This window comes from Pogoniulus pusillus, chromosome 28 (genome assembly GCF_015220805.1).
Source record: "Pogoniulus pusillus isolate bPogPus1 chromosome 28, bPogPus1.pri, whole genome shotgun sequence".
NCBI classification, from domain to species: domain Eukaryota; kingdom Metazoa; phylum Chordata; class Aves; order Piciformes; family Lybiidae; genus Pogoniulus; species Pogoniulus pusillus.
The window spans coordinates 1,510,454-1,632,349 of NC_087291.1; the positions used below are offsets into that span (position 1 = coordinate 1,510,454).

Sequence of the window (121,896 nt, forward strand, 5' to 3'; positions counted from 1 at the left end):
CCTGAGAGTGGCCAGTAAAGGGAAGGATTGCTCCTCTACTTCCTTTGTGGGCAAGGATGAATGCTGCTGCTCCTGCCTGGCGGGGCAAATGGGAAAGGCAATGTCTGCAGCCTTATCATAGGGAGAGGCCATCACACTACTGCTCTCAGTCTCTCCTGTTTACCATCAGGACAGCACTTTGTCCCATTCCAGCCTGTAATGGCTTCTACCATCTGCTTTTGAGGCTCTCTGGGAGCATTACAGCAGTTTCAGCCTGCTCTTGCCTCTGACCCTGGAGCCATCCCCTACCTGCCTTCAGGAGTGCCTGTATGTTGCTTGTCTCTCAAATCTCAGATCAAGTCCTTCCTTAATGACCTTGGGCTGTTCCCTATGCTGTCATACTACATCCTTTCTGGATCCTTCCCTGAGATGGCTCCACACACATAGGTTGCAAGAACCAAACACTTCTCCTAGGGACAGAGCATGGCAAAAGCAAGTAAGGAGCCCACCACCCAGCCTTCTGCCAGGATCCTCAGGCACATCATCAGAGGAAATCAAAAGGTGTGTTTCCTTAGAGAATCCAGCAGGTAGAGCTGGCTGTGGGTAGCCATGGGATGGTGCAACCAGCCTACCTCCCATTCTGGAGTTTCTATTGGAGAAGGTTTCAGAAATGCCCATGTCCGCTCCTGTGCTATAGGTCTGACTCTATGGACTGCCACGGTAGTCTGTAAGAGATGCTTCAGTGTTTGGAGGAGAAAACTGTCTTAGAGAGCATCAAGGTTTTTATTCTCCTCCATAATCTGGGGGAAGACAGCACTCTGCCAATAAATTGCAATATGGAAGTCAATTTTGTCTTGGATCCTCTCTCTACCTACCTCTTCCAAATCCACGCTAACAAAATCTGGCATAATAAACTGTGGCTCTGGCTACTGACCAGTTATGGTCCCTGGGCTTCATCTTGAGGGGCTTCTCTTTGACCCTAGCTTGGCTGTTAAAGCGTCTAGTGTTACTTGCTGACCTGAAAGCAACACTGCCTTCAAGATGTGATCTTGATCTCCATGAGATGTGATTCCCTCTGTGTTGTTAACCTCTCCATGAAAGGTAAAACAAACCCAGGCATTAGAAGAAACAGTGTACTGCTGCCATTCACAGTGGCATGGCACCTCCCCAACCCACCTGAAAAGCAACTGGGTATCCACGTGTGTGCTCAGCCCTCTGCATCCTTCAGCCTCTCTTTACTGAAGGTGCTGCTCTCTGCAGAAGATTTGTGGTTCTGGGAAGAGACTGAAGTGAGACATTGACATGCTGAAGGAGCAGAAGAAGAGGGAAAAGCACAGAAGGTGGGACAGAAAGCTTCTACAGCTCCCTTCCCACCCCTGGGAAAGAGCATAAGCATTTCTCTGTCTTCCCTCCCACCTCACACATGCGGAGCAACTAAACCTGCACATTTAAATTCTGGATGTCATAGAGTGACTCCCACCTCATACTTCTGGATGGGAGATGGCACAACTGTGTTGCATCAACTAATGCTGACTTAACTGCAGTTGATAGCTGGATGGTGGGACAGGATGCACTTTAGCCACCTCACCAGAGGTATGTGGAGGCTGGTGACTCTTTTCCATCAGGCCTGAAATGCTGGTGATTGCTCAGGAGAGTCGAGAGTACCTGTAGTTTGTTGTCCCTTTGGAGAGGCCCTCCTAATCCCAGTAAACATGTACACATCAGCCAGGAATGTAGGAATTTTAATCAGCAGGCATTTATCTGCTTTTGGGCGAGTTGGATTTCTTCAATGCCTGGCCCATATGCAATAATATTAATCTGATCCCCAAATGTATACTTTGCAAAGATTAAAAAACACTTGTTTACATGAAGAGTGCCAAGGAGCAGCATCTCTTCATGCTCCAAAAGCTCATGACATTTTATGGTTTTTTGTTTCTTCTCACCTCAGGAAAATAAAGAGAGTCCTAAGCTTTTATTTGCCTTTCTGCCTCATGCTCAGAACAGTGCTGAGCATTTACACAGATCTACAGCCAGTCTAATTGTGCTTCCCTGGGCATTTACAGCTTACAGTTGTTTACATATAATGAAAGTTATCTTCCCCCATCTGAAACACCTTGCCACAGGTTTGTCACTGTCCAGTCAGTCTGTTTGGTGAGATCCTTACGAAACTCTCAGTAATGTCAGTCCTGAATACTTTGGGCTCTACAGCTGCAGGTGGAACTAATTCACACAAGTACATTTCTCCTAGGTGAGGCACCTAATAACAAACCTATCCTCACATGTCCAGCTTCTTTAAAGTGAAAATTGACTTGCTGTCTTCAGTTACTAGCTTAAACACTGCCCTTTAGAAGTCATTATGGCAGCTATAATCATGAGTTCCTACATTCAACGATATAAATAGCAATAACTCAGGTAATTAATCTCAGCCCCTGGAAGCGGGTGGAAGTTTTTCTATCCGTTGCAGTCAGCCTGGGTCAAGCCCTGCACAGTGTTTTCTGACCCCTTGCCCTACTTATTCTCAATTTCTATTTCTCATATACATAGCTCTTCCAATTGTGGGGGGGGGTTTCTCCTCTCTGTTGGACAGAAATCCTGATAGGGAGGTCCCAGAGATCTTTAGATTGCCCCTGCATCCCTCCACAGGCTGAAAGTGTGCAGCGTGCTTTAGGAAGAAGCAAAAGCTAAATATAGTGTCACTTAGGGCTGACCCATTAAGGGCATGCCTGCATGACACAAATGTAACTAGCATAGGTACTGGGAGTGGTGTAGTCACTGAGCTAAGTATAGCCAAAACAGAGGAACTGGCTCACAAACCATCCCTCTGCTCTCACATCCTGTCTCTCAGTGCCAAGTATCAGAGCCTTGGAGGAAGATAGAAAAGCTCACATTAGTTCTATACTAACTTGCCCATAGGGTAACTTTCTTCCTGATTCAGCTCTTCAGCAGTCAGTTTATGGCCTCAAGCACATGCTTCTGCTTTTCTCTCTTACCTGGTGTTATTGTGCTTTTCAACCACATAAATAGACAATATGAGTCACCCTCTAGGCTGGTCAGAATGGTGACACATTACAACCGCCCTTAGCTGCCCCTGCAGGTTTAATGGAAGGTGAGGAGGACTTGGACATTTAGTCTAGAAACTAGTGTGCACTTGCAACCCAGAGGGCCAACCAGAGCCTGGGCTGCACCAGGAGAAGTGTGGCTAACAGGGCGAGGAAGGTGATTCTCCCCCTCTACTCTGCTCTGCTGAGACCCCACCTGGAGTCCTGCATCCAGTTCTGGAGCCCCTGGGACAAGAGGGATGTGGAGATGCTGGAGAGTGTCCAGGGCAGGGCCAGGAGGATGCTCAGAGGGCTGCAGCAGCTCTGCTGTGAGCACAGACTGAAAGAGTTGGGGCTGTGCAGACTGGAACAGAGGAGGCTCCCAGGTGACCTTCTTGTGGCCTGCCAGGATCTGAAGGAGCTAGGGAGGCCCTCAGGGAGTGACAGGACTGGGGGGAATGGAGCAAAGCTGGAGGTGGGGAGATTCAGCCCGGAGGTGAGGAGGAAGTTGTTCATCCTGAGAGTGGTGAGAGGCTGGAATGGGTTGCCCAGGGAGGTGGTTGAGGCCCTATGGCTGGAGGTGTTTAAGGCCAGGCTGGCTGAGGCTGTGAGCAGCCTGCTCTAGGGTAGGGTGTCCCTGCCTGGGCATGGCAGGGGGGTTGGAACTGGCTGATCCTTGTGGTCCCTTCCAACCCGGACTGATGCTCTGATTCTATGAAACACAAAGCATTCATTAAACATGGCAGTAGTAATAGTGCTCACCTTTTCCTTTGGGTGCTAGAAGTCACTCAGTTTGCTGCTATGTCATCTGCCTATCCAGAGATAAAGTCATCAGCTAATGCACCATAGAATATTTGTTGCCTTATTGATCCAGTCGTGGTTTTTGAAAGAGAAGTAGCAAGGATTGTGTGAAGGAAGCACAAAGAGCTACTCTTTACCTTCCCTGAAACACCAAGACTCACATAACTAGAGGTGATTTTAACCAACACATTGTACTGCCTCAGAGAAGACACCACCAGATGCAGCAGACAAACTGCTGCCTTTCACTCTGACAGCTGCACCTTCTCTTCACCACCCAATCTTCTCCAGGGTTGACAACATTTTCCCCTCTGGTGTCTTTTGTAATGAGCATTGTTCTAAGATTTTTTTTTTCCCCCTGCCTTTTTCAAAGCCTGTTATATCACAGTGTCCTGCAGAGCATCTTATTTTAAAGCACTGCTGCTCACTAGGAAGTTAGATAAGCTGTGGGCTGCCACCAGTCCTGTTGGTATTGTGTGACACCTCCTTGGTGCTGGTCAGAATACCCCCAGTGCAGCAACAACCATTGCTTCATGTGGCTCAGGTCCACCATTTTCATTCTGAGCCCTCTGGGCCATGAAAACATAAACCCAGTTTGCTCTTTTGCTCTTTGTGAACTGTGTTAATCCTTGGAGGGATACAGGGTAACACAAACATGAAGCTCAGTTCTGGGCAAGCAGAGATGCAAATGATGCCTCCTCCTCCTCTTGGGAAAACTCTGCCAGTCATATGGAGGGCAGGAGATGTCTGCAACGACACCTGCAAGGTTCTGTGTATCTTGCTTCTCTCCTCTGGGGCAGCAGAACTTTATTGTGGTTACTGGCACATTTTACAAGGACACCTCAAAGAAATATTTCAGAAGGAGCATCCCAGCTCAGTTATGAACAGAGGCAAATACCACCTGTGTCTGGGCCATAAATAGGCCAAGAGTGTAGAAAATGAACAGTCTTTCATTAGAGGTGTCTTTGGTCTCTGTGTGTTGGCCCCAAGAGGACTGTCTCAGGACATCCAGGCAAAACAAAAATATTCAAATCAGTAAAATGGCTTTGGGAAGTCAGCAAAATCCCAAGCACAAGTCCAGGCTGGGTGGGGAATGGCTGAGAGCAGCCCTGAGGAACAGGACCTGGGGGTCTGGGCTGATGCAAAGCTCAACAGGAGCCATGTGCTGGGTCGCAGCAAGAGCAGTGTGGGCAACAGGGCAGGGAGGGGATTCTGCCCCTTGGCTCTGCTCTCCTCACACCCCACCTGCAGTCCTGGGTGCAGTTCTGGAGCCCCCAGCACAAGCAGGACATGGAAGTGTTGGAGCCAGTCCAGAGGAGGCCACCAAGATGCTCAGAGGGCTGCAGCAGCTCTGCTATGAGGACAGGCTGAGAGAGTTGGGGCTCTGCAGCCTGGAGAGGAGAAGACTTTGAGGGGACCTTGGAGTGGCCTTGCAGTATGTGAAGGAGGCTACAGGAAGGCTGGGGAGGGACTATTGACAAGGTCTTGTAATGCCAGGACAAGGGGGAATGGGTTTAAAGTGGCAGAGGGGAGATTGAAACTGGCTGTTAGGAAAGGGTTGTTTGCAGTGAGGGTGGTGAGACACTGGCACAGGTTGCCCAGGAAGGTTGTGGCTGCTCCCTGCCTGGAGGTGTTCAAGGCCAGGTTGGATGAGGCCTTGAGTGACCTGTTCTAGTGGGAGGTGTCCCTGCCTATGGCAGGGGGTTGGAACTGGATGAGCTTTGAGGTCCCTTCCAACCTAAACCATTCTATGATTCTATAAATACATGGGAACATATTTTGGCCTCAAGAACTACTCCCTGTGGCTACCCAAAGGATTACTGGCAATTTAGGGGCCATGACAGCTTCAGAGTTTGAGCAGATCTACATATCACAGTGCTTTCCCCCTGCCCCCAGTTGTTGTTTCACTCTGAGTAACTTGGAGATCAAAATATTATTCAAGGCTTAATGCATTAAGGTGCTAAGTTCTGTCAGGAGAGGATACATGGAACACCACCATGTCAGTCCTGGAGCAGGTTTGACTGTCCAAAGCATTGCTCTGAAATGCTGCCTTCTCTGTTCTGCCAAGAGCCTGAGGAGTTAAGGCTATTAACTGGCTTCAGAATAAAATGCATTAGGAATAAATATGCTTTAGGATAAAGCTATTAAATGGATAAAAATGCCACTACCAGTGGTAAAATATGATTGTGTGACCTTTTAAATAAATAAGCCTGCTATGCTCCAAATTATGGCAGATAATAAAGCTTTATCCATGACAAAGTCATGCCGCAGGTCTCGCTCTTCAGGAGTTCCATGAAATATCACTGGCCATAAAGGGCTTCTGAAACGTTGCACTACACAAAATTGCTTCCAGCAGTAACAACTTCACTCCTAAAACAAATGTGGTTTCTCTCATAAGGTCTATGCAAGGCACAGCAGCAAGGGCAAAAGCTTGCTAGAAACAAACCTGAGATATTCCAACTATTTTGCAAACCACAAGGCTTCTTAAAATAACTCAAATTCCAGATGAATCTGGAACAACTTTGTTGGAAGAAAGAGGCTTATAATCCTGTAACACAAGTGTAAGAGTCAGCAGAGGTTTGTAGGGTCTGAGACAAAGAGAGGTAGGACATCTCTGGATACCACCATTGCTGTGGGTCTAAACTAATCCACACTTGCACAAGGCTCTTCTCCCAGGCAACTGGCAACAGAACAAGGGGACACAGTCTCGAGTTGTGCCAGGGGAGGTCTGGGCTGGATGTTAGGAGGAAGTTGTTGTCAGAGAGAGTGATTGGCATTGGAATGGGCTGCCCAGGGAGGTGGTGGAGTTGCTGTGCCTGGAGGTGTTGCAGCCAAGCCTGGCTGAGGCACTTAGTGCCATGGTCTGGTTGGTTGGTCAGGGCTGGGTGCTAGATTGGGCTGGATGAGCTTGGAGCTGGATGATTCTATGATTCTATAAGTGGTGGAAAATATGACCTCTCTGGCTGTCCTGAATCTTGGGCCTGTATGAATTATGCCCCAGGTCATTCCTGACACAGAGAGATCATTACTGAGGAATCTTTTGTATTCAATGTGATGGAAACAGAGCTGGATATTATCTGCCTCCTGAAAAAGAGCCAGGAGTGCCTCCAGTCAGATTCGGCTACCAGCTTCACCTGCAGCAAAACTAGCTCTGCATGGGAAAATGGAGTAAGAACTTCCTTCACTGAACAGCTACCAGTAAGAAGGAACGAAGCAATTTGTGTCATTCCTTCCAGCGATCACAGGCAAACCAAGAAAACTACACCTCTGGGTGAGGCACTTCGCGTTTTAACGATGCCATCAGGATCACTTCGCCTATTGTTATGTTAATATCGGCCAGGCATGCGATCCCCAGCAAGGCTCTCAAACTCAGCTCCGAGGACTGAAAATATTCTTGCACTCCCTGCCACAATCAATTAGCATCTTCTTCAGAAAGTGCTACCAGACAGTAATGAAAAGCAGCATTCCTTTCCCGTTCATTTTTGCCCCTCCCCTCAGCTGGGAGAATGCAAACACCTTTTAACTACGAAGAAAGAGAGACATTCTCCACAACCGTTTTCACTGCTTTTGCTAAACACAGCGAGATACACCACGCAAAACACAGCCTAAGTGGGACCACTTCAAAGCGGGCAGTGCTATGAGGCTAGCAGGGAAACTTTACCTCCTCTTCCCAAACAACCATAGCACTATGCCTAAAAACAAATAATAGGTCTGTTTCAGCAGCAGCTCAGCTGCATCCTGAAAGTGCCTTCAGGTACTTGGCATTTTGCTCTATCACAGTTCCTCAGAACTGGACAATTGCAAGCATCACTCTCGCAGAGCAGGCACATTATCAGTGTGGTCAGTGGGACAGAGTCTAGCTGGAGGCCTGTAACTAGTGCAGTCCCTCTGGGCTCAGTACTGGGACCAGTACTATTCAACAGAGTCATTGAATCAGCCAGGTTGGAAGAGACCTCCAAGCTCATCCAGTCCAACCTAGCACCCAGCCCTGCCCAAGCAACCAGACCATGGCACTAAGTGCCCCAGCCAGGCTTTGCTTCAGCACCTCCAGGCACAGCGACTCCAGCACCTTGGGCACAGAGTGCACTGTCAGCAAGTTTGCTGAGGACACCAAGCTGGGTGGAGTGGCTGCCACAGCAGAGTTGTGCTGCCGTTCAGAGACTTGGACAGACTGAGAGCTGGGCAGGGAGAAATGTAATGAAGGTCAACAAGGGCAAGTGTAGAGTTGTGCACCTGGGAAAGAACAACCCCAGGGATCAGTATAGGTTGGGGACTGACCTGCTAGAGAGCAGCAAAGGGAAAAAGGACTTGGGAGTCCTGATGGATGGAAGGATGGACATGAGCCAGCAGTGTGCTCTTGTGGCCAGAAGGCCAATGCCATCCTGGGGTGCATTAGAAGGGCTGTGATTAGCAGGTCAGTAGAGGTTCTCCTGCCCCTCTCCTCTGCCCTGGTGAAGCCTCATCTGGAGTATTGCGTCCAGTTCTGGGGCCCCCAGTTCAAGGACAGGGGAGAGTCCAGTGCAGAGCCACAAAAATGATTAAGGAAGTTGAACATCTTCCTTATGAGGAGAGCCTGAGGGAGCTGGGGCTTGGAGAGGAGACAACTAAGGGGTGACCTCAGTCATGCTGATAAAGATGTGCAGGGTGAGTGCCAGGAGGCTGGAGCCAGGCTCTGCTGGGTGATGCCCAGGGACAGGACAATGGGCAATGGGTGGAAGTTGAGGCATAGGAGGCTCCATGTGAACCTGAGGAGGAATTTTTACCCTGTGAGGGTGACAGAGCACTGGAACAGGCTGCCCAGGGGGGTTGTGGAGTCTCCCTCTCCGGAGATATTCAAGAACCATCTGGATGCATTCAGTGTATTCTGCTCTGGGTGATGCTGCTGTGGCAGGGGGGCTAGACCAGATGATCTTTCAAGGTCCCTTCAAGCCCCTGACATCCTATGATGGATGACTGCTTGTTACATAATCCTGCCCAATCCTTGATACAGCAGTTCTCAGCAAACACCCATCTTGCTCTGAGTCATCTGCAAAGTCTCTGGTTCAGTGAGCCTCCAGGAGCAGACCAACAAAACAGGTTAGATTTCCACTTCCCATTTCAAATTACAAGAGGCACCTATGAGTCAAGGCACTAATTTTCTCTTTATCTACCTTCAGATGCCAGCCCACGTGTGGATCCAGCCTGTGTTCCTGCTGAGCCAGGAGGCCCGTGTGAGTTCCTTGCTTATCCTGCATGCCACAGCTTGGTGGCACAGCTTTGGCATCACAGAGTGGTTCCAAAGAATGTTTATCAATATAGTGATAGGCACTTATATGTGTACATATAATATATGTTTATGTCTTGGGTGGCTGTGGGACCGCAAGTTGGGCTGCAGTTACTGAGCAGGACGGACTTGAGGTCAATCACCATGCAAGGAAACCCTTACCCTACTCTTCAGAGAGCTGGAGACAGTGCCTGTGGGGCTGCCTTGCTCCATGCTCACTAGCCTTTCTGCAAACATACACTGCTGGTCTGTCAAAAGCATACTTCTGCAGTAGCCCTGCACAGCCACTCACAGGGTGGGAGGCCAGGTGCTGCCAAACACCATATCCCTGCTCCCATCACCAGGGCCAGGGGCTTGCTTAGCTCATGCATTTCTTTTGCTTTCCCTCTCAATGTCAAGTCTTAATCTGGTCCTGGGTGATAGATCTCAGCAGGACACATTATCACAACAGGATCACAGGATGTTAGGGGTTGGAAGGGACCCAAGGAGATCATTGAGTCCAACCCCCCTGCCAGAGCAGGACCACACAATCTAGCACAGATCACAGAGGAACACATCCAGATAGGCCTGGAAAGGCTCCAGAGAAAGAGACTTCACAACCTCCCTGGGGAGCCTGTGCCAGTGCTCTGTGACCCTTATAGTAAAGAAGTTCCCCCTTGTGTTGAGGCAGAATCTCTTGTGCTGCAACTTACACCCCTTGCTCCTTGTCCTATCCCAGGGAGCAGTGAGCAGAGCCTGTCCCCCCACTCCTGGCAGCCCTCAGATACTTATAAACATTTATCAAATCCCCTCTCAGTCTTCTCTTCTCCAGACTAAACAGCCCCAGGTCCCTCAGCCTCTCCTCATCAGCCATGCCCTCCAGTCCCCTCATCATCCTCATAGCTCTCCACTGGACTCTCTCCAGCAGATCCCTGTCCCTCTTTGACTGGGGAGCCCAAAACTGAACACAGTATTCAAGATGAGGTCTCAGCAGGGCAGAGTAGAGGGGCAGGAGAACCTCCCTTGATCTGCTGGACACACTCCTCCTAATACACCCCAGGATCCCATTGGCCTTCTTGGCCACAAGGGCACATTGCTGTGCCATGGGGAACTTGTTAGCCACCAGCACCCCCAGGTCCCTCTCCACAGCACTGCTCTCCAGCAGTCACCTCCCAGCCTGTACTGGTGGAGTTTATTATCCCTCCCCAGATGCAGGACTCTGCACTTGTCCTTGTTGAACCTCATCTGGTTCCTCTGTGCCCAGCTCTGTCTGTCCAGGGCTCTCTGGATGGCCACACAGCCTGCAGCTGTCTCAGCCAAGCCTCCCAGCTCGGTGTCATCAGCAAACTTGCTGAGCAGACTCTGTGCCCTCATCAATGTCACTGATGCATTATACTGGGTTTGTCTTTAAATTAGGAATTCTCCCATCCCAGATCTGCCCAGCTTAGACCTACTGCTCTCTCTTCTTGCCACCATGCCTGATGCAGCAGCTGGAGCCAGCTTTTCTGACAAGAGCTGACACATAAAGAGTTGAAGCTCAATTTTTTTGTGAATCCAAATTACTTTGGCAATCTCACTCTTACTGAGTAACAACAAAAAGAACCAGGTCAGCAGCAAGCAGCAGCCTATTGCACAGAGCTATAATAAAACTCAGGAGAAACAAGATGGGTCAGGTTGGGTTGGCTGGTAGGTGCCCAAAAAGCTGGTCCAGGGTTACCACTCCACAGGCCAAATATGTGGAAGGTAATCACCTTCCTAGTTCTCCATCATGATCCTCAGCATAGGCTGAAAGGACAAAGTTCTTATGAAAACACCATACAATTCAATAGCTGAACTGCAATGATGACATTATAGTCACTGTATACATGATAGTCACTATTTTGTGTTTCCCATGGGTGTGGAATAACTGTTACTTGAAATTGTTTGGGGAAAAGAGGATGCAAAACCCATACAGAAAGAATAATCTGAAATGTGTATCGCACAAAGGGCAGCAGCAGTCATCTTCCTAGGACAAACATTGGTGTTGATGTGAAAAATGTAGCATCTTACTATCGTTTCACATGGCTTTTAGTCTCTGCCTATGAATGGACAACCAGGCATCTACCAGAAACAGAGCTACCTGAAAACCAGAGGCTCCACACTCAGCAGAACCAAGGGAATAATGTCTTCTGTGTAAATCATGCATGTGTAAATCTATTCCAAAAGCACATTTCCTTCCACTTGCACCTCTTTTCATACAGTTATAAATATTAACTGGTTTATATGTGTCTGTGGCTTTTCTGATCTTTGTGTCCTTTTCCATTTAAAAGACTGTGAGCAGATATCCTCCATCAACACCTGTGACAAACACTTCACTTGTAAGTAAAATGAACATAATATCATTTTTTCTATTTTACTTAAAAGCTCCACACTGACTTCAACTATGCACTGAGAAGAGGAGGCTCAGGGCAGACCTCATTGCTCTCTACAACTACCTGCAGGGAGGCTGCAGCCATGTGGGGTTGGTCTCTCCTCCCAGGCAACCAGCAACAGAATAAGGGGACAGAGTCTCAAGCTGTGGCAGGGCAGGTCTAGGCTGGATGTCAGGAGGAAGACGTTGGCAGAGAGAGTGATTGGCATTGGAATGGGCTGCCCAGGGAGGTGGTGGAGTCCCTGTCCCTGGGGGTGTTGAAGCCAAGCCTGGCTGGGGCACTTAGTGCCATGATCTGGTTGGTTGGCCAGCGCTGGGTGCTAGGTTGGGCTGGATGAGCTTGGAGGTCTCTTCCAACCTGCTTGATTCTATGTTTCTGTAAAAACTGCTTTCCAAATAGTTTCCAACAACACAGCAACTCTGAAATAATCAGTTTTATATACAGCTCAGAAGGAACTGAAACCACAAAGCTCAAGCCACGTTCTTTACAAAGGTTGCACAATTTGCTCTCTAAACTTACCTTGACTAATGACAAGACCTGCGGACGAGGCAGGTGGATTGTAACAGTGGATGAGTTTGAAGGACCACAATTCTCACACAAGGAAAAGGTTCAAGTAAGTGCTTGTTAGTCACAGAAGAACAACGCTGGAAGCAAGATGCATGAATACATGAGTGAACACCGGACTAATGAGGTACTTCCTGCACTCGGTGTATGAGGGCCCCGGGGATGGCAACTCATTGTCATGACACACGTGAGCACAACGCAGTGTCACAGGGTCTTGGTTTCTGCCTCCCAGGCTGGCTATTGACACAGCCAGGTGATGAGGTCTGGAAGACAGAGAGATTGAGCACTGGACATGGTGCCTTTTGCAGCACCAACCAAGAGCTGCCCTGCTGTGGGTTTATCAGGACGCAGCTGTTGCTTGCTCTGCCAGAGACTGAGGTACGTGCAGCTAGCTCTGTGCTAAAAAGGCTTTGGTCCAGCCAGCTGTACACCCTGGAGACTGCACCACACAAACTTGGCTGATTAAGCCTGCTGGACCCTAGCTAGCTGTAGCCTCCTCTGCAATGTGTTCCTGTCACTGGGCAGCACCAGAGGCTCAGAACAAGACCACCTTCCATCTGAGAGGGATCTCAGTCAGCACTCCTCTAAAGCAAAAATGAACTGAATCACGCCTCTGCTCCCACTGAGCTCCCTGAACTCCAAGACACCCCAGCTCTCCAGCTCCCTGAATGGTGGACACCTGAGAGTATTTACTGAGATTAAATGCCATCTCCATGATGTAACAGCCTTTAATTATATGGTATCACTGAACATCATATGATACTGAAGAAAAGCATTCTCTAAATTTCAGGCAGCAAGATGGGGTCCAGCTGTGGGGTCCAGTCCTGGCTTTGCCAGAGGCATCTTCTGGCACATTAGGTAAGAACAGGATAGCCACTGAATTAAAGGTTGTGCAAGCAGCGTAGCTCAAGCCCTTCCTAACTTTAGGCAGCTAGACTTTAATAATTACATGCAGTGATTATCATAGAATCACAGAATCAAACAGCTTGGAAGAGACCTCCAAGCTCAGACAGCCCAACCTAGCACCCAGCCCCAGCCAATCAACCAGACCATGGCACTAAGTGCCCCAGACAGGCTTGGCTTCAACACCTCCAGGCATGGCCACTCCACCCCCTCCCTGGGCAGCCCATTCCAATGCCAATCACTCTCTCTGCCAACAACTTCCTCCTAACAGCCAGCCTAGACCTTTCCCAGCACAGCTTGAGGCTGTGTCCCCTTCTTCTGTTTCTGCTTGCCTGGAAAGAGAGCCCAACCCCACCTGGCTACAGCCTCCCTTCAGGTCAGGTAGACAGCAATGAGGTTTACCCTGAGCCTCCTCTTCTGCAGGCTGCACACCCCCAGCTCCCTCAGCCTCTCCTCACAGGGCTCTGCTCCAGGCCCCTCACCAGCTTTGTCACCCTTCCCTGGACACCTTCCAGTATCTCAGCACCTATCTTGAATGAAATTAGACATGGCAATTCTGTGCTGTAGAACAGTTCTGTGCTGGCCAGACTCTTCCTGATGCAGGCCAGGATGCCATTGGCTCTGCTGCCCACCTGGGCACACTGCTGGTTCACCTTCAGCTACTCTTTACCAGCACCTCCAGGTCCCTCTCTGCCTGGCAGCTCTCAGCCACTCTGTCCCCAGCCTGTAGTGCTGCTTGGGGTTGTTGTGGCCAAAGTGCAGAACCCTGCACTTGGCCTTGTTCAGTCTCATCCCATTGGCCTCTGCCCACCCATCCAGCCTGGCCAGGTCCCTCTGCAGGGCTCTCCTACCCTCCAACAGCTCCACACCTGCTCCTAGCTTGGTGTCCTCTGCAAACTTACTGATGCTTGACTCAATCCCCTGCTCCAGATCATCAATAAAGGTATTGCACAGGACTGGGCCCAGCACTGATCCTTGTACATTGAGGCTGATTCAGAACCTTGAACACAAGAACCCAGAGACTCTCCATTCTTTTACACAGCTTTAAATTTCATTTGAAAAGTACTGTATCAAAAACTTGTTGCTTGTTTAAAGCCCGAGAAAAAAGCATGCAACTGAAATACAGATTGCCTTTTTTTTGGTAGTGGTGGCTTAAGAGGTATTTCCATCACTCCAAATATTTTGGCTTAATAGTCTCAGAACTAGATCTGTGAGTGTTGCAAAAGGAAAGAGCTGCAAAGGGGCAAAAAAAGATGTGGCTTTTTTTCTCCGCTGTCTTGGAGAATGAATAGGTAAGAATAGGAATCAGTCTATTTTTAGAACCAAGCTCCTTAATTCATTAGCTCAATGGGACTGTTCACATGTAGTCACTTTTCTCATTAGGGCAAGATCAGTGAACAGCTGCTGCCATCACAAGGACAGAGGTAAGTCAGCAAGTCAGGTTATTACTCTCTCCATCACTAATTACTTCATTCTAATACCCCTACAAAACCACCAGTGGCATTCAATGACCTGCTGCAGGAAAGCCAGCTGCACCCTCCATCGGCATCTGTACCTACAGCAGGCAGCATGCCAGAATCCCTTACATCACTGCCTTGCAGAGACTCAGTGCTTTTGGAGACAATGGGAGGAAACAATTAGAATGCTGCTGATGAATTTGTGTTTTTCAACACAGCTGGTACTGCCAAATCACGAGCACCTCCGTTAGTTACATGGAAGGGAATTTCCTACGTGCTTATTTCAAGAACATGCTAAGTCACACAACCTAGTAAAAGCTTACAGTCAACTATTTTCAACAGCACCCAATACCAGGCTTAAACTGGCTGATACTGTCCAGCCCTGTTACTCTGCAGTTAACTGTTGTGCTCATTCTTTGTCTTGCCTAGAAACCAGACAGCTCCTTTAATTACATCTAAAATACGCCTACTTAGGCTGAAAAAAAAACCCCAATCAGACCTAAAGCAGAGCCAAGTAGATGGCTTGGAAGCAGATTATTGGACTCCTCTGTGCCTTAATATGTTTCAAAAATCAAGTAGGAAAGGTAGAGACCACATAACCTCTTCCTAAACCTGGTATCCCAAGCTAACGACCGCAAACAAAATAGTTCTTCCTCTGTTCTGCCTTGTAGTTTTTTAACGAGAAAAAGATAATTTGTCCTTCTTCTTTACACCAATACTGGAGAAGAATTTCCCCTCCTTACAAACCAGGCCCACTTAATAGAGTGTAGGACACTAGCACTATGAGAAGACAAAGGCACTCCTGGGGTGTATTGGGAAGAGTGTGTCCAGCAGATCAAGGGAGGTTCTCCTGCCCCTCTACTCTGCCCTCATCTTGAATACTGTGTTCAGTTTTGGGCTCCCCAGTTGAAGAGGGACAGGCAACCACTGGAGGGTCCATCAGAGGGCTAGAAGGATGATTAGGGGACTGCAGGGCATGCTGATGAGGAGAGGCTGAGGGACCTGGGGCTGTTTAGACTGGAGAAGACTGAGAGAGGATTTTAAAAATGTTTATAAGCACCTCAGGACTGGCCAGGAGGGGGGGGGTCAGGCTCTGCTCACTGCTCCCTGGGATAGGACAAGGAGCAATGGGTGTAAGCTGCAACACAGGAGGCTCCAACTCAACCCAGAGGGGAACTTCTTTACTATGAGGGTCCCAGAGCACTGGCACAGGCTGCCCAGAGAGGTTGTGGAGTCTCCTTCTCTGGAGCCTTTCCAGGCCTGTCTGGATGTGTTCCTCTGTGATCTGTGCTAGATTGTGTGGTCCTGCCCTGGCAGGGGGGTTGGACTCAATGATCTCCTTGGGCCCTTTCCAACCCCTAATATCCTGTGAGTGAGCCTGTGATCTCCATAAGACTTGAGATAAGCCATATGTACCCATAGCTCCCCTTGAAATTTCGAGTCCCACCTGTTCTAAACTCTGTTGCTAGTCTGGTAAGTACCATGCCCTCTTACACAGACTTTCAACGGTAGTTTTCAATGAACTTTGGAAGGGATAGTGTCCCCATCCTACTTAAAAGTTCTATAAAGTACAGGACCATGAGGGGAAACCTCAGGCAAGTCTCTGTGGCCACTCCACATGCTAGTTTTGCCCTACGACCTGTCACCTTTCTTCATGAATGGCAAGCTCCACAAAACTCAGTCCAGCATCATTTTAAGTTAGACACATTGGCCATGTTTGCACCACCTTCAGCCCTTACATCTACAAAAAAGAAAGATCAGCAATCCCCTTCATGCTCAGGCAAGATCTCCTTCACCTAATTTGTAGCCAAGTATTTCCACTTCCTGTCTTGTACTATCAGAGGAACAACCTCCAAGAGTACCAGTGTTACTTCACAGGAAAGGTTAAAAAAGACACCTCCCTTCTTTAGAGGAACAGATAGCATAGTTTAACAGAAGATTCCTTTTTAACTTTCTGTTGAGTGAAACAGTATGTCACAAAAGCAGCTGATCTTCCTGGCTTGAGAAGCTCACTGCCAGTCTCGTCTTCAGACTACTGTCCTGCAAGGAGTTAAATCGAAGCCAGTCAGTTTCTCATCTGAAGAGCAAATCTTAAGACATCTGGATTCTGTCACTTCTCCCCCTGCCATCATTCCACATCCCAAGCTGTATCTCCACAAAACCAGATATTTCTTGGGTCCTCCCATTCCTTTTCCTGTCACTACCCAATGAATGTGGTTGACATGCAATCTGTGGAAGCTAGGACAGCTGCACAACTGACCAGAAACTGCAGTCATTCTCAGTGTTCACATGCAAGCTGACTTCATGCTGAAGTCCAGTTTAACAAAATGTAGCCTCAAACACATTAAGATTATAACCATCTGTCATTCAAATACAGTCTCCCACCTAACCATGCAGAGGCAATCAGAATGCAGCTCTTAGAACAACATTCTGTCTTGGTATAGAAAGGCAGATCCAAGACACCATTGTGCATTGGGAACAAACAGTGTAGCTTCTTGCACAAATGAAGCAATAACCACTCTAGATTCAGTATTTATTATTCAACCTAAAACATCGTTCTAGTTAGCTATTTGTGAAGCATCCATATCCGAAGTACTGCACAGGTTCATGAACAGAGCAGTCTCCACCTTTCTATTCTGTGCTTTAGCCAATGTTTGCAGACAAGATGGGCTCAAGAGCTTGCACCACACTGGAGACAAGAAACAGAACTGGAAAACTGCCCTAAGTATTCAATCACCTACAAAAAATAACCTAGCACTTTCACTTTACACCCTATTGCACAAAAGCAAAGCTGGCCTTCACTCTAAGCACAGGGAACAGAAACCAACCTAGACAGTAAGGAATTATACTGAGACCAATGGGATAAAGAATACGTAGCAGCCATTAGGATTTCAATCCACTCTGCTCATGTCTTTTCAAACTTACCAAAAGTGAAACCCATGACAGAGCTCTATGCTTAGTGCCTACACCATTCACGAATGTCAAACTCCATTGTAGACAACCTTTCACAGTATGGACACAGCTGAACCCAGAACTCTACACCTCTCCACATAACGCAAGAAGCAGCAGAGGCACTTGTTAAATTCGACAACCCACGTCAGCTTTATTAGATCGTGACATGAATTAACGGTAGCGGTGCAGCTGCAGGGTATTGCGTCTCCTCCATGCAGCGCGGCGTGAGCCACCAATGGTGTGGTGGAACTTGTGGCCCTTGCCAAGGCCACGACTCTTCCGCCCAGCTGACGTCAGCCCACGCATCTCTCTGTGCTTGTGAACAGGCTTGGTGATCCATTGGGTATCGGGGTTGCGCCTAATGGTCTTATGGAATGGATCAATCAGGATCACTTCAAAAAACTTGTAAGTGGAATCTTCACCCACCCAGTATGAGTTCAAGACTCTCAGAGCCCCACAGTGACGACCAGCACGTTCCTAGTGGAAAAAACAAATTAGAAGGCTGTAAAATCATGGATGCAGGGAACTCTTCATGCAGAAAGAGAGAACACACTCAAATAAATCTTTGCAAGTGCGAGACATTTCCATTTGCCCCAAGAAGAACTAGTCCCCTTCCACTTACAAAGATGCAAGAAAAAGTAGTAGCTGAAAGACATGCTGCTATTAAAAAACTTGCTTGGAATCCTGAATGAAACTGGTATGAAAAAGATGTGAGGAGGGAAGTGCTCAGTTGACAAAAGAACTACCTTGTACGCAGAAGCACCTGATCAGTAAATACACAGCACTAAAAACAGCTTTCACCTGAAGGTGATGAGCATGAGCAGCACCCAGGGCTACAGAACAACCTTTTGCAGGAAGTTATGAAAGACCAAGCAATTTGTACATCCACAGCTACAGGAGAGAAAGACATTTCTACACAGGATGAGCCTGTACTCATAGAAGAAAAAGAAGAGCTGTTTTAACAAGCCTTTGTTCTGCTGCTGGCATATTAGTACTTGCTATTCCTATTCTCACTTGTGGTTGGAGAGCAGCAGTCTTCATTTAGAACACAAATCGAAGCAGAAAATACCCATTACACAACACCATCTGCCTCTCTTGTCTATAAAATGCTGGAAGTACTCAATCATAGGTGAGTACTGGAGGAAAATAAGAACCAGTCCAGTCCACCCATTTTCTATCTCAAAATGATCCCAACCTATGGCTACAGTCTTCCAACTGTTTTCTGCACATGGAATTTAATGCCTTCAAGTCCTTGTTTTACTTTAGCATGTGAGATTAGTACATATAGGCTAAACATTAGGACACCAACCACACTGAACCGGCTTCTGTGTGGGGACAGTAGCTACAAGCAAGATTTTGCATTTCTCTCTCTCTGAAGAATGCAAGATTTCCAGGAAAGAGCATGCCAGATTCAGAAAAACTTCAAACTAAAATTGAGGGCAAATAATCTCTTTCATGAGTTGTCACCACAAGTGAATGTGTTATTAGCCACCAGGCATCTGGGACTGGCAGTCAAAGAACACATCATGAACTGTGAAAACACAGAATTGCCTTTTTAATGTAAACAAAATGCAGCTGATGGTTTTAAATTAAGCATATTTGGATTTTTTTCCTTTTTGAAAAAAAAAGCAAGCAAAACAACTCACACCATATTTGACTTGAAGGAATTTAAGAGTATTTGTAAGAGTATTTGTAAGTCCTGGGAGCAGAAGAGTCTTGATGGAATTTGTAGTCTCCATTCTCTCACAGTGCCTCATTTATTTTTCAGAGTGCAGATCAGTATTAATTCTAGCTGAGTTGTGGAGGTTTTTTTCTTCTTAAGGTTAAGAGCTACATCTCTTCAGCATTACTACTCTGACACTATGAAACCTAAAGATACTAATAGGTACCAAAGGTTTTTCGTTAAGGACAGAAGGTCTCTGGCATGCTGCTTTCAGATCCTGTAACACAGCAGAGTATGCTGTGCAGCACTCCTGCTACACAAACAGGTGCTACAGACTTTAAGACAGGACTCACCAGCACTTTGTTAAAGAACCATTACCTAAAGGTAGCAAGCCATACAACACGGCAGCGATTTAGTGATCAATTTGGACTGCCACCATATCACATGTGAGTTGTTCTTCCTCTTGTCTAATGCTTTATTTTACTGGGGTTTATACTAGATGCATACTTGTGGCATACTTTGCAATCATCTAAGCAGCACATCCCCCAGACCCTACCTGTAAAGTCTGAATACTTTTTTTCATGTGTCTCCATGCAGCTTCTCAAGCATCCTCTGGTGCTTTCCCAAAGCCAGTATTCAATTATTTTACCCAACACATCAGCAAAACAGCTGTCTGGGGTTTTTACTCAGTCGTATTTTCAGCTGTTACAGTGCGAGACCTTCCTATCGTCAAGTTTCTGAGCAATAGCAAAATAGTCACCTCTGCTACAGACTGAAGGCTCCGGGCAAACTTCAGCTGGTTAACACCATGATGCACAGGTTTACCATAGGTTGCACCTTTCGGGACTGGGCGCTTACGACCACCACGGCGAACACGGACACGGTAGATAACATAACCTAAAAGAAACGGTGACTTAAAACTGGCAAGAATTCTGTAGTGTGCCCCGTGCAGATAACAGCAAGACAATTTTGAGGCCCATACTGCATTTCCAATGCCAGAAATGTAACATGAAGTGCTGCTAAATTAGGTCACTGTACCAATTTCACCAAAGCATACAACTGGAGATGGCTAGCACAATATGCTTTTGTTACTTCCATTACAACTGAGTGAGGGAAATGATGCCCTGTAACAACTGGTTTTTTTTAGTTTCAAACCAGAGCTCATGGCACCGCTCCACTACCGAGTTTCAAATACCCCAAGAAGGGATACAGCTACACAGCAACACACAGAAAAAAAATTCCAATCATCCTAAGCCTAAAACCCCAAATTCCAACAGCAGCAAAGTGCTGAAGCACATGCCATCCCCCAAAACTGCTGCTACCTCACATGTGAGGAAACCAGGCGAACTTCACACACACAAGGGTAGGCTCAGCTTTTCACAATGAACAAGTGCACAGTTTTTCAAGGATTTGCTCAAGTTACTAAGAGATGGCTACCCTTCCCACGTTCCCTGCACTGACCACTAACTGTTCTCTAATGACAGCCTCAAGCTACATCACCTTGTTTACTAAAGGACATACAGCTGTAATGCAGTGAAGGTCATGCATGACAATCAGAGCAGAGAACAGCCACCTTCCAAACCAAGGACGCTGGTCAACTCTGCAGTAGTAACATAGCACAGGAATTCAAGCCAAAGCTCATTTCATCTCCATGTGCCAAAACGGGTACAAAAGGCATACATTCAAAATGACATTAAGGTTTTTGGGCTGTGGGCATTGCTATCAATTTAGCACATTTGTAACATTAAGTTTGTACCGTGCAGGACACTTTACGTGCTCGGGGAATACCTGAGTTTCAGATTTTGTTATCTAACTGTCATCTAAGGAAGGAAACTGACATGAAACTCAGCCACTCCAGCAAGGGAGCACATGGACTTCACCTCTTCATCTCATTACCTTGCTTGGCCTTATATCCCAGCCTGCGAGCTTTGTCTGGTCTGGTCGGCCGGGGAGCCCGGTGCAAGGCGGACAGCTGGCGGTACTGCCAACAGCGGACACGAAGAAGGAACCGCATCACATCTGACTGTTTTTTCCTCCATAGCTCCTGGATGTACTTGTAGGCACCCATGTTTGTTTACCTGCTGAACCAAGAGGTCAGTGAAAGGAGTACACCAAATCCAACTCAAATTTGCACAGCTTCCCATAGAGACATCACATAAACCCATACATGTAACACCACTGACACGGAGGATGCTCCCAAGATCTGATATCATGGCTCATCCTTGGCAACCTCCAGCAGGACACACGACAATTGCTATTTCCAGCAATTTTCCTCCTTTTCATATGTTCTTAAGTGTTGGAATTCCTCAGCTGAGAAAGTTTCAGATGTGTATGTCAGACATTACGAAAATCGACCGTTAACATCTGAAGCAAGTGGTACGTATTTATCTCTAAATCAGCACGAGTGGCGTGGTCAACTCAACACAGTTTAATTCTTCTCTGAAGCTTTTACACACTTAAAATCAAACTCCCACACGGATCACCATCTGAAAGGCGCAGCTCATCTCATTTACTCAGAAACAAACCAGTTCCCGTGATTTTCCATACCCTTCATTTCCGAAGCCTCCTAGCTACGGCCCAGCTCTTGCCGCCTCAAGCCGCCCCTTCTGTAAGACTGCGTTACGGCACAGACCGCGGCAAAACTGCAAACCCAGGCTGGAATCAAGGCATGCGAGCTGCGAACCCGCTACGCTGCGCTGCATGGCCCTCCGCTCACACCAAGCAACCCTGGGTCTAACCGAGCGCCCTCCCCGCCGCCCCGCACGCCGGGCAGCCAGCCCGCCCCGACGAGGCCTTCCACTGGCCTCCAGGGCCCGCGGCCTGCCAGGCCCCGATTCCCGCGGGCCGCAAGGAACCCGCGCCGCGGCAGCAACTGGAGCCTCTCCCCGGCTAGGAGGCTGGCGGGCGCAGCGGCGGAGAGAGCAGATGGCCGTCTGGGGCTCAGGATGAAGCCGGATTGAGAGAAAGGCCGAGCACAAGCAAGCCCTTACCTGATGGCGCCCAGCACCGGAAAGGAGGAGCCTTTCTCCCGACAAGCCCTGGTGACGGCACCCCAGTTCCGCCGGCGGCAGCGGAGCCTCACGGGCAGCGTAGTCCCAGGGCTGCCCGCTCGGCCCCGCGCCCCGCCCCGGCCCTGCCCCCGCCAGGGGGAGGCGGGTCCGTGGGCGGCCTCGCCGGCGGCGCGGCGCGATGGGGCCCTGCGGGGAGCTGTGCCCAGGTGCGCGGTCGCGCCGCGGGGGGGCTGGGGCCGCGGGGGTCGCCGGTCCGGGACGCGCGGGAAGCAGGCAGGGGCGCGCCCCGAGCACGGCCCGCGTAGGGGCGGCCTTAGGCGGGGGGGGATTTGTCGGCTGCGGCAGCCTCTGGAAGCCCATCCCCAATCCCTCCACCCCCGGGTCAGAGCCCCAAGGAGCTGGGGATTGGGGGTGGTGTGCATTTGACATTGAGAAGTCTGCAGAACTCTGAAAAAGAACCCTTTAAAGCCTCCTAAAAAACGATAAAAAGCCGCAGAGGTAAATGTGTTAGTCCTAGCGGTGAAAAATGCCCCAAAGCCAATCCTAAAGCCTCAGCGGTGGGGGAGCAGTGCTGGAGCGGCAGGCGTAGCGGGCACCCCGAGGGCCCGAGGCGCTGGGTTTCCCGTTACCGACCGGCGGAAGGCTCGGCAGGGCTGCCTGCCCTGCGCGCCGCCTCCCTGCCTGCGGGTGGGCATGTGCAGGAGCCGGGACTGGGGCTGGTGCTTCTCTTGCTTCCAGCAGTGTCACCAGGGGGGTGGGCCCTGACGGGGAGTCGAAGCAGGAATGAGGCTTTCTGTGCCTTGAAATGCCCCCTGCTTCCCTCTCCATTTTTCAGGGTATGCTTTGCAGAGGACTCTGGCTTGTGAAGTATTACCTGGTTAAACTGGAATTGAAGCAGGACAGTACCAGCCCCTTTTGGTCCTCAAATGATATTCTTCAGCTCTCTGTGGTATACTGCTCTGAACACTGAACTGAGAGTTAGGTCCTGCTGCCCTTTCATGGCTCACTAGCAGAGGGAGCTGCCCCTGGCTTCTGGAGGCCTCCTGCTAAAACCAATGCCTCTCCATCCAAACTGATTTAAAGCAGACAAAAACCATGCTTTTGCATTTGGTGCTTCTTCCTTTAATGCTCCTATTTTTCACCTCCTAATCTATATAAGCTAGAAACTTTCTTTGCATGAAGTAAAGGGAAAGGGACTGCCACTCTGTTGTTTCCAGAAGCCATCCTGATACTGTCAGACACCACCAGGCCTGCAGCCAAATCATGTAGCCTGATAACACCCCAGCAAGCAGCCCCTGCCACAGGGGTTATGTGCTTCAGCACTTGCAGTCTCCTCGATCCTGGTGGGGCAAGTGTCAAGGCCACAGGCAAACATCAGCACCAACGGCAGCAGCCTTAAAAAAACAGCCTGGGAAGAAACTCGAGTCCTAAAAATACCATTCTGTGAGGAGAGGCTGGGGGGGCTGTGCCCCCGAGTCACCACAGCTGCTCACCCTGTGGGGCTTTGCTTGCCTGATGCCAAGCTCTGCCACCTTGCCTGGCTAACAGACTCCTGTGTCTGCACAGGGTTCGCCTGCTGACTCTGCCCTCTTGGGAAAGATGGGAAAGGGATACAAGGTGGTGGTTTGTGGAATGACCTCAGTGGGAAAGACTGCGATTCTGGAGCAGCTTCTCTATGGAAAGCATACCGTTGGTGAGCTGGTTTTGCTTTGAGAGTGGGATTGTTTCCTTTTCCAGCATCTTGTTCTATGTGGGCTCCGATTAAACAGTAATGGAGGGCTGGAAACTGTGCCGAGGTGAAGAAAGAAATTGATGTGGTTTTGTCACATCTCTGGACAGTTCTTGACAGTTGTAGTCCCTCACTGATTTTTAAGAGGCTTGGAGAAGAGCCCTTTCCATTATGCTCCCAGTTATAGTGTATATGAATGTTTAAGAAACCCCCACAACACAGAAAGTAGGTTGATGTGCTTGCTCCCTATTTACATAGAAGTCTCTTGTTCTCTGAAAGGTGCTGGAGGTGCCTGAAAAATAAACAGATGTCACACAAGAAGCAGAGAGACTGTTAAGACTTTTGTTCCATCTTCTTAAAGCTTTGTGTTGCTTGGTTTTGGCTACCATTTAATGAGAGTGTTGGAAAGAAAGCCAGCTTAGCTTTCTGTCCTCTGTTCTGTGCTGAATTTTGAGGACCAGACTGCTTGGCTTTCAACAGTGGAAAACTGACTGAAGAGAGGAGAATGGGATGTCTGAAATTTTCTGTGCGCAAAAGAAAGAGAGGGAGGGGAAAGTCAGCTTGTTTGCCTTTGTTTCCACATGACATGGCTTTGAGAGGAAGGGCAATGGCCAGCAGGCAGACAAATTACTCCTGCCTCACCCAGAAGTGAGGGGTGGCACCAAGGAGCTGTGACAGATGTCCACTAAGTTTGCCTCTTTTCCTCAGGCAGTTAGGGTGAGTTACTGAATAAACCCCAGGATACCTAGAACAGTGCTTTGCAGGCTCTGTGCCTTTAACGTGTGTGGATGAGAGGAATTTTCTGGCAGCACTGATGCCGAACTGCACGCTAATGTCCTTGTTTAAAAGGACGAGTCTCGCTAATGCCGCAGCAGCATCTGTTTCCAGCATCCTCCTGTAAGCCCTGTGCATGGAGCCTTGTGCATGGAGCCCTGCACAGCTTTCAGCACGAAGGCTGTAAACCCTGCAGGCTGAAGGTTTTTCCTTTTGCTCTGACCTGCCTCTCCTCTGCTGCTGGGCTGGGTGATTGTCAGCATGCACACAGCACTGGTCCTTAAGTCGTGTTGCGGTGCGTTACTTCCTGCCTGGAGCCTGTGTTGGTGTCCCAGGCAGGAAGGACCCTGCAGTGTTGCTGATCGGAGGAGCTATTTACGGAGCAAGCCCTGTACGCGATTACACAACACCATGGGCACTGGCTGTCGTTACCCAAGGGACGCCTCATGCCCCGGGGTTAGCTGTGAGCTCTGTCACTTCTGAACGCTCTGCTCTAGCTCAGCCATTGCGCCACACGAACTTTGCCCATCCTCTTTTAAAAAGATCCTTTCCTGCAGCTTTGTTCTCTCTTCTTTGCCCTTGGAATTAACACTCATGGAGGGCACAGGTCATTTGAGAGGGATGGTGCAAGAAAAGAGGGGAGAAGGTCATGATTATGGTCAAATCTTATTCCCAAGACATTCAGAGAAAGAGGGCAAATAGCAGTCAATATCGGAGTGTGGAGAAAGCTCATATGGAGCCACTGCAGCCCCAAGGAGGGAGTGACCATGGCCCAGTGCTTTTACTATCGCCTGTCTGTGCCATCAGACACATTTTGGTGGATGAACTGGTGTTGGTGTTTCTGGCAGTCCTGCTGAGTCACCATCCTCCCTGCCTCTTCCTCAGCCCATAGACTGAGGTGTTTGAAGCATGGGCTAGTGGAAGTGGCTTCCAGATCTTTAACTACTGCTCCAGTCTGTATTGATTTAACCCTTGAATGCAGAGGCAGGACACCACTGTGAGAGTCTTACTGGGCAAGTAAGTTTGCAGATGACACCAAGCTAGGAGCAGGTGTGGAGCTGTTGGAGGGTAGGAGAGCCCTGCAGAGGGAGCTGGCCAGGTTGGATGGGTGGACAGAGGCCAATGGGATGAGATTGAACAAGGCCAAGGGCAGGGTTCTACACTTTGGCCACAACAACCCCAAGCAGCACTACAGGCTGGGGACAGAATGGCTGAGAGCAGCCAGGCAGAGAGGGAGCTGGGGGTGCTGATGGAGAGTAGCTGAAGATGAGGCAGCAGTGCCCAGGTGGGCAGCAGAGCCAATGGCATCCTGGGCTGGCTCAGGAGCAGTGTGGGCAACAGGACAAGGGAGCTTATTCTGTCCCTGTGCTCATTGCTGTCTACAACTACCTGAAGGGAGGCTGTAGCCAGGTGGGGTTGGGCTCTTCTGCCAGGCACCCAGCAACAGAACAAGGGGACACAGTCTCAAGTTGTGCCAGGGCAGGTCTAGGCTGGATGTTAGGAGGAAGTTCTTTGCAGAGAGAGTGATTGGCACTGGAATGGGCTGCCCAGGGAGGTGGTGGAGTCACCATCCCTGGAGGTGTTCAGGCAGAGCCTAGATAAGGCACTTAGTGCCATGGTCTGGTTGATTGGCCAGGGCTGGGTGCTAGGTTGGACTGGATGAGCTTGGAGCTCTCTTCCAACCTGCTTGATTTTGTGATTCTCTTTTTCCAGCAGGAATTTAGCAAAGACCTTTGTGTTTGTAAACTGTGAGACAACAAGCTTGGCTTACTTAGATCTCAAATCACAGTGTATCAGAGGGCCCCTAGCTCAGAGAAGAGCTGGACAGGTCTCAAAAGGAGCTAGTCTGTTTAGATTTAGTACTGGTCCCAGCCACCAGTAGGCACAGTTGTGTCCCTGAGTTGCATACATTCAGCTCCATTTTCATGTTTTTAAAATGCAAACTTGACTGCAGCTCCATCAGGAGGTAGAGTTGATTTAAGAAACAAAGATGTAAGAACACATGGTTTGGTTAATTAGCCTCCACATCTTTGGGCCTGTGAGAGCCAAAACACCAAATCTCTTCAGCTGAGACTAAGCAAGGCAAATTCTTTGTCAGTTTCACCACAGTAATACATGGTGTTTTGATTCCTGGATAGTAAGATGTGATTTGAAGTAGCTGCTTACGAATAGCTTCACCAGACCAACTATTTACACAGCCAGAAGACAGGAGAGGAGGAAAGTCCTTTTTTCTAATGGAGGAGTTCTCAGCTCCTTCAGATGAGCTGAGAAGCATTACCATAGGGTAAGGCAGGTGGAAGCCTCCTTTCTGCACCATCACTGTACAGAGACACTGTTTAAGGGAAACTACCTATATTCTTTACACTGTGTCCCGTGCCAAACTTAAGCTAGCGTTTAGCACTCAGGGCAAGCAGTGCCAGGTACCACAGGTGTTCAGCAGAGCAATATTCTACTGCTAGTGAAGGATGGCAAGAACGAGGAGAAGAGACTGGCTGTTCTTTCTTCTTGAGTCCAAGAGAAGGTGGAGAGTTTGGACAAACACAGCACTGAAACCACAAAAAGAGACCATCCCAGGCAACTGTGCAAGCCTTGACAGCCACTCAGCCTGAACTATGGCAGGATAGCCCTTCCATGACTCAGAGCTAAATCTGCACCCATTTCAGGCATCTCCTTTCAGGTTTTGTCTGATTCCTTTTAGGCAGAGAAGCTGCCATGCAATACATACATTACTCTATATGTCTCTGACATTGTCTCCTTCCTCATCCTTGGCCCCAGGGCAAATAGCCTGTTTGGCAGTTTTAAAGCCTAGCAGAAAGCCTGGCACCACACATTGTTGTTCACATGCTCCAGGGACACAGATCTTCCCTTCTGGAGTGTGTTTCCCCCTCATGAGTACTTTTTCCTCTCTGACCTCAAGCACTCTTTTTTCCTCTTTGACCTCAAACACTCTTAGTGTCTTTTAAAAGTGCTGGCTGCTGACTGTGTAAGCAACAGCAGCCCTTAGGGACTTCATCCCTGACAAGCCAGGGAGAGCTGATGGTGCACATTTTTCTAGGAGGACACCAAGTGCCACTAGGTTTCCAGTGGCATCACAAAGCACAGTCAGGACCATGGCTCGAAGCCAAGGGCTCTACGTAGCGTGTGAACTCTCCAAGGACACCAATCACTTCCCTGACAGCAGCTGTGCCATCACTCCTTTTTACAAGAAAGTCAACAGGGTGCACATGAGCACTGACATAAACTTATGGCTGATTTACAGCCAGGAGGAGACCCCCTGTGTCAGTGTCTGGGATGTCTCAGGGACCTTGTGCTCTGAGCCTACAGATGACTTTGAGCACACTGCTTGTCACTGGAAGGAGGATGTGGATGCCATCAGGAAAGGAGTAACACCACGTGTTGGCTTGGCAGTCCTCCTCATGGCTCTCCGGACATGGGACCAGCCACATTGGTGCTTCTGGTGTCAGTCAGGAGCCATAGGTGTCCTTGTCGCCAGACCCAGTGAGCTGCCTTGCTGCTTGGCTCTCAGCAGACAGGCTTTCAGCAAGCACACTAACCCTTTTTGTCCTCTGCCCAAAAGGCCAGCAGCCAGGATGTACAGAGAATCATAGAATCAACCAGGCTGGAAGAGACCTCCAAGCTCATCCAGGCCAACCTAGCACCTAGTCCTGTTCAATCAACCAGACCATGGCACTAAGTGCCTCATCCAGGCTTGGCTTCCACACTTCCAGGATCTGCGACTCCACCACCTCCCTTTGGCAGCCCATTCCAATGCCAATCACTCTCTCTGCAAAGAACTTCCTCCTCATATCCAGCCTAGACCTCCCCTGGCACAGCTTGAGACTGTGTCCCCTTCTTCTGTTGCTGGTTGCCTGGCAGAAGAGCCCAACCCCACCTGGCTACAGCCTCCCTTCAGGTAGCTGCAGACAGCAATGAGCTCTGCCCTGAGCCTCCTCTTCTGCAGGCTGCACACCCCCAGCTCCCACAGCCTCTCTTCACAGGGAGGGGGCTCCAGGCCTCTCACCAGCTTTGTCACCCTTCTCTGGACACCTTCCAGCACCTCAACATCTCTCTTGACTTGAGGAGCCCAGAACTGGACACAGCACTCAAGGTGTGGCCTGAGCAGTGCTGTGTACAGGGGCAGAAAAGCCTCCCTTGTCAGCTACTATCTACCAGCCCTCCCAGCCTGGCTGCTCTCAGCCATTCTGTCCCCAGCCTGTAGTGCTGCTTGGGGTTGTTGTGGCCAAAGTGTAGAACCCTGCACTTAGCCTTGCTAAATCTCATCCCCTTGGCCTCTTCCCACCCATCCAGGGCATCCAGCTCCCTCTGCAGGGCTCTCCTACCCTCCAACAGCTCCACACTGCTCCTAGCTTGGCATCATCTGCAAATGTACTGATGCTGGACTCAATCCCCTGGTCTGGACCCAGCATTGATCCTTGGGGAATGCCACTAGTGACAGCTGCCAGCTGGATGATACCTGACATTGGCAAATACAACTCAGGCAAGAAGGAATGAAGCATATGTGCCCAAGTATTCCTTTTAGAAAGCAATGAATAATGTTGTACAGAATTCTACCCTCTAATTGCTGCACCGTAATTCAACAGTCTTTAATACATCTGCACTCTCCTGTGATGGTATCTTCCAAAGACCACTAAAAGTAGCAGTCAAAATTATGTCTTTTAACATCCTACTTGAAAACAGAGAGGAAAAATTAAGACCAGAGATTTCAGTCAGCAGAACAGAACATCAAATTTTGATGTGAGATGGGGGGGAGGACACTTTGGAGAGAGCTGTATCAGATTCCAGAGGTGACATTTTACCTGCATGCATTGCAGCAGGGAGCATATGCAAGTAGATTCCAACACAGATGATTTTGAGACATACTTGTGTCACCTTGCTCTAGGCCCTGCTTCTGTAGCCCAAACCACATGCAGGCTACACCTTGCTGACAACAGTATTTACAGTTCTTGGTTTGAGCCTCATATTCCAACACTTTCCCAGTTTCCATGCAAACACATGCCAGAAAAGTTGTGCAAGCTGCAACAATCCCCCCTCCATTTACTCTGCTCTCCTCAGACCCCACCTGCAGTCCTGGGGGCAGTTCTGGAGCCCACAACACAAGAAGGACATGGAACTGTTGGAGCCAGTCCAGAGGAGGCCACCAAGATGCTCAGAGGGCTGCAGCAGTCCTGCTATGAGGACAGGCTGAGAGAGTTGAGGCTCTGCAGCCTGGAGAAGAGAAGACTTTGAGGAGACTTTGGAGTGGCCTTCCCGTGTCTGAAGGGGACCTGCAGGAAGGCTGGGGAGGGACTACTGACAAGGTCTTGTAATGCCAGGACAAGGGGGAATGGGTTTAAAGTGGCAGAGGGGAGATTGAAACTGGCTGTTAGGAAAGGGTTCCTTGCAGTGAGAGTGGTGAGACACTGGCACAGGTTGCCAAGGGAGGTGTTGGATGAGGCCTTGAGTGACCTGTTCTAGTGGGAGGTGTCCCTGCCTGTGGTAGGGGATTGGAACTCCATGATGCTTGAGGTCCCTTCCAACCTAAACCATTCAATGATTCTGTAACAGCAAAGCCCACTGTCCTAGGAGGGTGGTAGGTACATTCCCATCCCCCCTGTCACAAGGACCCCAGTTCTCCTTTGCTGACTTTCCTAGGCATCCTCCCATCTTTGCTACCTGGATGGCCAAGGGCAGCTTGTTCTGGGGAGCTGCAGCCTTGCAGATTGCTGCTGGTTTTCCTTGGAGCAAAGCATTCTTGTGGCCTTTTCTCTCCTTGCTGCTATGAGTTTTTCCAAATTCAAAGATACTTGTTTTATCTACTGTGTGCTGTGACACTGAGTAATGGGCAGAGGGTTCAGAAGCTGTGGGGCAAAAGGGGAACTAACAACACAGTGAACAATCTCATGGTTTATTTGAAAAATAATTCAGGAGGGAAAGGAGAAATAGGCTGGAGATTGATGCCATTCTTTAGCCCCTACTTACTTGGTGCAAGTCTTGGGAGAGGCAAGAAGGTATTTGCATCTGTTACCAGCAGCTGCCACAAAGGAACGGCAAGGGGAAGCCTCTGTCATGAATTGGGTGATGTTTCAACCCTGGTGGTTTCCCCGTGAGGAAAAGAAAAGGCTTGATATACTGATGAGGGCTGCTAGGCAAGGCAGAGATACTGCCAGCACCAAAAGAAAGCAAAATTTCAACAGAGGTGGAATTTCCCAAGTTCCCAAGTGACTCTTGAACACAACTGCAGTGCGAATTTCATGTCTTCATGGCTACTTTTGAAGCTCTCCTATGTAAGTTCTCCTCATTGATGTCTACAACTACCTGAAGGGAGGCTGTAGCCAGGTGAGGGTGGTCTCTCCTGCCAGGCAACCAGCAACAGATGAAGGGGACACAGTCTCAAGCTGTTCCAGGGGAGGTCTAGGCTGGATGTGAGGGGGAAGTTGTTGTCAAAGAGAGTGATTGGCATTGGAATGGGCTGCCCAGGGAGGTGGTGGAGTCACTGTCCCTGGAGGTGTTGAAGCCAAGCCTGGCTGGGGCACTTAGTGCCATGGTCTGGTTGGTTGGCTAGGGCTGGGTACTAGGTTGGACTGGATGAGCTTGGAGGTCTCTTCCAAGCTGGTTGATTCTGTGATTCTATGATAATCACTGCATGTAATTATTAAAGTCTAGCTGCCTAAAGTTAGGAAGGGCTTGAGCTACGCTGCTTGCACAACCCTGCTTCTATTATCCTATGATCTCCTTCATCTATCTGTAGAACGCAGCGAGGCAGAGCATGAACACAGTGCCCCAGAAAGGGCTTGGTTACCTACTGTAGTCTTTAAAAATGCCCCTGTGGCACATCCTCCAGCCACAGAGAATGCAGTCTTGCTTTCTTTTTTTGTTAACCTTTGTTTTGCTCTTCTGCTCTTAGTTTTGCTCCTGAAGTTTAGTGATTTAGTTTGGGCAATTAAGGAGGCAGGGATTATAAAATTTGTAGTTAATTTCATTTCTGGAATGCCTCACTCACAACTCCATAGAAATGAGTTACATTTGGGCTCCAATTTGGTCAGGAGACTCTTCCCAAGGATGCTTTTGGACAATTCATTCCTTTTGGAGAATCAGAAGAACTGGAAAAGGTTTGACCACAAAATGGCTTTGCCTCACTTACAAATAGGCAGCCTGGAGCCCTAGGGCAAGTCTGTGCTACTCACTGCGGGGGAGTAGGAAGTTCAAGATAGTCCCTGGCTCCTCTGTGGCAGTGTTGGAACTGCTCTGCCATTGAGAGGCTTCCAGACCTTCCCAGAGTGCTGGGAAAGAGGCAGATGATCTCTGACCTGATCCTGGTTCCTCTTGGCACAGAGGTTTGCAGAGGTGCAGGCAGCATCTCTTGCAGATGTGCAGAGAGCACCATGTTGGTGGCACTTCTGGCCACATCATGAGGCACTTAAATGTCTTCTCCTGGGAAACTTGAGCCACTTCAGTTTCCAAGTAGTTCAAGCCTAAAACATCAGGGCTAATCTGGTCCAAAGCACGAGACAGAGCAGAACACATTGTCCAAGAGCAGTGAAGCAGAGGCAGCTCTGTGAGGCAGAAGCAGCACACACTGAGGCAGAGCAGTGAGGCAGAAGCAGCACAACTGCTTGCCACTTAGCTCCATTTCTATTACTTGCCTGAGTGCAAAGGCTCCTTTGGCCACAGAGATTCACCAATCAGATGGCATTTGCCAAACTGACCATATTAAGTGAAACCAGAACTTGCTCACCCTCATTTGGGCAAGACACCAACAAGTACCTAAACACCTGTGGGTACACTTTGGGAGGGGACATAATGGCCCAAGCCTTTGTTCCCTCCTGCCCTTGCTTCCCCCATCAGCAGAAGGGTGGGGCAAGCCTGGACATCCAAGAGGTCTATCAGCCTGCCAGGACAGTTAGCATGGATGGAGGCATCATAAATTAATTTGCTGCAAAGCTAGTAAGAGTTTGATCTACAAAGACTGCACAGAGAGGGGTAGAAAGAACAGCTTGTGCCACTTTACTGCACAGGAATGGTGCTCACATCATGGAAAACCATCAGTGTGGTCGGAATGCTTTAGCTTCTTTGTCAATGTGAAGTATTTTGAATAGTGTCATTGAATCTAGCAAACTCTTTGTTTTCAGAGGCCAGTTAATCCCTTGTTTCTTCTTAAACAATGCTTTAGTATAGTCGTGTTTTCTGGCCGAGAGAATAGCGCAGGACTTGTTCCTGCAGCCCTGCAGTGGCAAACAATTCATTTACACAGAAGTGCAGTGGAAGCAAAAAAGTGGATTGGCTTGCAGAGGGTTTATAGTAATGTTTAAAACCAGCTCTGAAAGTGGCCCAGCTACACTGTACCTAGCTTGCTGGGACCTGTAAGCTTATGCTCCTCCATCCAGGAGAAACAAAGCTCACTGTGTGTGTTTGAGTAAATACAGCATGCAACCTTGCTTGCATGCAAGCCCCCCCTTCCTTTTCTGGCTTGATTTCACTTGTTGGTTAATTGTACCACGGTGTTAATTCCCAGACTTGTTCCTTTAGCTCCTGCTTCTGCCATTGCCATTGGTAGGTCTGATAGGCAGAAAATGGGCTTATATATGCACTGGCTTGCCCAGCCATGTTTTTGTGCTCTGCCCCCTTTGGCTGTGGGGAGAAGCAACCATGGAAAAGAGGACCAAGAACCTGGAGCCACTGAGTCTAAGGACTCTGGCTTGTGCAGACATGTTCTCCTGTTCCACTTCCTTCTGTGCTGGGGGAAGCAACCACAGGAAAGGAAAACAAAAGCCCTGGCTTCACCTAATATGGTCAAGCTTGGCAAAGTGCCATTCTGATTGGCTAATCTATGTCCAAAGGCCAGTTAGCCTTGGGCTGTACTGATAAAAAGGGATGGGCAGGTAGCACAGTGCTGCTGCTGCCTTATTGCATTCTGAACTGCCTGGAAACTCCACTGCCTCGAGGTTACCAGGACCAGGCTCTAAATGCCTGCATGCAATCAGCCTGCACAGCCACTGTGACATTGTGCCAAGGCTGCACAGTGCATTGCATCCTGCCTGCCTCTCTGCAAGGCTTCTGCTGAATGGGGAATCAAGAGGAAGCAGCTCAGAGACTGTGCTACAGACTCCCAGCTTCTGAGAAAAGAGCCTGGGAAACTCTAAAGCCTCTAATGGCTTTGAGACCACAGACAGCAGCCCCTCCACATGCTTTAGGTACTGTCTGATACTATTTTGTGAGTAAATACTTAAAGCCTCTTGTAACTCACTAACTGCCTTCTGCCACAAGCAGAAAGGAGCTTCCTATGTCCTCTAGTGGATAAGCAGTGTAATAAACCACAAGAATCTTCTCTTCCAGTATAATGTTTGTATTTGCCACTTTAAGGAATAAGTGCTCTGGTTCTGCCCGTTCCCTGCATATATAAATTTCCAAACCCTGCGTTTTGAACCTTGTGAATAAGTTTTCTGGTGAGATTTAATGTTAATAAACAGTTTCATAGTTATTAACAATCTTGGCCTGGATATCAGAATTAACACAGATTGTTAATTTGTGTAATCCATCACAGCCATGTGATCCATCTTGGTATGAAGTGAAGAAGTAGGCTCAAAATGTTAGTAAGCCAGGTGGAGTTGGGCTCTTTTGCTAGGCAAGCAGCAACAGAGCAAGGGGACACAGTCTAAAGTTGTGCTGGAGAAGGTCTAGGCTGGATGTTAGGAGGAAGCTGTTGGCAGAGAAAGTGATTGGCATTGGAATGGGCTGCCCAGGGAGGTGGTGGAGTTGCTGTCTGTGGAGGTGTTGAAGCAAAGCCTGGATGAGGCACCTTAGTGCCATGAGCTGGTTGATTGTCTAGGGCTGGGTGCTAGGTTGGACTGGATTTGCTTGAAGGTCTCTTCCAACCCACTTGATTCTATCTGCTCTTCCTTGACTGTTCCAAAAGAGTGTGTTTGGGCAGGCCCCTTCGCAGCGCATATGGCACAGAACTGGTAAGCTGGGTGGTTGAAGCTGGGGAAACCTGGGGGAAGAGCCATGTATCTTATCCTATCCTGCATGTGCATGTTGTGTAGATTAATTTTACAGGTGTAATCTTGTGCTCATTTATTAGATGATCTATTTACAGTGTCACTCCTGTAAATAGCTGCTGTGGTGACCTTGAATGGAGATGTCAGGAAAGGTTGAGTAGAGGTCAAGTCACTTTGGAAAGCGTGGCCTGAAAGCTACCATGTTGCAAAACTCTGCTCTTCTGCAACTAATTCTTATATTGGCACTGTACTTACACTAGCTGAACCTTCCTCCTTGTTTTAAAACAGGCTTAGAAGAGAGTGCCACGATGGAAGATGTGTATTTGGCATCGGTAGAGACAGACCGAAACGTGAAGGAACAGCTAAGGCTTTATGACACCAGAGGTCTGCAGGAGGGTGTAGAATTGCCAAAACACTATTTCTCTGTTGCTGATGGCTTCATTCTTGTGTATGCTGTGACCAGCCTCCAAGCTTTCCAAACAGTTGAGCTGCTCAAAAAGGAGATTGATGTCTTTCGGGACAAAAAGGAGGTAAGTGCATGGTGCTTTAATTGATTGCCTCATTGCTTTGTCAATGAGAGGAAGTTAAGGTTGCAATTGCAAAGCATAGATTTTGCTCCTGTATAGAAGGGAAAACAAATCGAGCCACAGCCTTGGGCAGTCCAGCAAAATTTATCATAGAATCAGCCAGGTTGGGAGAGACCTCCAAGCTCATCCAGTCCAACCTAGCACCCAAGCCCTAGACAATCAACCAGACCATGGCACTAAGTGCCCCTTCCAAGCTCTTCTTGAACACCTCCAGGGACAGTGAGTCCACCACTTCCCTGGGCAGCCCAGTCCAATGCCAGTCACTCTCTCTGGGAAGAACTTCCTTCTAATATCAAGCCTGTGCCTCCCAGAGCTGAGCACAGGGCCAGAATAACCTCACTTGGCCTACTGGCCACACTCTTCCTGCTCCAGGCCAGGATGCCATTGGCTCTTCTGCCCACCTGGGCATGCTGCTGGCTTGTGTTCAGCCACAGTCACAGTATCACAATATCACAGAATCACCAAGGTTGGAAGAGACCTCACAGATCATCAAGTCCAACCCTTTACCACAGAGCTCAAGGCCAGACCATGGCACCAAGTGCCACGTCCAATCCTGCCTTGAACAGCTCCAGGGACGGCGACTCCACCACCTCCCCGGGCAGCCCATTCCAGTGTCCAATGACTCTCTCAGTGAAGAACTTTCTCCTCACCTCCAGCCTAAATCTCCCCTGGCACAGCCTGAGGCTGTGTCCTCTTGTTCTGGTGCTGGCCACCTGAGAGAAGAGAGCAACCTCCCCCTGGCCACAACCACCCCTCAGGTAGTTGTAGACAGCAATAAGGTCACCCCTGAGCCTCCTCTTCTCCAGGCTAACCAATCCCAGCTCCCTCAGCCTCTCCTCGTAGGGCTGTGCTCAAGGCCTCTCCCCAGCCTCGTCGCCCTTCTCTGGACACGCTCAAGCATCTCAATGTCCCTCCTAAACTGGGGGGCCCAGAACTGAACACAGTACTCAAGGTGTGGTCTAACCAGTGCAGAGTACAGGGGCAGAATGACCTCCCTGCTCCTGCTGACCACACCATTGCTGATGCAGGCCAGGATGCCACTGGCTCTCTTGGCCACCTGGGCACACTGCTGGCTCATGTTCAGGCAGGTATCAATCAGTACCCCCAGATCCCTCTCTGTCTGGCTGCTCTCAGCCACTCCGACCCCAGCCTGTATCTCTGCATGGGGTTGCTGTGGCCAAAGTGCAGCACCCTGCACTTGGAGCTATTGAAGCCATCCCATTGGACTCTGCCCATCTGTCCAGGCGGTCAAGGTCCCACTGCAGAGCCCTTCTGCCCTCCAACCCAGCCACATCTGCCCCCAGCTTAGTGTCATCTGCAAACTTGCTGATGACTGACTCGATGCCCTCATCCAGATCATCTATGAAGATGTTAAAGAGGATGGGGCCCAGCACAGATCCCTGAGGGACACCACTAGTGACAGCTGCCAGCTGGATGTGGCACCATTCACCACCACTCTCTGGGTCTGGCCCTCCAGCCAGTTCCTAACCCAGCACAGAGTGTTACCATCCAAGCCGCGGGCTGACAGCTTAGCCAGCAGTGTGCTGTGGGGGACAGTGTCAAAGGCCTTGCTGAAGTCCAGACAGACCACATCCACAGGCCTCCCCACATCCGCCAAGCAGTCACCTGATCATAGAAGGAGATCAGGTTAGAAAGGCAGGATCTGCCCTTTCTAAACCCATGCTGGCTGGACCTGAGCCCTTTGCCATCCCTCAGGTGCGCTCTTATCACCCCCAAGCTAACCTGCTCCATCAGTTTCCCTGGCACTGAGGTCAGGCTGACAGGTCTGTAGTTCCCAGGTTCCTCCATCCCACCCTTCTTGTGGATGGGGACCACGTTGGCAGTTTCCAGTCTCCTGGGACCTCTCCAGTGAGCCAGGACTGCTGGAAAATGATGGAGAGTGGCTTGGCCAGCTCAGCTGCCAGCTCTCTCAGCACCCTGGGATGGATCCCATCTGGTCCCATGGACTTGTGGGTGTCCAGGTGGCTCAGCAGGTCCTGAACTAATTCCTCATGAATTTCCAGGGGAACACACTGCTCCCTGACCCCATCCCCCAGTTCAAGAGGACACTTGCCCTGAACTCCTCCCTCCTTACTGTTGAAAACTGAGGCGAAGAAGGCATTCAGGACCTCTGCCTTTGCTTCATCATCAGTTATAGTGTTCCCCTCCTGGTCCAGTAAGCAGTGGAGGCTCTTCTGGCCCTTCCTTTTAGCACTGATACATTTATAAAAGTGCTTTCTATTATCCTTCACAGAGGTGGCAGCCTAAGTTCTGGCTGGGCCTTAGCCTCTCTCATTTTTCTCCTACATAGTCTGGCTACCTCCTTAAACACATCAGGAGAAGCCTTCCCCTCCTTCCAGAGGTGATACACCCTCTTTTTCTCCCCCAGTTCCTTCAGGAGCTCTTTGCTCATCCAGGCTGGTCGCCTCCCCCTGCGGCTCATCTTTCGGCACATGGGAACTGCCAGCTCCTGTGCCTTCAAGAGCTCCTGTTTAAAGTAGGTCCAACCATCCTGGACCCCTTTGTTCTCAAGGACTGCTGCCCAGGGGACATTGGAAATAAGTTCCTTGAGCAAATTGAAGTTTGCCAGCACCCCCAGGCCCCTTTCTGCCTGGCTGCTCTCCAGCCACTCTGCCCCCAGCCTGTAGCGCTGCTGTGTGACAGTCTGTAGTTCTCAGCAGCCCTACAATCTAATATAACTCTCCTCTGACTGCATATTTGGCTGCTGTTGTTCTTGGAGCCTGGCAGCCTCCACAACCCTCTGCACTGCTGGAAAGTCTCTCCCTACCATTATCCAATTAATTCTTCCTGCAAATTTCCCCCCTTCTTTTTAATACCATAAACCAGATATTTGGAAAGCTGTAGGCTAAAATCATTTAACAAGGGAAACTACTTGAAACGATAAAGAAGTCATCAGAAAGGCCATAACACTAATGCCACATGCAAGTTCTGTTGTCTAGCTAAGCTGCAGCGCTGTCAGCTGAGAACACTAGATGCTTTCTGAGGGAAAATGCAGCAGTCATTTCACACAATTGAATTGATTCAATATGGCTGTTAAAATACATTAGAGCTGCTTTGCCAGTTGAGTAATGTCTGGGAGACCCATTGCCAATTACACTTGTTTGTAAGCCATTAGGTACCTGAATACAAAACACAGAGGATAAAGCCTTTGTTATATCACTCTGTGCACTTGGCTCCCGGTGTGCAGTACCTAAGGAAGCCAGATGAGCGGCACTGCAGTAGGCTATAGGGGTTGTTACTCATAAGTGTCCTGGCTGATGCCTTCAGCTAACTGAATTTTAGCTGTAGTAGAGAAAGTAAGGAGCAAAAAAACCTGCATGGCATGGGAATTAGGCTGCCCCAGCAGAAGAAATCCAAGCTAGGAGCAGGTGTGGATATGTTGGAGGGTAGGAGAGCCCTGCAGAAGGACCTGGCCAGGCTGGATGGGTGGGCAGAGGCCAATGGGATGAGACTGAACAAGGCCAAGTGCAGGGTTCTACACTTTGGCCACAACAACCCCAAGCAGCACTACAGGCTGGGTACAGAGTGGCTGAGAGCTGCCAGGCAGAGAGGGACCTGGGGGTGCTGGTAGAGAGGAGCTGAAGATGAGGCAGCAGTGCCCAGGTGGGCAGCAGAGCCAATGGCATCCTGGGCTGGCTCAGGAGCAGTGTGGCCAGCAGGACAAGGGAGGTTACTCTGCCCCTGTGCTCAGCACTGCTCAGGCCACACCTTGAGTGCTGTGCCCAGTTCTGGGCTCCTCCATTCAAGAGAGATGTTGAGGTGCTGGAAGGTGTCCAGAGAAGGGCAGCAAGGCTGGGGAGGGGTCTGGAGCAGAGCCCTGTGAGGAGAGGCTGAGGGAGTTGGGGGTGTGCAGCCTGCAGAAGAGGAGGCTCAGGGCAGAGCTCATTGCTGTCTGCAGCTACCTGAAGGGAGGCTGTAGCCAGGTGGGGTTGGTCTCTGCTGCCAGGCAACCAGCAACAGAACAAGGGGACACAGCCTCAAGCTGTGCCAGGGGAGGTCTAGGCTGGATGTTGTTAGGAAGTTGTTGTCAGAGAGAGTGATTGGCATTGGAATGGGCTGCCCAGGGTGGAGTTGCAATCCCTGGAGTGATTGAAGCCAAGCCTGGCTGAGGCACTTAGTGCCATGGTCTGGTTGATTGGCTAGGGCTGGGTGCTAGGTTGGCCTGGATGAGCTTGGAGCTGTTGTCCAGCCTGCTTGATTCTATGGTTCTATGATACCAGAGTCTGTCACAATGTGAACTGCCTCCCACTATCCTGTGTTACTTGCCACAGGTCTTCTGTCTTGTTGCATGCAGGAATTTTTTATGGACAGCCAATTTACTTATCATTTAGGAGAGCTTAAAGTTGTGATCTTGACTGAGAATAACATAGTCAAAAGAGTGGTGCCCAAGATAAGCTGCTTGAGTTAGATTTATCCCTGTGATTTCAGGTCTGTGTTAAATAGGCTTTGAAGTGTAGAAAGTGAAATCAGGGTGCTTCTGAGCTGGCAGAGCTTCACCTTGTTGAGTGGCAGAGTCCTGTTGTGTGGCAGATGTCAGCACTGCTGGCTGGTTCCTTGGCTCTGCTGGCTGTGGGAGCTCTCCAGCACACACCTTAAAGCCTGGCCAATTTCTACACTAAATAGAGCTTGTGTTCTCTCATACTAGCAGAGCTTAACCACAGGTAGAATTCAGCTGGAGCATGTTTATAACCCTTTCAAAGCCTTTGCAGGGTCAAAAGCCCATTTTCCATGGGCTGCTATAGAAAAGAAAGGAAGCCTCAGACCTCACAGCAGCACAACAAACATCTCTAGCTGGAGAGAAACAGAAGACATTGTGCAGTTAGCCTGACGAAGAGGAAAACATAAGCAGGTGTGGCCACAGCCAGAGGGCCAAGGAGAGGGCTTTGTGAAGCCACTGGTGTAGAAATGAGACCCCAGTTTGCCTGAGGACAGAGCAGTAACTACAGGCATGGCTGCCCCTAAGAGCTGATGCCAGTGAAACGTTTGTAGAAGATGGTTGGTGTAAAACATGCAGGAGCACTTGAAGTGGCCAGCACTGCCTGCAGCACTTACTAGAGCTGAAGTACTGGGCAGGCCCCTGGGCTCAGCCACACTCCACTGAGTAGTCACTAGATGGATCCTTACAGCTAAGGCTCTGACTCCATCCTGCTGTGCTGCTCTAGTTAGCTAACCAGCTGCTCTTGAACCTCTGCCCGAGAGGGTGGGCTTGGTGCTTCCTCCATGCTTTCAGCAACAGAATGAGTGTCCTCTTAGTTCCCTCCTGTGGCTTCCTGGGCTATGGGAGCAGAGTCCAGCAGCTCAGCCTTCTCAGGCTGCTCACACAGGCTGCTTGATGGCAAGGGTGGCTTCGTTTATACTGTAGGCTGTGGGGCTTAGGCTTTTCTTGCTGCCAGGCATTTTTCATCTCTTCAGCACCCGCTGTTCAGTTGTCACACCGTTTGTCGAGAGCAGCTCTGTTGCAAAGCGAATGGAGAGCAGTGCTGTTTAGCTCTGGCTGTCAGGGGTACTGTTTCCCTTTTAGCAGTCAGGAGAAGGGGAAGTCATACTGGTAGATAAGGCTAATTCAAATCCCAGACCCTGAGCTTCCAAAACCACACATAGATTGCCTTGTGCCAGTGTCAACTTAAAAACCAGGTCTGAAGAGCTTTGCTACATGCCTGCTACTTAATATTATTGCAAGTGGGAGATGCTTTTTGTGTAAACCTCACCCGTTTATTTTGTTTGCAGGTAACAGTTATTGTCCTGGGAAACAAAACTGACCTCCTGGACCAAAGAGAAGTGGAAACAGAAGCAGCACAGCAATGGGCAAAGGCTGAGAAAGTGAGACTGTGGGAAGTGACTGTGACAGATCGAAAAACACTGCTTGAGCCCTTCACCTTCCTAGCTAGCAAACTCTCCCAGTCACAGAACAAGTCAACATTTCCCTTGCCTGGAAGGAAGAGCAAAGGGAATAACTGTGATAACTAAGCTACTTTGGCATTGTCTGCTGCTGCCAGGTCACAGCCTAAGTCCTGTCTGTGCCATTTGCTTCTTAGGGTTTCATTTAAAAGCAATAATCTCATTCGGCAATAAAATCAACAAGCTTAGGGTTAAGAGGTGTCCTTCCTGCTCACAGACTTGGCTTGGAAAAGGCACTGGCAGGAAAAGCCTTTAAAAGCACTTCATGAAAGAGTTATTTTACAGGGGTTATGGATGAAGGACAGGTGGACACCTCTCTGGCAAGGATTTTGACTGCACAGTGATGCTGAAGGACAAATCAACAAGCTTATTAAGCAATCCCCTTGTAGATCTATAGCCTCTAGTCACAACAACTACTAGCTGCAATAAAGCATTCCATTTGGAGAGAGAACATGACTGAAATAGCAACACTCCTTTTACCTTAACCTTATAGTGCTCCACAGGGGTTTACCATGATGCAGGAGACTAAGGTCTGTGTTTTTGCAGGAGCAGGGTTTGGGGCAGGAACAACCACTACTGGCTGATTTAGCTGCTTAAGTTCTGCTGGTGTCTGGAAATAAGGGGGAAAAAAACAAACCAACCAACCAAAAAAACAAAGCACAGCAAATTTTGTGAACAGATCTAGTGGGACATGAAGCTTGTCAGCAAAGCCTGGCAAGCAGTACTTTCAGCTCAGGAGTTTCATAGAATCACAGAATGGGTTAGGTTGGGAGGGACCTCAAAGCTCATCCAGTTCCAACTCCCCGCCATAGGCAGGGACATCTCCCAGTAGAACAGGTTGCTCAAGGCCTCATCCAACCTGGCCTTGAACACCTCCAGGGAGGTTGTGGAGCACAGAATCACCCAATGTGATCTTTGGTCACACTGGGTGATTCTGTGCTCCACAACTTCCCTGGGCAACCTGTGCCAGTGTCTCACCACCCTCACTGCAAGGAACCCTTTCCTAACAGCCAGTTTCAATCTCCCCTCTGCCAGATAAAACCCATCCCCCCTTGTCCTATCATTACAAGACCTTGTCAACAGTCCCTCCCCAGCCTTCCTGTAATCCCCTTCTGATACTGGAAGGCCTCTCTAAGGTCTCCTGGAAGCCTTCTCCTCTCCAGGCTGCAGAGCCCCAGCTCTTGTATCCTGTCCTCAGAGCAGGGCTGCTGCAGCCCTCTGAGCATCCTCGTGGCCTCCTCTGGACTGGCTCAAATTTATCTGTACAAATCAGAGCAGCCCTCAGAGCACTCATTAATTTAACTGCTGCTTATCCTGAAGAACAGGATAGCTCCCAGTGTGTCCAGTACAAACCAGTCACATTCACACAGGTGGTAATTTTGCTGAGTAATTGTACAGAGCCATTTTGCATGCAGGAAGGACTGCCTGAGCTCTGCTTAGTGCATGGCGCAATGCTCCTACTCAGCCATCCAGCCCAGCTGCAGTCATCCACCCTCAGGATGAAGCTAGAGGCTGGGCAACAACTGGTACTAAATGCTGTACTACTTTGTGAGAGGGAGCTAGTGGGTGTAGAGGCTGCCTTTTGGGAGCAGCCCCGTGGCAAACGTCCAGAAATGCCTCTACAAATGGTCTCGATATGCTGAGCGTTGTCCAGCAGCAGGAGCACAACTCTACAAGCTGTACTTGAGCCTCCATGCTGGTACACCTGCGGTGCAGGCAGCTGCTGTCCTAGCTCAGCCTGTTGGTAAACTAAACATTACTGGGCAGAGGGACAGAGCAAGCAACTACTCCCAGAGAGAGTGGCCAGCTTCTGGCCTCTAGCAACCTCTCACACCAATTGATTCTTGCTTTCCATCGTATTTAAAGGCAAGAGTAGGGAGGGGGACTGAAGTGTACCCAGTGCCCTCATTTTCCATTGATGTTTTGAACAAGTAGGGAGAATTTCACAGTCTTGCTGTGAATCAGCAAAACTGAGCAGCATTTGCACTGTCACCTCATAAGTGATGAGCAGTAAGTGTGCTTCATGCTCACAATTAAGCTGTGTGCTTATGGCATTGCCCTTCCTGCACACTGACAAATAAAGGCCATCAGCATTACTAATGTCAGAGCAGCAGCACCACTCACTGAACACGAAACAGGTGTCCCTACCTTTAGCATGAGGGCAGACAAAACTGTTTATGTGCTTTACTCAATGCAGTTTGAATTGCTGTGGCCAAGGAGGAAGATGAGAGAGCAGTTATGGATGAGGAAGCTCTTGTAATGGCCCGCTGGGAACAAACAATTGCTTCATTGCAACACTGCAGCTGAGTAAGCACTGCAGCACGGCTTACCTGGCCCGGCTAGCAAGCCACTGTCCCAAGCCGTGCTGCAGAACACTCCCTCCCCACTCACTTCCTACCGAACACGTGTTCTAGAGGCTTCTCCCTGCCCTGGAGACTCCACAGCTGCCTGTGCGCTTGGCGAGGGGAGGTGACTTTGGAGCAGCAGTGATTAACTTCCTTGCTGCAACCTCTCACTGAACAGGTCATGTTCCTCCTCTTCATCTCTGCAGAGCCCTTCTCCTAGGATGGCCTTGATTCAGTTTTGGGTCAATCATAGCACCTCTGCTAACCTCACACGGTCACTGAAGCTGACCCCTGAGCCAAGGGGGTGAAGGCTGCAAAGTCAGAACCTAAAGGTGCCCGTGGATGGGTGGCAGTGAACAACTGGTTGCTGTCCAGTTCTGCACCCGACGAACTCAGGGCCAACTCCACTGCAAAGGCTGATGCCACCTGTAGGCTGCCAGAGCCAGCTTGAGTGTGCAAGGTCAGCTTGCTCACTCACTCCCCTGGACACCCAGTACTTGGTAATGGTTTAAGAAAGGCAAAAGGAAAAGCAGTCTTCAGGAAGACTAAGGTCATTTACCCAAAGAGATTACATAAAAACATTATCTTGAAAGTAGTAAAATTCATGAGAAACATATTTAGGTCATTTTAGGCATTCCCCAAAGCAAGCACCACCCACTGGTTCCTTTCATAAGCTTACTCTGATGCTTTTAAAGTACCCAAATCATTTTTTTCCTAAATATCACAGTATTTTACTGGCAAGTGATGGAAAATACACATTGTCTCCTCTACAAACAGGCCACACAGGGGCTTCTAGCAAGAGATACTGTGAGGGTACCGTGTGTGCCCTCACAGTGGTACCATTTTACATAGGGTTGATAAGTAAAGCACAATGTAGCTAAAGAGCAGAACATGTGTTCTGTTCTTACTGTTCTGCTGACCCAAAACCTGTCCCAGGTCACAGGGACCACTTACCTGCTATGAAGCTGGAGAACCTCTTCACAGTGGAGAGTTAGTATTAGAAGAAAAAAAAAAGGAAAAGAAAGGAGTAAGTAGGAGTGCCCCAGGGACCAGTGCTGGGCACAGTCCTGTGAAGTACCTTTATTGATGGTCTGGACCAGGGGACTGAGTCTAGCATCAGTAAGTTTGCAGATGACACCAAGCTAGGAGCAGGTGTGGAGCTGTGGAAGATAGAAGAGCCCTGCAGAGGGACCTGGCCAGGCTGGATGGGTGGGCAGAGGCCAATGGGATGAGACTGAACAAGGCCAAGTGCAGGGTTCTGCACTTTGGCCACAGCAACCCCAAGCAGCACTACAGGCTGGGTAGAGAGTGGCTGAGAGCAGCCAGGCAGAGAGGGACCTGGGGGTGATGGGAGAGAGTAGCTGAAGATGAGTAGCAGTGCCCAGGTGGGCAGCAGAGCCAATGGCATCCTGGGCTGGCTCAGGAGCAGTGTGGCCAGCAGGACAAGGGAGGTTCTTCTGCCCCTGTGCTCAGCACTGCTCAGGCCACACCTTGAGTGCTGTGTCCAGTTCTGGGCTCCTCAATTCAAGAGAGATGTTGAGGTGCTGGAAGGTGTCCAGAGAAGGGCAGCAAGGCTGGGGAGGGGCCTGGAGCAGAGCCCTGTGAGGAGAGGCTGAGGGAGCTGGGGGTGTGCAGCCTGCAGCAGAGGAGGCTCAGGGCAGAGCTCATTGCTGTCTGCAGCTACCTGAAGGGAGGCTGTAGCCAGGTGGGGTTGGGCTCTTCTGCTAGGCAAGCAGCAACAGAACAAGAGGACACAGTCTAAGGCTGTGCCAGGGCAGGTCTAGGCTGGATGTTAGGAGGAAGTTGTTGTCAGAGAGAGTGATTGGCATTGGAATGGGCTGCCCAGGGAGGTGGTGGAGTTGCTGTCATTGGAGGCGTTGAAGCAAAGCCTGGCTGGGGCACTCGGTGGTCTAGTTCAAGGGTCCTCAAACTTTTTAAGCATGGGGCTGGTTCACTGTCCCTCAGACGCTGTCGGGGTCCTGACTATAGTTTGTTGGGGGCCAGACTATAGTTTGGTTCCAGCCCAGCAGTGTCAGGGCCTGACTATAGTTTGGTTCCAGCCCAGTCCCAGAGGTGCTTGGGGGCTGCAGAGGCAGGTGAGAGGATTAAGTGGCAGGAGGTGGCTGCTTGTTGTCCCCCCCATGCCACAGCAGGGGGGTTCTGTAAATACCAGCGGGCTGGATTGAGGACCCTGGGGGGGCTGTATCCAGTCTGCAGGCTGTAGTTTGAGGACCCCTGCTCTAGTTCACTGGCTAGGGCTGGGTGTTAGGTTGGGCTGCATGAGCTTGGAGGTCTCTTCCCAGCTGGCTGATTCTATGATTAAGTTGAAGTATCCTTCTCTGTTCCTCCTGCATTCTGCTGAACAAACGCTGTGCACATCAGTCACCCCCACTCAGCCCCCTCCCCTCAGCCAGCTGCAGCAGTTAATTTGCCATGTTCTGGTAGCACAAAGCAGACCAAAAAACTGCTGAGATGAATCCATTTACCTTCTTGTTTCCTCCCGTCCTTTACTGAAGGATTCCTGGTGTGATGTTGCTCTGTAGCAGTAGTTTTGCTAGGCTGAGCCAAAGAGCTGAGCGAGCTCAGACATCAAATCAGGACACTGCCAAAAGGCGGCAGTGCGGCAGGCGAGGCTCACATACTCCTACCCACAGCCGCCCGGCAGAGAAAGGGCTCCTGCAATGAACAGATTCAACTCAGTCACTCAGATTTCCTCTACAAAGAGGTAGCAAAAGAAGACTGCAAACTAAACGCAGGGAATTTATTCTGAAGTACCGAAAGCAATCTGAGAGCCCAGAGGAGCACACAGCACTCAGAAGAACGTTGCAAGGTGTTAACCTGCTGCATGAAAACGAATGTGCACTTCCAGCCTTTGCCTTAAGGGAGTGGTCCAAGTGCCACAGCTACAACTAACTGCCCTGTCGCTACACTCCCCAGCGTAAACACTGTGTCTAAAGGAGAGAATCTCTGTAGGTAGTTAAAAAGGAACTACAGATTACATCTCCTTTAAGGTGTCTTTTGGTAGTTTACAGGGCATGTTTCTTTCACCTCTTCCCACTGGGAGAAGACCACTCCCTCAGAAAACCATGATGATATTCTCTTCTTCCTTCTACCTCCTGTCTGGCTCCCTTCCAGACCTCTAACACTTTTCCAGCTGTACTTTCAAATCATGTGTCAAGTCCTGAAAAGCCAAAGCTGTAACAACTGAAGCTAAAACGTAACTAGCATCGACTGTAGGGCAGGTTACCTCCCCACAGGCTGTGCCAGCCTGCACAACACTACACAGTGAAGATGTCTTATGCTGTCATTCCTTGTGTGCTTGTCTAGAAGTGTCTTCCCAAAGTGTCAGCACTCAGCACACTCACCTGCAGATGTCCTGTTGGAATGAGTCCACAGCAGGGCCATGAGGATGCTCAGAGGGCTGCAGCAGCTCTGCTGTGAGGACAGGAATCAAGAGTTAGAGTTCCTCAGCCTGGAGAAGAGAAGGCTTTGAGGAGACCTTGGAGTGGCCTCCCAATATCTGAAGGGGGCAACAGGAAGGCTGGGGAGGGACTATTGACAAGGTCTTGTAATGACAGGATGAGGAGGAATGGGTTTGAACTGGCAGAGGGGAGATTGAAACTGGATGTTAGGAACGGGTTCCTTGCAGTGAGGGTGGTGAGACACTGGCACAGGTTGCCCAGGGAGGTTGTGATCAAAGATCACATTGGGTGAGTCTGTGCTCCACGAAGGTTGGACCTACTTCAAGAGAGAACTCCTGCAGGCACAGGAGCAGCTGTGCCATTGAGCCAGCAGATGATCCGAGGAGGGAGGCAGCCAGGCTGGATGGGCAGGGAGCTGCTGAAGGAATTAAAGATAAAAAGAGAGTGTATCACCTTTGGAAGAGAGGGGAGGTGTCCCAGGAGAAGTTCAAGGAAGTTGCTAGGTCTTGTAGAGGAAAAATGAGAGAGGCAAAAGCCCACTTGGAGCTCAGGCTGGCCACGGCTGCCAAGGAAAATAAAAAGTGTTTCTTTAAATATATGAATGGCAGAGAAGGGCCAAGGACAACCTCCAGTCCTTGTTAGATAGAGAGGGGAACATAGTGACAAAGGATGAGGAAAAGGCAGAGGTGCTTAACACCTTCTTTGCCTCAATCTTCACTAGTGGGACAGGTTGTCTCCAGCACAGCTGGACTCCTGAAGTGGCAGATGGAGACAGGGACCAGTACAGTCCCCCTCTAATCCATGAGGAAGCAGTAAGGGACCTGCTGAGACATTTGGATCCTCACAAGTCCATGGGACCGGATGGGATCCACCCTAGGGTGCTGAGAGAGCTGGCAGCTGAGCTGGCCAAGCCACTCTCCATCATTTATCAGCAGTCCTGGCTCACTGCAGAGGTCCCTGAAGACTGGAAGCTGCCAATGTGATACCATCCACAAGAAGGGTCGTAAGGAGGAGCCAGAAAACTACAGAGCTGTGAGCCTGACCTCAGTGCCAGGCAAGGTGATGGAACAGGTCATCTTGGGTGCCATCACACAGCACCTACAGGATGGCCAAGGGATCAGGCCCAGCCAGCATGGGTTTAGGAAGGGCAGGTCCTGCCTCACCAACCTGATCTCCTTTTATGATCAGGTTCCTGCCTGGTGAATGTGGGGCAGGCTGTGGATGGAGTCTACTTGGACTTCAGCAAAGCCTTTGACACAGTCTGCCACAAGAAGCTCCTAGCCAAGCTGGCAGCTCATGGCTTGGACAGATTCACTCTGTGCTGGATCAAGAACTGGCTGGAAGGCAGAGCCCAGAGAGTGGTGGTGAATGGTGCCACATCCAGTTGGCAGTTGTCACTGGTGGTGTTCCCCAAGGATCAGTGCTGGGCCCAGTCCTGTTCAATATCTTTATTGATGATCTGGATGAGGGGATTGAGTCCAGCATCAGTAAGTTTGCAGATGACACCAAGCTAGGAGCAGGTGTGGAGCTGTTGGAAGGTAGGAGAGCCCTGCAGAGGGACCTGGCCAGGCTGGATGGGTGGGCAGAGGCCAATGGGATGAGATTGAACAAGGCCAAGTGCAGGGTTCTGCACTTTGGCCACAACAACCCCAGGCAGCACTACAGGCTGGGGACTGAGTGGCTGAGAACAGCCAGGAGGAAAGGGACCTGGGGGTGCTGATAGAGAGTAAGCTGAAGATGAGCCAGCAGTGTGCCCAGGTGGCCAAGAGAGCCAATGGCATCCTGGCCTGCATCAGGAACAGTGTGGCCAGCAGGACAAGGGAGGTTATTCTTCCCCTGTACTCAGCACTGCTCAGGCCACACCTTGAGTGCTGTGTCCAGTTCTGGGCCCTTCAATTCAGGAAGGATGTTGAGGTGCTGGAACATGTCCAGAGAAGGGCAACAAAGCTGGTGAGGGGCCTGGAGCACAAATCCTATGAGGAGAGGCTGAGGGAGCTGGGCCTGTTTAGCTGGAGAAGAGGAGGCTCAGAGGTGATCTTATTACTGTCTACAATTACCTGAAGGGGCATTGTAGCCAGGTGGGGGGTGGCCTCTTCTGCCAGGCAACCAGCAATAGAACAAGGGGACACAGTCTCAAGTTGTGCCGGGGTAGGTATAGGCTGGATATTAGGAAGAAGTTCTTCACAGAGAGAGTGATTGGCATTGGAATGGGCTGCCCAGGGAGGTGGTGGAGTCACCATCCCTGGAGGTCTTCAAGAAAAGACTGGATGAGGCACTTAGTGCCATGGTCTGGTTGATTGGATAGGGCTGGGAGATAGGTTGGACTGGATGATCTTGGAGGTCTCTTCCAACCTGGTTGATGCTATGATTCTATGACCTCCCTGGAGGTGTTGAATGCCAGGTTGGATGAGGCCTTGAGCGAGGTCTTGAGTGGGAGATGTCCCTGCCTATGGCAGTGGGTTGGAACTGGATGAGCTTTGAGTTCCCTTCCAACCTAACCCATTCTATGATTCCCTTGTCCTTACTCTCTGTGTAGCCCTCACAGCAGATAGTGCTGAGGCAAAAGGACAAAGCAAGGCACTAAACAGCAATCTTTTCTTCTTCTCTTTTTTTTAAACATCTTTTTATTAGCACAGTAACAAATGCAGACTTAAGTAGCCCATAACATACATCCAATCGACTGAGTGACTCCCATCCCACGCCTTACAGTTGAACAGCTTAAGGTATTTCACTACAGCTTCCCAGATAGTCCTGATTAAACCCTTCCTTCTTTTCACATACATAGACTGGCTTATCAAATAATACATTAACTACTTCTCATTTCAGATATGAGGCCACACATATCTCCCTCTCCACATCAGAGGTGATGAGATGACAGTCTTTACAGAGTGTTTGTTAAGTAGCACTGTGCCCTCCAGAGGGGATAGCGAATCCAAACCGCTCTTTACAAAACAAGAAGAGAAAAAAGAAAGAAGAAGAGAGGAATCCAAGGAAGAACAGAAAGCAAAAACTGTGTAGAGTCTTCAACTGACTTTTACATCAATGTCAACATATGCACCTGTACAAAATTAAGCTGTTTTAACCTTTTACATGTTGCAAGCAAACTGAAAACCAAAGAAGTCTAAGAGTTTACATTCTTCTCGGTTCTACACGTGAGCTAATATTGCTGAACTAATTACAGTCTCAAAGGAGGCTACTCCCAATCCTAGCTGTCTACTGTAGCAAGATACCTTAAGTTACAACAACAAAACCTCAGGAAACAAAAGACTGAATAAAATCTGTTATAGAAATACCCTACTCTTTAACAGCACACCCTCCCTCCCCCCACACCTTCAAAATCATAAGCAGCTCTTTCCATCACAGACAAATAAGAGGTTGACAAAAAAAAAGGGGAGTGGGGAAATCAATTTATGTAGCATATCTTTTGGTCCACTGTCTGGCCATTCTGTCATGCTCTGCTCTGTTAGTCATATACTGAGTGGCAATGCTTCCAACCAGGGGGTCAGCTGCAAAGGAAACAAACCACTTTACCAAACAGAAACTTACAATGCAAGTGTGAATTGAATACAAGAGCATCTCACAGGCAAGGTACATTGCAACAAGCTAAACATTCCAAACTCATAGTCTGTCTGATTTATATTTACAGCCACATTTCAGGTAGTGACAGGGCTGGGGGGGATGGAGCAAAGCTGGTGGGGGGGAGAGTCAGAGTGGAGGTGAGGAGGAAGTTCTTCAGCATGAGAGTGGTGAGAGGCTGGAATGGGTTGCCCAGGGAGGTGGTTGAGGCCCCATGGCTGGAGGTGTTTCAGGCCAGGCTGGCTGAGGCTGTGTGCAGCCTGCTCTAGGGTAGGGTGTCCCTGGGCATGGCAGGGGGCTTGGAACTGGCTGCTCCTTGTGGTCCCTTCCAACCCTGACTTGATTCTGTGAGTCTATGATTCTACATCTTATCTATTACTCAGCAAAGACAAAATGGCAATTAAAGTTTTAAAGATTTAAAAGACAACATTTGCATTGCTGAGGACTGATTAATGCATGTCAGGGTTTTTTAATCCCTTCTAAGAGTGCCTGGGACATACTCGTGGCTAAATGTACTTGTACTGATACAAACCTGCCTTCTAGGAAAGACCAAATCTCAAGGAGAGGTTTTTGTTTTGCAAGAAGTTGCATTTTATTACGGATAATATATTGTGAAATCTGGTACTTCTCTCATGGAAATGCAACCTGTAAAAACTGATTTTGGAAACCAAGACATCTGCCTCCTAACCACTGTGGATAACAGGTGGGTTAGAGTAGCAGCATGGCTGGTCACTGGTTTTGACTGTGTGGTGGAAAGTAAAAGGCTAATCTTGCTTTCAGAACTGTGTTTGGTGGCTCTTCCATCTCCATTAATGAATCACTACAGTTCCACAGACCAAGAGTGTTTAACCTTTGGCAGGGGAAGGAGTTTTCACGTGCAGGAGGAGGACTCAGTGTGAGGAGCAGTGAACAGCAGGCAGCTGTTACAGCTGTGCCAGCTACCACCTGCAGCCCCTCCTTGGCTGCCGCGCACATAGCAATGTGCTGCGCTGGAGCCCAGAGCTGTGCCTGCTGGCGCCAGCAGGATGCAATGAGGGCTGCGTTATTTGGCTGCTGGGCGGGGTGCAAGGTGGCCAGTGGCCTATGTGGCTGCAGAGAGGACTTACCCGGGTTGCAGTCTGTGAGGAGGGAGCAGATGGAGAGGAGAACTTTAGAAATGGTTAATGCTGGACTCCAGTTGTCTTTTAAAATGTCCAGGCAGATGACACCTTGGCTGTTAATGTTACAGTGGTAGATTCTTGTCCGAAACGTTACCTGAAAGACACAGAGAGCAGCCGGTGTGCTGAGGCGCCTCACGCACCGCGGGAATACGGCAGGCGGCAGAGGCTGGAGGGAAGAGATGCGCCGCAGGCGGCGGAGCGGCGCACACGAGGGACGGCGTCAGCGCCCCGCGGCCGGGCGTGCTCCCCGCGCCGCCGGCGCCCTCTGGCGGCTGCCATCGGGAGCGCATCCGCCCGCGGCCGCCGGGCCGCACGCCCGCGGGCAGCGCTCCCCCGGGGGTCTCTGACGGCAGCGCCTAAGCCGAGCGCTGCGGCCGTGCGCGCCCGCCTCCGGGCAGCGGTCAGCCCAGAAGAGTCCGGTGGGAAATAAGAAGTAAAAGTCTCACGAGTGCGTGGCCAGCAGGACCACTTCCAGCCCCGAGCTCAGCGGGCAGGGGACAGAAACGTAGGGCAAAGGTGGCCTATGGGAGCCCTGGGGTGAATCCTCGCAGCCCCAGCAGGGACTCACGAGTGGTAACATCTGCACCACAGCCCTACGAACCACCGCTTCTAAGAGCTGTTTTCATGTCTGGGAGACAGGAACCAACAGGGCAGCTTGAGAGAGAAGTTATCCAAAAGGGAAACAAGAGCACCAGGAGTCTTCCTCAGGAGAACACAAAGTCAGCTGCAGCAAGGCTTTGTGCTGACCCTGCACAGAACCACAGGTTGGAAGGAACTCAAAGCTCATCCAGTTCCAACCCACTGCCATAGGCAGGGACACCTCCCACTAGAGCAGGTTGCTCAGGGTCTCATCCAACCTGGCCTTGAACATCTCCAGGCAGGTTGTGGAGCACAGAATCAAAGATCAAAGATCACATTGGGTGATTCTGTGCTCCACAACCTCCCTGGGCAACCTGTGCCAGTGTCTCACCACCCCCACTGCAAACAACCCTTTCCTAACATCCACTTTGAATCTCCCCTCTGCCACTTTAAACCCATTCCCCCTTGTCCTGTCATTCCCAGACCTTGTCAATAGTCCCTCCCCAGCCTTCCTGTAGGTCCCCTTCAGACATGGGAAGGCCACTCCAAGGTCTCCTGGAAGCCTTCTCCTCTCCAGGCTGCACAGCCACAACACTCTCAGCCTGTGCTCACAGCAGAGCTGCTGCAGCCCTCTGAGCATCTTGGTGGCCTCCTCTGGACTGGCTCCAACACTTCCATGTCCTGCTTGTGCTGGGGGCTCCAGAACGACCCCCAGGACTGCAGATGGGGTCTGAGGAGAGCAGAGCCAAGGGGCAGAATCCCCTCCCTTGCCCTGCTGCCCACACTGCTCTTGCTGCAGCCCAGCACAGGGTTTTGTCTGGGCTGCACTCACACTGCAGGCTCATGTTGAGCTTTTCATCAACCCAGACCCCCAGTTCCTGTTCCTCAGGGCTGCTCTCAGCCACTCCCCACTCAGCCTGGATTGTGCTTGGGATTTTGATTAGGACTATCTGCGTGAAAAAAATTGGGTAGGTTTATGCCCTAAAATCACCAGAATTATCAACTCTCCACACACACAAATGTTACTGTCTGGTCTACAGGGCACAGGGTTTGCAGAACACACTCAGCAAGCATGTGGTATGACAGGCATGCAACAGTGCTTTCTCTTGGGATGAGGCACTGGAATGGGCTGCCCAGGGAGGTGCTTGAGTCATCAACCCTGGGTGTGTTTAAAAGGCATCTGGATGTGGTGCTTGGAATACGGTTTAGGGTGAACCACGTAGAGTAGGGTTATCGGTTGGATTTGGTGATCCTGAGGGGCTTTCCAACCTGAATGTTTGTGTGATTCTGTGAGGTCAGCCCACACAAAACTTGCCAGTCAAATGTAATGTTTTTTCCTAGTCTTTCTGATGCAGAAATTTTGCCTATGACCCTCCCTCTTGTAGGCTTGAGGTGGAGTGACAACTACAAAAGCTCTGTGCCTGGAGTGTCACCATGCACTGCATCCATGCTGTGTTCCCAAGCACACTCCTGAGAGCACAGGTTATTTTTGGAGTTTCAAAAGCAGCTACTTGTCACACGAGACACCCACACTGCATGCCTGAGGAGACCTTCTGCTTTGTTCCTCATAAACTGTTTGGATTTTAGATTAAAACAGCAAACAAACAAAATCCTCAAATCCTGACGCTTTTTCACATTTTATGGGTTGCAATGGCAAAATTTCTTCAAGAGAGTGGACCTCCTATACCTCCTGCAACAAGTTACAACTCCAAAGCCAAGAACCTCTGCTCCTTTATACCTAGGGAGCCTTAGATGTATGGCAGGTAAGAAATCAAAACAACCTTTGCTTCATAGAATCATAGAACCAATCAGGTTGGAAGAGACCTCCAAGATCATCCAGTCCAACCTATCCCCCAGCCCTATCCAGTCAACTAGACCATGGCACTAAATGCCTCATTCAGTCTTTTCTTGAAGACCTCCAGGAACAGTGCCTCCACCACCTCCCTGGGCAGCCCATTCCAATGCCAATCACTCTCTCTGACAACAACTTCCTCCTAACATTCAGCCTAGACCTGCCCTGGCACAGCTTGAGAATGTGTCCCCTTCTTCTGTTGCTGGTTGCCTGGCAGCAGAGCCCAACCCCACCTGGCTACAGCCTCCCTTCAGGTAGTTGTAGACAGCAATGAGATTTGCCCTGAGCCTCCTCTTCTGCAGGCTAAACAACCTCAGCTCCCTCAGCCTCTCCCCACAGGGCTGTGCTCCATCTGATCCTCAGAGGAAAAGCAGGAATGCACAGTTGTGTGGAAATCCATATACATCAGCCTGTGCCAAGAGCAGCTATGACCCTGTGACACCTGCCCCAAACCATACTGTTCAGAACAAAGCAGAAGTTTGTGGCATTTGCAGGTGCTGTCAACAGCCCTGCCTCTGGTTCCTGAGCAGCCCTCAGCTCAGATCCACCACTTGCTCAGTATTTCTCTATTGAACCTGCAGCTTTGGTCTCCTTCCAGGAAACTTCTAAATGTAGGTGAGGCAATAATTTAACAGATCAAACACTTCCAGAAAGGGAAGCACAGAATATTTCCAAATTGATACAATAAGGACCAAATTAACAGAGAGGTCACCAGTTCTAATCTATAAAGACAGAAAGCTCTTAGTCCTGATTCTGAGCACAACACCTAAATACTCGGTAGGTGATCTCTCAGTCCAGTTAAGAAAGCATGAATCCTGTTTACCTTTAATAAATAGGCTGTTTAACTATTACTCATGAAGAATAATAGAATCAACCATGTTGGAAGAGAGCTCCAAGCTCATCCATCCCAACCTAGCACCCAGCCCTGGCCAATCAACCAGACCATGGCACTAAGTGCCCCAGCCAGGCTTTGCTTCAACACCTCCAGGGACAGCGACTCCACCACCTCCCTGGGCAGCCCATTCCAATGCCAATCACTCTCTCTGCCAACAATTTCCTCCTCACATCCAGCCTAGACCTGCCCTGACACAGCTTGAGACTGTGTCTCTTTGTTCTATTGTTGGTTGCCTGGCAGCAGAGCCCAACCCCACCTGACTACAGCCTCCCTTCAGGTAGTTGTAGACAGCAATGAGCTCTGCCCTGAGCCTCCTCTTCTCCAGGCTAAACAACCCCAAAGAGTAAGAGAGAAAAAGATGGACTCCCATGGATTTGGAGAACAGCCTGGTTCCTCAAGAAATCTTAGCAAGTAACTCTTAAGGGCCATATATGAGGCACCAAAAGCAGTACTGTCCTGTTGGTGGAGCTCTGTCTAACCAAAGCACTATGCAAGAAATGTGTATTTGTTTTCACCTAAGCAGCAAGTCAGAGCTGGGATGGCTTCAGACAACTGCAGTCCAGCTCTGTGCCATTTACAGTTTGGGCTGAAGGTACAAAAGCCAGCCATGCAGGAAACCCGAGTGAAGCTGGGAAAGGAAGAAGAATTGGAGGCCCACAAAGCAAACTCAAACAACAAATAATAAATAAACTGACAGGTGCAGCACTGGATGGGTACAGACCTGGCTTGATGGCTGCACCCAAAGAGTGGCTGTCAGTGGCTCCATGGCCATGTGCAGGCCAGTGACAAGTGGAGTCCCTCAGGGATCGGTCCTGGCACCAGTCTTGTTCAACAGCTTTGTGGGTGCCATGGGCAGAGGCACTAAGTGCAGCCTCAGCAAGTTTGCTGCCCACACCAAGCTGTGTGGTGCAGCAGCCAGGCTGGAGGGCAGGGATCCATCCAGAGGGACCTGGGCAGGCTGCAGAGGTGAGCACAAGTCAAGCTCAGGAGTTCAACAAGAGCAAGTGCAAAGTCCTGCAGCTGGGTCGAGGCAACACCAAGCACCAATCCAGGCTGGGCAGTGAGTGGCTGAAGAGCAGCCCTGAGGAGAGGGACTTGGGGGTGCTGCTGGACAAGAAGCTCAACAGGAGCCAGCAGTGTGCACTTGCAGCCCAGAAAGCCAAGCAGAGCCTGGGCTGCAGCAGAAGTATGGCCAGCAGGGCCAGGGAGGGGATTCTCCCTCTCTCTGCTGTGCTCTGCTGAGACCCCAGCTGGAGTACTGCAACCAGCTCTGGAGCCCCTGGGACAAGAGGGATATTGAGATGCTGGAGAGTGTCCAGAGCAGGGCCAGGAGGATGCTCAGAGGGCTGCAACAGCTCTGCTGTGAGCACAGACTGAAAGAGTTGGGGCTGTGCAGGCTGGAGGAGGCTCCCAGGTGACCTCCTTGTGGCCTTCCAGGATCTGAAGTGGCTTATAAAAGATCTGGGGAGGGACTTTTTAGGCCGTCAGGGAGTGACAGGACTGGGGGGGATGGAGCAAAGCTGGAGGTGGGGAGAGTCAGCCTAGATGTGAGGAGGAAGTTGTTGAGCATGAGAGTGGAGAGAGGCTGGAATGGGTTGCCCAGGGAGGCGGTTGAGGCCCCATGGCTGGAGGTCATTAAGGTCAGGCTGGATGATCTAGGGTAGAGTGTCTCTGCCCATGGCAGGGGGGTTGGAACTAGATGATCCTTGTGGTCCTTTCCAACCCTGACTGATTCTGTTATTCTAACATTTGAAGTAAATGTGCACGACAGAGTTGAAGAGGAAAACCAAAGCTAATCACACAATCCAGTAGATTCAGACCAAGCCCAAGAGAATAAACAGCATGTGGAACAGCAGAAAACATAAAATAACTGAACAGTCTCTTGGAGGTGTCCCACTTGACATTACACTGATGGAGTAATTACAGTGAGTTAAGCAAAGCTTTTGAAAAGACATAAAAGAAGATATGCTCAACCTTATCCTGAGGTGACAGCAGAGGCTAATGTACAGAATCAGCAGAATGGAAGTGGGGAGAACACTGACAGGCCACACCTTGAGTGCTGTGTCCAGTTCTGGGCTCCTCAATTCAAGAGAGATGTTGAGCTGCTGGAAGGTGTCCAGAGAAGGGCAGCAAGGCTGGGGAGGGGCCTGGAGCAGAGCCCTGTGAGGAGAGGCTGAGGGAGCTGGGGGTGTGCAGCCTGCAGCAGAGGAGGCTCAGGGCAGAGCTCATTGCGGCCTGCAGCTCCCTGAAGGGAGGCTGTAGCCAGGTGAGGTTGGTCTCTTCTCCCAGGCACCCAGCAACTGAACAAGGGGACACAGTGTGAAGTTGTGCCAGGGCAGGTCTAGGCTGGATGTTAGGAGGAAGTTGTTGTCAGAGAGAGTGATTGACATTGGAATGGGCTGCCCAGGGAGGTGGTGGAGTCACTGTCCCTGGAGGTCTTCAAGAAAAGACTGAATGAGGCACTTAGTGCCATGGTCTGGTTGACTGGATAGGGCTGGGGGATAGGTTGGACTGGGTGATCTTGAAGGTCTCTTCCAACCTGGTTGGTTCTATATTCTATGATGTGGTTAGAGGTTACTAATTCAAACGATCAAAGCCCACTCCAGGTCAACACAAGGTACTGTTTTCACTTTAATAAGTGAAAATCTAACCCAAACCTAATGTAACTCTTGGGAAAACATCCACTGCAATAGTACACATGAATAGTCACAATCATCTCGAGGACTAAGTACTGAACTCTTACATTCTAATTATACTTGTTTATTGGAGTATCCTGAAACTAGGTTCACCCAGCAACTGCCTGACTTCGCCTATCTAAAAGAAAAGCAAAACCAGAATACCAAACCAAATGAGAAACCAAGTGCAGAGAACAGATTAATGCCAACAGCTTCAAAGTGCCCTGTGGACTGCTCAATAAATGTAAAAAGACTCTGTGTCCTAAATATGTAATTTAGGACAGAAGAGAGAATATCTATCCCTGTATCGGGCTTCTCCCACTCAAGTTCCTCCTACTGTGCAATGTGTTTCCAGCTCATATTGTAAGACCTTTAATTTCCCCTCTCAAAATCTTGCACTCGAAGCTGGAGCTAGACCCAGTTGTCAAAATCTGCATCTGTATATCTTTTATCACACACCTCTAGGATGATCATGACAAGGGAGGTTATTCTGACCTTTTACTCAGCACTGCTCAGGTCACACCTTGAGTGCTGTGTCCAGTTCTGGGCTCCTCAATTCAAGAGAGATGTTGAGGTGCTGGAAGGTATGGAGAGAAGGGCAGCAAGGCTGGGGAGGGGCCTAGAGCACAGCCCTGTGAGGAGAGGCTGAGGGAGCTGGGGGGGTGCAGCCTGCAGAAGAGGAGGATCAGGGCAGAGCAGTGCCAAGTTGTGGCAGGGGAGGTCTAGGCTGGATGTTAGGAGGAAGTTGTCGGCAGAGAGTGATTGGCATTGGAATGGGCTGCCCAGGGCTGTGTTGTTGTCACCATCCCTGGAGGTGTTGAAGCAAAGCCTGGATGAGGCACTTAGTGCCATGGTCTGGTTGATTGGCCAGGGCTGGGTGCTAGGTTGGACTGGATGAGCTTGGAGCTCTCTTCCAACCTGCTTCATTCTATGATCAAGTACAGAGCATTCATGGCTATGCCTCAGCACCTTCTCTCACACATATCCCTAAGGGCTTGAAGCCCATCAGGATGAGCAGTTTCACCTCACTCACTTTAAGAATGTAAATCTTTTAATGATATTTCACCTCGAAGTTATATGTATTCTGCTATAGACATTTCACCACAGGGCTGCCCACAGCAGGGACTGTCCTTGTAAGAATTACTGAGGATTCAAAGAGGAAGTGGTTTTCTTCCAGGAGACTTGCAAAGCTTAGCAAGGAAGACTCAAGGGAAACTAGCCCTTGCTCTAGAGAGCATAATGTTTTCCTTCTAAAGCCTTGGCTTTTGAAATGACTTTGAACCACTCTCCTGGTCTATTAGTGCTTATCAAAGTAACAGAGTGGGGTTTGTTTCCATTAACTGCTTCTTTCTGTAAGACAAATACTGCCCTGTAAGACAAATACAGGTGGAAGGCTATGGTATATTCCATTAGTCCTGCCACTTCTAGATGAGCCACAGACAATATTTATCTGCCATCACAAGAAGCTGAGCAATCTGACACCACATTAGTGGAAATCAAGCAGGAGCTATATGATATTTCCCACATTATTGACTAAGACTAGCGTAGGTGTTAGCACAGGAGCTGCTACAGCAGAAGTTACTCATTTAAACCCAAAGTACCCAAGTAGCACAAGTATGTTCTATCAGAGCTGCTTTCTCCTGTACCCCATCCCAACATAAGTGAAGTTACATGCATTTTATTTCCATACATATATGCTGGTTTGTAAATCAACATGGACTCCATTTAAATACAACTCTGCTACAAATGAATCTCCACTAAAACATCTTTTTGAGGTCTCACTAAGTGGTGCCTGGTTTTTTTTTCTTTTTAATCCTACTCTTCTTTCCTTCTGTGTTGAGGGTTTAGATCCAAAGATAAAGGCAAAGAGATCCCTGTCAGAAGTGCAGAACAGAAAGCAGGGCTCAGCTCAAATGATGAAACCCTATCTTCAGTTCTGCATTAGGGAATTGGGCACAAGGGGCTGTCTCAGTGCTTCTCAGGAGTTATAACATGGTCTTGCAAGGCAACAAGCTGGGTAAGCTTACAATGATGAGTGCTTCTGATGTAGCACAGAAAGCAAAGCTGCAGCAAAGCGTGCACGGGAAGGTAAAAATCCCTCTTTAAATGCTTACTGCGCTCATGTCATGATTGCACAAGGGACTTATCCAAGGTAAACTAACGAAACTGAAAGAATGAGAAACTGTTTTGAACTGAATTAAACTAACAAGAGAACTATCTGTGCTCTCAAAAGAACCTCTGAAGAGGGATGGACACCTGTCAGCTGGAAATCACTAGAGATGTCCCAAGGTACATCATATTGCTTGTAATTCAGAGCCCTAGCCTTGGAGTAGAATGCAAGGTCCTGTTATGCTAGCAAGGGCAGTCCAACAGTTCTCTTCCTTCGGGAGGGTTCTGTTAACTGGTCTGGTATGACCCACGAGCATCGTCTCCACTGACGTGGACTGATGGACCAAACCCTGGCAAGCTCTTTCTACTGCAGATTGGACCAAAGTCTGAAGATGGAGCTGACACTGGTGTTTACCTCTAAAGAGCAAAGCTAAACACGCTGCAAGGCAAACAGGAAGTGTACATGCAATCACCTCTTCCTCCTGTAACCCAGCATTCTTCCTCTGGATGCCAACCACAAGGTAACATTCCCTTGTACTGCTTTGCCTTGCGGCACTGGAACACACTGGCTGAAACACACATACCTTGTACTTGTGGTTTGAGAAGCAAACAAGTATTTGTATCCTTTTTCTTTTCCCCAAATTTATTTACTTTTCAGTTTCTCAGTCCTGTCCCCCTGCATGCACTAATTGCTCAGTGCAATTCACTTCTTACAAAGTGAAGAAAAGCTCTGAAATAGCAATCAAGAGGACTACAAAAGCTGTTAACATCACCTGAAAACCAACATAACGTCTGAAAGGAGCTCAAGCTTGCTCTTGAAGAGAGTGGCTTTCAAATAGGCTGCATTCCCTTAACACTGTCTGCTACTCTCCTGTCTGTTGAGTGTTCATGACTTAAGACAGTCAGCTAGAGATCTCTTACCTTTGGAGGCTTGAAAGGATATTCTGGTGTAAATGTGATGTCAAGGAAGAAAACACCTCCCTCATAGACGGAACCTGGAGGTCCTAGAATGGTTGATCTCCATTCGTAGATGTTATCACCTTTGGGGCCAGCACTAAGAGATAAAAAAACCCAATTGTTTAGGAATATTGCCAGAGTTCAAATAAAAGACAAACTTGTACACTCTTCAAGTATGACAAGGAAGAAAGCTTGCAGTACTTCATACACCACCTGAAAAGAGGGAGTAAAACCAGACTGAAAGCTTTCAACATCTCAGCGACCTTACTTATCAGTGTTCCAGACTGCTTAGCAAACCTGAGGAACAAGAGGTCAGGTATGTTTTTGTCAGCTTCTTCCTTCTGCTATTTTAAGAACAACATTGTCCAGAACTACTATTACATATGCCACACAATCTCAACACAACAGAGCAGTTAAGTTTCACAGATTGGTTTCTCACTGTATTCAGAAATGGCTCTTTCAGTTCAGCCTTGCTCAGACTGTACCACATCAAAGATCACACAAACTGAAAACTAAGGACCTATGTTGACTTTGGGAATCTTGTTTGTTATTCCTCCACTGCACTCAGCACTGCTCAGGCCACACCTTGAGTGCTGTGTTCTGGACTCCTCAATTCAAGAGAGATGTTGAGGTGCTGGAAGGTGTTGAGAGAAGTGCAGCAAGGCTGGGGAGGGGCCTGGAGCACAGCCCTGTGAGGAGAGGCTGAGGGAGCTGGGGGTGTGCAGCCTGCAGCAGAGGAGGCTCAGGACAGAGCTCATTGCTGTCTGCAGCTACCTGAAGGGACATTGTAGCCAGGTGGGGTTGGTCTCTTCTCCCAGGCAACCAGCACCAGAGGAAGGGGACACAGTCTCAAGCTGTGGCAGGGGAGGTCTAGGCTGGATGTTAGGAGGAAGTTGTTGTCAGAGAGAGTGATTGGCATTGGAATGGGCTGCCCAGGGAGGTGGTGGAGTTGCCGTGCCTGGAGGTGTTGAAGCCAAGCCTGGCTGGGGCACTTAGTGCCATGGTCTGGTTGCTTGGGCAGGGCTGGGTGCTAGGTTGGACTGGATGAGATTGGAGCTCTCTTCCAACCTGGTTGATTCTGTGACTCTAAAATTTCAGTATTGTTGCCAAACCAAGGCTCATTGTACAACCCAAAGAGACCAAATCCAGGACTCTACTCTTGAATGCCAATGGTTTTTTGATTTTAGCATTTTGCTACTCATTTCTAAAATGAGGCCACATGAACTCATCCTATTGTTTGTCTTGTGGAACTGCCTTTGTAAGGAGCACTGCAATCACTGTGCCAAAATAAAAGAACACTTTCTCAAACCAGCTTGGTCTAATTCTAGATTCCCTCTAACCTGCCAGCAGCTGAAACTAACAGTGTTCAGAACATGAATGTCTGCTTGCTGAAAATCTCTTTCACTGTGATCCTCAGACACTTGTATTCCATAGTGTGCCATATGTCACTGAGTATTTTCAAGTACAGCTCAACCTACAAAGCCATTAATGATTTAGGACTCTGTTGCTCCCTCTGTCTCTGTGCTGTTCTGGTAGTATTTTAGCTGAAAGATACTACTGCTGAAAGCTCCATTTGACTACCACAAAGTGCTGACACTGCTTTTTTAATGGGGGATGTGCTAGGACTTTGGAAATATCTTCTCTTGTTCTCTAAGGGGACAGATTTTAAGATCCTCTTCTTTCCCCATGCTAATACTAGACAGGAAGATAAAAAAAAGGGCAGTAAGACTCAATGATCTTAGAGGACTTTTCCAATAGACTGAAAGAGTTGGGGCTGTGCAGGCTGGAGAAGAGGAGGCTCCCAGGTGACCTTCTTGTGGCCTTCCAGGACCTGAAGAGGGGCTACAAAAAAGCTGGGGAGGGACCTTTTCAGCTCTCAGGGAGTGACAGGTCTGGGGGGAATGGAGCAAAGCTGGAGGTGGGTAGGTTCAGACTGGACATGAGAAGGAAGTTCTTCAGCATGAGAGTGGTGAGAGGCTGGAATGGGTTGCCCAGGGAGGTGGTTGAGGCCCCATGGCTGGAGGTGTTTGAGGCCAGGCTGGCTGAGGCTGTGTGCAGCCTGCTCTAGGGTAGGGTGACCCTGGGCATGGCAGGGGGGTTGGAACTGGCTGATCTTTGTGGTCCCTTCCAACCCTGACTGATTCCATGATTCTATAACCTAAACAATTCTATGACTCTGTATTACAGCAGCCATGGAGTAGTATCACATAAGAGGGAAGGGAATCCAGTCAATCCAACACACCCATGCCAATATGCATTTGATTAGTGCAGAGGGAACCAGAGTAATTGCTGGGCATTAGTAACAGTATTACAAACAGAAATACACTTAACAAACTCTCAGTGTAACAACATGGACCAGGGGCATGCTTTTTTCTCCTGCTCTTTTAAGTGCTGGTGACCATGCCCTGGACAGCAGGGTAATTCGTGGAGAGACAGGGAATTAATTCTATTACCAACCCTAAGATTTGATTTTCAGACTAAACTAAAGGTTCACAATATGTTGATGCTAAATAGTTCCAGTGTGCACCATCGACACTCACTAGTGATGATGGGAGGAGGATCCCCCTGCCCAGTTGAGCAAGCTTAGGAGTGGGCAAGGAGGGCAAAGTGGTCACATATGGGGTGGGAGAAGACTCCAACAGAGCCCAGGTGCTCTGGATTTGGGGAGGAAAAGGGGGCAAAAAGGGGTGGTTGGAGTGAAGAAGGAGCAGATATGGTGTTCCACTGTGATGGGGTCCTGCTCTGGCAAGGAGGTTGGACTAGATGATCTTTTAAGGTCCCTTCCAGCTGCTAACATTCTGTGATTCTGTGACAAACAGTGAAGGAAGCATTTAAGAATGCAGTAAAGGGTTACAGGTTCTATGCAAAGTGATGCACCACCCACCAGGGAAGGATGTCTCTCCTCGGAACAGAAAACCCACACACAGCTCACAATCTGTACGACAGTAAAACCTATTCCTTCCCGAACGCTCCTGGAATCCCACTCCACCTTCACAACTTGTCCCAGTTGTATGCAGCTCTTTTTTTGGGCACTCAGTACTCTCCATCTACAACTTGTGCACTAGACCCCAAGAGCTCTGTATCTTGACAGAAGCTCCACCTCTTGAAAGATACCAACCTAACTGTGCAAACCTACTGACAAAGACTCTCTGGGGCACCCTTAGCCACCAATCCAAGGAATCACCTCTTTATGAATGCATTAGCAACCTACAGACTGTCATTACTGCAAGTCACACCAGCAATTACCTTCTCCTCTCTCCTCTGAAGATGGAGATACTGAAGGGAACAGGTACTTGAGCTTTTTTAGCACCAGCTGACTGCCAGAATCTTTATCACTGCCTACAGGGAGCACTTTGGCACTCAAGAATTATGATGTGTGATCAGCTTGCTCTGAACCAGTAAGGACTATTTCAACATTCTGCATTACATTTTCAGCTGCAGCCCAAAGGACTGTCAATAAAAATCCCACAGACTTGAGGAAAAAAAAATAGGAGTTAGTAATAGCCTCAGAAATCTCTAGTATCCTGTTAGGTTTCCAATTAGAGCTAATACTGCATGCAAATAATATCATGCTAGATCTCTGCATTAGAAGAGTGCAGCAGCTTTGTAAGACATCAGTAGGCTCTAACAGTGATGCATTAAGTTCACCTTTTAAGCTTTTCATAACTCAATTAACTGTGTCAAATAGCTGTAGATGTTAATTTTTTACATAGTAACACTGATTTCTTATAAAGACTAAAAGAGGACAATGCAAGTCAGCTGCAGAGTGCAGTATTGCTCAGATTTAAATTAGGATTAGGTAGGACCAAGCAGCTCAAGAATACCTCCTGCTTAACAAAACAGTGCTAGCTTGAGGCAAACTGGAATGTTTTAGTGAGAGAAATTAGATTCTAGGCTGTGAAAAAGAAAACAGTGGTGATATCTACTGCACCCATAGGCTTGCTGAGATGGATGAAAACGAGAACACAAACACAGATGAGACAGTGTGCGTGTGTGTCGCTGTCACAGCTGGTGTCTGTGCTTTCTCCCTGGACAGTTGCTTCTGTGTAACTAATCCTTCTGCTTTCTGACTCCCCTGGCTGATCCTCCAAACTCACCTTGCACATAAGGCAAAGTCTGGGACAAGGTAGAGGGGTGGAAAGAAGGTGGAAGGGTGGTTGGGAGCCCCTCCTGGGGACTCTGGTTTCTGGCAGGGCTGCTGTGTTTCTGTATCACCTCCAACTTGTCTATATCGGTCTATAGCTGTAACTATTGTAACTCTCTGCTTGTATCTTGTGCTGAGCTGTGAATACAAAGCTCCTTTCCTTACCTTTCAGCTGGCTGAGTCTAGTCTGGGTGATTTCACAAGAGTAGGGGGGCAGGTAACACCCAGACCATCACACTGGACCACAGCATGAGCACAGTGGCATTAACTTTTGGTAGAAAGACTGTCAAAGGTTAAAGACTACATTCTTTGGTTTAAATCCTTGCAATTATCTGCTTCAAAAAGAAACTCACTGATGCATAAAATATAGGGCTCAAAGGCACAGCTGCCATCTTGAGGATGTGTCACCACTGCTCAAATTAACTGTCCAGATCTACTAATGCACCATTTTGAACTTGTCCAGCATATGACTACTGGGAAGACAATTCAAACCAATTAAATAGGAATTGTTCCACTGCCAGTAAAGAGTAGCAGAGCAATGGCTTTCTGAATCAAACAGCACACAGTCTTCCTAAGAAAGGACACAGAGGTCAGTAATGCAGGGAGAAAGGTGAAGTCTGAAAGGAAACTGAACAAATCCCAATGCAGCAGTACCATGCCAGGCAGCATGCATTACACAGCAGTGGAGATGAGAGCTCTCTTGCCTAGAAAACAGTGACAGGCTCAGTGGAGATGTGCTGCATCCACTGTAACAACTGCCCCTGGTAGTTCCCAAGTTGTTGCTGGCATATACTCTGGACAGATATTATCACAGGCTCACAGGATGTTAGGGGTTGGAAGGAACCCAAGGAGATCATCAAGTCCAACCCCCCTGCCAGAGCAGGACCACACAATCTAGCTCCGGTCACACAGGAACACATCCAGACAGGCCTTGAAAGGCTCCAGAGAAGGAGACTCCACAACCTCTCTGGGCAGCCTGTGCCAGTGCTCTGTGACCCTTACAGTAAAGAAGTTCCCCCTTGTGTTGAGCTGGAACCTCCTGTGCTGCAGCTTACACCCATTGCTCCTTGTCCTATCCCAGGGAGCAGTGAGCAGAGCCTGTCCCCCACCCTGACCCCCACTCCTGACCCCCAGCACTCAGATATTTATAAACATGTATTAAATCCCCTCTCAGTCTTCTCCAGACTAAACAGCCTCAGGTCCCTCAGCCTCTCCTCATCAGCCATGCCCTCCTGTCCCCTCATCATCCTCATAGCTCTCCGCTGGACCCTCTCCAGCAGATCCCTGTCCCTCTTAAACTGGGGAGCCCAAAACTGAACACAGTAATCAAGATGAGGTCTCAGCAGGGCAGAGTAGAGGGGGGAAGAAAACCTCCCTCAATCTGCTGGACACACTCTTCTTAATACACCCATTATGACAGTACCACCCTTAGGAAACTGCCCAGTGCCAATCAGCTTTTGTTCAAGGACTACTTATCTGCCAAGTCTGCAAGCAGCATTCTGAATCCTTGTACATGCAAGGCAGAGGCAGTGCCTCAGCACAGGCGAGTCCAAGCCTAATGTTCTGCCTAAATCAAGTCCCAGCCAGCCTTGTGCTGCTTTAGGAAAGCCTCCTCTTGCTCTGCCTGCCTCTGCTGGCAGGCACTATGCTCTTTCTGAACTTAAAACCCAAACAGGTAAATTGGAAATGCCTTCATGAGAGGCTGGGCAGCAGAATGATGCCTCAGCACATCAGCTGAGTGCTCAGATGCCTTAGAGTACTGAGCAGCTGCAAAGGTCTGACTGTCCCAGAGACTGAGGTTTCACGGAGATGACACACAGACACCTTCCCATGTACTGGAAGGCTGAATGACAGCCTGCAGGAAAAGCCTTTTTGCTGTTAAAGCAGACAGATGCTCTCTCCACCTCAGGCACACATAATATGATAACACACTGACACTTATGCTGCACTAACTCAGCTCTCTCCTCTGCCTGGGCAGCCCTGAGGAAAGCACTCAAAGTATGCCTGTGCTTCGGAGGGAAGGCAGGACTCACTGGCGCTCACCACATATCCCTGGGAACACAGTGCTGGTACTTTCCAGGAGAATGACTCAGAAACAGCCCACTGTTGATGTCAGCTTGCTAGTACATCTGGAAACTACCTAGGCCTTTCTTAAAATACAGCCTGGCAATCAGCTCAGTTCCTCTTCTTTGAGATGTGGAAAACACATAACAGCAGGTCATGGTAATGATAAATCAATGAAAACGTAGGCATTGCTGTGGATGGTAGGTTCATACCCTGCTAGAGGGGCAGGTATTGCACAGCCACAGACTTAACTGGGTTGGGAAAGACCTCTAGGATCATCGAGTTCAACCTAGCACCTAACACCTTCTAATTACCTAAACCATGGCACTAAGTGCCTCAGCCAGCCTCCTTTTGAACACCTCCAGAGACAGCGACTCCACCGCCCCCCTGGGCAGCCCATTCCAATGCCAATCACTCTCTCTGACAACAACTTCCTCCTAACATCCAGCCTAGACCTCCCCTGCCACAGCTTGAGAATGTGTCCCCTTCTTCTGGTGCTGCTTTCCTGGCAGAAGAGACCAACCCCACCTGGCTACAATGTCCCTTCAAGTAGCTGTAGACAGCAATGAGCTCTGCCCTGAGCCTCCTCTTCTGCAGGCTGCACACCCCCAGCTCCCTCAGCCTCTCCTCACAGGGCTCTGCTCCAGGCCCATCCCCAGCCTTGCTGCCCTTCTCTCAACACCTTCCAGCACCTCAACATCTCTCTTGAATTGAGGAGCCCAGAACTGGACACAGCACTCAAGGTGTGGCCTGAGCAGTGCTGAGCACAGGGGCAGAAGAACCTCCCTTGTCCTGCTGGCCACACTCTTCCTGACCCAGGCCAGGATGCCATTGAGCTTTGTGGCCACCTGGGCACACTGCTGGCTCATGTTCAGCTGCCAACCTGTCACCCCAGCTCCCTCTCTGCCTGGCTGCTCTCAGCCACTCTGTCCCCAGCCTGTAGCACTGCATGGGGTTGTTTTGGTCCAAGTGCAGAACCTGGCACTGGGCCTTGTTAAAACTCATGGCACTGGACTGTGCCCATCTGTCCATCCTGCCCATGTCCCTCTGCAGTGCCCCTCTGCCCTCTAACAGATACACACACACTACCAGCTTGATGTTGTCTGCAAACTCACTGATGCTGGATTCAATCTCCTCATCCAGATCATCAGTGAAGATATTAAACAGGACTGAGCCCAGCACTGATCCCTGGGGCACACCACTGGTGACAGCTGCCAGCTGGATGTGGAACCATTCAGCACCACCACTCCCTGGCCCTGCCATCCAGCCAGTTCTTAACCCAGCACAGAGTGCCCCTGGCCCAGCCAAGGGCTGCCAGCCTGGCCAGGAGTTTGCTATACCAGGATAGTGTCAAAGGCCTTGCTGAAGTCCATGTAAACTACATCCACAGCCCTCCCCACACCCACCAGGCAGTCTCCTGGTCACATAAAGAGATCAAGCAGGACCTGCCCCTCTTAAATCCATGCTTGCTGAGTCTGATTCCTTTGGAAAGCTAACCTAGTTAGCAGAGCAGTGTAAAAATGCCAGCGACTGCTGCCCACCAGGGTGGTGAGGGGAGGGACAATTCCTGGCATGCTGAAGTAAGGGCTAATGAAAAGCTGCAGTATGTTTCAGTTCAAACTGCAAGTAACAAAAGCACAAACTTATACTCCATATACCTAGAGTCTATTTTTGAGGCTACTTTGCCCTGGACAGGATGAATCTTATGCAAGTAGCTAGGCTGTTTTGAACTTGCACTCTTGTGGAAAACACCTTCCAAACCCACTGCAGATATGACCTTTTCCAAGGGAAACAGGCTCCCATCAGGAACAGACCAACACCTTAACAGCACCTGAGAACTGCAAGGTGGCAGAGAATCCAACATCTCCAAAGCGAAGCTGCACCATTACTGGTGCTGATAATAACTACAGCAAATAGGTAGCAAAACACATGTTTGGGTTATTGTTACATTCTGCAGTAAGAAAAAGAGCAATACACTTTTTTTTGATAGCAAAAATAATTTTTGCTTGTTATTGTTTTATCCAGCAGTAGGAAACAGGGAGGGATGGAATGCGGAATTTCTTCTCTGTCATGCACTCATCACCTTGCCAAGCAGCTTTGGAAAACACTTAGTTGATTGTTACAATTGAAGCCTCTTTTTTCCCTTTCCTGCAGCCTCCCTGCCACCTATTTTGTGGAAAAAAAAACAACAAAAAAAAGAGAAGACTTTTTCTGTCCCACAGATTTCCTCCCCCTTTTTTATTTTCTTAAAGAAGCAAAGAAAAATTGGATGCATTAGAAACCTGGCCTGGCAGTGAGCTGCATGTGATTCTCTTATGATCTTCTGGTGCACCTCTATTTTCCCTTCTAATCCACTCTACTCCTGAGCTCAGAGTAAATATGAGATTGAACAAGGCCAAGTGCAGGGTCCTACACTTTGGCCACACCAACCCCAAGAAGCACTACAGGCTGGGGACAGAGTGGCTGAGAGCAGGCAGGCAGAGAGGGACCTGGGGGTGCTGGTAGAGAGGAGCTGAAGATGAGGCAGCAGTGTGCCCAGGTGGGCAGCAGAGCCAATGGCATCGTGGGCTGGATCAGGAGCAGTGTGGGCAGCAGGACAAGGGAGGTTCTTCTGCCCCTGTGCTCAGCACTGCTCAGGCCACTCCTTGAGTGCTGTGTCCAGTTCTGGGCTCCTCAAATCAAGAGAAATGTTGAGGTGCTGGAAGGTGTTGAGAGAAGGGCAGCAAGGCTGGGGAGGGGCCTGGAGCACAGCCCTGTGAGGAGAGGCTGAGGGAGCTGGGGGTGTGCAGCCTGCAGCAGAGGAGGCTCAGGGCAGAGCTCATTGCTGTCTGCAGCTACCTGAAGGGAGGCTGTAGCCAGGTGGGGTTGGGCTCTGCTGCCAGGCAACCAGCAACAGAACAAGGGGACACAGTCTCAAGTTGTGCCGGGGGAGGTCTAGGCTGGATGTTATGAGGAAGTTGTTGTCAGAGAGAGTGATTGGCATAGGAATGGGCTGCCCAGGGAGGTGGTGGAGTCGCTGTGCCTGGAGGTGTTGAAGCCAAGCCTGGCTGAGGCACTTAGTGCCATGGTCTGGTTGATTGGCTAGGGCTGGGTGCTAGGTTGGGCTGGATGATCTTGGAGGTCTCTTCCAACCTGGTTGAGTCTATGATTATATATGCCTTTATTTCTAGCAGTCAACCAAGTAAGTCCACATGAAGCTTGTTCACCTACACTGTTAGGCTGAAGCTGGGACAGAGACTGCAAAAGTACCCCAGAAGCCATAGATCGCTGAGGGAGCAGGTACTGAGTCTACAAAGAAGCAGCACAGCTCAAGCAGCTTAACAACTGGGTGCTAGTGTGAGGCAAACCAGAATAATTTAATCAGAGAAATTAGATTCTAGGCTGTGTAAAAAAAGAAACTATGGTGATGTCTGCTGAGACGTACAGAAACAAGGACTCAGACACAGATGAGAGTGAGTTTCTGTGTGTGTGTGTGAGCCTATTGGTTGGAGTTGCTGTCTGTGCTTTCTCTTCCTGGGCTTTGGCTGTGTAACCTGACTAATTCTGCCTCTAACCCTCCTGCCCAATCCTCCAACCTCACCTTGCACATAAGGCAGACTCTAGGATAAGGTAGAGGGGTGGAAAGAAGGTGGAAGGGTGGTTGGGAGCCTCTCCTGGGGACTCTGGTTTCTGGCAGGGCTGTTGTGTTTCTGTATCACCTTTAACTTGTCTATTTCTGTCTATAGCTGTAACTATCGTAACTACCTGCTTGTGTATTGTGCTGAGCTGTGAATATAAAGCTTTATTCCTTAACTTCCAGCTGGCTGAGTCTAGTCTGGGTGATTTCATAAGAGTAGGGAGACAGGTAACTCCAAAACCACCACACACTGAAAAACCACATTTACAAAGTCCCTGGCTCACAGAAGTTTTGCTGTACAGATCTTTAAGCAGGCTGTGTTAAATGGTCAAAGCAGAGAGTTAAACCCGCTCTAACAAAACAGCAGTCAACTCTTTGGCTACAATGTCACTGCAAAAACTTCCTATTGATCCACAAATCTGCTTTCAGAAAGACATTTTCACCACCTTCTCATGCTTTAGCTACCAAAGTCATTTTTTATTATTGTTATTACTCCACCACCAAGACACTCCACTCACAGACAGGACACCACCAGGCTAAGCATGCTATGATGCAATCCGAAGGCTGCCATATGCAACTCACAGAGGTTTGCCAGTTTAAAGTAAGCATTAAAACATCACACTTAATAGAAAGAACAGAACCACAGAATCAAACAGGTGGGAAGAGACCTCCAAACTCATCCAGTCCAACCTATCACCCAGCCCTCGACAATCAACCAGACCATGGCACTAAGTGCCCCAGCCAGGATTGGCTTCAACACCTCCAGGGATGGTGACTCCACCACCTCCCTGGGCAGCCCATTCCAGTGCCAATCACTCTCTCTAGCAGGAATTTCCTCCTAACATCCAGCCTAGACCTCCCCTGGCACAGCTTGAGAATGTGTCCCCTTGTTCTGTTGCTGCTTGCCTGGCAGAAGAGCCCAACCCCACCTGGCTACAGCCTCCCTTCAGGTAGCTGCAGGCAGCAATGAGCTCTGCCCTGAGCCTCCTCTGCTGCAGGCTGCACACCCCCAGCTCCCTCAGCCTCTCCTCACAGGGCTGTGCTCCAGGCCCCTCCCCAGCCTTGCTGCCCTTCTCTGGACACCTTCCAGCACCTCAACATCTCTCTTGAATGGAGGAGCCCAGAACTGGACACAGCACTCAAGATGTGGCCTGACTGATTAAACTAGATACAAGCAGTAGTTAAAAGGGCACCTTAAGTTGTCCATTTAATTGACATTTTTTGGTAAGTATTCCAGAAGTGAATATAATTTTTTTAGCTTCCATTTTTTTGTCAGAGAATGGAAATAAAAACAAAACAAAACAAAACACAACCCAGCAGTTCAAGGTAACATAATAAATTATGATGTGATTATATGACATTTTTTGCCTGCTGAGCCAAGCCAGTCCTCTGTGTTAAGCTAATCATGAAGGATTGAACAGAGGTGAAATGCCTGTGAGTTCAATGAGGGACACAGAGAAATGACAGCAAGAGAGAAGGTTGCAGCTGGTTTTAATTAAAACATAAGAGACATGGAGGAAGGAAAGCAGAGGTGAGAAATGATCACAGGATCACAGGATCTTAGGGGTTGGAAGGGACCCGAGGAGATCATCGAGTCCAATCCCCCTGCCAGAGCAGGACAATGCTATGTAACACAGATCACAGAGGAACACATCCAGACAGGCCTTGAAAGGCTCCAGAGAAGGAGACTCCACAACCTCTCTGGGCAGCCTGTGCCAGTGCTATGGGACCCTTACACTAAAGAAGTTCCCCCTTGTGTTGAGGCAGAACCTCTTTTGCTGCAGCTTACACCCCTTGCTCCTTGTCCTATCCCAGGGAGCAGTGAGCAGAGCCTGTCCCCCCGCTCCAGGCAGCCCCCAGATATTTATAAACATTGATCAAATCCCTTCTAAGTCTTTTCTTCTCCAGACTAAAAATGATTGACTATCATATTGCAAAAGCAAGCCCAACTATAGAAGTGTGAACACACAACTGATCCTTCTAACATATATTCAGGGGTGTGCCAGTTCCAGCTTAACTAGAACGTTTTGGTGAGAAGAATTAGATTCTAGGCTGTGAAAAGGAAACACTGGTGATGGCTGCTGCACTCATAGGCTTGCTGAGATGTACAAGAACAAGAACATAAACATAGATAAAAGAGTTGCTGTCTGGGCTTTGGGCTGAAGGCTGAACTTCCTTCTCTCTCTAACCTAACCTGATGTCTGACTAATCCATCTGCTTCCTAACCCCCCTGGCTAACCCTCCAAGCTACCTTGAGCATAAGCCAAAGTCTTGGGTAAGGTAGAGGGGTGGGAGGAATGGTGGAAGGGTGGTTGGGAGCCCCTCCTGGGGACTCAGGTTTCTGGGAGGCTGTTGTGTTTCTGTATTACCTTTTACCTTGTATAACTCTGTCTATAACTGCATATATTGTAACTATCTGCTTGCATACTGTGCTAAGCTGTGAATATAAAGCTTCGTTCAATTTCCAGAGCTGCTGAGTCTAGTCTGGGTGATTTCCAAAGTGTGGGGGGGGGCAGGGAACACCCAAACCATCACAAGGGGCATTGTTTTCAAGCACAAAGCAGCAAGCATTTTGTTTTGGGTACTCACTGAAGGTACTAAGTTTTCTGTCTTCAGTTTAAAACGGCAGTCACAATATTATTGCATAAGTACCTTACTGATCCCTACCACATATCTAACAGAGAAGAGAATACACAGCATTTCTGGTTTAGCATCTGGGAAAGCTTTTCCCTTAAGTATCAAACTAATGTAAAATCAGGGAGGGGAGGGTTGAAAAATTGCACATAAATTGCATAAAGCTTAGACTGGAGGATAAATGGTGCAGTGAATTGCATTCTTAGGAGTCACAAGAAGGAACTAAACAGCTAAATAGCCCTGATAATGGAGTTGATATGGTGATAGGAATTCAATAGACTTCAAGGAAAACTGTTGCAGGGGGATTTCCTTGTAGGAAGAAAAAAAGAGGGAAAAAAAAAGAAAAGAGAAAGGTTTGCAGTTTATATAAAAAAAAATATCAGAGAATGGTTTAGGTTGGAAGGGACCTCAAGGATCAGCCAGTTCCAACCTCCTGCCATAGGCAGGGACACCTCCCACTAGAACAGGTCACTCAAGGCCTCATCCAAGCTGGCATTCAACACCTCCAGGGAGGTTGTGGAGCACAGAATCACCCAATGTGATCTTTGATCTTTGGTCACACTGGGTGATTCTGTGCTCCACAACCTCCCTGGGCAACCTGTGCCAGTGTCTCACCACCTTCACTGCAAGGAACCCTTTCCTAACATCCAGTTTCAATCTACCCTCTGCCACTTTAAACCCATTACTCCTCATGCTGTCATTACAAAACCTTGCAAATAGTCCCTCCCCAGCCTTCCTGTAAGTCCGCTTCAGATACTGGAAGGCCACTATGAGGTCTTCCCAAAGCCTTCTCTACTCCAGGCTGCAGATCCCCAGCTCTTGTATCCTGTCCTCACAGCAGAGCTGCTGCAGCCCTCTCAGCATCTTGGTGGCCTCCTCTGGACGGGCTCCAACACTTCCATGTCCTGCTTGTGCTGGGGGCTCCAGAACTGCCCCCAGGACTACAGGTGGGGTCTGAGGAGAGCAGAGCCAAGAGGCAGAATCCCCTCCCTTGCCCTGTGCCCACACTGCTCTTGCTGCAGCCCAGGACAGGGCTGCTGGCTGAGCTGTACTCACACTGCAGGCTCATGTTGAGCTTTTAATGAGCCCAAATGCTTGGCAATAAGATCACACAACCACCAAGAACCTTACCCCTGCCAAGATATCACTCTTTTCAGGTACAACAGCTATGTAATTGTGCAGCAATAGTGGCAAATTTAGGACCCTCACCTGAAATATTTCAGTCTGCAAATTATTACTGTGAAGTTCCTACTAGACTAGTTGGTGAAAAGGCTAACTCTAGAGCAATTCCACTGGAGGGTCTGATTTTTAAACCAGGCTTCAAGGATTTAATAGAAAATCTCAGTTAACAGGGAGGTCAGAAGGAGACCTACAATATTCTCAGGAGTGTGCTGCAGGCCCTATTTAGTTTAACAATAATTACCTCAATTTAAGATCAAGTCTTCATAAAAAAGTTCCACAAGAAATCAATCTGTTTAGCACTGGTGCTAAAACTGAAAATAACCCCAGCCTGCTTCATCTTCCTTTTCAGTGGCTTCTTCCTGGCCTTTTCTAGAGGAAATCACTGAAAGCTGGTCCTGCTACACGGAGGAACATTTTCAGTGCCCAGAGTGAGCGCAGAGAGGCTGCTTGTGCAGGTCTGTGCCTTCAGAATGCACAGTATGCAAGCCCAGAAAAGGGCAACCCAGCCAGGTATTTTTGCTGCATGCACATATGTTTTCCTTTTCTCCTCACAGGTACAGCTTGATGCCACAAACAGAAATCAAATAAACACCTGACCTTACATCTCCCATTGAACGATGCTTTGCACAAGAAACAATAAAACACAATGGGAAAGAGCAGCAGAGAATCTGATTCACCTAACAAACGACAAGGGCCTGTTGAAAACGATCAGAAGGTATGGTGATGGTTTGGCTGTTCCCTGCCCCCCTCACTTAAGAAAATCACCCAGACTAGACTCAGCTGGGCTGGAAATGGAAGCATGAAGCTTTGTGTCCACAGCTCAGCACAACAGACAAGCAGGGATTTACAACAGTTACAGACAGAAATAGACAAGTTAAAAGTAACACAGAAATACAGCAGCCCTCCCAGAAACCTGAGTCCCCAGGAGGGGTTCTCAACCACCCTTCCACCTCCTTGTCACCCCTCTAACTTATCCCAGACCTTGCCTTACACTCGAGGTGAGTTTGGAGGGTTGGCCAGGGGCGTTAGGAAGCAGATGGATTAGTCAGGCAGCAAGAGAGAGAGAGAAGTTCATGCAGCCCCAGAGTCAGACTCTCTTATCTGTGTTTATGTTCTTGTTCTTAACCATCTCAGCAAGCCTATGAGTGCAGCAGCCTTCACCAGTGTTTCCTTTTCACAGCCTAGAATCTAATTCTTCTCACCAAAACAATCTAGCTAGGCTCCAACTAGCACAGATGTGATGGCAGAAACAGTCCTCTGCCAACTTAACCTTGTGTTATTTTTACATCAGCTTCCTTCCTGCCATTTGTAGAGCAGAGTTAGCTGACAACATGTGGACAGAAATTCCTCCACATAATCAGACCTCATTTCCAAGAGTAGTATTTATGGCACTGATGTGTCATTTACGATTGGAAAGCAAAAGTAGGCAGTGTCACAAATGCACCATTTTTGCAGCTACACTACTTGTTTTGGGGCCTCTCTACATTCCAGCAGGGCTTTGGAAATCAGCACAGAAATGTAACAGGTAAACCTCTTGGTTTCTGCAATGTCAGTTCTTTTGTAAAGCAAACATACTCTTCAAGTGGTTGCCCAGTGTCAGATTTGAGAGGCCTGTGTTAAAAGACATGAGTATGAAAGTTCTTGTGTCACTAACCACAACAGTGATACACCCTTCAAAAGAAAACAAAAGCTCTACTTCCTCAGGCACTTACTGAAACATAGCAGGTTCTTCACTCATGGATGAGAAGACAACAAGAGAGCTCAGTGATGCCTCCTCCCACCCCACACACAGTCCTATTTGTGCTACATTAAATGCTCAGAGGACTCTTCCCTGGTTACCATACTTCACCCATTAAAGGAAACAGAAATCCACCACAATTAACTTGCCATTCTTGGATCAGGCTAGGACCTACATCTGTGTTTCTTTCTGCCATGCCTACTTCTTCTCCCGACTGTATCAGTGTAGGGATATGAATGATCTCATTAACTGGGAAAAAAAAGCTGTTCAGCCTGGAGAAGAGGAGGCTCAGGGCAGAGCTCATTGCTGTCTACAACTACCTGAAGCTGTAGCCAGGTGGGGTTGGGCTCTTCTGCCAGGCAACCTGCAACAGAAGAAGGGGACACAGTCTCAAGCTGTGCCAGAGGAGGTCTAGGCTGGATGTTAGGAGGAAGTTGTTGTCAGAGAGAGTGATTGGCATTGGAATGGGCTGCCCAGGGAGGTGGTGGAGTCGCTGTGCCTGGAGGTGTTGAAGCCAAGTCTGGATGAGGCACTTAGTGCCATGGTCTGGTTGATTGTCTAGGGCTGGGTGCTAGGTTGGGCTGGCTGAGCTTGACTGATTCTATGATTCTACAATATTGCAAATATTTAGGAGCCAGTTGTAAAACTGTTACATTTGGACCTGCATGATCCTCAAAAATCAAAAGATCCCACCTATCTTGTAAGTCTGCCTATCCAGCACTAAGATAAGGTAGTGGACTCTACACTGGACTTTATCATCTCTTTGTCATGTTGATTTCATTATAAGTAGCAATTCTGTAGATCAAGAAATGCTTATGCTAAGCCACTTAGATCAAAAGGGCAACAGCAGCTACAAACCAGTTCAGAAAAAAACTGGCCCTGTAGGTTTATTTTAATGCATAGCATGTTCTTAGAACTAAGTGCCCCAGCCAGGCTTGGCTTCAACACCTCCAGGGACAGCACCTCCACCACCTCTCTGGGCAGCCCATTCCAATGCAAATCACTCTCTCTGCCAACAACTTCCTCCTAACGTCCAGCCTAGACCTGCCCTGGCACAGCTTGAGACTGTGTCCCCTTCTTCTGGTGCTGCTTGCCTGGCAGAAGAGCCCAACCCCACCTGGCTACAGCCTCCCTTCAGCTTCATCACCCTTCTCTAGACACATTCTAGCACCTCAACATCTCTCTTGAATTGAGGAGCCCAGAACTGGACACAGCACTCAAGGGGTGGCCTGAGCAGTGCTGAGCACAGAGGCAGAATAACCTCCCTTGTCCTGCTGGCCACACTGCTCCTGAGCCAGCCCAGGATGCCATTGGCTCTGCTGCCCACCTGGGCACACTGCTGCCTCATCTTCAGCTGCTCTCTACCAGCACCCCCAGCTCCCTCTCTGCCTGGCTGCTCTCAGCCACTCTCTCCCCAGCCTGTAGTCCAACTATACCGGTTAAAGGTAATACATAAACACAGCAGCCCTCCCAGAAATGAGCATCCCCAGGAGGGGCTCCCAACCACCCTTACACCTTCTTTCCACCTCTCTACCTTATCTCAGAGTCTGCCTTATGTGCAAGGCGAGTTTGGAGGGCTGGCAAGGGGGGTTAGAAAGCAGAAGGATTTGCTATACAGAAAGCAGCCCAGGGAGTCAGAGACACACACTCCGATGGAGACACCGCGCCTTATCTATGTTTCTGTTCTTGTTTTCACACATCTCAAGAACCCTGTAAGTGCAGCAGACATCAGCAGTGTTTCCTTTTCACAGCCTAGAATCTAATTCTTCTCACTAAAACATTCCAGCTAGCCTCAGAGTAGCACAAACTGAGGCAGAGATAGATGTAGAGCTTGCACCTCATTTTACAGGCTTTTTCAAAGGAAAACTGAACACATTACTTCTAATTAAGCACCAACATGAAACCAGCATAACAGCATAAAGTGATATGGCAGAATACCCAGAGGAACTGACAGCCTTGATACCATGCTTGATGTAATCTTACATATGTAACACAACAAGAGAAATAAATATATCATTAGCTACAAATCACAGGGATTTGGGGAATGAAGGTTGGGAAAAGCACTATTTGACTGTGGTCACCACAGCTTTATTCACTTTGATTTTCTCACTCAAGAGCATTTAATACGTTCCTTTTAGTGAAACAAAAGCTGTTCAAGCAGCAGTACATTTACAGTGCAGCTATATCTACACTGTGTCCAAAAATCCCTCATAGAATCACAGGATGTCAGGAGCTGGAAGGGACCTCGAAAGCTCATCTGGTCCAGCCCCCCTGCCACAGCAGCAGCACCCAGAGCAGATCACACAGGAACACATCCAGATGGTTCTTGAGTATCTCCGGAGAGGGAGACTCCACAACCTCCCTGGGCAGCCTGTTCCAGTGCTTTGTCACCCTCACAGGGAAAAAATTCCTCCTGAGGTTCACATGGAACCTCCTATGCCTCAGCTTCCACCCACTGCCCCTTGCCCTGTCACTGTGCATCACCCAGCAGAGCCTGGCTCCAGCCTCCTGGCACTCACCCTGCACATCTTTATCAACATGACTGAGGCCACCCCTTAGTCTCCTCCCCAAGCTCCAAGCCCCAGCTCCCTCAGGCTCTCCTCATAAGGAAGAGGCACTTAGTGCCATGGTCTAGAAGACTGGACAGGGCTGGGTGCTAGGTTGGACTGGATTGATCTTGGAGGTCTCTTCCAACCTGGTTGATTCTATGATTCTATGGTTCTAAGATGTTCAACTTCCTTGATCATTTCTGTGGCTCTGCCTAGGCAATCACACCTGAACTTTCAGAGCAAAAATAATAAAAAGGTGTTTCTTCATTTCAGCTCTCAGTTGAGAAAGGTCAGTGAACAAAACCCTCAGAGTTACACACACACAGCCTACTTAACCTACTAGTAAACCCAGACAAACTGCAAGGGCAGCTGACACTGCCATCATTAACCACCTGGTCATATTTTTTTTCATATGAGGTTTTTAATCAAATGAACTGAAAGGTACAACTGGTTTTGCTTTTTTTTAACTAATTAAGCCAAACTGAGTGAACACCAGAAAAAAGCCAGTAGCATTTAATGAGGCTTTTCATCAAAACATCCATGCTTAGACACAGCTTTTCTCGCTGAAGTTGTTAAACATTTGTCTATCTAAACTGCAGCAGTTGCTCCACCACCCAGTGACCCCTGCCAGCAATATTCATTTTGTATTTTTCACAGTCATCTGCTACTGAAAATATTTTCAGTTAGGGGTTTGATCCGAAGCTCCCTTGAGATTGTTCTGGTTGGACAGAAGGGTTAAGGCATTCCCATGTAACCTGCCTGCTCTCACAGCCCAGAAGTGAGGGAACAGTAACAAGCAAATCTCAGGGTTGAGGTAAAGAGATAAGAGTTTAATATAACATCTCATAATCATAATGCATGATTAGCTTAGCCTGCCTGCATGAAAAAACACAGTGGAACACAGAAAGTGAAATGAAGGAAAGATAAAAGCCACCATAAACTAGAAAACTAAAACCAGTGTGCAGCCTGACTCCCACTTGTCTCACCACCATGCCTGGGGAAAAGAGCCAACATCCAAAAACCTGGAACCCAGAAGCAGCAACTGGAACAGGAAGCCTCTCGTGTTACAATCTGAACTTCAAGCCCCATAATACTTTGTTCCAGCACTTACAATTTTGAAGCTGGCATGACTGCAGCATGATATGAATAACAGCAGCAGATGCAACTAAATCCATGGCAGGGATATGATACCTGGGGACTTTGCAACATCCTCAGCAGTAACTGAGTGAGCTTCAATAACAGGCACCTATGTTCCACTTCTGACATCAGTACTATGAGGTGCAGTAATTCTGTCTGGGTTTGCATCCACAGAAATCTGGGTCTTTTTGAAACTTGCTAAATTCTTGGCTTCAGCAGTGTACTGCAGCACAGAACTGCCATGTCTAATTTCATTCAAGAGAGATGCTGAGATACTGGAATTGTACAGAGAAGGGCAACAAAGCTGGAGAGGGGCCTGGAGCACAGCCCTGTGAGGAGAGGCTGAGGGAGCTGGGGGTGTGCAGCCTGCAGCAGAGGAGGCTCAGGGCAGAGCTCATTGCTGTCTGCAGCTGCCTGAAGGGAGGTTGTAGCCAGGTGGGGTTGGGCTCTGCTGCCAGGCACCCATCCAGCCTTGGCTTCAACATCTCCAGAGACAGCAACTCCACCACCTCCCTGGGCAGCCCATTCCAATGCCAATCACTCTCTCTGACAACAACTTCCTCCTAACATCCAGCCTAGACCTGCCCTGGCACAGCTTGAGGCTGTGTCCCCTTCTTCTGGTGCTGGTTGCCTGGCAGCAGAGCCCAACCCCACCTGGCTACAGCCTCCCTTCAGGTAGTTGTAGACAGCAATGAGCTCTGCCCTGAGCCTCCTCTGCTGCAGGCTGCACACCCCCAGCTCCCTCAGCCTCTCCTCATAGATTGGTGTTCTTCAGCAGCTTTGTTGTCCTTCTCTGGACACATTCCGAATGCAATGCAAGACAGAAAAATCTCTTTTGGGAACCTGGAAAAAACAAGGAGGGAGTGGAAAAGCCAGATTTCAGCAAAGCACATTGAGCAGGGGTTTGCTTCACCACACTGAGCCCTGTCAGTTAATCACAGCACTCCTCATTCTCTCACTTACTGTCGGTAAAGAACATTTTTTGAAAGCATCCTTGTTGCTTTTGCATCCTGTAAAAAATAACATTCTTTAGAGAAGAATAAACTCTCGAGAGCCTGCTAGGAATCAGTGTTGGCACCAAACACCTTTGAAAGGAGCACCAAGCTTTGCCTCTGTCACTAATGTGATGCAGGTTTTAAGTAACTGCAGAGCAGCAGAGCAGTACAAAGCAATGCACACAGCACTGCAGAGAGCTCAGCTCCTCCACCAGAGACATTTTAAGGTTCTTTTCCTTTAAAGGAACATGGTTTTTTCAAGCTGCCTTTTCCAAACACCCAACAGGGGAATGTGAAGACCAGAAGCATTTTGGCTAATTCTGCCCCAGGATTTCCTAATTATTCTTTCTAATGCCTTTGCTCAACTACTTTTGTGTTTTCTTTCCGATACTAAAAGGATGGATTTGTTGTTATTATTTCTGTGCTAGTTTGAGCCTAACAGGAATATTTTAATGAGAAAAAATAGATTCTTGGCTGTGAAAAGGAAACAGTGGTAATGGCTGCTGCACTCATAGGCTTGCTGAGATGGATAAAAACAACAGAAACAGATAAGGCACAGTGTGTGTGTAGCTCTGTCACAGTGGGTGCCATGAGTTGCTTCTGTGTAACTAATCCTTCTGCTTTCTAACCTCCTTGCCCATCCTCCAAACTCACCTTGCACATAAGGCATACACTGGGATAAGGCAGAGAAGTGGAAAGAAGGTGGAAGGGTGGTTGGGAGCCCCTCCTGGGGACTGGTTTCTGGGAGGGCTGTTGTGTTTCTGTGTCACCTTCAACTTGTCTATTGCTGTCTATAGCTGTAACTATCTGCTTGTATATTGTGCTAAGCAACCATGTCCAGTTGAGAGGTGTTCCTGCCCATGGCATTGGGGTTGGAGCAGATGATCTCTGAGGTCCCTTCCAACCAAAGCCATTCCATGATTCCACATAAAGCTTCATTACTTAACTTCCAGCCAGTTGAGTCTAGTCTGGGTGATTTCACAAGAGTAGGGGAGCGGGGAACTCCCAAACCACCACAACTTCATTTTGTTGTTTAAGGATCCAAGGGTTTTTTATTTGTGGGGATGTATATTTTTTTTTATGAAGGAGGCTTGTTGTTTTTTTTTTCCCCTGGGTTTTTTTGGTTGTTTCTGGGCTTGTGTGTTGGGATTTTTTTTATGTGTGTGTGTTTGTTTTGATACTTTATTGATTTCAGTTGGTTGATGTGGTTTAATTTTTGTTAGCAAAAGCTGTATAATGTCAAGAAGATATTTTCTTCTCTGGCACCAAAGGATAGAAACTGTGTGGTTTAAAGCCCTGTAAGATTTGTGGGCATAAAAGTCAACTACAATATTCAAACCTTTTAACATATTTATTACTTTACTCCTGACTTTTTTTCCACTCTGTGGAATTAATTCCATAACTTAAAGTGCCACTTATTAAAAAGTCAAGACACAAGAAAGAGCCTGCTACAACCATCACTTCCTTTAGAGAAATACAGAGATTTAACTCATCACAGCATACTCAAGTTTAATCAATGCTGTGGCTCTTGCTCTGTGTAGGTATTAATCATTCATAAGTCTTTGGATTCCATTGCTCATTTTGTAGATAATTTCTGCAGGCATTCCTGTGCAATCTTAGAATCATGGAATCAACCAGGTTGGAAAAGACCTCCAAACTCATCCAGACCAACCTAGCACCCAGTCCTATCCACTCAACTAGACCACGGCACTAAGTGCCTCATCCAGGCTTTGCTTCAACACCTCCAGGGACAGCAACTCCACCACCTCCCTGGGCAGCCCATTCCAATGCCAATCACTCTCTCTAGCAGGAACTTCCTCCTAACATCCAGCCTAGACCTCCCCTGGCACAACGTGAGACTGTGTCCCCTTGTTCTGTTGATGGTTGCCTGGCAGCAGAGCCCAACCCCACCTGGCTACAACCTCCCTTCAGGTAGTTGTAGACAGCAATGAGCTCTGCCCTGAGCCTCCTCTTCTGCAGGCTGCACCCCCCCAGCTCCCTCAGCTTCTCCTCAGGGAGAGACATAATGCATAATGGACATTCCTGGGATCAGCCAATATGGAATGGGATGTGGAAATTTCAGCATACAGGCAAGCTTAATTCAAGGGAACAACAAACAACAAAAGCACTGTCCTTTTACAGCTCAAGACAAACTTGCTTCAGCCTAAGTGCATGAGCTTAATATTGCTCTAAAATCACTGCCATTAATAAGACTGATTTCAGACATTCATGATAGCCACATGCACGGCCAATTCTATTTCAGATTCTGTTATGTTCTCCAATAATTTCCTGTGACAGTAAGATCCAGAGACAAGTTATACATGTAAAAGACATGTGGTATCTTTTATTGCTCTCCTATTTTTTACCATCCAGTTCAACAGACTACATTTCTTTATTCTGCTATGAGAAAATTAAGTTTGCAATTAAGTTTCTTTTACACTAGTATTCAGTGCAGCACAAAGCTAACAGTTAAATAAATGACTGAAATACTTAATCCCATGTTCTCCAGACAGTAAACTTGTCTGCCTACCAGAAGAATCAGAGAAAGATGAACAAGAAACAAAACTGAAATGAAGGAGGTGTGAGCAAGAGGCTCATGAAAGAAGATGAGAAAATAAACACTAGCCCCATTAAAAAATGGTCCCCTATTCACCACTGGTATGCCTAGATCTGAAGAAGGAACCAAATGCCCCAACTACAAACTCTGACCAAATGAGACACATCATGTATGGCTGATGATGCCAGTGAAAGACAGAGACAGTAAGAAAGAGAACTTACCATGCAATGCCACCCAAACCTCTGATAACACAACCATGCAGCATGCTACTTTAAGCCTCACTGTAGAAGGCAACAGTCCCAACTTCCTGTGAACATAACCAGGTCCTCAGGTGCTATCAAGAGGGGCATGGATGAATGGCTCAAAAGAGATGGATGCCACAGTTTTTCAATGACATTTCTGGGCATACTTCCATATTTGTATGCAGCTACCATTACCTGGGTGGAAGTGGCACCAGACACAAACGTGACTTCAATCACAACACTCCAGAAAAGGACACTGCAGAGAAATGGTAGTATTGCCTCAGCTATAGCACTGATCCCTAAATACAAAGGCTAAAATCCAGTAGTAGACTGCACTTTGACTTACTGAACCCAATCCCAAACTTCCCTCACCTTCTAATGACTGAGTCACTGCTGCACTTAGCTGCATCCAAACTAGCACCACATCAGCCATGTAAACCCACAGACTACAGGGGAAAAAGCCTTCAGAATTCTGACAGTTACTGTATGAAATCTCAGCCACCTGTTAAGTGTGCATAAAGTGTGCTTGAAGGGTATTTGCATGCCTTTGGCTTGACCTCTCACCCAAGCTAAGAAATCACACAGAAAAATCACAAGGCAGAAATTCATAAGGACAAATATAAAACCAACAGATCTGAGAAGCCCAAGATCACAGTTCTTTTATATGATGCTGCTTCAGTGAGGACTGCAGCCTCTTCATTTTGAATAACCTAGTTGTTCTTATGTTTAATGGAAACGACACAGCACTTCAGCAAAAACACACTCACATTGCAATGCATCACTCTGCAGTGTCATGGGATCCTTGATCACAGGCTCACAGGACATTAGGGGTTAGAAGGGACCCAAGGAGATCATCCAGTCCAACCCCCCTGCCAGAGCAGGACAATCCTATCTAACACAGATCACAGAGGAACACATCCAGACAGGCCTTGAAAGGCTCCAGAGAAGGAGACTCCACAACCTCCCTGGGGAGCCTGTGCCAGTGCTCTGTGACCCTTATAGTAAAGAAGGTCCCCCTTGTGTTGAGGTGGATCCTCCCATGCTGCAGCTCACACCCATTGCTCCTCGTTCTATCCCAGGGAGCAGTGAGCAGAGCCTGCCCCCGTGCTCCTGGCAGCCTTCAGATGTTTATAAACATTTATTAAATCACCTCTCAATCTTCTCTTTTCCAGACTAAGAATTCCCAAGTCCCTCAGCCTCTCCTCATCAGCCATGCCCTGCAGTCCCCTAATCATTCTTGTAACTCTCTGCTGGACCCTCTCCAGCAGATCCCAGTCCTTCTAAAACTGGAGAGCCAAAAACTGAATGTAGTTTTCAAGATGAGGTCTCACCAGGGCAGAGTAGAGGGGCAGGAGAACCTCCCTTGATCTGCTGGACACAATCTTCTTAATACACCCCAAGATCCAGTTGGCCTTCTTGGCCACAAGGGCACATTGCTGTGCCATGGACATTATCCACCAGCATTTCCAGGTCCCTCTCTCCAGCAGATCACCTCCCAACCTGTACTGATGCAGTTTACTATTCCTCCTCAGGTGCAGGACTCTGCACTTGTCCTTGCTGAACCTCATTTGGTTCCTCTGTACCCAAAGGCATGCACAGCCTGCAGCTGCTTCAGCCAAGACTCTCAGTTTGGTGTCATCAGCAAACTTGCTGAGCGGACTCTGTCTGTCCCCCCATCAATCTATTGATGAAGATGTTGAACAGGACTGGACTCAGCACTGATTCCTGGGGGGCTCCACTGATTACAGCTCTCCAGAGGGGCCTAGCACCATTGATAACCACTCTTTGGACTCTACCTTGTAACTAACTCCTAATCTACCTCACCTTTACAACAGTATTGTTATTACACATTTGTTACATGTGAAAATGCATCAACTATACATGAGCAGCTTCAAGGATTTGAAAGCAAATTTCTGCAGCAGTGAAACCTGTGTTGACAAGTAAGTCATCTGGATAAGGGGTTTGGTTTTGTTTTGTTGTTGGTAGTTGTTTTGGTTAGGGCTGGTTTGCTTTCCAACAATGAAACACTTTATGGACCAAAGTCTTCTTACACAGTGAAGTTCATTTTTCCAAGCCACAACTCTGTAAAGACTTGAGGAAAGCCACCAGACTGTTATGATTACCCTGGGGCACAAGAGCACAACTAGTTCTTACTTGCTGACAGAAGGATTAGATGGAAGAAGGAAACCCAGGTGGGTGAAATACAAAATGAGGTGTCCTAACTGAGTGTGATGACATACAGAATGGATTTTCTAAGCATTTCATGTATCTTTTAACAGACCTGGGTGACAAATGCACAGTCACATCCAGCTCTGCTCCTGTGCATACCATTTCACATGTAAAATCTGATTTTGGGTACACAAAATCTTTACACCTCCATAGCTCTACTAACTCGGTTCAGTGGCAGTTAAACCTTAATAACACTGCACAAGTGCAGAGAGGCGACTCCCAAGTGATAAAAGAGACTCAGCCAACTTCAACCCCTTTGCTTATGCATTTGTTCAGAAAATGGACACTCTTAGATAGATCTCCATAATAATACTCTAGATAACAATGATAATCTATTCATAATGATAATCTAGACAATGACAACCTAGAATTACCATTTTTTCCTACAAAATGATGACAGGAACAAAACATATTGCAGCACTGACCCCAGCTAACATCATTTGCTCTCTGTCATGAAAAGAGGTTTGGCTTTAATACCACTGGGACTAACAATTGCAAGTTAGTGCTGTTGTTGGAGTCTGCTTTGTCTGCACGTCAGAGATTTTTTTCCCCCATGTGTGCTGCTTCTGGGTGATACAACGTTCAGGTGGGTGATACAACGTTCAGGTGGGTGATACAACGTTCAGGTGGGTGATACAACGTTCAGGTGGGTGATACCATGTTCAGGTGGGTGATACCATGTTCAGGTGGGTGATACAATGTTCAGGTGGGTGATACAACGTTCAGGTGGGTGATACAACGTTCAGGTGGGTGATACAACGTTCAGGTGGGTGATACCATGTTCAGGTGGGTGACACAATGTTGGGAGTTTAGGAAAACTTATAGTTTGTCAACTTTTGCAAATGATGTCAAACGCTGAAGAAAAGGAAAGTGGATCTTAGAACAATTCTTTTCCATAAAGCTATCTTTGTGCATGTAAGATAGAAAAAGTAAAGAAAAAAATAACCCTTTACTCTCTCAGAAATACAACTGGACTCTGATGACTGCCTGGAGCACAGCCCTGTGAGGAGAGGCTGAGGGAGTTGGGAGTGTGCAGCCTGCAAAAGAGGAGGCTCAGGGCAGAGCTCATTGCTGGATACAGCTACCTGAAAGGAGGCTGTAGCCAGCTGGGGTTGGGCTCTGCAACCAGCAACAGAAGAAGGGGACACAGTCTCAAGCTGTGCCAGGGCAGGTCCAGGCTGGATGTTAGGAGGAAGTTGTTGTCAGAGAGAGTGATTGGCATTGGAATGGGCTGCCCAGGAAGGTGATGGAGTCGCTGTGCCTGGAGGTGTTGAAGCAAAGCCTGGATGGGGCACTTAGTGCCATGGTCTGGTTGACTGGCTAGGGCTGGCTGCTAGGTTGGACTGGTTGAGTTTGGAGCTCTCTTCCAACCTGGTTGATTCTATGATTCTAAAAAGGGTGTTTGCACAAATCTGTGTGCTCCAAACACACCACTAACAAAAAGCAGCTCTGATGCAACACAGTTCCCTTACAGCTGTTGTAGAGATAATATTTAGCAGTTTTAGAATTTGTAAATTTATATAATTACCAAACTCATTACCAAAATGAAGTGGTGGGAAGAATAAATAACAAAACAAACTCTAAACTACTTAATTTATCTCAAAGCTGAAGTCTGGCAGCTGTATTATATTCTCATTCTTAACTGACCTACCGTGAAGCACGTATCAAGAGGCACTACTTGAGGGTGTTCCTTACTGTAATGGATTTACCTGTGACTGCTGGCAAAACCCAAGTACAGAGTCCTCTCCTGGGCACAGTTCCACTTTTATCATTTGTTTCTTTTTGTCCAAGTTGAGCAGATGCCCAACAACAAGGTATGCCTCCCAAGCACAGGCTACAGAAGAAAGGCAGCTTTGGCTCACTGGAGATTAAATTCAGACATCTTTCTGAATAGAGTGGAAAGCAGGATCTAAGTCCTGCAAGCTCAAATTAAAGTAGAAAACCAGCTTAAACTAAGGAAAAGTCTGTTTATTAAAAATGTTATAGCAGCTGTGACCAGCATGTATGAAAAGTTTTGGGAGAGGTTGCCCAGAGGCTGTTGTAGTGTTTTTACACACTTCTCCTGTTAGGGCAAAGAATGATCAAGAGAGTCATCATCTCAGCAAACACTGCTGCTGTAAACAACTCATTTTCTGAAATCTGACCTCTACTAAACATATGCATTTCAGAATTTTACTCCTGAGCCATGCAGCTCTACTGCATACCAAAGGAAAAGAAAGAACAAAAAAAGGTACAGAAAGAATCAAGGATATAGAATCATGGAATCAACCAGGCTGGAAGAGACCTCCAAGCTCATCCAGTCCAACCTAGCACCCAGCCCTGGCCAATCAACCAGACCATGGCACTAAGTGCCTCAGCCAGGCTTGGCTTCTGTGGCCGTTTGAGCTGATCTTCTAGCTCAGACATAGGGGAGAGATGAACATTCCAGGGATAGGCCACATAAATGGCAACAATAGATAAATTAATATAATTTCATTGGAGCATCAAGAAACTTAATGTCTAGAAGCACAGTTTGTTCTCCCCCTTCACCCGCTGGCTTCTGCTGCTGCAGCTTCGCCTATCTTCCCCGGCTGCTGTTTTGGCTACTGCTGCTTCTGCTGCTTCGCCGCCGCTTGACCCCCTCCCCATCTCCCTTAAGGTTATTGTATTGTTTTCTTTTTTTTTTTCCTTCCTTCCTTCTCTAGTTATTATTTCTCTTTACATTGTTATATTATAAGAAAATACAATTTCATTTTTCCCTGACTTTCGAAAAAGAAGGGGGGTTTGTGTTGTGAATTTCTTCCCGGGGGAGGGATCAGCCCAAACCCGGGACAGCTTCAACATCTCCAGAGACAGCGACTCCACCACCTCCCTGGGCAGCCCATTCCAATGCCAATCACTCCCTCTGCCGACAACTTCCTCCTAATATCCAGCCTAGACCTGCCCTGGCACAGCTTGAGACTGTGTCCCCTTCTTCTGTTGCAGGTTGCCTGAGAGAAGAGACCAACCCACACCTTTGTGTTCTTCAGTACTATCTGTAAACTTTAGTATATAAAATCACTTTTTATAATCATGTGTGTGCACTAAGGATGCACAGGGGACCAGGCATCCTACATGCTCTACAGCAGGGGTCCTCAAACCTTTTAAACAGGGGACTGGTTCACTGGCCCTCAGACACTGTTGGGGGCCACACTATAGTTTGTCAGGGGTCAGACTATAGTTTGGTTCCAGCCCAGGAGAGTCAGGGCAGGGCTATAGTTTGGTTCCAGCCCAGCAGTGTCAGGGCTGGGCTATAGTTTGGTTCCAGCCCAGGAGAGTCAGGGCTGGGCTATAGTTTGGATCCAGCCCAGCAGTGTCAGGGCCTGACTATAGTTTGGATCCAGCCCAGAAGTGTCAGGGCCTGACTATAGTTTGGATCCAGCCCAGAAGTGTCAGGGCAGGGCTATAGTTTGGTTCCAGCCCAGCAGTGTCAGGGCCTGACTATAGTTTGGTTCCAGCCCAGTAGTGTCAGGGCAGGGCTATAGTTTGGTTCCAGCCCAGTAGTGTCAGGGCCTGACTATAGTTTGGTTCCAGCCCAGTAGTGTCAGGGGCTGGGCTATAGTTTGGTTCCAGCCCAGCAGTGTCAGGGCAGGGCTATAGTTTGGTTCCAGCCCAGGAGTGTCAGGGCTGGGCTATAGTTTGGTTCCAGCCCAGCAGTGTCAGGGCAGGGCTATAGTTTGGTTCCAGCCCAGTAGTGTCAGGGCAGGACTATAGTTTGGTTCCAGCCCAGCAGTGTCAGGGCAGGGCTATAGTTTGGTTCCAGCCCAGCAGTGTCAGGGCAGGGCTATAGTTTGGTTCCAGCCCAGTAGTGTCAGGGCTGGGCTATAGTTTGGTTCCAGCCCAGCAGTGTCAGGGCAGGGCTATAGTTTGGTTCCAGCCCAGCAGTGTCAGGGCAGGGCTATAGTTTGGTTCCAGCCCAGCAGTGTCAGGGCCTGACTATAGTTTGGATCCAGCCCAGCAGTGTCAGGGGCTGGACTATAGTTTGGTTCTAGCCCAGCAGTGTCAGGGCCTGACTATAGTTTGGATCCAGCCCAGGAGAGTCAGGGCTGGGCTATAGTTTGGTTCCAGCCCAGCAGTGTCAGGGCAGGGCTGTAGTTTGGTTCCAGCCCAGCAGTGTCAGGGCAGGGCTATAGTTTGGTTCCAGCCCAGCAGTGTCAGGGCTGGGCTATAGTTTGGTTCTAGCCCAGGAGTGTCAGGGCCTGACTATAGTTTGGTTCCAGCCCAGCAGTGTCAGGGCCTGACTATAGTTTGGTTCCAGCCCAGCAGTGTCAGGGCTGGGCTATAGTTTGGTTCCAGCCCAGTAGTGTCAGGGCAGGGCTGTAGTTTGGTTCCAGCCCAGCAGTGTCAGGGCAGGGCTATAGTTTGGTTCCAGCCCAGCAGTGTCAGGGCAGGGCTATAGTTTGGTTCCAGCCCAGCAGTGTCAGGGCAGGGCTATAGTTTGGTTCCAGCCCAGTAGTGTCAGGGCTGGGCTATAGTTTGGTTCCAGCCCAGCAGTGTCAGGGCAGGGCTATAGTTTGGTTCCAGCCCAGCAGTGTCAAGGCTGGGCTATAGTTTGGTTCCAGCCCAGTAGTGTCAAGGCCTGACTATAGTTTGGTTCCAGCCCAGCAGTGTCAGGGCTGGGCTATAGTTTGGTTCCAGCCCAGGAGTGTCAGGGCAGGGCTATAGTTTGGTTCCAGCCCAGTAGTGTCAGGGCCTGACTATAGTTTGGTTCCAGCCCAGCAGTGTCAGGGGCTGGACTATAGTTTGGTTCTAGCCCAGCAGTGTCAGGGCAGGGCTATAGTTTGGTTCCAGCCCAGCAGTGTCAGGGCAGGGCTATAGTTTGGTTCCAGCCCAGCAGTGTCAGGGCTGGGCTATAGTTTGGTTCAGCCCAGCAGTGTCAGGGCAGGGCTATAGTTTGGTTCCAGCCCAGCAGTGTCAGGGCAGGGCTATAGTTTGGTTCCAGCCCAGCAGTGTCAGGGCAGGGCTATAGTTTGGTTCCAGCCCAGCAGTGTCAGGGCTGGGCTATAGTTTGGTTCCAGCCCAGTAGTGTCAGGGCTGGGCTATAGTTTGGTTCCAGCCCAGTAGTGTCAGGGCTGGGCTATAGTTTGGTTCCAGCCCAGTAGTGTCAGGGCTGGGCTATAGTTTGGTTCCAGCCCAGGAGTGTCAGGGCAGGGCTATAGTTTGGTTCCAGCCCAGCAGTGTCAGGGCAGGGCTATAGTTTGGTTCCAGCCCAGTAGTGTGAAGGGCAGGGCTATAGTTTGGTTCCAGCCCAGGAGTGTCAGGGCAGGGCTATAGTTTGGATCCAGCCCAGAAGTGTCAGGGCTGGGCTATAGTTTGGTTCCAGCCCAGCAGTGTCAGGGCAGGGCTACAGTTTGGTTCCAGCCCAGTCCCGGCAGGTGCTTGGGGGTTGCGGAGGCAGGCGAGAGGATTAAGTGGCAGGAGGTGGCTGCTTGGTTTTCCCCCCAAACCCTGGCAGGGGGGGCACCCGGGGGGGTTCTGTAAGTACTGGCAGGCCGGACTGAGGACCCTGGGGGGCCATATCCAGCCCACAGGCTGTAGTTTGAGGACCCCTGCTCTACAGGCATGCAAACATTAAAAAAACCAAACCAGCTCAGGAGTCCTTCTCTAGATGCATGTCTTAGTGCACAGGCACTTATCTTTGCAATTTTTAATTGCTCTGTGCTCACTTGCTCTACAGTTGTTGAAGTTTCCTAAAATCAGAAGTGTGTAACAGTCAAATCAATGTGTGGAGAAGATAAAAACCCACTCAATCGAAACCTCCCAGCTAAAGAAGCACTCCAGCAGAGCACACGCTAGCTTTCCTCACACCATGGAACCAGCTGAGATCAGCCCCCAGGGCTGACACCGACGCCTCGGCAGCTCAGCAAGGCAGAATAAACTCGGTGGACGTTTTTTGGGTTTCGTTTGTGTGATGGTTTGGGAGTCACCTGCCACCCACTCTTATGAAATCACCCAGACTGGACTCAGCCAGCTGGAAGGTAAGGAATGAAGCTTTGTATTCACCGCTCAGCACAAGATACAAGCAGATAGTTGCAATAGTTACAGCTATAGACAGAAATAGACAAGTTAGAGGTGATACAGAAACACAGCAGCCCTGCCAGAAACCAGAGTCCCCAGGAGGGGCTCCCAACCACTCTTCCACCTCCTTTCCACCCCTCTACCTTATCCCAGAGTCTGCCTTATGTGCAAGGTGAGGTTGGAGAACTGGCCGGGGGGATTAGAAGGAGAAGGGTTAGTTACACAGCAGCAGCCCAGGGAGAAGCACAGACTCGGAGAGGCAGACACACACACACACACACACACACACACACACTCACCCTTATCTGTGTCTGTGTTGCTGCTTTCTCACATCCCAGCAAGCCTATGAGTGCAGCACCCATCACCAGTGCTTCCCTTTCACAGTCTAGAATCTAATTTTCCTCATTAAAATACTCCACCTCGGCTCAAGCCAGCAGAGTTTGTTCGCTCGGTGGTGGTTTCTCTCTCCTTCCCTCCCGAGGCGGGGCAGGTGAGACCCAAGCCTCTCCCCGCTCGCCGTGGGCGGAGCGCGGACGGTGGCGCAGCCCCCGCGGGCCGCTGCAGCGCCTCGGCAGTGGCGGCGAGCAGGGCGGGCACACGGGGCCTGGCGAGGCCGCTCTGGCAGGCCGGGGAAGACTGCCAGCCTGGCACTGCGGGGAGCAGCCCCGCTGCAGAAGCAATGGTCTCCTGGCACGCTGCTCCCACCGCCACCGACGCAGCCAGCCCGAGCGGCGGCGTGCAACCCTGCGAGCGCCACTGCGGGGTCCGCTCAGCTGCGGCACTGGCGCAGGAGGGCAGCACAGAGCTCACCCGCTGCACACCCACCCAGGCAGAGCAGCTCGTTTGCTTGGCAACAGAACTGCAAGAGCAGGTGAGCAGGCAGAGAAGCACCAGGGAGAGCGAGTCAGAGACAGAGCAGTGGAGGAGTCACACCCTGCTGTCCCCAAAGCAGACTCAACCATCTATTAGGAGTCACAGTGAGTGAAACAGGTCCCTGAACGGGGGACACATTCCCAGTTGTCCCTACATGACAGGTAGGGAGCTCTGGACTCTGAGGAACAGTCAAACAATGGCAAAGATGGAAATACTCCCAAGGAGCTAACAAAGGTGAGGCACCCAGGCAAGCTAAGGTCTCATTAGAATTAAACCTTGCAAGGGAAGTCAAGGACAATGGAAAGGGCATCTTCAAATACACTGCAGAAAAACACGACACTAGAGGCAATGCAGGCTTACTGCTGAACGAGGTGGGTGCCCTGGTGACAGGGGATACAAAGAAAGCAGAGTTACTGAAGGCTTTCTTTGTCCCTGTCTATACTGCTGGACTGTCCTCAGGAACACCAGCCCCCTGAGGAAGTGTTAGGATAAAGCAGAGGAAGTCAGGATAAAGGTGAAGTTTCTCTTGGTGGTTGAGGACTGGGTTAAGGAGCAATTAAGCAACTTGGACATCCATAAATCCATGGGGTCCTGAGGGAGCCAGCAGAATTCATCACCAGGCCACTCTCCATCTTTGGTAAGTCGTGGGGAAGAGCAGAGGTGCCTGAGGGCTGGAGGAAGGCAAATATCACTCCAGTCTTTAAAAAGGGCAAGAAGGAGGACCCAGGTAACTATGGACCAGTCAGTCTCACCTCCATCCCTAGGAAGATGATGAAACAATTTATCCTTGGGGCTGCCTCAAGGCATATCAAGAACAAGAGGAACAGTCAACATGGCTTTACCAGGGGGAAGTCACGTTTGGCCAACCTGGTAGCCTTTTATGAGGACAGAACCAGGTGGATTGATGATGGCAGAACAGTGGATGTGGTTTATCTTGATTTCAGTAAAGAATCTGACACTATCCCAAAGCATTCTCACAGCTAAGCCAAGGCAGTGTGGTCTGGATGACTGGGTAGTGAGGTGGATTGGGAACTGGTTGAAGGAAAGAAGCCAGAGAGCTGTGGTCAATTGACAGAGTCTAGTTGGAGGTGTGTGACTAGTGGAGTCCCTCAGGGGTCAGTACTGCAACCAGTTCTGTTCAATATATTCACCAATGACTTGGATGAGGGCACAGAGTGCACTGTCAGCAAATTTGCTGATGGCACCAAACTGGGTGGAGTAGCTGCCACACCAGAAGGCTGTGCTGCCATTCAGCAGGACCTAAACAGGCTGGAGAGTTGGGCAGGGAAAAATATAAAAACAGTGTACAAGACATATGTGACACACTACAAACCCTCACATGTGATATAATACTTACAGTCATTAGGAGTACATACACTGAGTACTAAGTACTTAAAATTCAAATAGAATCACAGAATCAAGCAGGCTGGAAGAGACCTCCAAGCTCATCAAGTCCGACCTAGCACCCAGCCCTGGCCAATCAACCAGACCATGGCACTAAGTGCCTCAGCCAGGCTTGGCTTCAACACCTCCAGAGACAGTGACTCCACCACCTCCCTGGGCAGCCCATTCCAATGCCAATCACTCTCTCTGACAACAACTTCCTCCTAATATCCAGCCTAGACCTGCCCCAGCACAGCTTGAGACTGTGTCCCCTTGTTCTGTTGCCGGTGACCTGGCAGAAGAGACCAAACCCACCTGGCTACAGCCTCCCTGCGGGGAGCTGCAAACAGCAACGAGATCACCCTTGAGGCTCCTCTGCTGCAGGCTGCACACCCCCAGCTCCCTCAGCCTCTCCTCACAGGGCTCTGCTCCAGGCCCCTCACCAGCCTTGTTGCCCTTCTCTGGACACCTTCCAGCATCTCAACATCTCTCTTGAATTGAGGAGCCCAGAACTGGACACAGCACTCAAGGGGTGGCCTGAGCAGTGCTGAGCACAGGGGCACAAGAACCTCCCTTGTCCTGCTGGCCACACCATTCCTGATCCAGGCCAGGATGCCATTGGCTCTCCTGCCCACCTGGGCACACTGCTGTCTCATCTTCAGCCTACTATCCACCAGCACCCCCAGGTCCCTTTCTTCCTGGCTGCTCTCAGCCACTCTGGCCCCAGCCTGTAGTGCTGCTTGGGGTTGTTGCGGTCAAAGTGCAGAACCCTGCACTTAGCCTTGTTCAATCTCATCCCATTGGCCTCTGCCCACCCATCCAGCCTGGCCAGGTCCCTCTGCAGGGCTCTCCTACCCTCCAACAGCTCCACACCTGCTCCTAGCTTGGTGTCCTCTGCAAACTTACTGATGCAGGACTCAATCCCCTCATCCAGATCATCAATAAAGATGCTGAGCAGGACAGCACATGTAAGAGCTCTACAATTTAACTAGTACTTCTCTAACAAATAGTTACAGTCTGCCTAGTTACTAAGATAGAAAGTGAAGTAGGAGCACAAAGCCAGCAAATAAAGAGATGAGCTGTTGGACACCTTTATTATTTCTGACACTATTCAGGAAGGGAAAAACCCAACACTAATACACCTCAAAACATATTATCCTATTACAACGTAGTAGTATCACAAAGTAACAGCTGTGATGGCCTTGGTGTGCATAAAACCAGAAAATAACCAAATCACACATTAAAGATAATAAAATAGCTGCTGGATAAAACAACTCACATCAGTCATATAAAGACAAAAGTAAAAAAAAAAGACAATGTCACAACATAACCAGAACTTTTTTTTTTGGAAGGCATGATAAGAGAGAGAGAACTAAAAGCCCAAGGACTAAACCTACTTCATTATTTAACAACATCTAAACATAGCTGGAAATTTACATACCACTCTGCAAAGAGACTAATATGAAAGAGATGTTTTCCCTGACCATTTTAGTCTAAATTCAGCAAGACAAACACGTGAAGAGTAACCCTTCACAAAAAGCAAGGGAAGGTGGCTCAGGGGCAGGAAATGAAGCTTGCTTTAAAAGTCAAAGCCCTCAAAAAAAAAAAAGGGAGGCAAGAACAGTTCCATGAAGGGAAGAAGGTGAGCATTTCACATGGCTAAAAACAGCATCTAATGGAACGAGGAAAAAGAAGGTTCTGAAGTTAGTGGACTGGAGTGAGGGACAAGAGCACAGGGGAAGGAGGTAATTTTGTGGGTACTCCATGGAGAATGTAAAAAGACCACTTGGGGTCATCTAATTCAGCACACTACTCCTGGCAGTACTATGAGGAGATACTCCTTCAAATAGGTGAGTGTGGCCACCATCTACAGACCATTCCCCTTGTCCTCTCACAGCATCCACAGCCACTGGAATAGGGGTACTAAGGGGTACATCTTGACTTTCCTGTGTGTCTGTTTATGGATCTGTCATTCACTAATTCATTCAACCTGTCCTGGAGTGCACTGATACTTTCCACTTTTACATTCTCCTGCAGAAACACCTTCCTGAAATCCACTGCCTACTGGGTAGAGGACTTAAGAGAGCATTTTAGAACAAACAGTTGCAGTGAGTATGTCAATTCCTAGTATTATGGAAGTTATTGAATAACAACTCTCAAAAGTCTTTCCCTTCCAGTCGGTACACAAGCAAGGCATGCTGCTTTGGGAGATGTAGGTTCACAGTGCCTTTAACAAATTAAAGGTGCAGTGTCCCTTCTTTTGTCTCCTTCATTGGGCTGGATTTGGTTTGAAGGGATTTCTGAATTTTCCTTTTTTTATATATATACACACACATAGTGTTGCAGAAATAACCTGCTTCACTTGATTGTTTCTCTCTCCCTTCTTTCTATCTCTGCTTTCTCTCCCTGTGCTCTGTTCTTGCCATCACTCTCCTAATTTTCTTCTCACCCTCCCATCTTGCTCATGCACTTCTAGAAGGACAGTCCGTGGCTCAAGAGCTGCATGTAGCCCATGCAGCAGTTCAAGGCCTACAAATATACAGCTGGCCACCTGCCACATGTATTCTTCATGGCGTGGTAAGTTGTGCCTTCCTGACTGCCAGGGCATTGTTAACAGTGTAAGACTGTGTAAGTTTGATGACTTGATTGTTATATTAACATTTTGCCTCCCAGGTGGGAGTGCAACATAAGCAGTACAGCACTGCTGCAGTTTGCATGTTTTAGAGCTTCACTGATGCCCAGGAAGAGGCTGGCTCATGGGCAGCCCTCTCCATTCATTCAAGAGAAGGTGCCCAGTTTCTTCTTGCTTCTTACGGAAAGCAGTAAGAAACTGAAACTAAATTGCTGAAGCAGGAAAGGACTAAGTCTGGCTCAAATGGCACCTTTGCTGCAACTGGTTCAGCAACCACTGCAAAATTGCCTCAGCCACCCTGATGGACCATTTCTCCTGTCCCTTACAGTCACCATTAGTGCTTCATACAATCTTGCTGTCCATAGAAATGTAACACCCTTCTGCCTTGAATGGTCTTGCATCTTTTCATGGTCCTCAACAGCAATTCTTTCTTCCTCTCAGTCTTACCAATACCTGACACCTGATTAACCTCACAAGGGGAGTGACCCACGCTCAAGATCAGTGCATCCCAGCAAGAGGGAAATCGAGAAAGGGAGACAGGAGACCTGTGTGGTTAAGTGAGGAACTGCTAAGCAAGCTTACGTGGAAGAAGAGAATCTAGACCATGGAAGGAGGGGCTGGCCACCTGGGAGGAGTATAGGACTGCTGTGAGAAGGTGCAGGGAGACAACTAGGAAGGTTAAGGCCTTGTTGTAACTCAACCTTGCGAGGGATGTCAAGGATGACAAAAAGGGCTTCTTCAAATCCATTTCAGGGAAAGCTAATGTTAGAGGCAATGTAGGCCCTCTGCTGAATGAGGTGGGTGTCTTGGTGACAGAGGACACAAAGAAGGTGGAGTTACTGAATGCCTTATTTGTCTCTGTCTATACTGCTGCAGCTGTTGGAAGGCAGCAAAGGGGAAAAGGATCTTGGGGCTGTGGTGGATAGAAGGATGACCATGAACCAGCAATGTGTCCTTGTGGCCAGGAGGGCCAATGCCATTCTGGGGTGTATTAAAAGGGCTGTGGCCAGTAGGTTGAGAGGTTCTCCTGCCCCTCTAATCTGCCCTGGTGAGGCCACATTTAGAATACTGTGTTCAGTTCTGGGCCCCCCAGTTCAAGAGTGACATGGAACTGCTTGTGATGGTTGGGGTGTTACCTGCCCCCCCCCCCCCACAATTAAGAAAATCACCCAGACTAGACTCAGTGGATCTGGAAACTGAAGAATGAAGCTGTATTTACAGCTTAGCACAATATACAAGTAGGAATTTACAATACACACAGCTACAGACAGAAATAGAGAAGTTAAAAGTAATACAGAAACACAACAGCCCTCCCAGAAACCAGAGTCCCCAGGAGGGGCTCTCAACCACCCTTCCACTTCCCTTCTACACCTCTACCTCATCCCAGGCTTTGCCTTACATTCAAGGTGAGTTTGGAGAGTCAAGTGAGGGGTGTCCAGCTAGGCTCAAACTAGCACACTACTTGAGAGAGTCCAGCAGAGAGCCACAATGATGGTTAAGGGAATGGAACATCTTCCTTACTTCATTAATGTGTATAAATATGTGCAGGGTGAGTGCCAGGAGGCTGGAGCCAGGCTCTGCTGCGTGATGCCCAGTGACAGGACAAGGGGCAATGGGTGGAAGCTGAGGCATAGGAAGTTTAATTTAAACACTGGGAGGGATTTTTTCACTGTGAGGGTGACAGGACACTGGAGCAGGCTGCCATGGGGAGTTGTGGAGTCTCCCTCTCTGGAGATATTCAAGGGCCAGCAATGAGTACAAGCTGAGGGATGTCATACCAGGATGGGAGGCTAATAAGATCCTTCAGCCTGCTTACCTTGCAGCACTCTGGAGACGCACAAGAACTCTTAAAGTCTTAGAGCGATGCACCACGGGGATCAAGTAATAAGGAATCAGCACATGCAGAGCTTACTGCTAGGTTGGTGGCCATGGAAGTGGCTGGGAATGGTCAGACTGCAAGAGTGAAAGCCAACAGATTAACTCCCTTCCTGAAATACATACCAGTGCACAGAGCATGGGGAGGTGGAGATCTGAGTTAGGCTGAATAAGTGCTGTTGGGGTTTGAGCAGCGCTGAGTAACTGAACAGCCGTAGGTCATTCTGATAAGGAGGCACAGCTGCAGAGAAGTGGCCTTGGGAGGCCAGCAGAGAGGCTGAGAAGTTAGTTGCTATCTGTAGCTGAGCCGTGCAAGGGGGCCTCGAAGAGGGGGCAGGCTGGTCAGCCCTGGGAGCAAGCAAATGCTGTGGCTAGCTGTGCAAAAGGGGACTAAGGAGGGTAGCTGGTCAGGTCTGCCTCTGCGTGTGGCCAGCCCACAGGCTGTGTGAGCCTGTCAGAAGTACGCAGGCCCCGTCCCGAATCCACGCTACAAGCACCGCGCTTGGCTTCAGCAAACGGACTGACCTCCTGTGCACCGCACTGGTACAAGCTCGTGCCTCTCCCGCTTCCACGCAGCGTAGTGAGGCCAACTCAGCCAACTGTGACCTAACTGCCACCACTGGGACACGGTGGGACAGCTCCCACGACTGGAATGTTGTCATGGATGGCTCCGCACTGTTCAGCAAGGATAGATCAGCAAGACCAGGTGGGGGAGTTGCCCTCTGTGTGTGAGAACAACTGATGTGTGCTGAGTCCTGCCCAAGGGGGGAGGCAGAACAGGTTGAAAGCTTGTGGGTAAGAAGTAAGGGACGTGGGAAAGGAGGTAAAATTGTGTAGGTGTCTATTATAGACCACCAAACCAAGAGGAGGATGTTGATGAGGCCTTCTACAGACAATTGGAGGTAGCCTCTGAACCTAACTCCTTGGTGCTCATGAGTAACTGCAACCACCCTGATGTTTGCTGGGAAGCTCACACAGCCAGGCACAGACAGCCCAAAAGGCTCTTGCAGTGTATCAATGGTAACTTCTTGATGCAGGTAGTGGAGGAACCAACAAGGAGAGCTGCACTGCTGGACCTTGTATGAACTAATAAAGAGGGACTGGTTGAGGACATCAAGGTGGGGAACAGCCTTGGGGACAGTGATCATGACATGATGGACTTTAGTATTCTACAGGGTAAAAGCAGAGCAGCAAGTAGAATTGCCACCCTGGACTTCTGCAGAGCTGACTCTGTGCTCGTCAGGGCCATGCTGGCAGCAATCCCATGGGCTAAGGCTCTGGAGGGGAAAGGAGCCCAAGAAAGTTGGCTAATTTTTAAAGACCACTTCCTCCACGCCCAAGCCAGCTGTGTGCCCCTGAGGGAAACATCAGGTAGCTGTGCTAGGAGACCTGCATGGCTGAGCAAGGAGCTCCTGAAGGAAACCTCAGGGAAGAAGGAAGCTTACAATTCATGGAAGAACAGATCTGTCACTTGGGAGAACTACAGGGAAGTAGTCAGGGTGTGTAGGAAGGCTTTAAGGAAGGCCAAAGCCCTCTTGGAACTGAAGCTGGCAAAGGAAGTAAAAGAGAACAAGAAAGGCTTCTACAAATCCATCAGTAGGAAAAGGAAGCCCAGGGAAGGTGTGAGCAGTGCTGAGTGAGGAGGCAGCCTGAGAACTGAAGATTTGGAGAAGGCAGAGCTGCTGAATGCCTTCTTTGCTTCAGTCTTTACACCTAAGGCTGAGCTCCCCTAGGGACTCCAGACCCTGGGTGAAGGAGAGGAAGCCTGCAGGAGGGAATGCTCCCCACTGGTCAGTGCAGACTGGGTTAGGATCAGTTACACACACTGAACATTCACCAAGTCCCTGGGCCCTGATGAGATGCACCCAAGGGTGCTGAGAGAACTGCCTGAGGTTTTTGCTCTGCCACTCTCCATCATCTTTGCCAACTTGTGGCAGACAGGAGAGGTGCCTGAGGACTAGAGCAGAGCCAATGGCACTGCAGCCTTCAAAAAGGCAAGGAAGAGGTTCCAGGGAACTCTAGACCAGGCAGCCTCACCTCCATCCCTGGAAAAATGATGGAGCAGCTCCTTCTGAAGGGCATCTCAAGGCACTTGGAAGAGAAGGAGCTTGTCAGGAGCAGTCAGCATGGATTTACCAAGGGGAAGTCATGCTTGACCAACCTGATAGCATTCCAAGGTGCCATAACTGAATGGGTAGAATCAGGGAGAGCAGTGGATGTAGTCTGCCTTCACCTTAGCAAGGCCTTTGACACTGTCTCCCATGACACCCTAGTGAGCAAGCTCAGGAGGTGTGGGATGGAAGAGCAGGCAGTGAGGTGGGTTAGGAACTGGTTACAAGATAGAGTTCAAAGAGTGGTGATCAATGGTGCCAGGTCCAGCTGCAGAGCTGTAACCAGGGATCAGTGCTGGGTCCAGTCCTGTTCAACATCTTCATCAGTGACACTGATGACACCAAAATGGGAGGCTTGGCTGAAACACCTGAAGGCTGTGCACCCATCCAGCAAGAATTGAATAGACCACAGAGCTGGGCACAGAGGAACCAGATGAGGTTCAACAAGGACAAGTGCAGAGTCCTGCACCTGGGGAGGAATAATAAACTGCACCAGTACAGGCTGGGAGGTGATTGCTGGAGAGCAGCCCTGTGGAGAGGGACCTGGAAGTGTTGGTGGAGAACATCCATGGCACAGCAATGTGCCCTTGTGGCCAAGAAGGCAATTGGAATCCTGGGGTGTATTAGAAAGAATGTATCCAGCAGATCAAGAGAGGTTCTGCCCTGGTGAGACCTCATCTTGAGTACTGCATCGTTTTAGGCTCCCCAGTTTAAGAGGGACAGAAATCTGCTCGGGAAGAGTCCAGCAGAGGGCTACAAGGATGATGAGGGGACTGGAGCACTGCCTGATGAGGAGAGGCTGAGGGTTCTGGGGCTGCTTAGTCTGGATAAAAGAAGACTGAGAGGGGATTTAATAAATGATTATAAACACCTGAGGGCTGGGGGTCAGGAGGGAGGGGACAGGCTCTGCTCACTGCTCCCTGGGATTGGACAAGGAGCAATAGATGGAAGCTGCAGCACAGGGGGTTCCAGCTCAACACAAAGGGGAACTTCTTGACTGTAAGGGTCCCAGAAGACTGGCACAGGCTGCCCAGAGTGGTTGTGGAATCTCCTCTGGAGCCTTTCAAGGCCTGTCTGGATGTGTTCCTGTGTGACCTGAGCTAGACTGTGTGGCCCTACTCTGGCAGGAGAGTTGGACTGGATGATCTCCTTTGGTCCCTTCCAATACCTGACATCCTGTGAGCCTGTGATCCTCCCTGGACGCATTCCTGAGTGATTTGGTCTAGGTGATCCTGCTCTGACAGGGGGGTTGGACTGGAAGAGCTTTGAGGTCCCTTCCAGCCCCTGACACTCTGTGATTCTATGGGAAAATGCTATTCTACAGAAAGTTATCAAACTTTCACTAGAGATTTCAACCCTAGTGTGCAACTGAAGACAAGCAGCAAGGTGGCTGAAGGCCTGATACTGGTTACAATTAAAACCTAGATCTCCTAGCTCATTGTAGCCACTGATGTACTTCCCTGATTTCCTAGATCACAAAAGTGCTGTTGAAGTCTGCTTTGAAGCAGAAAAGAAAGCATTAGCACAGCTTTAATGCAGTGGAGAACTCTAGTCAGCTTCTACATATTTTGTGATTTTATTTGGCAAAGCTATTTAGAGCCTTTTCCCCTCTCCCACAGACCCCTAAGTGTAAGCAAGCATGAATAACTTACCAGAAGTCTGAGTACTGCAAAATACAGGATGCTAAAATTGAGGATTACTCCATCGGGCCACACCTTGAGTGCTGTGTCCAGTCCTGGGCCCCTCAATTCAAGAGAGATGTTAAGATACTGGAAGGTGTCCAGAGAAGGGCATCAAGGCTGGGGAGGGGCCTGGAGTACAGCCCTGTGAGGAGAGGCTGAGGGAGCTGGGGGTGTGCAGCCTGCAGAAGAGGAGGCTCAGGGCAGACCTCATTGCTGTCTACAGCTACCTGAAGGGAGGCTGTAGCCAGGTGGGGTTGGGCTCTTCTGCCAGGCAAGCAGCAACAGAAGAAGGGGACACAGTCTCAAGCTGTGCCAGGGGAGGTCTGGGCTGGATGTCAGGAGGAAGTTGTTGTCAGAGAGAGTGATTGGCATTGGAATGGGCTGCCCAGGGAGGTGGTGGAGTCACCATCCCTGGAGGTGTTGAAGCCAAGCCTGGCTGGGGCACTTAGTGCCATGGTCTGGTTGATTGGCCAGGGCTGGGTGCTAGGTTGGACTGGATGAGCTTGGAGGTCTCTTCCAACCTGCTTGATTCTATGATCAACACTGAAACTAAAGACAATTCTTACTCACACAGAAGTCATGTGGAACACTAGATATAAGGGCTCACATACATTACCTAATTTATCTCCTTTAAAAAGGTTATGGAGACATACAGGAAATAAGGGCAAATAAAGTATTACAACAGTCAGTTTGATGAGGAACTTCTGCTGATACTTTTGCAGTACACGACAGTACTGACACAATAGCTTTAAAATGCAACCTTACAAAGGTGTGCATTTGAACCATCTCTCAAAATCAGGTGCAACAGTTTAATCTGCTTTAAATGTACTGTACTTTCTCCACCATGTGTAGGCCAATCCTCAGAGCAGTCTGTGCTTGTTCAGAACACAAAGTAATACACTGAAACTCTCCAGAAATTGTCCACTTGGAAATGCCAAAGTTATGACAGATCTGTAACAGACATGACCTAAATTAGCTCTTTAAAATTTCAGTCAAGATATTCAAGCTGCCTGTAAAACCTTTGAGACAGCTTCCCTGACAGGCTTCCTTGTGGAACAATAGCTGCTGCCCCAAATCTTTGCTGTTCTCTCAAAAGATCCTGACAATGTTTTGAGTCCATACTAGAAAGAGCTTTTCATCAAATTCATCTATCATGAAAAGACACCTTCTACTCCAGAGTTCATTTTTAATGTTTGTGGGCCTTTTCAGTCCTCTGGGAAACTCTCTCTGGGATCCTGGGTACAGAAAGGAAAAGAAAAAAGAAGAAAAGAAGGAAGAGAAAGGAAAAGGGGGAGGAGAAGAGGAAAAGTGAAAGCAAGAGAGAAAGAAAGACACCTCCCTCACCTGATTTCTCCTTAATAGACACTGCAATTAGCTTCAATGGAGAAAAACCTCTTGTTTGCATACCTATAGCAGTAATTGCATTAAGTATTAGCAGGCCACTTGCCCCAGGAGGCATCTCCCCTCTAGCCAACAGCATTTACTACTGCCTTTACAATTTTCAGTTCAGTCCCAGTTTCCATGCAGTAGGACCAGTACCAGTTCAACACTCTGTTTCCAGTGAATCCAGGCAGCTCCAGAGGGAATGATGAGAAACTCTTCTCTATTTTCTTAAATAACCACCTACACTGACACAAATGAAGTGCAAAATACATCTAGTTAAGATGCTGATTTAGTTTCCACTCACTTCTGATTCTCAATGTTGAAGCCCTTGGAGGAGTCAAGCTACAGTTTTTGCACCAGTTCACAGAAACACAGAAGCAAAAAACATTGGACTCTACATAATTAATCATGCAGCCCCTTTAATGCAATCACTTTTTATTTTCTCTTAACAGATGAGCTGCCAAAACTTGACCTGGGCCCAGTTCATCTTACCTGATCTATATTTTCAGTTGTGAAATGAAAAGAATGTGGGAAATCAAACACTGCCATCTGCCCTGAGCAACAAAATGCACTTTCCACTCTCCTTTTCTCTCCCAGAAAGCTGCAGAATCATAGAATCTACAGGTTTGTTTGTAAAGCACCTTTAAGATCACTGAGTCCAACCACTGTCTAACTCCACTAAATCTGGTGCTAAGGCATGTCCCTTAGCACATCTCTGCCTCTGAAAACACCTCCGAGGAATTCAGCTGCCTCCTTGAGGAGCTGATTCCAGTGTTTGAGAATCCTTTCAGTGAAGAAGCTTCTAATATCCAAGCAAAACACCCCCTGATGCAACCTGAGGCCATTTCCTCTCATTTACCTCTTCTTCCTAGGAGAAGAGACAAACATCCACCTTGCTACAACCTCCATTCAGGGAGTTCTAGAAAGCCAGAAGGTCTCTCCTCGGCCTCCTTTCTTCCAGGTTAAACAACTCCAGTTCCTTCGGCTGCCCTTCACCAGACACTTCACCAGCTTTGTTGCCCTTCTCTGGACTTACTCCAGCACCTCAATGTCTTTCTTGGAGGGAGGGCCCCAACACTGCACATAATACTCAAGGTGAGTACAGGAATCCATTTCAGGGGATCCATGTTAATGAAGAAAATAACACTGCACTTTAGATGTTGCAGTTAACAGATCATAGAATCAACCAGGCTGGAAGAGAGCTCCAAGCTCAGCCAGACCAACCTAGCACCCAGCTCTAGACAATCAACCAGACCATAGCACTAAGTGCCCCAGCCAGGCTTGGCTTCAACACCTCCAGGCACAGCGACTCCACCACCTCCCTGGGCAGCCCATTCCAATGCCAATCACTCTCTCTGACAACAACTTCCTCCTGACATCCAGCCTAGACCTCCCCTGGCACAGCTTGAGACTGTCCCCCCTTCTTCTGTTGCTGCTTGCCTGGCAGAAGAGCCCAACCCCACCTGGCTACAGCCTCCCTGCAGAGAGTTGCAGACAACAACGAGCTCTGCCCTGAGCCTCCTCTTCTGCAGGCTGCACACCCCCAGCTCCCTCAGCCTCTCCTCACAGGGCTCTGCTCCAGGCCCCTCACCAGTTTCATTGCTCTTCTCTCAACACCTTCCAGTATCTCAACATCTCTCTTGAATTGAGGAGCCCAGAACTGGACACAGCACTCAAGGAGTGGCCTGAGCAGTGCTGAGCACAGGGCCACAAGAACCTCCCTTGTTCTACTGGCCACACTGTTCCTGAGCCAACCCAGGATGCCAATGGCTCTCCTGGCCAGCTGGGCACACTGCTGCCTCATCTTCAGCTCCTCTCTACCAGCACCCCCAGGTCCCTTTCTTCCTGTCTGCTCTCAGCCACTCTGTCCCCAGCCTGTAGTGCTGCTTGGGGTTGTTGTGGCCAAAGTGCAGAACCCTGCACTTGGCCTTGTTCAGTTTCATCCCATTGGCCTCTGCCCACCCATCCAGCCTGGCCAGGTCCCTCTGCAGGGCTCTCCTACCCTCCAACAGCTCCACACCTGCTCCTCGCTTGGTGTCATCTACAAAATTACTGATGTTGGACTCAATCCCCTGCTCCAGATCATCAATAAAGATACTAAACAGGATCAGGTTCAGCACTGATCCCTGGGGCACACCACTAGTTACAGCTGCCAAATGGATGTGGCACCATTCACCACCAATCTCTGTGCCCAGCCCTTCAGCCAGTTCTTGACCCATATCAAAGCGAATCTGTCCAAGCCACAAGCTGCCAGCTGTGCCAGGAGCTGCTTGTGGCAGACAGTGTCAAAGGCTTTGCTGAAGTCCAGGTAGTCTCCATCCACAGCCTGCCCCACATTCACCAGGCAGGAACCTGATCATAAAAGGAGATCAGGTTGGTCAGGCAGGACCTGCTTTTCCTAAACCCATGCTGGCTGGGCCCAATCCCTGGCCATAAATGCAGCTGGTAATGTCAATTAGCTCATGCACAGAAAAACATGTATTAAATGCACTGTAGCAGCCATTACATTCTCCACAAATGCCTTGGGAGACTAACTGCATATTGCTGAAATTTGCAAATTGGTGAGACAGACAAGACCCCCCCCCCCCCCCCCCCCCCAAATTCCAAAAGGTAGAGCATTTATTTTGAGAGCTGTAGTTTGTTTCTAGTGCTTGGCAGTATTTGTTCTCTGGCTCATCTTGTAAAATAACAGCCAGTGCTTAGACCTCCACTCTAATCCTCAGTGGAAAAATAGAAACATATTTCATTCAAATACAAGTACAGGCAAGATTCTACTACAATAACTAAATTACATCACTAATTTTACTTAGTTTAAAGCACTTTGGTGGAGAAATCACAGCTGTTAAGTTTGCACACAGTGTACAAATCAGCATAGATGTGCAGTAATCTCTTAGCCCATTGACATGAAACGATACTTTCTTTTGTACAGAGCATGCAATCCTTTTAGAGAGCTGCCACATGAAGGCTGGGCTGTCATGTACAGAAGAGTTCAGGCTGGAGAAGGTTCACTATGCACTAATTTATCAATAACCTTAAATCACTCACATGATTTGTACCGATGTAGGTGAGCTGTCTCTGTTTCCAGAACAAACCCCTTTGACATCAGGTCCAAAGTTAGCATTCTGTCAGACAGCTCCTTATCAACTGAACCCAGCCCATTCTCCAGCAACCACAAAGCTCTCGGTCACTAGCAACCTGCCCCTACTGAAACCCTCAAACACAAACCCATCTCCTGTTACTGCCTCAGGCTCACAAACCAGCCAGTTCTCTGTGGATAATTTGGCTTCATGTGAAAAGACAAGACAGATTCAAGCCCTTGAAGCACAAATACTCTGCACACTGCATCTCCCGTTTACGTCTGCAAAGTACCATACACACCTCATGAATATTTCTCAGAACAAAACCAGACATATACCCCCCACTATACACATAGCTAAGGTAAAGATCGAGACAAGCAGAGCTGGAGTGCAACAGAAATGAAACCAAATCAAAGGCTGCATAACCAAGAGGAAGTGCTAGAATTGGTCAGATAAAACACATGCACAGCATCATAAACACAGCTGCCCTCCAAGGGCAGCAAAGTCGAAAGGCAAATGATCAAATTAAGCGGTATACAGGAGAGTTGTGCACAGGAGGGATTTCAACCCTCTTTGTTCTTGGCCACGTTACAATTTCACAGCGGCTCTCAAGATTCACATTTCTGCCACTGGACTTGTAAGAGCCGGGACGTGCCGAACAAAACCCACCACAGCACCGCCCAGCTCTTGCCACAGCACCGCCCAGCTCCTGCCCCAGCACTGCCCAGCTCCTGCCCCAGCACCACCCAGCTCTCGCCACAGCACCGCCCAGCTCCCACCACACAGCATCACCCAGCTCCTGCCCCGGCACCGCCCAGCTCCCGCCACACAGCATCACCCAGCTCCTGCCCCAGCGCCGCCCAGCTCCCGCCACGGCACCGCCCAGCTCCTGAAACAGCGCCGCCCAGCTCCTGAAACAGCGTCGCCCAGCTCCTGAAACAGCGCCGCCCAGCTCCTGAAACAGCGCCGCCCAGCTCCCCGCCACGGCACCGCCCAGCTCCTGAAACAGCGCCGCCCAGCTCCTGAAACAGCGTCGCCCAGCTCCCGCCACGGCACCGCCCAGCTCCTGAAACAGCGCCGCCCAGCTCCTGAAACAGCGTCGCCCAGCTCCCGCCACGGCACCGCCCAGCTCCTGAAACAGCGCCACCCAGCTCCTGAAACAGCGCCGCCCAGCTCCCGCCACGGCACCGCCCAGCTCCTGAAACAGCGCCGCCCAGCTCCCGCCACGGCACCGCCCAGCTCCTGAAACAGCGCCGCCCAGCTCCCGCCACGGCACCGCCCAGCTCCCGCCACGGCACCGCCCAGCTCCTGAAACAGCGCCGCCCAGCTCCTGAAACAGCGCCGCCCAGCTCCCGCCATGGCACCGCCCAGCTCCTGAAACAGCGCCGCCCAGCTCCCGCCACGGCACCGCCCAGCTCCCGCCATGGCACCGCCCAGCTCCTGAAACAGCGCCGCCCAGCTCCCGCCACGGCACCGCCCAGCTCCCGCCATGGCACCGCCCAGCTCCCACCATGGTGGCCTGGCTGTCAAAGCACTACTGCTTAGTAAAGGCAGCCGATAAATAAAACAGGAATATGTTCTGAAAGACGAGAGGTGGGCACAAGCCACCCTCAGGAGTTCAACAAGACCAAGTGCAAGGTCCTGCAGCTGGGTTGAGGCAATCGCAAGCACCAATCCAGGCTGGGCAGTGAGTGGCTGGAGAGCAGGCCTGGGGAGAGGGACTTGGGGGTGCTACTGCATGAGAAGCTCAACATGAGCCAGCAGTGTGCACTTGCAGCCCAGAAAGCCAAGCAGAGCCTGGGCTGCAGCAGCAGAAGTGTGGCCAGCAGGGCCAGGGAGGTGATTCTCCCCCTCTACTGCACTCTGCTGAGACCCCACCTGGAGTACTGCATCCAGCTCTGGAGCCCCTGGGACAAGAGGGCTGTGGAGATGCTGGAGAGTGTCTAGAGCAGGGCCAGGAGGATGCTGAGAGGGCTGCAGCAGCTCTGCTGTGAGCACAGACTGAAAGAGTTGGGGCTGTGCAGGCTGGAGCAGAGGAGGCTCCCAGGTGACCTTGTGGCCTTCCAGGATCTGAAGTGGGCTACAAAAAAGCTGGGGAGGGACTTTTTAGGCTCTCAGGGAGTGACAGGACTGGGGGGAATGGAGCAAAGCTGGAGGTGGGGAGAGTGAGGCTGGAGGTGAGCAGGAAGTTGCTCATCCTGAGAGTGGTGAGAGGCTGGAATGGGTTGCCCAGGGAGGTGTTTAAGGCCAGGCTGGCTGAGGCTGTGGGCAGCCTGCTCTAGGGTAGGGTGTCCCTGGGCATGGCAAGCGGGTTGGAACTGGCTGATCCTTGTGGTCCCTTCCAACCCTGACTGACTTCATCATTCAAAAAGGTGAATAGGAACTAATCAATCCCTAGGAAAGAAGCTGCTCCTGTGCAGCTATTGTCTGAGTGCATCATGCAGAGGACTTTGCCTGCAGGCGCTGCTGCGTAGCCCAAACCCTGAGTGTAGAAATGGTATTATTGTCATGGTTTGCAAGCTGGACCATACACAGCTGCAGAGAACCTCCAAATAAGTTAATACTCCGTTTCAAAAGGAAGAGATATTTCTCCAGGGATCATGTGCCAAACAAAGCAGGGAGCCAATGCTGAACCACTGGCAATTTGTATGATAAAAGATATTTTTCAACCACACATAGCACGAAAAGTGCTTCCTAGTCTACACTGGAAAACATCTCACAGAAAACACTTCTGTTTCAGAGAAACTGAGGGGGGAAAATAATGGAAAAAGTATTAACAAAAGTAAGAAGCTGGTGAGGGGCCTGGAGCACAGCCCTGTGAGGAGAGGCTGAGGGAGCTGGGGGTGTGCAGCCTGCAGAAGAGGAGGCTCAGGGCAGAGCTCATTGCTGTCTACAACTACCTGAAGGGAGGCTATAGCCAGGTGAGGTTGGGCTCTTCTGCCAGGCAAGCAGCAACAGAACAAGGGGACACAGTCTCAAGCTGTGCCAGGGCAGGTCTAGGCTGGATGTTAGGAGGAAGTTGTTGTCAGAGAGAGTGATTGGCATTGGAATGGGCTGCCCAGGGAGGTGGTGGAGTCATCGTCCCTGGAGGTGTTGAAGCCAAGCCTGGATGAGGCACTTAGTGCCATGGCCTGCTTGATTGTTGAGGGCTGGGTGCTAGGTTGGGCTGTCTGAGCTTGGAGGTCTCTTCCAACCCGGTTAAATCTATGATACTTTTGTAAGATGATCTTTTTCATTAGACATAATCTGCATTTTTTTATTTCCAGAAGGAAGCAAACCTCAGCATTTGTGTCATTCTTCATTGGTGAATTTGAGAGTGCCCATTCAAAAACCAGCAACAGTCACATAGAAATCAAGTAATTTAATTACAAAATGTAAGCATGGAAAACTTACTCTAGAACATGGATATGCTCATGAAGAACTGTTCCAAGCATGAAGATCAAAAAAACACCACCAGTAATACAGTATAACAATGATAGTATACTAGAGTCAAAATTCAAAAACACTTAAAGCATTAATCACAGTATCATCAGGGTTGGAAGAGACCTCACAGATCATCAAGTCCAACCCTTTACCACAGAGCTCAAGGCCAGACCACGGCACCAAGTGCCACGTCCAATCCTGCCTTGAACAGCTCCAGGGACGGCGACTCCACCACCTCCCAGGGCAGCCCATTCCAGTGTCCAATGACTCTCTCAGGGAAGAACTTTCTCCTCACCTCCAGCCTAAATTTCCCCTGGCGCAGCCTGAGGCTGTGTCCTCTCGTTCTGGTGCTGGCCACCTGAGAGAAGAGAGCAACCTCCTCCTGGCCACAACCACCCCTCAGGTAGTTGTAGACAGCAATAAGGTCTCCCCTGAGCCTCCTCTTCTCCAGGCTAACCAATTCCAGCTCCCTCAGCCTCTCCTCATAGGGCTGTGCTCAAGGCCTCTCCCCAGCCTCGTTGCCTTCTCTGGACATGCTCAAGCATCTCAATGTCCCTCCTAAACTGAGGGGGCCCAGAACTGAACACAGTACTCAAGGTGTGGTCTAACCAGTGCAGAGTATAGGGGCAGAATGACCTCCCTGCTGGAGGAGGTCATTCTGGAGGAGTTGGAGGGATGGAGAAAATACATTTGCAAAGCACCACGTGCACCATAAAACCCAAATGTAATCAAACCAAATGCAGATTTTCATGGTATGTAGAGGAAGGATATCAATTATAATCACAGGCTCATAGGATGTTAGGGGTTGGAAGGGACCCATGGAGATGATCGAGTCCAACCCCCCTGCCAGAGCAGGACCACACAATCTAACACAGATCACAGAGGAACACATCCAGACAGGCCTTGAGAGTCTCCAGAGAAGGAGATTCCACAACCTCTCTGGGGAGCCTGTTCGAGTCTTCTGGGACTCTTACAGTAAAGAAGTTCCCCCTTGTGTTGAGGCGGATCCTGCTGTGTTGCAACTTACACCCCTTGCTCCTTGTCCTATCCCAGGGAGCAGTGAGCAGAGCCTTTCCCCCTGCTCCTGGCAGCCTTCAGATACTTACAAACACTTATCAAATCCCCTCTCAGTCTTCTCTTCTCCAGACTAAACAGCTCCAGATCCCTCAGCCTCTCCTCATCAGCCATACCCTCCAGTCCCCTCATCATCCTTGTAGCTCTCCACTGGACACTCTCCAGCAGATCCCTGTCCCTCTTCAACTGGGGAGCCCAAAACTGAGCACAGTATTCACGATGAGGTCTCACCAGGGCAGAGTGGAGGGGAAGGAGAATCTCTCTTGATTATAATGTTCAAGGACTGAGTTCAAAACTGCCACACATTCCCTTCAGACTTCTCTTTAGGCAAGAAATCTTCATTTCACATTGCAAAGCTTTGCAAACTGTTAGTGTTCCACACACTCTACCAGGGAGCACTATATGCTGAGGCATGTATTTATTAAGTGCTGACAGTTAACTTTCACAAGACTCTCAGGGCGATCTGGTCCTTATTCTGTGAATTCACAAAGCAATGGGCTTAAGGAGCCAGAAAACACAACTGTATTTCATTACTGTTTAAATAAATGAATTTGTGATGGCATTTTACTCGAAGGCAATCGTAAGCCTTGGAGGCAAATGACTCCTTCAGTAAAGGTCTGAAAATTATTTTAGTTTCAATAACAGCTGTTCTTGCCTATACAGACTTAAATAAGCCATGTGGAGACAAAACTTGCCTTAGTTTAGGTAAGAAAGATTAAAACCCATTAATTCTACTTAATATCCATTTCAGTCCCTCTACACAGATGGGAAAAATAAGATTAAATTACCATGCTTACATACAGTCAATACCAGACACCCAATAAAGCACAAATTCAAAGCCCTGCTCCTAATGCAACCAATGCACTCAGTTCCAGCAGAACAGTTTAGCTGCAAGTTAGCCTGAAACAAAAGCAGTTTACATTAATTTCTCCACTTTGTCACAGACTTCCCACGTGACCTTGGACAAGACACCTGGGTTTTGTGAGCTTCCATTCCCCATCCTTAAAATGAGGAAAAAGATTTAATCATCTCACAGAAAGAAACAGATTTACTATCAGGAGATGCTTAGATACAGAAGGAGTCAAATAAATGGCACAAAGAGAATAAACAGTACTCAAAGCTTTCATTAGCTTCTATCAAAGCTTTAGAAACCTCATCAAAGGAACAGAATCACAGAACTGGGGTATGACAGGGCACCTAAATATTTACAATATCATAGAATCAACCAGGTTGGAAGAGACCTCCAAGCTCATCCAGTCCAACCTAGCACCCAGCCCTAGCCAATCAGCCAGACCATGGCACTAAGTGCCGCATCCAGGCTTTTCTTGAACACCTCCAGAAGGAAAGCTTTGACACAGTACTTGGAAGTGTCAGCTACAAGCAAAGGTCAGGTTTGCCTATATAGTAAGATGGAACCTTATACTGACACCCACAGACAGTTATGAATGCAGGCTTCCATGACCCAAAGCAGAGACACAACATACTCCTCTGTCACTAACATACAGAGAACATCAAAAGTCCAAAGCCTCCAAGTATCCTCTGTGAGTTCTTAAGAGTCGTAACTCTCCCATATAATCCAAAGCAGAAGAAATGACCAGGTACTCTCTTCAATGACTTTAAACACTAGATCCAAACAGTTGCTGTCCAACTCCTATCAACCACTAACCACATTTTGAATGTGACCCCTACATTTAACATTCATAACTCAGTACTAGTATCAGAAATCAAATCATCTTGGGGACAACAGAAATTTAAGACCTCTAGTGCACCAGCCTACTGGAAATGGAAGAAGAGGACCAAGAAGCACTTGGAAGTAGCCATATGTCATGCATACAGCACACTAAAACACTTTCAAGGACAGCATTGCCTCCAGCAAGAGCCCATAGATTTGCAACATATATTTAATATCTATATTTCTAGTCCAAAAAATCTGGTGTTAGAATACAGGGCAAACAAAGACTGTGTTTCTGTGCACATACTCTGCAGAAATAAATGTACTAACTTCTGAAAAATCAAAATCACAGCCTGGGAGGGGAGCCACAAGGAGCTAAGGGGCTGCAAGAGGTGATAAAGCAGTCGGTGAGAGATAAGCACATTTAAGTATTTGAGCATTACAGACAAGTTACAGAAAACAAGAAGTAAGGAAGCAATCGAGGAGAGAGGAAATTCTGGGATAAACTTCCCTTCGTATTACCCACAGATGTATGAAACCCCCAGAGCTGCTCAGTCACAGGGTGCTGAGGGTTCAGGGGGAGTAGTATTTGTTTTTTAAAATAAATTATCTGTTGGTTACATAGATGAACAGAGAATCATAGAATCAACCAGGTTGGAAGAGACCTCCAAGCTCATCCAGTCCAACCCAGCACCCAGCCCTAGCCAGTCAACTAGACCACGGCACTAAGTGCCCCAGCCACACTTTGCTTTAACACCTCCAGGAAAGGCAGCTCCACCACCTCCCTGGGCAGCCCATTCCAATGCCAATCACTCTCTCTAGCAGGAACTTCCTCCTAACATCCAGCCCGGACCTCCCCCAGCACAGCTTGAGGCTGTGTCCCCTTGTTCGGTTGCAGGTTGCTTGGTAGCAGAGCCCAACCCCACTTGGCTACAATCTCCCTTCAGGTTGATATAGACAGCAATGAGCTCTGCCCTGAGCCTCCTCTGCTGCAGGCTGCACACCTCCAGCTCCCTCAGCCTCTCCTCACAGGGCTGTGCTCCAGGCCCCTCCCCAGCCTTGCTGCCCTTCTCCAAACACCTTCCAGCATCTCAACATCTCTCTTGAATGGACAAGCCCAGAACTGGACACAGCACTCAAGGGGTGGCCTGAGCAGTGCTGAGCACAGGGGCACAAGAACCTCCCTTGTCCTGCTGGCCACACTGCTCCTGAGCCAGCCCAGGATGCCATTGGCTCTGCTGCCCACCTAGGCACACTGCTGGCTCATCTTCAGCTCCTCTCTACCAGCACCCCCAGGTCCCTTCTCTGCCTGGCTGCTCTCAGCCACTCTGTCCCCAACCTGTAGTGCTGCTTGGGGTTGTTGTGGTCAAAGTGTAGAACCCTGTACTTGACCTTGTTCAGTCTCATCCCATTGGCCTCTGCCCACCCATCCAGCCTGGCAAGGTTCCTCTGCAGGGATCTCCTACTCTCCAACAGCTCCACACCTACTCCTAGCTTGGTGTCATCTGCAAACTTACTGATGCTGGACTCACTCCCCTGGTTCAGATCATCAATGAAGATACTGACTAGGGTCATTTCAAGCTACAAAAATTAAAATTAAGGGTTTTTTAAAATATTTTGTTTGAAATATCAAATTGTTTTCATTATTTGCAATTACATCTTACATGTGGTATTTTTTAGGAAGAAAAATAAAATAGTTCTTACTAAACAACTTAAAGCTTTTCTTCCAATATGCAGAGACACTCTGGGAATGTGTTCAATACCTTGAACTCCCTTTACTGTATTAAGACTGCAAGAACAGGCTCTAGCAATGAGGCCAAAAATTAAAGCTTAGTCAACAGTGAAATAGTAAATACTGAGCACACAACTGAGGGAAATTCAAAGATGGTGGTCAGGGCTGTAAGAATAAATGTCCAAAAGGAAAAAAAAAGTGCAAGGCATTTCCAGCTTGATACATGATACAGCTTCAGACTTGTATTTTCCAACACAGCTTCTGAGACTTTGGCATCTTTAAAGTCAACAGCAGAACAGGTAGTACCCAGTTCCCTGAATACCTAAGTTTTGAGCTTAGTCTTGCAGGAGAGAGTGAGCTGCCTTTTAGAGGGCTGCCTTGCCCTCCAATGACACCTGAAAAGAGTCTGCATATACAAAAAGACTACAGAGAGATGAGGGACTGGGAGTCAGATGAAAGGTGAGAGTAAGCAAAGTCATGAAGTCAGAAAATTGAAACAACAATTTGGAACCATGTATTTATAGCATGTTAATATGCTCATACATAGTTAAAAACATACAGGAAAGCAGCAACACTGTTAGCAGGCTTCCCCTGAACACATTATACACCGCAGAGCAACCACATTCTCCCACTTGCTTCACCTCCTGTCCCGACAGACAGTAAAGAGAATTTCAGCCCAAATGCTGGAAGCGCTCTGGGACATGGTTTAGTGGTCATGTTAATGTTGGGTTGATAGTTGAACTTGATGATCTTAGAGGTCTTTTCCAACCTTAATGATTCTATGACTCAGGTAGTCATTATTGTCACTAAAACAATGTTGTCACAGCTAAAGATTTCAGAGCTGATTGGTTATCATCTGAACAGCTCAGAAATCTTAGTATCAGCCTAGACCTCTACTCACACACCTCATCTTGTCCCTTCTTTCATTATTTATGGTCCTTGGGACTAGTACTGAACAAATGGCTCTGGACCTGCCAGGCTAAGTGTTGTGAAAATGCCTCCCTGCAGACTAACAGCAGCAAAAGACCCTTCAATAAAAAAGTTCTAGTGCATTTGTGAGCTGCAACTCAACACTAAGAAGACCAACCTAAAGAGTTATTTATAAGCAGACATTTCTGTGATTTCTGCTATTACTAACATCAAAAGGCCTCAAACCTCAGTTGCAGCAAGAAGATAGGAAGAGAGCTGTGCTTTGGCAACTACAGTGAACAGACCACACCAAAAGCCACTTTCCTCTCAAATGAACAAGCACAACCAAAGAGGCTACAGTACTACTGTCTCCTCTCCCAATGCAAAGACACAACAAACCAACTCAACTTGCCAGGCATTTCAAAACAATGGTACAAGTTTCTACAGTATACTTAAAAAAAACCTGCTCTAGGAAAAGCAACAAAATATTCCTGCTTTTTATTTCATCAGCTAATGTGTGCTCCTGTAGAGCACCCACTAAGTGATGAATTTGTGTGTTTTTTCCACTGGAAGTTTCTGTCTACACAGAATCCCCAGCTAAAAATCTTGTAGCACTTTACTGTTCTGTTTCCTTGACAGGACTCTTCTTTAGATAATATTACCACAGTCAAGCATTAGATTTATAAACCAGGAAATAAAAAGAAACAAGAAAACCAACAAGAAAGTTTTCACACTCTTCTTTACAAGCTACTTTCAGAAACATACACACAAAGCAGTATTACATACTGAAATGCAACTCTTAATACAAAGAAAACCAAACAACCTCTAAACACAAACAGAAAACTCCTATCGGCACACATATAATCTCTAGAGGTCACCCCACATGTAAACTACTTAATGTCATCCAAGCACCCACAAAAGTATTGTTGGCTACCTAAAGAGCCATTCTTCAGCTCTGCCCAGAGCCTCTGAGGACCGTTACAACACATGGGTACATTTCAGCATCCCCCTCTTTACCCACCCTCTTCAGGTAAGGAATCAACACCAACCTGCAGTTGGGAGGTGGATCTAAGGTGATGTCAGCCAATTCCTTCTGAATCCTGTGGCAAAAAAAGTAAGAAGGAACAAAGTCACTGTGTGGGATAGCAGTTAAAACATATGCCTTACACATATAGGCACTACGAGTTTGCAACACTACATATCAGAGAGGCACTCTCAGCTGCACCCTCCTACCACTGCAAACACACTAAGCAGGACAGGTGTCCTGTGTTACAGCAAAGCAGACAGGCCCTGGGCATTGACCCCAAGCAGGTGCACTGTTACATGCTCCCATGAAGATGCCAACCACACAGAGAAGACAACTGTACACTTTACTTTGCCAACCAGACTGTAAATGAGGGAAACCCTCTGCAAATATGATGCTCCAAGCGCTAAGAGGAAATCACTGTCTGAAAAGGAATTTTGCCTTGCTGAACTGAAATAGTCACTACCAAATTGTCTACACCCATCTTCCCCCAGCTTCCCACCATCATTCTAAGGAAAAAACACCAGCCCTAAGGAAGTGAATAACTGCAATTCCCAAGGATGCTTAAAGAAAGGTGAATGCCTGTTCCAAGGCACACTCATGTGACCTCCACTATTCCCCTCTCTCCAGCCTCAAGAGCCACATATCCCCACTTCTCCTCCAGATGCTTGCTTTACCATGTTCAGACAGCACCCTCTGTGCCCTGCCCAGGTTATTCTGGTCTTGCACTGCTTTTGCCACAAAATGCCCACCCAGCTATCATCCCCTCTCCTGGAGTCCTACTACTGGTTTTGCCTCCACACTTGCCCACTTAGCACTCAGTCTGCTTCCCTTTTCCTTTGAGCTCAGCCAGCACCTTTTGCCTCTCCTCCACCCGTCACACAGGAGAACCACAGCCTTTTCATGTTAGGTAGGTTACAATCTTCTTTTTAAAACAGTTACAACACATATACAGCACTTGCCACTTTCTACATTGGCTTGCCATGGCAACCTGCTGAGTGGAGATCTGGACAAACCAAACTGCCTAAGTTCTACAAAGTCACAGAGAACACAGTTGAGCTGCCAGAGCATTTGCACAAACCCTCGATCATTTTTGTGACATCTACAGATGAAACCTCTCTGTGCTGCTTACTATTCTTACTGAAGTGCTGCAAGTTTGCTTGAAAACTTCCATTTGTCAGCTTAGCTGTCTGCAAGGGGATGGTGCTGAACCGAGGTGAAACACACAATAAACAAAAAAGGCAACTTTTTTTTTTTTTAAATGGGGTGGCTCAAAGAGCCTGTCCAAAAAAACCCTGACTGATGCAGCATCTCTCCCTCATGCAGACATTACTCTAGAATATAAATTCTTTTGTTCTCAAAAAAAAAAAACCCAACAAAACAAGCCACTTTGTGCTCTGAGCAAAGACTGTTTTAGAGCAGAATGTCCACGAGTGAACCTGCTGTGGATTATTTATTCTAGTCAACATTCAACCATACACAGAAAATTTAATATGTGACAAGCAGACAGAAAACCATTTGGTGGAAAAGATCTGGGGCTATATTACACCACTTGCACTGCAAGTGCAAGCAAACTCAAAACTTCACAAATATCAATCAATCTCCAAAGCAGTCTTGGGAAAAATAAGCCTCTAAAGATCAATCCCAACCTACAAAGAGGGGAAATAACATTGAAATATAATGCCTTACTCAGGACCACAGAGCTTGCAGTAACAGAGAAGAAATTAAGGTCCTACACCATCCCTATAACTGATGCCAAAGAGGAAGAGACAACAGAAATAACTGAGGGACAGAACAACAGTCCAGAGGGGGAAAAACAGCAAAATATTTGGGATGGGATAGAGGAAGCATCAGGAAGAGAGATCAGAGGTCAGTGATGTTGGGCAGGCACTCACTTCACGAAGACACCGAAAAGTAGTGAGATAATGGCAGCTTTGTGTGGAAACGTTCAACGTTAAGAGAGATAAGGAATGAGAACAGCAAAAGGGAGAGGTGGGGGAACGGAGCAAAATAAAACAAGGAAGAAGATGCAGTGGATCAGTAAGAAAACTCACTGCAACTCACCTCTTGGCACTGGTAGATAGCAGCTTAGAGTTTTTACTCATGCTGACTTTGCTTTCCTTCTTCTTAGGCGTGCTTGTCTCTTTCTCTGTCTGTTGGTTGGAGGATGAAGATGAGGAGGAGCTGGTGCTGGCCCTTGAATCGTCATCCGACATAGCGATCCCCCCCACCACACACCCCAACCTGGAAAGGAGACACCATGGGGTGTGGAAAACAGACAGTGAAAACACACACACACACAGAAAGGCTACTGACAACCTCCCTCTGTGTTTGTGTCATGCTCCTTTCAAAAGGTCCTCACGTCTCCCTCTCCTTTTCAGGCCCAGCAGTAAAGGCTGAAGGAGCGGCAGCCGCCCCTGCACTAGTAACACAGCCGAGGAGGGCAAAATGGACTTGCAAGGCTTCCTCTCAGGAAGCAAGTGCAAAATGAAAGAACGAGTTCAAAGCAGCTTCTTCAAAACACCCCCAAACTGCACACACAAGAGAAGCCATCACCACCCACTACTGTACAACCTAGGGGTGTAGGGGATAAAAATGGATAAGCTCCGGTCCCTCGGGTTCCAGAGGGGCACGCGGGAGAGGCAGGAAGGGACAGGGCTGGGGGTGACCAGCACCTGCACCAGGATGGAAGTGAGGCACCATCGGCAACAGTGCGGAGACCCCCGAAGGAGGATCTGCGACCTGCGGTGGGAAACCCCTGCCTGCTGGATCGGGTGTTGCGAGCAGAGAGGGAGGAATGAGTGGGACAGCTAAACAGGGAGCAGAATTGCACAGAAGGGACCTACTGAGGCCCACTGCAGCGAGGGGCTTGCCAGCAAAGGGAGGAAGGAACCGAGGGTCTTTGTTGGGGGTGCGAGGACAAGCAAGAGAAAAGCACCGGGGCCTACAAGAGGTGAGGGCTGAGGGCCTAGGGAGGCCGGTGACAGGGCGGGGGGGCAGAGAGGTGCCGGGGGAAAGCAGCCCGGTTTCATGCGGGCACCTCGGGAGTACGGGGAAGGAGGGCGAGCACAGCGGGTCTGCAGCCGAGAGGAACAAGATGCCGTCGGGAAGGATGGGGGAGCAAGCAGGGCACCCCGTGAGAGTTAGGGTGGGGGCGAGGGGGGCAGCTGCGGGCCTGGCGCCAGCAGCAGCGGCGGAGCAGCCGTGGGCCAGGGGCCGGCACACAGCCACCTCCCTCCGATGGCCACGGGCCGTCCCCCCTGCCGCCCCTACGCCGGGAGAAAGCCGGGGACAGGGGGGCCTGGCCGAGGGCCCGCACGGCCGGGCGGCGAGGAGCCGGGGGACAGCGCTACCTGACAGCCCCGGGCGCGATCCCCCTGCCCCTGCGGCTCCGCCGCCTCCCGCCCCATCGCCGGGCCGCGGCGGGCCCTGCCCCTCGCCCCTGCCCCCGGGGTCAGCAAGGAGGACAGCGGGGGGTGCCCCGTCCCCGTACCTCTCCCTTTGTGTCTGGCTGCTCCTCCTCGGTGCGGCTGGGCCTGGCCACTCGTGTGTCTCTCGCTGGGAGAGAAGCGGAAGTGCTGCAACAGCAACTATTAAACAGGCAATGGCTTCCCTGGCTGCCTCCCCCACCGCCGAGCGGGGCTGCGGGCCTGGGGGGCTTGGCGGCGGCGGGGCCGAGGGGCGAGCTGGGGGGGCACCGGCAGCGGAGTCCCCGCACCGGGGAGCCTGGCAGCCACAGCGCTCCGTGTCGTGTGTGTGTGCCTCCCACCCGCTCCGGCCGGCGCTAAGGAAGAAAGAAAGGGGCGCTCGGCAGAGGGGGGGACGTGAGTTCTTAATGAAGACTATCTGGAAAGTAATCTGCAGGGGTGTAAAGAGGGCTGGGCTAAACACCCTCCCTGACTCCGCTTCTGCTTCCGTGCAAGAGCCCCACAGGGACGCGGTAGAAGCAGGTGGCTGAGAAGAGTGGGCAAGCTCCCGGAGCTGTTTTTGTAACGCTTAGAGGAGATTATTAGGCTTGGCGAAGGGAGCTGCTTGCTTTTCTATTCTTACAATTGTTTCGACCCCAGAACTTTTCCCTTGCCTCCCCTGCTTTGTCCCACCGATAGTAGCAGCAACTTCACACCTTTCTCAGCTGAAGGAAGGAAAAAAAAAGGAGGGGATGGCAGGGGGGAGGGTAAGAAAAAAGGAAAAAAGCCCAGCCCAAACTGCTTCCCTCTAGTAAGCTAAAAGGAATCCCTGGCAGCTTTTACGTCTCTCACCTGTTTCAGCCCTAAAGCAGCAGCTGTGTCTTCCCTCCCTCGGCTTTAGCCTTGAACCAGAAGCAGCCGCTTCCCACTCGCCCTCGCCTGGAGTTCAGGATTCCATTGTCCCCCACACCGCACTTGGTGACATCACTGACACACAAAGAAGGGGTACTTCGTGATGTCATCAACGCATGGTGTCAGAGAAAACGAAATGCTCAGCTCGGGGCTTGGCACCGACAGCACGACATCCCTCACAACCCCTTTAATTTTCCGGAGGTAAAAGTGTTAGTGCTTGTTGGGGATTTATTTTGTTGTTTTTCCTGACGGGGAGCCCTCCTGCGGTGTCAGCACAGCCGCGTTCAGCAGCCAGCATGATGCATTTGCGAGGCGTTTGACTCTTCTCCCCGAAATCTTTGCTGTCGCTCTCCCCCTCTCCCTGTCCACCCAACGGAGAAAAACAGTGCTATGGTTACAGCGAGCCTGCCCCAGCCCGGGCGTGGGGAGCAGCCCTCCTGTCCCGCAGGCCGCCTAGGGGGCTGCCGCGGCTCCGCCTGGAGGTGCCCCACTCGCTTCCGAAGGCACTGTGTCGGCCAGCAGTCCTACCCACCTCACCCGGGGCAGATTTGGCTCGGCGCCGCCAGTTTCCACAGCCTGCCGAGGGATCGCCTATCGAATTACTTGGTATTTTCAGCGGCCGAAAATACAATGACTGCCACCGCAGCGCATCACGATGTTAGCGTTTCCACCTATCCTCCTGGCGGAGGAGCCTGAGGAGAGCCACGGGCGCACAGGGCTGCTGCCCCGACAGAGCGCTGTTACGATACGGCGCCTTGGGAGTCCCGGGGGTGTCCAGTCAGCAAAGCCAGGCCGCCCGAGCGGCGCCGCGCCAGGGGACACCCCGGGGCTGGACATCTCCTCTCTATAGCGCCTGGCGGGGGTGCAGCCGAGGCTGCCTCCTCCTGCAACGCAGACTTGGCGTCTCAGTCAGCCCTGCGCAGCCTGTTCGCCCGGGCCCGGCGCTTCCTCTCTCCACCGGGCACGGCAAGATGGCCCCAGCGGGCGGCGGCGCTGGGGACGCGGCGGTTCA

The 121,896-nt window shown here is 49.1% G+C and overlaps 3 protein-coding genes across 6 annotated transcripts; 1 reads left to right on the plus strand and 2 right to left on the minus strand.

The window, feature by feature from the left end:
- Positions 1–17,467: 17,467 nt before the first annotated feature.
- On the minus strand, positions 17,468–22,087 carry RPL15 (ribosomal protein L15). Of its 2 annotated transcripts, none has more exons than XM_064166836.1 (4): positions 21,998–22,087; positions 20,904–21,088; positions 19,768–19,904; positions 17,468–17,821 (listed from the first exon to the last, which is right to left on the minus strand). In XM_064166836.1, exons 2-4 carry the CDS (start codon positions 21,073–21,075, stop codon positions 17,516–17,518), a joined length of 615 nt encoding a protein of 204 aa, XP_064022906.1. In that variant the 5' UTR covers positions 21,076–21,088; positions 21,998–22,087; the 3' UTR covers positions 17,468–17,515. The 2 variants fall into 2 exon arrangements, with proteins under 2 accessions (XP_064022906.1, XP_064022905.1); XM_064166835.1 differs by having other exon boundaries at positions 20,904–21,085; positions 21,998–22,081.
- A 32-nt stretch (positions 22,088–22,119) lies between these two features.
- On the plus strand, positions 22,120–41,473 carry NKIRAS1 (NFKB inhibitor interacting Ras like 1). 3 transcript variants are annotated; one of them, XM_064166832.1, is made up of 5 exons: positions 22,141–22,224; positions 22,854–22,967; positions 23,585–23,711; positions 34,805–35,046; positions 40,852–41,473. In XM_064166832.1, exons 2-5 carry the CDS (start codon positions 22,857–22,859, stop codon positions 41,089–41,091), a joined length of 720 nt encoding a protein of 239 aa, XP_064022902.1. In that variant the 5' UTR covers positions 22,141–22,224; positions 22,854–22,856; the 3' UTR covers positions 41,092–41,473. The 3 variants fall into 3 exon arrangements, with proteins under 3 accessions (XP_064022904.1, XP_064022903.1, XP_064022902.1); XM_064166833.1 differs by lacking the exon at positions 22,854–22,967 and having other exon boundaries at positions 22,133–22,224; XM_064166834.1 differs by lacking the exons at positions 22,854–22,967; positions 23,585–23,711 and having other exon boundaries at positions 22,120–22,224.
- Positions 41,474–49,382: 7,909 nt separating this feature from the next.
- UBE2E1 (ubiquitin conjugating enzyme E2 E1) lies at positions 49,383–121,009 on the minus strand. The gene is given in 8 exon segments (XM_064166943.1): positions 49,383–50,295; positions 51,472–51,619; positions 60,557–60,689; positions 116,591–116,641; positions 118,630–118,793; positions 118,795–118,809; positions 120,825–120,868; positions 120,871–121,009. Coding segments are annotated over 8 exon segments (777 nt in total). The 5' UTR covers positions 120,995–121,009; the 3' UTR covers positions 49,383–50,197.
- Between the last annotated feature and the right edge of the window lie 887 nt (positions 121,010–121,896).

Excerpts from the sequence above, each read along its gene's own strand:
- RPL15 (XM_064166836.1), bottom strand. The coding sequence starts at position 21,075 with ATGGGTGCCTACAAGTACATCCAGGAGCTATGGAGGAAAAAACAGTCA. Across the intron at positions 19,905-20,903 it reads GGGATATAAGGCCAAGCAAG|GTTATGTTATCTACCGTGTC; the intron begins GTAATGAGATGA and ends CGTTTCTTTTAG. Across the intron at positions 17,822-19,767 it reads GCCTTCAGTCTGTAGCAGAG|GAACGTGCTGGTCGTCACTG; the intron begins GTGACTATTTTG and ends TTTTTCCACTAG.
- NKIRAS1 (XM_064166832.1), top strand. The coding sequence starts at position 22,857 with ATGCTTTGCAGAGGACTCTGGCTTGTGAAGTATTACCTGGTTAAACTG. Across the intron at positions 22,968-23,584 it reads ATATTCTTCAGCTCTCTGTG|GGTTCGCCTGCTGACTCTGC; the intron begins GTATACTGCTCT and ends GTGTCTGCACAG. Across the intron at positions 23,712-34,804 it reads CTATGGAAAGCATACCGTTG|GCTTAGAAGAGAGTGCCACG; the intron begins GTGAGCTGGTTT and ends GTTTTAAAACAG.